The sequence below is a fragment of the Nelumbo nucifera genome, chromosome 5, assembly GCF_055504915.1.
Source record: "Nelumbo nucifera cultivar China Antique chromosome 5, China Antique-T2T, whole genome shotgun sequence".
Classification (NCBI taxonomy): Eukaryota; Viridiplantae; Streptophyta; class Magnoliopsida; order Proteales; family Nelumbonaceae; genus Nelumbo; species Nelumbo nucifera.
Genome location: NC_142653.1, coordinates 2,491,616 through 2,635,283, shown reverse-complemented (window position 1 = coordinate 2,635,283; position 143,668 = coordinate 2,491,616). Strand labels below are relative to the sequence as shown.

The window sequence follows — 143,668 nt, the reverse complement described above, 5'->3', positions numbered from 1 at the left end:
GTTTTACTAAACCATATTTTCCAAAAACAAGTGTTGCATTAAACCTTTTATAAATTGTAAATTTCTCTTGTTTTAATTGCTGCTTTTATTATGAATGAGATTACCTATGAAACAATGAATGAACAGAAAAGATGATAAGGATAGGATACTGATGAAGGAAGATTTGGCCCGACCTCGCAAATCACGGCACGTGGCAAAAAAGGCAAGCAGTTCGGAACTCAAGACCATACCGAGGGTACAAACGCCAAAGGGAAGGGACCAACAGGCCCGAGCTCCCTACTTAGAGTCCGAATTCTCCCTTTTGACCCCGTCACACAAAGCAGAGACCCGAACGGGCCCGTCTTATGACCATTCGGGGCCTCCCCTTCTCCAAACTCGAGACTTTGCCTTATGCATCACTCCAGGCACGTCGCTTTCGGAGCATTGAACTGGACGAACCATGCCGTACCTAACACCGAGGGAGTCCGTATCCAGGGGCGGCGCACTGATTGACTTGGGATCTGACGCTTGACGGCCGCATTCCCAACGGCCACCTGCCACCGTCACCTGTCACCACTGCCTCCAGTTACAGAGACGGCTCCGACAAAAGGAGCAGCGACGGTTCTGCCTCAGTAGAGGCGATGGCGCCCGGACTGGCAGAAGCACAGAAATACTCATTCCCGACCTGACAGAAGTCTAGGAGTGAGTGCGCGAGGTGGTTATAAAAGGCGCTCCACCCCCAAAGAGGAGGGATGCAAAACCTTGCGCTATCTGGTTTATCTTGCCTTTGAAAGATCCCAACTTAAGCTTCGGAGCCTTTACACCGGGTTCTCCCCGGAGCTTCTTCATCTCCTACATTTTAGGTCCCCGCCACTCGATTCAGAGGCAAGGTTACCGGCCGGATTGCGCATCATCAATTGGCGTCGTTTGAGGGAAAGCTTCAAAAAGCCTCCCTCCAAATTCTCATACCCCCTTTTTTCCTTCAAAAAACCCAACACTCATGGCCTCTTCTAGCAACGCCGGACGCGGCACAGAGACAAACACCACCGGGGAACAGCTTCAAGTTCCCATGGTGTGCGTTGGACAGTTCACCATCCCTCTTTCGGTGGATGGAATCCCCAGTTTCAAAGCGCCACAAGCGGTGGCGCCCGTAAACCTTCCTGGCACAAGAATTCCCTTTCCTCCCCCTATTGAGACAACCTTCATTGAACCGACTGCCGTCCCCCTGGCAGCCAGCCAAAACCGGTTGGACGACCTGATGTAGTGCATGCGGGCAATGCAAGCCCAAATGCAACAGTTCCAACAACACCAGCTTCACTAGCACCAAGTGCTGCACAACATCTCCCAGTATCATTATCAACAACAGTTCCCCCAACTGCCACTGAACCAATCACTACTTCCACCTCGCCACCCTGCTCCGAGACTGGTCAAGGCCTCCCCGCAGGATGGGCGCCCCCACAAAGGAAAGGCCTCCAGGCCCCAGAACCCCCCTAACAGCCATGCCTCGTCCCCAGGCCGAAGAGAGAAAAAGTCATCCCCGCCTCGCAGCTCGCAGGCGGGTCGGGAACCTCGCCTGCGAGGTCGGCACCTCGGCGCTCCAAGCCCAACTTCCCCCTTACGGAAAACCGATTCGGCACACTAGCAGCAGCAGACTACCAGCATTCCGGGCCCATCGAGCTCGGCAACACGGAGGCCAGCAGCACCAGTACAAGGCCCACTCAACAGCAGAGGCGCCGGCAAAGTCGCCGAACCGCCACCCGTGTCCTGTCAGAGCTCAGAGGCAAAGAAGAGACGAGCTCGGACGAGATAGGAGTTGCCCCGATTCTCTCAATTCCTTCCCCCCTCGCATCAGAACTCTTAGCGGTCCCCTTGCCCAGAGATTTCAAGCTCCCACCTCTGGACAAGTATGACGGGTCCTTCGACCCCAACAACCACGTTGACGCCTTCCAGTCCCAAATGCACCTCGGCAGAGCTAGCGAATCGTTCATGTGCGTGGCCTTCACCACCACCCTCCGGGGGGTAGCCCGCACTTGGTACAAGAACCTGGCCCCCGGGTCGATAAAGTGCTGATCTCAGTTCGTGCAGGTCTTCACCGCACACTTTGTCACAAGCAAACGGTGCCCCAGAGCAGAGGAAAGCATCTTCGGAGTAGTCCAAAGGGAAGGAGAATCCATACGGGGCTACATCAAGCGATTCAACGAAGCATGCTTGCAGATACCGCAGTTAGACCCCGCAGTGCAGCTCGCGGCGGCAAAAAGAGGGGTAACGCACAAAGAATTCAAATGGCACATGGTAGCTAACCAGCCTGCAACCGTGGCCGAATTCCTCAAGCTCGCAGACAAGTTCATGAGGATGGAGGAAGAAATCAACCAACGAACCGAGGGCGGAAACGAGAAAAGAAAGAGGGAAGGCGAGCCCTCTAACCCAGTCGACCGGAAAAACCTGGCCCGAGAGCCGAAGTCGAACTAGTCGTTCTGAGCTCCCCTAGCAGTTCGGATGGATTACACGCCACTGAACACAAGGCGGACCGAGATCTTAATGACGATCAAGGACGCCCCATACGTGAAGTGGCCATTTCGCCTGAAGGGAAATCCGAACGAAAGAAATAAGAATTTGTACTATAGTTTCCATAGAGACCATGGTCATAGTACCGAGCAGTGTAATAATCTCCGAGACGAGATAGAGGGGCTCATTCGTCGCGGATACTTGAGAAACTTTGTACAACACAACAATAATAGGAATAAGGTAGATCGGCCAGGGGAGCACGAAAAGGATGCCCCCGAATCTAGCAGCAGGCCTGTCGAACCGTTACAGCGACAGCCTCCGTTGGAAAGGCCAGTTCGGGGAACCATCCATGTAATTGTGGGAGGTTCGGTGGTAGCAGGGTGTACCTCAGCAGTAGCCCAAACTTCAGTTCGCGAAGCGGCCCTCGAGGAGCGGAACCCTCCAAAGAGACCAAAGACCGAAGAACCAATCTTCTTCACGGAGGACGACGCACGAGGAGTTCGCTACCCCCACGATGACGCGCTTGTCATTAAACTAAGGATCAACGACTTCGAGGTCAGACGTGTACTCGTAGATTCGGACAGCTCGGTGGACATCCTCTTCAAATCAGCGTTTGACCAGCTACAGCTATGGAGGAGCGAACTGAAGCCCACAAACACTCCCCTGGTGGGTTTCAGCGGAGAGGAAGTCCGGCCCCTCGGAAAAATAACAGTACCTGTGGAAGTCGGCACATGGCCTTGTGCGGTCAGACACAACCATGACTTCCTGGTGGTCGCAACCCCCTCCCCATACAATGCCATAATAGGACGGCCGATCACGCATATCCTACGGGCGGTGGTCTCCACCTACTATTTGGCCATGAAGTTCCCTACGGACTTCGGTGTGGGGGTAGCGCGGGGCGACCGGCTCGAGTCCCACAAGTGTTATGTTGCCACCCTGAAGGGAAAAACCAAGGCAACCGGCAACCTCGATCTAGAGCGGCCTGCGGAGCAAGGCGAGGAACGAGCTTCGCCCACAGAAGAAACAGTTGCAATCTCGACTTCGCCTGTGGACCCGGCTCGCACACTCCAGATTGATGCTTCCGTCGAAGAACCCCTATGGACCGAACTGGTGAGTTTTTACTTCAAAATTTAGAGATTTTTGCATGGTCCGCGGCCGATATGCCCGGTATTGACCCTAGCCTTATAACTCACAAACTTAACACTGACCCTGTAGTTAGACCCGTTAGACAGAAGAAATGCAACTTAGCCCCAGAATGCTGGAGGGCGGTCGACGAGGAGGTCGAGAAGCTCCTCGGAGCAAACTTCATATGGGAAGTCCATTACCCGAGCTAGGTGGCCAACCCTGTGCTGGTTAAAAAGGAGAACGGCAAGTGGCGCATGTGCGTCGACTACACCGACCTGAACTGAGCTTGCCCGAAAGATTGCTTCCCCCTCCCCAGAATTGACCGCCTAGTGGACGCGACCTCGGGACATGAGTTGCTAAGCTTCCTAGACGCCTACTCAGGCTACAACCATATCCGGATGGACCAGTCCGATGAGGAAAAAACCAGCTTCAGAACCGAGTTTGGTCTGTACTGTTACAAGGTCATGCCCTTCGGATTAAAGAATGCCGGGGCGACCTTCCAAAGACTTGTAAATAGGCTGTTTCGGCCCCTGATTGGCATGAAGATAGAGTGTTATGTAGACGACATGGTCGTCAAGATGCAGTTTTCACAAGAATTAATACAAGACTTAGATTCTGTCTTCCAAATCCTGTGTCAGTTTAGCATGAAATTGAACCCCAACAAATGTGTCCTTGGCATCACCTCGGGCAAATTCCTAGGCTACATTGTCAATCGGCGCGGTATTGAGGCCAATCCGGACAAGATAAAAGCCATCCTAGATATGAGACCACCTCGGAAAGTAAAAGAAGTTCAGAGGCTAAACGGCCGCATAGCCGCCCTAAGCCGGTTCATGTCCAAGTCGGCAGACTGCTGCTTACCTTTCTTCAAAGCAATCAAAGGCAAATGGTTCGAGTGGACCCAAGACTGTCAGCTCGCGTTTGACGAGCTAAAAGGTTACCTCGCTAGTGCGCCAATCTTAGCTCGGCCCGAGGAGGGCGAGGTCTTAGAACTGTACCTCTCGGCAAACGACGAGGTGGTCAGTTCGGTACTAATAAAGGAAACAGACTGGGTCCAGCGACCCATATATTATGTTAGTATAATTTTGCAGGGAGTAGAGACAAGGCACCCGCAGATGGAAAAGCTAGCCTATGCACTGGTGATAGTAGCTTGTAAACTCCGCCTGTACTTCCAGACTCACACCGTCATTGTCCTGACCGACAAAACTCTGAGACAAGTTTTACTCAAACCCGAGGATTCCGGTCGACTGACAAAATGGGCCATCGAACTCAGCGAGTACGATCTCCAGTACAAGCCAAGAACTGCCATTAAGGCCCAAGTCTTGGCAGATTTTATCGCAGAATGCACGTTTAGCCTCGAAGCCCCCGAGCCGGTCGAGCCCGAGATCCCCAATTCGGGCGAGCTCGGAGCTCCCAAGCCAATCGAGTCCGAACCCCGTGAAGTAGTAGCCAGTGTAGCATCCCTCCTAGTTAGACCAAGCGCAAACTGGGATGAGGAGCCCTGGATCCTTCACGTAGATGGCTCCTCGAACCAGCAAGGCAGCGGGGCTGGAATAATGCTACACGGCCTGAGCAGAACAAAGTTGGAATACGCACTACGCTTTGAGTTCACGGCGTCCAACAACGAGGCTGAGTACGAGGCACTGATAACCGGGCTGAACCTAGCGCACAAGGTTGGAGCAAAGCACGTAGTTATCTGTAGTGATTCCCAGCTCGTGGTCAACCAAGTTACAGGCGAATACGAAGCGCGCGAGCTCACAATGATTGCATACTTGGCAAAGGTAAAGGAGGCTCTGCTCAACTTCTAGTCACACTTCATCAAGCAAATCCCGAGGTTGGAGAACACTGAGGCCGACGCCCTGTCCCGACTAGCCAGCACGAGCCACAACGCCATGAGGACCGTGTATGTAGAGGACTTACCTCGGCCCAGCATTCTCGGTGGGGCAGAAGAGGTCGCTCCCGTCACTGAAGCAGAGCTGAGCTGGATCGACCCACTCGCGAGCTTCCTGTTAGACGGAACCCTCCCCGTGGACCGCAACGCAGCCAAGAGGGTGCAGCGCCAGGCAGCCAAATACGTCATGATAGACGAACGGTTGTACCGACGATCCTACACGCTCCCCTACCTGCAATGCTTGTGCCCAGCCGGAGCCGAGTTGGTACTCCGCGACACTCATGGAGGCTTGTGCGGCGGACATCTGGGGGCAGAGCCTTTGCCCAAAAAGCACTTCGACAAGGATACTACTGGCCAACGATGAAGATAGAGGCCATTGAGCTCGTCAGAAAATGCGACAAGTGTCAGAAGCATGCCAATATCCACCACCAGCCCGCTGCCGACCTCAAATACCTCACCAGTCCATGGCCCTTCGCCCAATGGGGCATCAACCTTCTGGGACCATTCCCACCAGCGACAGGCGGGAAAAAAATTCCTATTGGTGGCAGTAGATTACTTCACAAAGTGGATAGAAGCTGAACCTCTGGCAATGGTCACAGCCCGAAACATACAGAACATCTTTTGGAAGAACATAGTATGTCGCTTCGGGCAACCTTGGGTACTGATCTCCGACAATGGCAAACAGTTCGAGGATATCAAGTTCCAAGAATGGTGCCAAAATATGGGAATTCGTCAGAACTTCACGTCGGTCGCACTCCCGCAGGCAAACGGTCAGACAGAAGTAATGAACAGAGCCATCCTCCGCGGACTGAAAGCACAACTAGACTAAGCTAAAGGGTTGTGGGCAGACGAGCTACCATGTGTTCTATGGGCTCACCGAACCACAGAAAAAACCGCCACAGGAGAGACTCCCTTTAACCTCACCTACGGCACCGAGGCGGTATTCCCGGCGGAAATTGAAGTACCTACGCTGCGACTAGAAGCATACGACGAACAGACAAACGATGACGAGTTACGCACCAACCTCGACCTACTAGATGAGGTGAGAGACCTCGCGCACATCCGAGCTGCGACCTACCAGCAAAAGGTAGCTCGGTATTATAACGCGCGAGTAAAGAAGAGGAACTTCCATGTCGGCGACCTGGTTCTCCGTAAGGTCATGGTGCCCGAACCCGGCGTAGGGAAACTTGGACCAAATTGGGAAGAACCCTACAGAGTAAAGAAAGCACTCGGGGGGGCATACGAGCTCGAAACCCTAGAGGGGAAACAAGTACCCCGAGCATGGAACATTGTCAACCTAAGGCGATACTACCTATAGAACGCCAAGCAAAATGGGTAAAATCACCACCAAAGCCTACGGGCTAGGGTGCCGAGCTAACGAAGCAATCTTGGCACAAGAAAAGAAAACAGACCGGACGTATTGTCAGTTCGAAAAATATGCTCAATTCGGGAGAGAACAACAAGCACTTAAACAAATCATTCTATTCCAAAAGTAGGGTAATACAAAAAAAAAAAAAAAAAAAATTACAAGCCAGGAGCTATTTCATCATCGTCTGAAGGCACTTCGACAAAACCCGAAGGCCCCGCCTCACCCTCGGAGTCTGGCTCGGCGTCAGCAGCATTAGCCATCTCTTGAGTTATGCACGAAGTGGATATGGCGCTAACATCGAGCTCGGGGTATGTGTTCCGGATCATCCACCGGCTTAGCTTAAAACCCCTCCTATATGAATCCACCATCAGATCGTCAAAACCCGACGAAGTGATGTACTCTTCGACGGCCTTCTTCTTGGCATCTTCGATACCTTGGGAGAAGATCTACGTGCTCTCCCTGATGTCCTCCTGAAGATACTCGACCTGATGCTGTGGATCCAGCCTCAAGTCTGCCATGTGCTTCACCACCACTCCCATGGCCTCGGCATCTCTCTGAGACCTCGCCTGCCTAATCCGGGAAAAACGAGCAGTCTCTTCGGCAGCACGTGCAGTCTCTTCAGCAGCACGAGCAGTCTCTTCAGCAGCACGAGCAGTAGCTTCAGCAGTATGAGCGGCTTCCTCAGCCGCACGACGAGCCTCTTCGGCAACTTGCGCCTGCCTCGAGCTCCTCTCCACCTGAGCCGCCAAGGCATGAATGGAAGAATTTACCTGCCAAAAGAGAGACCGAATGATCAAAAGAACCAACAAAACAGAAGCCAAAGAGCTAAAAAAGGAGAACACTTACCACCATAGCGTGGGTAACGGCACGGCAGGCCACTTGATGTAGAGGGAGATCAGTCCATGCCGCGACCTCCTCGGGGAAGATGGCCTCTTTACTCTTTTGAAGAGCGAAGGTCGGCATCAGCACACTCCTGAAATCCCCCGGGGCCCCCGAGCCCGAAGGACCAGCTCGCGTATGAGCAGACCCGGAGTAAGCAGGAGCACCAGAGTATGTAGGAGCCCCTATGTATGTAGTCTCAGCATAAGGGCCCCCCGCTGGCTCCTGCATCGGAGGGACCATCTTGGGCCCCCTGTGCGGATCTTCTGGATGGTAGCCCGACACCTCGGGCTCCGCATCCTGAGGCACCTCGGCGCGAGTTCGCTTGGCAACCCGCTTTCTCCTCTTCATACCTTGAAACAAGTGTCCACTTCGGGTCCCTCGCGAATCCATCACACTTGCAAAAAGAGGTTCGCCATCAGTAAAAAGCAAGAAAGACAGCAAGATAAGAGTCTCTAAGTGAAGGACCTACCCGAGCTCAGGCCGGCCGCAATAAGCTTGGCCTCCGTCAGATACTGTTCACACTTCAACCCAAGCCGCACCCATTGCCGGAGGCCCTTCGCCGTCTCCTTGTCAAGCGTAACCCCAGAGTCGGGAGCAGCCATTCCCCACCCGATCTGAAAAGGCCACCCCAGCAACTTCGCACCCCGAAATAGTCCCGCTTCCATGCTGGGACCTTGTTGGGGAGCTCCTGTAAAAGCTTAAAACCCGGGCGAGGAGACAGGTAGTAAGCCCGCCTGCGCCTGGGGAGAGGACCCGCTTGCTTCTTGAGCATCAAGATTGAAGAAAAAATCTCCAAGTCCAACGGAAAGCTCTCGTCACAGAAAAGGGAGGTTGTCCCCACCAAGTTCCGAATAGAGTTCGGGTGAAACTGGCCGACTGTCACGTCGAAGTGGTTCAAGACTTTGACGAAGAGGGGGTGGAAAGGCAATCGCAGCCCCGCGGCGAGCTGCTCCTGGAATATTATGATCTCATCAGGACCATGTTCCCAAGGAAAGCTACTCGATGGTATGAAATAAACATAGTCCTCGGGCAAGTTATAGTAAGTAATGAGGGATTGGAGCCCCTCGGGCGTGATGGTCGAAGGGCCGAACTTGTTTAACATTCGACCCCGGCGAGAGGTGGACGCCAAACTACCCGAAGCACCACGGCCTACAGGCTCGGACTCTTCCTCGAGCTTTACCTCTGGCTCGCTAAGGCTATCGGGGGATGCAACTTGGTTCGTAGAACCTGCATCAGACCCGCTGAAATGACTATCTGGGCCATCCGAGCTAGACATTGGGAGTAGACCAGGAAAGTACTCACCTGGACGAAAGCTGTAGACCACAGGAGCTCGGACGAGTGAAAGACCTTGAGCGCGAACTGAAAAAACTTGGACGCGAACTGGATGCGAGCTGAAACTCAGACGCGAGCTCGAGAGATACAAAAGCGACAACGAAACGGGGTCCCCCCCCCACTATTTATGCACACAGTGACCAAAAGGCAACGGCTCAGATCAAAGCCAATTCGACGGCCTACGACCGCCCTGACCGCACGTCGCCCGAAACCGAGACGTGATTGGCGCACGTCTTTCTGAAACTGACAGCGACGGCGCGCACCTTTTCGAAACTGACGGAACGTCAGCGCACGTCTCAGAAAAGACGACAGCGGCACGTCTTTTTCAAATTTGAAAAAGCGCTCGCTTCCGCACCCCCAAGTGGCGCGCCCCCCCTTTTTTTTCAAAATTCAAAGCAAAGCGCGCGCACCGCCACATCTAGCAACATTTAGGCCAACACGCTTCCCGTATAAATGGACGCTCGAAGAAACCCAAGAAACCTTGACAAACGCACCTCGCGCCAGCAGAACCAAGGTTCAGAGTGCAGACAAATCTACCTGACACCTTGCGAACTCCCCGTGCCAGGGCAAGACCTTAGCACGAGGAGTGGGGGGCAATTGATGAAGGAAGATTTGGCCCGACCTCGCAAATCACGGCACGTGGCAAAAAAGGCAAGCAGCTCGGAACTCAAGACCATACCGAGGGTACAAACGCCAAAGGGAAGGGACCAGTAGGCCCGAGCTTCCTACTTAAAGCTCGAACTCCCTAGCGATAGGCTCGAGGCCCGAGCTCCCTACTTAGAGCTCGGACTCCCTAGCAAGAGGCCCGAGCTCCCTACTTAGAGCCCAGACTCCCTAGCAAGAAGCCCGAGCTCCCTACTTAGAGCTCGAACTCCCTAGCAAGAGGCCCGAGCTCCCTACTAGTGCCTGAGCTCCATACTTAGTGCCCGAGCTCCCTACCTAGAGTTCGAACTCCCTAGCAAGAGGCCCGAGCTCCCTACTAGTGCCTGAGCTCCATACTTAGTGCCCGAGCTCCCTACCTAGAGTTCGAACTCCCTAGCAAGAGGCCCGAACTCCCTACTTAGTGATCGGACTCCCTGCGAGGAGCCCGAATTCTCCCTTTTGACCCCGTCACACAAAGCAGAGACTCGAACGGGCCCGTCTTATGACAATTCGGGGCCTCCCCTTCTCCAAACTCGAGACTTTGCCTTATGCATCACTCCAGGCACGTCGCTTCCGGAGCATTGAACTGGATGAACCATGCCGTACCTGACACCGAGGGAGTCCGTATCCAGGGGCGGCGCACTGACTGACTTGGGATCTGACGCTTGACGGCCGCATTCCCAACAGCCACCTGCCACCGTCACCTGTCACCACTGCCTCCAGTTACAGAGACGGCTCCGACAAAAGGAGCAGCGACGGTTCTGCCTCTGCAGAGGCGATGGCGCCCGGACTGGCAGAAGCACGGAAATACTCATTCCCGACCTGACAGGAGTCTAGGAGTGAGTGCGCGTGGTGGTTATAAAAGGCGCTCCACCCCCAAAGAGGAGGGATGCAAAACCTTGCGCTATCTGGTTTATCTTGCCTTTGAAAGATCCTAACTTAAGCTTCGGAGCCTTTACACCGGTTCTCCCCGGAGCTTCTTCATCTCCTACATTTCAGGTCCCCACCACTCGATTCAGAGGCAAGGTCATTGACAGCTAAGACCGATCAGATTGCGCATCATCAGATACCAATATGGATCGATCGGAACCTGTTTTTCTATTGTATGTTTTAATTAATTGCTGCCTCATGTGTTTTTTCTTTCTTTTGGTACATCATGCGATCATCCATTTACATACAGTGTGATCACATTGCCCAACGTTTGCAACAGAGAGCGGAAGTAAGTGTAGAAAAAGATCAAAATTGTACTGTGTATTATTATTATTTACAAAGGCTAGCTAGCTAATTATAATTATATATATATATATATATATATATTATTGGATACACCGAACTAATTAATTAAAGATGTATGCATGATGGGCATCCATGCTTGGATCAAGATAGATTGCTAAAAGCCATGGAGTGGTATTTGTTGTTGCTGCCTTTGTCGTTGAGGAAGAGAATTAGAAGATGCAAAGCAGCGTCCGGTGGACATGGACGTGAGCAAACTATTCTCCAAATCTTTAGGTACGCGTCGACGACGAACCAATGATACAATGTAATCCATGAAGGTGGCATCGCATGGCACCGTGATGGGTCCTTCTCCTGGTAGTCCAAACTCCTCTTCCGATAGCCTCAACAGTTCTCTAATGATGTTGTTGTCCAGATACTTCAACGGAACCACAAACCGTTTCTTGTCCACGCTGTATACAACGAAGTGCCCTTTATCAGCAATTGTTCTGTCATCGAAACACTCCACGTGTGCTAGCTCTACCTCGCTTGACACTATTGTTCTCCTCCCGCTGGCAGCTGCCTTTTGCCATTTCTTTGCCATTGCAAGGAGCCTCTTGGGACTGATCATTGCTTAATTTCTAGCTAGATTGAGTAGGCAGGGAACTCTTCGGTTCCATAAATATATATATGACAAAAAGCAAAGAATTAATGATGATGAGATTTCATTAGGAGTTATCTAGCCAAATTGCTATATATAATATATATATATATATATATATATATATATATATATTGATTGGAAGTCTCTAAATAATACATATAGTTAAAACTTAGTAGACAAAGAGTAGACACCATACTTTAAGTAGTCACCGTCATTAGGTCGAATTGCGTGAGGTAAGGGGCAGCATCTTATGTGCTTATTGGACCATAGAGATAGAGATGGGTTTGGTGATGGGCAGACCATAATATATGTTTTTCCATGGAAATGAGAATCTGTTGGCTGATCAGATAAGATGTTTAGGGAAGAATTTCGAATACAAAAGCAAAACCACGGTTTATTGTTTGAGTAGTTTCCACGTCCTTCAGGTAGAATTATTGATGGGAAAATTTATGATGCGGAAAAGATATGGTATGGGAGCCAAAAGTGAGTAGTTCCAATTTACAGTGGATAAAGAATGGATAGAAAAAGTGAGTAGAAAATTCCGAATGCTATCCCAAATCCCTTGAAATTGATAGGCGCGCAATATATATTGCGTTAACTTCTGAAATAATACTCTCCTAAAATATAAAATAAGTGGTGGGTGGGAGCCAAAAGGGTTATAGTAATACGCTGCATTATATTAATGTTTGCCATGAATTGATTATATAAATTTTCTGTTCACTGATAGAATGTCCACATTGGGTTTGTTACGGAGCGACCAAAACCCAAGGGCTAGCTGAGGGTATTTTATATCAGAAAATTCACTGAATGGCATATTCCAGTGTGCTCACCTGGCGCCCACCTGATCTGATCAACTTCTAATTTATTATACTAGCCAATGCCATATATATATATATATATAAACAAATGTTTGAATGGTACTACAAAATCAACAGATGAGGTAGTTTATCCATAATCCAATATATAGGTGAGGACTGAGGAGCCCGGGTATCCTGAAAGCAAAAACTCTTGATCGACACATGCATGTGAGGAATACTCCCAACGACCGTGCATGTGTACAGAAAATTTTGTTTGAAGAAGATTATATTGACTTAAGAAACTTAAGAGGTAAATGACGAGAGCTGATAGATAGCGTCTCGCTTTGGATACATTGTATTTGCGTAATTTCCAATTTGTTATAATTAAATTAATAAAGCCCAGATTCACCCACTGATATTTTGCCAACATGACCAATTTGATATAGGTGGTCAATAAACAAATTCAACCTAAAAGTAAAAGTATTAAGGACCATGCATTGAAACTTGAAAGACGATCGAGTATAGCTAGCTATAGATCATAGTTCATAGATGTGGTTTATATATTAATTCATTAAGTATGTCATGATCATCAAGTTGGCTAGTTAATTAATGTGTTGCATGCTTCGCTGGCCTTTTATGTAATTAATTAATTGACCTATTTATACAACTAGCTGACATATCCAACTTGTTCCGAATCCCAGTCCACCTCCTCATGGAACATGGAACCACCAAATAATATTCATTGAATCTGGGAAGGCAGGAAGGAAAGAAGGACATCCCATGCATATGCATATATATTGCCCATTTGGTAATTGCATGGAACCCACCCCAGTCCCCAGTCCCCACCCACATTAAACCTGTTCCAACTTCCAAGGTCGTACTGAGATGTTCTTAACACGTACACGTACAGCAAATATCATTTCCCCCGGCCTCCTAAATACACCCATGCGTATATATTCCAGGATATATCTTTACATCAGCAATGTGATTCTTCTTCCTTCCTATTGCTGCAGCTTTTCCTCCACTTCCTTGCAATTTCCATGAGCCTCTTTGGAGTTAGCATGACTTTGTTATGTGAATTTTGGAGAGGAGAGACGATAAGGAAGAGATACGACTAAACTGTGGATCAATCTGAAGTATGGCTTTCGAATTGCGGTTGACCTAAACAGTTAGACTGTTCGGCTAGGAATCATTCAGGAAATCGGTTTTATTTTATCTTAAACTCAGTTTTTGGTCAAAAATTGTTGTAAAAGTTAATAATTCATTCATTCAGATGATCAAATTGTCGATCCGTCAATCCGTTCAACGATTTTTAACCTTTCTTATTTTTTAAAATTTTTTGTTAAAATGGGTGATGATGCGCGATCTAGAAGCTCCTAGTTGGAGGGTTGTTTGGACGTGTTTCACGTGGTGAGCTAGATCAATCTGCAAGACAGAGATCAGAGAGACTGGGGTGGAAGACCCGGGGAAGTCGCTCCAATGCTTAAGTCAGTAATATGTTGTCGTTGCGAGCTAAAGTTTTGGATGCTAAAGAGCTTAAATGTAAACAATCGTGCATACCTTTTCCCCTGTGTCATTGGGGTTGGTGCCTTTATATAGGCATTGTTTGGCGTGGGCTTCACGCACCGCATCCAAGATTTTCGGGAGAGTCGTACCTAACTGGTCCTAAATCCTCGAAAGTAACTGCCACACACGTTGATCATCTTCTGGAATACTCAGTACGTGGGCCAACTTCCAAGAAATTTGGGAGTGTTAGGATATGCATGTTGAATGTGTTGACGAGCACATCTTGCAGGTCGCCACCTAGACCTTAGTCAAGCCGGCAAGCCCTCAAGGGAGGTCACTCTTCACGCCAAGGTCACTTCAGCCAATGACGAGGTGTTACAGGTCGGCCCTGGACGAGGTGCTCCTAGCCGACCTAAGTTGTGGTCGAGGTCGCTAAGTCAAAGCGAAGATGAACCACGATCTGGGACTCCAAATCATCGCTTAAGTGGTGTCTATGTGCCATCCAACTGTTTTAGGATGCCATATGTCATGAGGTTATTAGAAGGCCAAATCCCCCCTCATCAATGGGCTATTCGTTCAGATCGGATGGTTAGACCGTCGACCTAAAAACCGGTGGCTAGAACAATTTCATTTCCGGATCGATTTTTAAAACGTTGATCTGAAGTTTCTATGAAAATTCTTGTGTAATGTTGTATAGAAAGCAATGGAACTCAATAGACCCTATTGTTAGGGCTGCCCTAGATTCAAGCCCATGTGGTGATTGGACTAGTGGGAGGTCTGGGGGTGGTGGGTATATATGTTTGGTTGATCTTCGGCAACCTTCTCATCAAGGTCAGTCATAGGTATTGTTATCAGTGGGCTTGTTTTCCTTCTGTTAGGCTGAACAACAACACCTGGGTCCCGACAAAAAGAAGAAGAAATAACCCTCTTTCTATAATTTTTATGTTAGTTTGGATACATTGTACCAATCAAAATAATCCTATTTCAGCGAGAACACTTATCTTTGACGGGATTTAAATTAAAATTTACCGACAAGCGACGAGCGACGAGAGGTTGTTATAAGTAATTTGCACCAGAAACGGCACCAATTCACCACGGATTTAAGTCATCATCTCAACCTTACCGGATTATAAGACATGTCTTTGGCCAATACAAATACGCTTTATGGTTTATACATCAAAATTTTGCCGGCCCATATTTATTATCTTTCTTTGTTTACTGAATGAAACAATGGAGAGAATACTTCAATGGAAAAGGTTTTGGTAAGATAAAACACCGAAATTTTCATATTTATCATATTTCTTACATCGTATAAATTGTATTTGCACCGGTCTGCTTAAATGTATGGGAGTGCAAATTCTGATTTAATTTTGCTTCAGATCTGGCTTTGTCTAATTTGTTTTGTGAAAAACAAAATAATAAGTAAAATGGTGATCTCACCTTATATGCAAGAGTATAGAGGTAGGAAGCAAGATGATGTGATTTTCATTTTATATGAGATAATGATTGAAGTAGGAGTAAAGTGGTGCAAATTTTGCATCAGTTCTTGAGATGTAAAATTTATAGTATCAATGACTCAGTCAGTGCAAATGAGACAAAAAAGTACAAATTTCCTATTAGGCAGGACCGTAGGAGTGCAAATCATAGTTACAAATAAACAACTGCATAACAGAGCAGGGTGCAAAATTTATTTTTGGTTCAAATTTGCAGTTTGACCAAAAGCAGCCTAAGGAAAATTTGCCAATTTGGCTATATAAGTTTTAGGGTAAATAGGTATCCTGTACTTTGGGATAGTGGCATATAGGTATCTTCAACTTTCAATTGCAACACTTAAATACCCTGAATTCTCAAAAATAGACACATGAGGTCCATCCGTTAGTATTACATAATGTCTAAAATACCCTTCTCATATATTTTTTAGATTATTCTGCGGAGTAAAATCATCACAAAATGTCATTGTTGAAAATTTTAAATATTTTATTTGCTGTTCATGTAAAAACGTCATCATAGGGAGACATTCGATTACTGGAGGATGGTCTAAAAAATACATGAAAAAGGTATTTTTGACATTCTGTAATGTTTAACTAATAGAATACTAATGGATGGACCTAAATGTCTATTTTTGAGAATTCAGGATATTTAAATGTTGCAATTGAAAGTTCAACTGTCACTATCCCAAATTATAGGGTACCTATCTATAATACCATAAATTTTACTGTTGGAGATGTTTTAGAAAAATGTAATCAACTATATTTGCATTCTCACTTAGCAGTGGACCAGTGGCCTTTATTTTTTCTTCAATTTAACACCTAAAACTTTTCTCTTTATATGAAAGCAAATAAATGAGAATTTTGACCCGCAAAGTTAGACAAGGAAAATTAATGTGGATATACACTAGGTTTTGATGTGCGATTATTAAATTAGGGGTTGTCAATTAAGGAATGGTTTGGTGGCTGTGTAATGGAGGCAATTTGATACTAACATACATGTAATGATGTAAACAGATATATATATATATATTGATCTTTTCATTTTTCATTTGTTTTCATTTTCAAAACTTGAAGTCATATAAAAATTTTGTATTTGGATCAAAATTGTTAACATCATCATGTACAGGTACAGGGGATAAATTAAACGATTTGTATTTTGCTCAACAGCCTTGGAAAACTGTGGGTTGGTGGGTCTGTGTTAGTAGTGGGCAAGAAGATGGTAAGCTGCGAGCATTTGCTATGAAATGGAGCAGATCCTTGTGTATGTCTCTTAGCTAGTTGTTGCATGAGGTTAATTGACTCTTATGACATGCTTAGGGACAGTTAATAGTGCTTTATTGGAGAGGGGGAAATTTTAAGGGGGCGTTCTTTTTTTAGATTTGGAGAGGGGGAAAGTTGGTCAATGGGATCCAAAATCCCATTGACCAAGAATCTCATGTTTATTTTTCGGATTAATATGGTGACCATGGAAACACTTATCCAGGAAAGTGATACCCATCTCTTAGGTGGGTAAATAACTTTCCCACATAGGAGGAAAGTTGCCAACACTTGAATGGGACAAAAATGCCCCTTTTAATAATGGATTTCTATGTCTAAAATGGTCATTGCCTTATTTGCCTGAGAAAAAAAAGAACATGGGTAAATGTATTTACCTGTGTAAGTGTTTTCCCAGGAAAAACTTACCCAGGTAATTGCATTTACCCAGGTAAGTAACGAATGGGGCCTAAGAGTAATAATACAATTTGGAAAAATTACCATTCTATGAAGATTTTGAGTGCAAATAGGCTTAAGACAGACGAATTATATAGAAGCTAGTTTTCATGTCTCCATCCAAAACAGAATATAGAGAACTATAGGAGCTCCTTTCCGCTTTTCTTTTCTTTTCTTTTCTATGTTTTCTTGAAAGGGTTCTTTGAAACTTGAAAGTATAGCTTCCTTTTTAATTAATTTAACTACATATTTGGAGGCTCAAGATGTTTTAGGAATTAGAGTTATCTAACTACATATTTGGAGTCAATGGATTGGGTTTGGGTCGAACCCATATGAATCAAAGTCAATTTGAATGGGTTGGATAGTCCAATAAAACATTTTGAATTGGACCAGTCCAGGTTTAATGGTTTAAAGAATTTATTGGATTGGACCTGATCCATCTGTAATGGATTTATATTGGGACGGGACAGGTTGAATAAATATCCAGTCCATTAATAGAAGAAAGGAGTGAGGTGTCAATAGACTGGGTTTGAGTTGGATCCATTTTTAATTAAAAGTTAAAATCAATTTGAAATAAGTTGGATGGTCCAAAATATTTATTGGACTGGATTGAATCTGATCTATGTGTGATAGATTCATATTGGACCGGATTGGGTTGGACCAATATCTGGTCCATTGACAGCTCTACTATTAGAGAAGGTAAAAAATTAGAAGCACTTAATCTTATTGCTAATGGCCTAATAGCTGAGATGGTCACTCGACATCACTCTTATCATGGAAGCATGGGATCAAACCTGCGTAGCTGAGGCTCTCCATGGCAAGATTGGTGGACTTCTGTCCCCCATCCCTTGATCCCCCGTAATGTAATTCGTAATACTGAAAAAAGAAAAAAAAAATCTTATTGCATGGAATTTTCAAATTAGCAAAAACAAGAAAAATTTCCTATCCTCACTGCTAGAAAAAAACAGTAGTATAGAAGAAATAAGAAATGGGCCTAACTAATTAAGTAGGAAGGCAGTGACGTAGTCTGTAAACTTAACGGGCCTCGAGCTCAGGTCCAATTGGCTAAAATTTGAATACAGGATTCGGAAGCTCAAAGCACACTGACTTGGAGCCATGCGCAACCTTATCCATAAGCTTAAAGTTAAAAAGCTATTTAAGGTACAGGCAGCGTCCAACCCAAACCATTTGATTATCCAAGAAGCAATTGAACCTAAGAAGCTGTAGTTGCCAGAAAAATGAGGGTCACACACAGACGAGACTAGTTAATAGTGATTGCCTACCCCGCATGGTTTCGGCTACACAAACAATCTCTATCAATTGCCGAAGGCCCAAATCATCCAACTGTGCAAATGGTGATTTTCTCTCTTTGATTAGTTGATATTCTTCATTTTAGCATTAATAACAATGTTGTTCTTTGCTTTCTTTTCCTAGATGCATTAATTCTCGTCTGGAGGTGTGCTATGTTGGTAGGTATTCGGTACTATCACTATGTTTCAAGCTCAAACATTTCAGCTTGACTGAACTGATCATAGCATTTGAAGTACATCCGGAACGGTGAAAATGGAACATTTTAGTACAAAACAAACTCCAGAGAATATCTCGTTATAATTTTAAACATGTAGGCATCGAATGGAACAAATGAAGTGGGAAGACATTCTGAAGGTCCAATCCAATCCAATGAATACTTTGGACCATTTTGGATCAGTCCAATTCAATGTCTGGACCGTTCAATCTGTTCAAATTGGTTTTAATTAAAATTTGTTCTAATCCAAGCCTGACCCATTGACAGTTGTATTCTTATTTTCTATTAATAGACCACATATTGATTTAGTTCAATATGATCAATCCAATATAAATCTATTAGGGATGGACCAGGTCCAAATCCACTCCAATAAATACTTTAGACCAATAACTCTAGATTAGTTCGTCCAATCCATCTAAATTGATTTTGATTTGAACAGCATACCAAAACAGGTCCAGTGACCGCCCTACTTCAGATATGAGAAACCACAATTTTGGCATTTTTTTCTACCACCACCAATGCATGAAAATGAAACCCATCTCAGAATGTGGTGCTCCTGCTTCAAATTGAATATGCTCAACGAAATACTTTGTTTTTGTTTTTTTTGAGCATTAAAGTCAAATTACCATAAAGTGCTTACATGAAGACAAAAATAATTAAAACTCAACCTACAGATAAGAAACCTCGCTCTTATGCTAATTTTGTAATATTGCGATTTAGATGCAAGGTTCAAATGTTAATTGATTTCATATACCATCATTAATCAAATTGATCTGATTGAAATCCCTCTTTCTTTTCTTCCATTTTACATATCTACAAAGTAGTCGCTAGTCACTGGTAATCAATAATTTTAGTTTAGTGAAGAAGGAGAAGTTTTGTTTTTCTCTTTTTTCATTCATGGGCTATACAACAACTAGGAGGGGGATAGTCTATCGCCAATCGCCATGAACCCAAGGATTTCCAACTCACTTTCTCTACCCATGCGTTATCCACAGTAAACTGTAGCGGCACATCCCACAATACAACATGACAATAATGTGTGGCTGCAATTCAAGACAAGACAGATAGAGAGTTGCGAGCAGGAAATTAAATCCAGATTGCATCCCCATACTGATATATTTAGGGAGGTGCAACTTGGACTGGGTTGAGTTTTCTGAAACTTGTCAAATTATCAAGAGGTCTAAATCCTAACTTTAGCATGATGTAGTTGAAATTCTTCAAATTGTACACTAACCCAATGTGCAGCCCTAACCAATAATCCTCCACCCCTGGCTTGTGGTGATCCCGAGTCTCCACTACAATTAGTCAGAAAAAATTACCAACCGAGCCACCACCGGTTGGTAGTTTAGTAAGGATCCTTGTGTTTTCTGGTTGGGAAACGTAGGCGGTTGTGTATTATGCAAGGAAATATACGTTTGATAGTAGTATATTTTATTTGGATCTGATATCAAGATGATTGCTGCTTGGCCCGCTAGCTACAACGATTCAGCTTTGCAAAAGTTAATTAAGAAAAGGGGAGTGATTTGGGCACATCGATCTCTCTCTCTCTCTCTCTCTCTCTTTTTCTTTTGATACACAGGACAGGAACACACCCACCACTAATATTCAATCACAAGCTGTCTCAAGGGACGACAAACACTCTTAATGCATTGGTTACCAAAAACATGGGAGAGAAAAATCTTTTCAATTGTCCTGGACCATGGTATTAGGTTTAGAAGATCTAATCGTGCGTATTAGGTCTAACCCATTGTTTTACGGGCCGGCCACCATGTCGATCTCTTTTTTGCTCGAATTATGATAAATTGATATAATAATCAGATTTCATGCTCCTATGTCCTATCCTATATATATTCTTTTATGGATCTCAAATTTTGTAGCAGTGAGCTAGTATTACACCTAATTAAGGCACATAACAAAGCTAAAGCTCAGTGACATCTGATTATTAATTTATTATGGTTAGTTTGATGTGCATTCATATTACTTCTTTCTTCTGATTAAAGTAATGCCGATCGAGAAAGAAACTTATATACTTGTAACTGATTTACCTAATCTTAGAAACGTAGGAAATCGCTAGCTTATATTGATAAGCAAAAGAAAATATTAAAAATCTGTGTCACATGTTCAAGCTAGTACAAGCTTAGCTAGCTTAGGTTCAAATGCCTATTGATTGCACTCGGATTGCAATCCTTCTTTTTTATTTCAATTTTTTTCCCCAAATATTGTCAATTAATTTACTCAGGCCGATGTTACACCATGCCTCCATAGAAATTATAAATAGAACTGAGAAAAGGATTTTCCTAATAAGCATTAATAGCTTTGCGAATTGGTTAGTGCTAGCTCGATCTTCATTCTTCAGAGAAATTAAATAGACTACAATCATGGACTGTCTGACCTAGCTAGCTAGAACAAGTCCCCACCTTGGAACATTGAATATATACCTTATTAAGGATTGTTTCAAATCAAACTTGACGCTGGGTTATTCGAGATTTTTAAGTATTATTCTAAGAAGAAGAGGAAGAGTAGGGAATTGTGCTCATATGTTTTCATCGGGTTGTACTAATTAAGATGTATAAGATAACGTCGAAAAATAGTGGGGAATTCAATGAGTTAAACGCAACAAATTAAAAGACAGTTGATCCAGTTAGAGAAGCTAGCTACGAACTGCAGCCAAAATACTTACTTATATCAAACTAGCTAAAAGACTACGACCCAGACAAAGAAAACGAAAATACTGATTCTTTCTTTCCATGCTCAGAGAATTGGGACTAACTAGCTAGTACTGTACAAGTCAAAAATCTTGGGATAGACGTGCATATATAATTTTCTTACTAAAAGCAACGAAGTTGTTGTTGATAGGTCTGTCCTAGAGGATGAGAAGAGAAGGCTGAGAAGCGTCCAGCATCCATAGAGATGAGCAAAGCTTTCTCCAAATCTTTGGATGCATGTCCTTGAACCAGCGAGACAACATACTCCATGAAGGCAGCATCACAAGGCAATGTGATAGGTCCGTTTCTTGGTAATCCAAACTCCTCTTCCGACATTCTGAAGAGCTCTCTGAATATATTGCTGTTTAGATATGTCAAGGGAATAACAAATCGTCTTTTATCGGCAGTGTACACGACGAAATGACCCTTAGCAGCTAGCAGCAACTCACCGGTTTTTTCTACACCAGAACCTTTGTCTGTTCTCGGCGGCAGTGAGATTCTCTTCCTCCCAACAGAAGCCACCTTTCGCCATTTCTTTGTCATCTCCACGACCCTCTTGGAATTGATCATCATAGCTCCAGACTTTGAACTTAACAAGATGGTGTGAAACTGCAACTACCCTTGGATCTTAGGTTGCTATAAACTAATGCACGTTTGTGTTGTTTATATATTAGGGCAAACCTCCAGCCCTCCCCCGCCCAGGAAGATTCTTTGGGATGCAAGACCACGTGGCTATTGGACTAATGGTAGGGTCTAGGAGGTGGGCATGCCTGGTTATGGTTGGACATTCACTCCATCAAGGTGGGTCATGTTTATACCAGGCAATGCAACAAGACGTTGCATGTGGCCGGACTACTTAAATTAATAAAATTAACAACAGGGTCAGCTATCAAACAGTATAAACAAGAAGAAAAATCAATGTATTTTCTTTTTTCTATTTATTTAAACCAATAAGGCAAAATATATAATTCTAACCTCAATTTACAGCTTCGACAAGAGTTGTGAATAAACAAGCAAGATATTTTGGTTTAAACTTCTTAATTCGAAGTACCAGAGAGCAGTGCACATATTTTACGGTATGGCCATCATGCTTACGAGCGTTATGGGCTAGATGCATGTAGAAGATATCTTCCTACACCGTCATGGGCCCTCATACACAGATGTTTTGCCGACCTACATGTATCAATTGTATACATATATCACTGATTTTTTTTCTTTAATTATATATATATATATATATATATATATATATATATATATATATATATATTTGATTCATCAAAGTTTTCTTCTTTCAGCTTTGTGCCTTTGTCAACCATATATAATGTCATGAGAGGAGGAAGGCATATAGCCTTGCTGCCCCGTAAAAACATGAAATAGAAAAAGAAAAGCTAGTTAGGTGGTCTTTGAACTTTGAACCAGACTCACGTATGGGCACGCTGCATGGCCTGGGTCGAGAAAAATAAAACGCAGACAAGGACTCAAATTAAGGAATTAAGACCGAGCATTGTGTAGCCTATCACATGAGTGCTAGACTCAATATACAATGTTAGGGTCAAAGCAAAGACACAAAACTCGGCATAGATCAAGCTCAAAGATTTGCTCAGTTACATAATTAATTTGTTCCCGGTGCAAGAATATTCTTGGCTTAGTAACTTGGAAAGAGTATAAATAAATTTGATCTCGGTCCCTTCAAGCATGTATGAGCCATCTATGTTAGCTTATAATGAGGGTAATGAGCTTCGAACAATAGATCATTTGATCAAAATGGCTCCGATACTATCTTAAAGAACCATTCAACCTAAAAGCTTAAGCTGTTAGATAAAGTTCTTGAATAGATTGATATTCTCTAACAACAAATACAGGGTAACAGAGTAATAACACCAATAAATAAATTGTTTGATCTGCTGGTTAATAAAAGATTAAGGGTCCATTTGGTTTGTAGGAATAGGGGTCTGGAATTAGAATTGGAATTGGAATTTCCAACTGTTTGGTTGGGCGGAATTGAAATCTCATTCTCATTCCTACTGGAATGGCATTCCCCTATTTAAGGGAATGACCATTCCTGCCCCTTCCTTGAGAATGAAATCTCATTCCTGCTGATTTTAATTCTCATTTTCATTCCTGTCTGAATCAAACAGACTTTAGAAATTGACCATTCCGATTCCAATTCTAATTCTAATTCCGACTACAAACCAAACGGACCTTAATTCTTGCAAAGAAAACATCTGATTCTTTTTTATATTAAACTGGGTTTAATTAGAGCCATTCATCTGGAGTGAATATCTTACAAGCAACTTTAAGTAGTCATCAACTTAACATGCGTAAAGAAAACTAATGAAGCGAGCTGTTCTTTCTGCATCATAATTCTTTGCAAGAAATTGGTTCCCAAGCGTTCAGATATCCTAATCATTAGCACAACTATATATTAAAAAAAAAAATAACGTAAACAAGGAGATAAAGAAGGTATGGCGTGGAGATGTTAAAGAGAAATATCAACAGAAAAATATCTATCAGACGGTACAGATACATAGGATCTTTTGAGAATCGATCCTAATGCAGAGCATACATGACATGTTTCCAGAATTTGAGGTTATGGCTGGACATTTTTGTTTCTGTTCGATCCCCAAAGATTTTGTGCTAACTTTAAGGATGTGAACGTTTCTTGTGTGTGCGTTGTCCCCAATATTTTATGCGTTTTAATTTAGGGAGAATGGCTCGATTCAGCCCAGGGTCAGAATTTGTGGGTCCAAAGTACTATTAGGATATATAGAATTGATGCTAATTTATGGGCAGGCATTAGTGCATAAAGTATGAATTATTAATATTTTAAATATTTATAGCTTTATAATGAAAATCAGAAATCTGCATTAAGCTTGTCATACTTGTCCGTTTAATGAATTTAAAGGATGAAATTGATAGACAAGTCCTCCAAGCACATATGGGGGTGGGACCGTGGGGGTTCAGGAACCTTCCATGCGTATCACAGATTAGATGGATGGCAGCAGACAAAGAACCTGAAGGGGCTCCACCCATTCCTTTCTCTGTCCAGTACGTCTACACACCATTCAGGACTCAGGAGCATAAGTTTTAGAGGCTAAAATTAATCCTGGCCAGTCGCGGCCAGGGAAACTGTGATTGCATTTGATCACCTCTAACTCGTGGAAACATACAACTTTTTTCCTAAAAAATATCTTCCAGTATATCAACTCCAAAGGTCGACGGCCCGTGCCTAAACGGTTAGGACACAACTTTGGGACGAAGTACAAACAATTTCAGCAAGTTCACATGTAGCCCATCCCCTCCTCTCCCTTGGAAGAGGAAAAAAAATATCTATACAGTTTCAGAGTTTCAGTGTGACGTACTCCACGTCTATCTCAACATTATTCGAGCTCCAATCTTCATCGATCATTGCGATTAATGGACTCCAAGGCCAAAAATAGCCAGAAATTGAATTCGATTAGATCCAACGTGATGAATATTAGCTAACTAGAACTTTTAGCATTCACATTTAAAAAAGCAAGGAAAGGGAACAACTTGTATCTCTCTTTTTCCTTTTAAACAAAAAAGGTGTTGTCGCCTCTTCAAATCACAAGACGCTCGACTTCCTCCACACATACATAACCAATCCCACCCTTATGACCATCTTTTCTGAGTCCCTCGGCCTCACTATAAAAAACCCATCTACCAAAAACGCAATAATATATAATTCATCAATCCACATCCACCACCAAACCTTCAATTCTAGCCCTTCGACCTACCCCAAACAAACGATCGAGTAATATAGATCTTATTAGCCTAGTATCTAGGATGATGATGAGGAGGAGCTCCAACAAGTTTAGTGAGATAGTAGAGAAATGGAGGAAGAGAAGGAAGGGTCATTTTGCCGTTTATGCCAAAGAAGGAAAGAGGAGGTTTGTTGTGCCTCTTTACTATTTGAAGCATCCCATCTTCAGAGTGCTCTTGGAGATGGCGGAAGAGGAGTTCGGTTCCACCGTTCGTGGTCCTCTAAAAGTTCCTTGTGAAGAAGAACTAGTTGACTACATTCTTTCCTTGCTAAGGAAGATTAATCCTCCCGTGGATGAAGAAGATAGAGCCTTCGTCTCTACTTCCATTATTTGTAGGGGATCTTCTTCTATTTCTCTTTTTCCCCTCTTCCACTCGCACAATCATCAGGGTGGACAGAGAACCATTCATGTTGTGTAAGGAGATGAATTATATATTCAGTTTCTGCATCTTTGTCGGTCTTTGCTTACCGTGTTTTTTAAAGCTTGCCAAGCCCACGCATTGTTAGTGGAAATTTTAGTGTGATTTTTTGCAGAAAATATTTCAGTGATTCAGTTTGAAGAGGATATTTGGAAAATAAATATTTTTGTTAAAAGTAACTGCGTAGGTATTTTAGACATTTTCGTGCATTTTTTTACAAGATCCGATCCGAGGGGGTCTACTTGCAAGTTGCATTGTTTTGAAGCCGGACTGGACGGAACAATCAAACTGTTTGACTTAGAAAATGGTCATATCTTCAAGTCCATTTTTCAAGTGGACCACCTTTTTAGAAAAAAAAAATGTTGAATTAGTTAAAAAACCACTGACTTGGGTGATCGAACCGTTAAATCATTTGATTCGGGCAACGGTTCACGGTTTAATAAAAGGTTTGTTATTTAATTTTTTAAGAGCATTTATAGAGAGAAAATCAAGAGATGGGGGAAGGGTTGAAATGAGATCTTAGATATGAAATAATGACTCGGAGAGAGAGAGAGAATGCAAGATTTGAGATCTGGTTTGTGGCTGTCGCAACCGTTATCATCATCATCATCATCATCTGTGAACTACCTCCTCCGCCTTCCTCCTTTCTTCTTTCTTTCCTATCCTTTTCTTTCCTTTCCTGCCAATAGCCACCTATTCCATTCTTTTCCATTAAAAAAGAAATGGGTAAAATACAAAAACCTTTCCTAAAAATTTTGACAATCATAAAAACGTCCCCTGTAGTTTTACTTTGGCAAAAACCTCCCTTAAAATCTTAAAAATTTCAACGAAAACCTCCCTTTCGTCACTAATTCAGGCAGTAAATAGATAAAGTTACAAAATTGCCTGTGATTAATCGTCAAGGCATCATTAAAAATATTTTAAAATGCCAAAATTACCCTTGTTTGACTAATCTATCTTTTTACACTTTGTTACAGTTCTTTTTCAAAGCAAAAAAAAAAAACCCTAAGACCACTTACAGCGATGTCATTGCTCATAATATTCCATTTGCCAAAGAATATCTTTCATTTTCTAGCAATTGTTCTTCATTGATGGTTGGTTTTATTTGGTGAAATTTCTTTTGTGGGAACAAATTGTGGGTACATCCAAAGTACTAAAACAATGTAATGTGTCCAAATCCCAATACAATGACAACAACTCTCTGTGCTAAGCAGGCCAATCGGGTTTTGAGGAAGTTTAGAACAAAGACTGACAGTCCAATAACACCGCCCAAGCCACTATAAGCAACGCTAAAGCAATTCTCATGACTCTCAGCAACAAGGTGATCGCAATCCACCACAAGAAGAGAATCAGTGAAGAATCAGAAACCGGTGTTTGAGAGAAGGACAAAGGATTCAAAGATGGTGGGTTGTGGTAGAAGACAATCTTGATGGGGAATAAGTGTCAACCACCGGATTTCTCTGGTGTTATCTATTATGACAATAACGGGAAGCTACTTAACAAGATTCCACTGAGGTCTTTGCGTTAAAGTCTTTTGCCAAGCTTTTCTTTTCCATCGACAATCTTTTTTCAATGACAACAACTCTTTGCACCAAGCAGGCTAGCCAGGTTTCGAGGAAGTTCAAAATGGAGACTAACAATCCATGAACACCGCTCAAGACGCCGTTAGCAACGCCGAAGCAGCTTCTCATGACTCTCAACAAGGTGATTGTCTTCCCCACAATAAGAGAATCAATGAAGAATTCAAAATCGATGTTGAAAAGGATGAAGGATTCAGAGATGGTGGGCTATAGCAGAAGACGATCTTGATGGGGGAGAAGTGTCAACCAACCGGATTTTTCTGGTGTCATCTATCACGACAATAACAAGAAGTTGCTTAACGAGATTTCGCTTTTCTATGTTCAAGTTTGTTGTCGAGCTTTGCTTTTCTAGCGACTAAGGGTGCTACTTACTAGTCAGGGGTCTAGTTCCCGAGTCGAATGGTCTGACCGTTTGAATTGAATGGACGGTCCGTTCTAACAAAAAAAAACAAATAAAATAAAAAGCCAAAACCATTGGGTGGTTTGAACGGTTCGATCGCCTGGATCAGCGATTTGCTGACCAAATCAACAGTTCTTGGCGAAATAACGATTTTAGGGTAAAATGGAACCAATCACCTAACCGATTCTCGATTTTTCCAGTCCAGTTTTAAAAACATAAGAGAGGAAGACTTTCAATTCAAACATATATAATTTTAATTTCTGTTGAATTTTCTTCATGTACTAAATAACTTTTATGTTTTGAGTGTAGTTAAATACTTAAACAATTTAAGTATAATTTTAATTTTAGCTCCGGTTTTGGTTTTTCCTTTACAACTGCTTTAGTTAAATACTAAAACAATTTAACTGTAACAAAGCATAAAAAAGAGATTAATCAAATAAGGGTAATTCTGGCATTTTAAAATATTTTTAATGATGCCTTTGTCAATTAATTAGGGGCAATTTTGTAACTTTATGTGTTTACCGTCCGAAATATTGACGAAAGGGAGGTTTTTATTGAATTCTTTAAAAGTTAAAAGGGAGGCTTTTGCTAAAGTAAAAAACTAAAGGAGAGGTTTTTATGATTGCCACAGACTTTAGGGTTTTTATATTTTACCCAAAAAGAAAAGAGAGATCATCCTCTCTTATTCGACAAGATAGTCAAACCGTTGACCCAGAAATCGGTGGTCAAAGCAATTTCGTTTCTGGGTTAGCTTTTAAAACCTTGGTCGATTGAACCAAGTTGATATGTTAAAGAATATATATTATGTAAAAAGGCTTTTCTTTAACCCAAACAGCATTCTCATTAACCCAAACGAATTGGTCGAAGAGGAAGCTGACCAAATTGGCAGGTTAGACAGGTTGGCCGAGGGGGTGTGGTATCTAAAAGACTTTTCAGGGGTCCTTAGGTTGTAGGGACTGCATTGCTTGGACAAAGTGACGAATACAATCAGGCGGCCAAGAAAAGTGATAATGATTTGGATTTTGAGAGAGGGAGGAAGCTGACCAAATTGGCAGGTTAGACAGGTTGGCCGAGGGGGTGTGGTATCTAAAAGACTTTTCAGGGGTCCTTAGGTTGTAGGGACTGCATTGCTTGGACAAAGTGACGAATACAATCAGGCGGCCAAGAAAAGTGATAATGATTTGGATTTTGAGAGAGGGCCAATTTACAGAAAACAATGAAAAAATCTGTCTTAGCGGCTTCCACGGGACAGAAAAAAAAAAAGATTATATGTTACTCTGGAAATGCTACCGTGTACAGACTTACTATATAATATATTGTTCAAAGGAAAAACAGAGGCACAACATATATGAGCAAATATAATGACAAAAAAATAATAACCAACAAATGCATATCTATCTTTCTGTTCATGATTTACGGTTTTTAAGAGCTTCAAATCGAGCCGCAAGTGCATCATAATCTGGCAGTTTAGGATGGAGGTGAGGCACCGAGTCCTGTTTGCATGAGGCAAACTTAGTTGTCCTGTCATCAGGCTGATAAGCATGAGCTGTAGGTATTGGTGGAGGAGACCGATTGGGTGGTGGTGGATTAATGCCACCCGAAGGCATTTCCATGTCAATCTCTTCATTGCAATCTGAGTCTAAACCATCCGAGTCATCGAACTTTATATCTGAATGCTCCGGGGGAACATTGTGGCTATGTCTCCTATGAAATTTCCTACCATCCACCAAATTGGCGGAGCCCCCCTCCTCCTCCTCCTCATCGCTTAAATAGCTTGACTCGTTTAGTCTCCCAGGGAGCGAAGATTGATGACTTCTGTTCTGAGAGACTACTGGTGGATCCCTTGGCACAGAATGATCGCCAGTCTGGGATTCGAGCACATCTCTGTTGCTAGACCAATTCTCCATATTGATTTGTTCAGTCACTTGGTGAGAGTTCATATTCGCCAAATGTGCAGCAGCTTGTGCAGCAGCAATTGCTTTTTTCGCAGATTCTGCAGCTGCTTGAGCAGCTGAAGCTGTGTCCTTGAAACGTATCACATTAGGTTCTCCAACATCCATCGACCTGAGATAGGACAAAAGGCATTGTAGGATGATTGGGATTAGGCATTCCAAAACATGGAAATACATACAGTTGGAGAAATAGAAGTTTATTTCCCCAAATTTATAGCATATTATACCTGTTAGATGGTCCATTTGGTTTGACATTTTGTGATTTCACAGGCATGCTGGCAGCACTAACAAATGTACGTGGTCCCTCCTGCATACATAGTTAACTTCACTAAAATCACAATTTGGAAATTGAAGTCAAGAACTCAAGATTGGTACATATACACAGGGTGAGAGCAAGAGAGAGAGAGAGAGAGAGAGAGAAAGAGAGCTCACTATCAGCTCTTCAGGGGGCTTGAGGAGCTCCTTCTCAGATTCTGCTGTATCCCATACAATCTGGTGCTCTTTAGCTATTTCCTTCATAACCTTCAACTTTACTTCACCAGTAGGTGTCTTAACAGAGAGCTTCTCAATCAACTTAAAGGGGACAAATTTCCAAATTAGTCAGATAAAGAAGAAATACATAGGAAACTTAATAAACAATAGTGTTTCTGACCAAATTTCAGAACTACTGTTCATATAGAAGGGCAAAACTGGTATTTGCAAAAATTCTATGCCTTCAAATTAGTATCGAGGAAAAATAAAACAGGAAAACCAATTTCTTTTAGGAGAAAGATAACCATTGATTTCACTCCAAGAGGCGGACACAGTAAGAGAAGGATCACTCAAATCCTTCTCTTATGGAATATGATAATTATGAGCTCAAGAACATATTTAATTTTCTTTTTTTATGTTGACTAAAATAATGATCACTTAAAATCAATAAGACAATTTTCGGGCATCTATTCATAAAAAAATAATAATAATAATAATAATAATAATAATAATGATGATGATGATGATGTCTGCTCCAAATATTTAATTGAGTTTGATATAATTAAATGTTCCTAACAAGGTAAAAAATAATTAAAAACAGGAGTAAAAAGAGTAAAAGTGTAGTCAATATTTTTTTATTAAAGGAAATTTTTAGTAAGAAATTTAACAATACATATAGAATCATCTAAATGGAACTAACATGATAACAACATCCTTCCTTAGGTGGATGAACAAAGAGTCCAAGACAATGCAAAAAAAAAATCATGACAATGTCCTTGGGAAAAGAAAAGAAAACTAACTTGATGACAACATCCTTCCTTGGGTGGAGTGAGGATTTCCTCTTTAGGTGACTTTTTAATCTACTTAATAACATTTATTGGGATCCTTTATCTTGGGCTAGAGTCTCTATAATGGAGCTTCAAATACATCCTATAAATCCCAGTGATTAGTGCTGATTTATTTCTCAGGGAAGGCATGCATTGCCTAAAAAAGCTATGCTGAAAATAACCATGACTCAATTATTTGCCACTGTTTAAGAATTCAGGATGTTTTTTCATGAAGAAGCAATAGTAGCAAACAGGAATCGCCATAAAAACACTTACTGTTCGATTTACACCACAATCAGGTCGTAGATCAGTTGCAGCAGATACAAATTCTTTACCATATTTCTTTTCAAATATATCTCGAATGTGTAAAAGCTCGGGGATATCTGAACACCTTGGAGCTGCAAAAATTAAGCTAGATATTCCTTCTTTCAGATCTGCTGGGCATTCCCTGCAAATATGGATCTCAAATCAGAACTAACTTTCGTATGAAGTTTATGTGCAAGGAAAAGAAAGTAAACCATGTACTAACCTCTGCTTTGCAATTATTGGGAGTCGTACCACAACTAGCTCACAGAAGAGTTCAACAATTTCGTTTGCTGCCATAATATTCTGCTCTCTTATCACATGCTCAACCTAAAAAGCTCACAAAACATTTGATAGTGGAAGTCAGTCAGTCACTAAACTGAACATAAACAGACACTATCCAATGTTGGTCCCAACTACCCAGGGTCTTGTGAGGAGCGGACCGGATACAGACGGAAGCTTTTTTTTCTTTCCTTTCTTTGCACCAAACTGGCAAACTCATGATGCTCTTTATAGTCTGTAAACGGATAGGGAATTCTAGGCCAAATCCCAAACCATGGCACGAGCTCTGGAGGCCAAAAATTTAAAAGCATTTCAGTAAGTGCCTCACTCAACATTTCAGTAAATGGCAACCTGCTTATTTGCAGAATGATTCAGCACAGGCATTGTGGTGGCTATTTTTTACAAGTTCACATCCTCTGTACCTTGGTTCTGTACCAGATCAATAGAAATCTGCCACACCAGCCTGTTCTTTCCATTTCAAAATTAAAGTGATTTTTTGTTTAAATAGTGTAGCAGATTGCTATTGGTCTGGTACAAATACATACAATATATGCCAGTATTCCCTGGATTAAGCTGGGAGTCCTTTTTGCATTTTACTTTCAGCTCTATTTCAGCAGATATCAAAACAATATCTATTATGTTTTCTGTGGAGATATTTGACCATTCATATGGTTCACAAGAAACATGAAGTTTCTTAAGTCTTCCAAACCAAAATGCCATATGTTCAACATAATGTCACTAAAGAATCTACAAGTATAAGCCCAGGACCCAGGAGCGTATTTATTCTTTAATAATATGCTATTTAGAGGTTATAACCATCAGACATCTGTGGATACTTTTAAATTAGTCATGGCATTAGTCATGACTCATGACCTGCATCGTGGACAGAAGTTCTAACATCTCCCTTTGTTTTCTTTTTATTTTTAATTAGTAAAAAAAAAGTGCTAATGATTTTAGTTAATGATATGTTGATATGTTCAATTTACCCACCGGAAAAAAAAATAAAAATAAAAATAGAGTTCTATGTCCAGGTCAGGCATCCCAGGTGAGTGTGGAATCCAAACCTGGGAATGGGATCAAAATCCTCCCCCAAGCAAGTAAACATTCTACTAAAGTTAAAGTTACAGTTACGATAAGGAAGTAAACAAAGTTGCAAGAAATAAGAATGAGAAGCGGAGGAAAAAAAAAGGATGAAAACATAAAGAACAATATTCAAAGAGAAACCCTTATATGATATGGTGAAAGAATACCCTGATCCTTGCAGTGGCGTCTTGGCCAGATTGAAGAAGCAGGGCAACATCTCGCCTCATCTGCTTCACCACCACCTCTCTCTTGTTCCGCAGAAGCTTTATCCTGGCCGTGGCCAGTTTCGCCATTGTCTTGCTGTATTGTTATTTCAGTGAATTAACAACTGAAAAATATTAATATAAAAATAAGAAAAGAAGGGTTGTTTAGAAATAAACCATTTGGATGAGTTGAAGCCCCTGCGAAAGATTGAAGCCCCGAACTTCATGAGTTTTTTGCAAGGGACAACTGCGGCAGCTTTAGTTGTGGTCACGACCGTCATTGCAAAATGCAGATGCGGAGATGCTTTATTGAGATTCCGGAGCAGATAGATGATGAGAGAGCGCGAGAGCGGAAGAACAGCTAAGACATGATCTGGGGTTTCATTTCATTTTCATGTTGTAACGGTAAACTGAGAGTGGGAAAAAAAATAAGACACTGGCTGGGATCCACTCTACCCCGGACTGGACAGCACACCCACCGACCTTCTTCTTCTTTGGTTGGGTTCTTTCTCCAACCCCCTTTATTTTTCTTTTTAGGCAATCAAGTGTTTGTGAAAAAGAGCCGTTACAATGAAACGTGGCCGATTCTTTATGTACGGTCAGCCAAAAAAGAAGGGTCATTTACTGCTAGTTTGTAACTTATCTACTACGTGGCAATTTCATCCGTCCCCTTAGGGGCTGCCCACCCTGCAATTATTAATATATTATTTTATATTATATTAAATAATATAAAAGATTTCTAAGTAGATTTAAAAAATAATAATAAATTAATAAGTATACAAACAAGAATGAATGAGGCAGGGCGGGACAAAATCCGGGATCCTCGTTCCCTACAAGGACAAGGATGGTGATAGGGTTTTTAGCCCCATCGGGGTTTGGGGCAGGGACAGGGTGGGAAATTTGAATTCGGGGTCAAGTACAGGATAGACAAACCCCGGTCCTACCCCTGCCCTCTTGCCATTCCTACTATCCACTTAATCAATCTTTTATTAAGAGTTATTTTTTTCGTCATTTGAAAATAGTAATATGATTAACTAAACTAATTGGAAAATGTTTAAGGTCATCAACCCATTATTGTTTATTTCAAAAGTACCTTAAAATTGAGTAAAAAGTGTTCAAATGTATGGATCCATGGTTGTTTATTACTAAAGTATCTTTAACATTTTTTTTGTATAGAAAACAAAAAAGAAATTTCCCAATTAGTATCTTGTACTTTGGGCCTAATGTCACTTTGGTCTCCAAACTTTAAAATTCAACAATTCAATATCCGAACTTTTAAAACATGACAATCCAATACCTATTGTTAACTAGTTGTTAACTAGCTGTTAAGTGGCATTTGAAAAAGATACAAATGCCATTCGAGTGTCATCTAACTTTCTTTATCAACCATCCAAACGTTGACAAAAAAATTATTAGTCTCAAATCCTTGTTTCTTCTATTTAAGAAAGTTGGGGTCATCAGAATGTCTACTCAAACGTGACCCCAACTTTCTTGAATGGAAAATGCAAAGATTTGGGATTGTTAATTTTTTGTCAACGTTTAGATGGTTGATAAAGAAAATTAAATAACACTTGAAGGTGCCTTTTCAAATGCCACTTAACGGTTGATTAACAACTAGTTAATGGCAAGTATTGGTTTGTCATGCTTTAAAAGTTTGGGTATTGAATTGTCGCATTTTGAAGTTTGGGGACCAAAGTGGCACTAGGCCCAAAGTACAAGGTACTAATCGGGAAATTTTTCAAAACAAAATTGACCAAATAGAAAAAAATAGAGTGGTTGTTCGTATTTTACTAGGGAAAAATGGAAATTTGTTTTTATTTTCTTTTGATCAAATTTATTTGATTGGATATTAGGGTTAAAACTATCATTTTCTATTTTAATCTAATGGAAGGCCAATTTTTTTGAAAGATAAATGGAAGGTCAATTAAGTAAATTGATTGCAAATTGTATAGGATTTTTAGTAAAATACAAACTATAAGATAAGTTTTTATAAGTTCATAAAACTACAGGGGGTATTTTAATAAATGACTCTCAAAATATATTTGGTTGGACCTCAAGGGTTTTTTCTCAACAAGAGACAAAAGGAAAAATACTAGGGCTATTCATAAGAAGACCCAACCCGAGTCGGTCGGGTTTTCTTCAGCATCGGTCGGTTTCGGGTTGTAAAAAATCATAAAGCGAACCGAACCGACTTAGTAGTTAGTAGTTAGTTCCTAGTTAGTATTTACAACCTACTTAGTTCCTACTTAACTAAGTTGTATCTATCCTAGTTACAACCTAACTTAATTTCGAGTCTTCTAGTTAGGAATGACATTAATGACAAGTATTATAAGACAACTAGACAAGGAATTTTTTTGGAAAAGTTTAAAGAAAAGAATCAATGGATCCTAGTTTCTATGGTCTTTTACTCATATAGGCAACCAATTACAATTAGAATTAGGTGTCATTTTTTACTTAGATTAGAAGGTTTCTTGAAATATACAAATATAAGTTTTCTTTCTCTAATATAGTTTGACTTTCTATTTTCTTGATAACTTGATTGGGGGGTGATCCTGCTTCACAAAGTTATTGGCCTATTTTCTCTTAATTTATGTGCTTTCCTTGCTGGATGATGTTGCTAGCTACTTCTCTGACGTCCAATCTACCAATTTATTACCAATGGTTGAACTTAGAGCCGAAGCCGACCCAAACCGACCCAATCCAACTCAAACCAACCAGGTCGATTTTGCTTAACACAGGGTCGGTTTCAGTTTCAATTTCAGGTAACCCGACCAGGTTGGGCCGGTTGGAAAAATCCCAATAAACCAACCCAACCCGACCCATGAGCAGCCCTAGAAAATACATAGAGGAATTCTTTGTATACGGTCATATGGATCTCCAGAGTATACCTATTCATGGATTGTGTATCTTGACGGCCCAGCCCGTTTTAAGTCAGGTTTGGAAATAAATTTAGGCCTGCGAACTTGGGTTTAGGCCCAAAATTTCAAGCCCAACTTTTTTTTTGGATTGGGTTTGGGCTTTCTCAAAAAAGCCTAGTCTACACCCAACCTGATAATATGTTCTTTTCATGGTTTATGTTCTCTTTTTTTATTTTTTTATCAAGTTATAGTGAGATTTTTCATTATTTTTGGGTTTTAAGGTCTTTTAATATAATAAATCAATTTTTTATTGAATAAAAAACATATATTTTTCCAATTTTTTATCTGGGCTTCAGGCTCAAGCCCATGATTTGAGCTTTATATGAGGGCCGAGCTCAAGCTCAAAACATAGGCCTGATAATAGGGGTCAGGCTTAGGCTTGGGCCTGAATGTGTTCTGTTAATCTAGAGAAAAAGCCCGGCCCAGCCGACCCACGAATAGGTCTGCTCTCGAGTCCTAATCCCCTACATGCACTTTTGTTCAGCTAATAACAATGTAACACACATAAATAAACGCAAGTTGGGATTTCCTTCCCACAGAATGGTCTTTACCTGTTGAAGACGCACATCTCCACATTGGAAATATTTCCCGTAATTGTATGTTTTTATTCATTCATGGTCATGGGAGATGTTTGACATGTACAGTTTGTAAGAGTAAATGTGAGGATGATTAAAGGAAATGTAGATTTGACGAATGCAACCCCCCAAACAAGTAATTTTTAGGCTCTGTTTACATCACTCCACAGAATCACTTCAGGATTCTTTGAGCTAAAATGTTGTTTGTATTTGCCCGCTCAGGAGAATCGATATGTTTCTGGCCTTCTGGGTAGAATTTCTCATCCGAGGGCGTAAGTCTCCGAAGCCATCTAATTCTCGCTACTTCATATCTTAGGATACAAACATCCATCTAATTATTTGAGAAGCTGAACCTCAAAGATTGGAAAATTCATCAAATTTGACATTAAAGCCATTGCAACCTCATTTGAAATTTTCTTGAACTTTCAAGGTGAGGTAAGTTTATTGACTAAAGCAGTTTTCTCTAATGTGAATTGTTTTTCTTGTTTCAAGTTTCAAAAAAGAAAAAGAAAACAAAACAAAACAAGACCAACTGGTTTGAAAATAAATTGATTCTTAAAAAATACAGAAAAACATGTTCTTGGATTTGTAATTTAAAGATGTTTTCATTATGTATTGTATTCAGATCTCCTCCCAACAGAAAACCATCCCAACAAGTCCCAACATGGTGGGTCCCAATTAATCTTATGGTGAGATGTGTGGAGATCCCAACTCGTTATCATCTGGTTATTTAATATCATGCTTTTGTTTACAATGTGAATGCTTTGGTTTTCTCTTATTTACAAAATTTCCACATCAGAAAAAAAAAAAAACAAAAACAAAAGTACATTTTGGGAAGTGGAAATAAAATTATATTTGTTTTAAAAAACAAAGCATGCTTTTGAAACCATCAAAATTATGATATTCAAAATAAAAACAAGTTTTCACCCTTCAAACATTTGAAAACAAAACAGAAAGACACAATCAAGAACATGTTTCTGTTTTTATTTTGAGGAATAATCTATTTTCAAACCAGATAGTTTTGATGTATTTTTAAAACTGGCAACAAGAAAATCAATTCATGTGGGAGAATGCATTTACTTTTGTTTTAAGATTTGATAGTTTGGCATAGTATTTGCCTTAATTAAAACACTAAAAGTACTTTTGTATATAAGTCATTCTCACCGTCACCATTCATGGCCCACCTCTCTGTATCTCCAACCAATAACGCCAACCGAGACCTACCAAGTTCCAACTAATCAAGTGCGCTGTAGCCTGTAACTGTATTGGCTATAGCAAGACACATTAATGTTATTATGCCAAGATTGACTGGCCCAAAGTGTAGAGCATGGAAAGCCGGAAGTCAGTGCCCAGTCCGCCGGTCGACACCAAAACTTGGAAAAACCACTGAAGTTTCTTTCTCCCCTCTCAGCTACCATGAAATAAGAAGGAAATTGAGGTTTTCCGTTATTGTTTGTATCAAGGCCTTGAATGTTCTCATGTTCACCACTACTTAACTTACGTCTGTGTTTTAGCCTTACACAAAGCCCTTATCTGAAATAAATGTATCAAGGTAATTGTCCAAAATTCATCATGACTTTTTAGTATTTTTCTTAAATCTATCATAATTTTTTAAAACATCTAAAATTCACCATGTCAGTAAGATTTATTTTCTAAAACTCACTTTCTGTTAAAGCACCCTTAATATTCATTAAAAGAAGTTGTCCACATCAGCATAAATACAATTCGCATGACCAATTTACCCCTGACTGGCGAATTAGAGAAAAAAATGCTCATTTAGGGTCTCTCTCTCTACCGATCTTCACTCTTCCTCTGTTTCTCAGAATTTCCTACATGCCCTTCTGGGTAAGTACGACCTTGGGGTCGGGAATCCGACCAAAAGCACTCTCATTGGCATTGCCTTGGCTCTGCGGCCTCTGCCCAAGCCGGGCTAGAATGATACGTCGAGGATGAAGGTGTTGGGGTTTAGTAGATCAGTCTTGTGGGATAACCAGCCGACCCATTAAGGGAGGCAACTTGGGCTGCTATGGACTGTAAGAGGGTGTCCTCACGTAAAGCAGCGAATAAGAGAAGTGGAGAAGTGGAAATGAGGGGCAAGTAGTAGGGCAGATGACATGTATAGGCATAATGGTTGCCATTAATGCAATGGAGAAGTGGAAATGAGAAAATATGGCAAGGTGGGTGGTGGGTAAGTGAAAATGATGGAGTCATTTGTAGTCCAGCTCCAGCATTAAGAAAAAAAAAAATAATGGCCGTTAACGTATTCGTCTGCTATTCAATAACTTTGGTTCTCGCAAATCTGCTGAGAGAGAGAGAGGCAGAGAGTAGTTCAATGAATGATATAGTCTTTATCAACCATCGTTACATATACTATGCAAAGGATGGACCCTCCTCCTAAGTAAGACAAAGGAATTAGAGGAAGATTCGTTGTACCATCCGCATGGGTTCTAATCTATCATCTGTGCATTCAATCTACTCAATCACTCCCATTGCCAGCAATTATCAATTAATTTGTTTAGAGGATTAGTTGTTCAATTATCAATCGCTCCCATTCAATCTCCGTCTGATGCCATGCCAGAGCAAAATGAAAGAAAATGGGCAAAAATGAAGAGTGAACCAGTTAAAAGAATATGGCAATCCCAAGTTATAAAATCAGATAAAACAGAGATCGTACACATCAAGGAGGAGAGGAGATTGGGAAAAGGTTTGGTTGAGGTTGATTTCTCATTTCGTTTGGAGGAGGAGAGAAAAAGGAAGCGAGGGTTTTGAATCCTTAACTTGTATGGCATCAACTGCTATTTTCTCCTCTTTGCAAAGAAGAAGATCATCGTCCTTAGAGGCTTTCTTAGCTTCGGTCTAGCTCAGTGACGCCGCACTGGTTCAGATGCTCTCTGTCGTTGCTAATGAGATTGAGTTTCTAGAGTAGCACATTTACAATAACGAAGGGGATGTTGAGCCAACTGTATCAGTACTCAATGGCTTTCTCATGCTCACTAGATATTGCAGATTCTTGCTTTTCGGATTTGAAGAAGAAGAAGAAATGAGTTCTGGGAATCAAAAGAAGGCATGCAAGGGTCTTATTTATCAGGAAATTGGTGAGACCTTCCTTACAATTCTGAAGGATTTCTGCTGCCTAATCTCATTGGATTTGATGAGAGATCCAGTGATAATCTCCACCGGGCAGACATATGATCGATCGTCGATTTCTCGGTGGATGGAAGGTTATTGTACTTGCCCAAAGACAGGGCAGATGCTTTCTCATACGGGTCTTGTATTTTTTGTTATTTATTTGAAGGGTAAAATAGTAATATATTAACAACTGTTAGCCCATTTAACATCAAGTTAGTGACATGATGAGTTTTAGATGTTTTGAAAAGTTATGATAGGTTTAAGAGAAATATTAAAAAGACATGGTGAATTTTAGACAATTAGCCAATGTATTAAGTATAAACAAAGTGTTGGTCTCTTATGTTTCAGGTCAGATTGTCAACTTGTTATGTGTATTGGCAATTAAAACCACGGGCATGTCATAGGCTCGCTCAAACCCAATTGACCTGCCCCATCCCCGCCCGAATTGCATCCCCAGTCGTATCTGGGAAAAGATGTTGACTCTCAGCTTACCCTGTATTTTATATATAATATTGATTGCTGTTTCATTCATCGTCGTCGTGTTAAAGTTTAGAATGCACCGAAAAAGGTTAAAATAAAAGGATGAGTGGTGAACTAATTAAGCTGCAAAAATGGAACAATTATAGGATGAAATATATAACATAGTAGGTGAAGGCGAGAGATTCCCTTTGCACAGTTTCATCACAAGCTATATCTCAGTATCCGAGAGGCGAGAGCAGCATTTATAATCAAACAATTAATACATTCCAAGTCAATCAGATCATTTAATTAATGTAACAATCATCTTAATGTGACCCCTCACCCATACACAATTGAATTTAATCAAATCACCTTGTCATACTTTCCCTCAATTTCAATTTTAAACAACAGTATCACTTGCCAAGTGAAGGGATGTTGACATTTTTGTCATTGCAGAGCAGAAAATATGTGCATATATATGGGTTAAACGCTATTATTGAATGCTCTATGCTAACCACCTCTCAGGATAAGGTTTACTTCACATAATTCATGGATACCATCAGTTCAAGTTGTGATTAAGATGTGAACACATGTCCCTTTTGGCACAATTTCTCACACTCACTCTAACCCCAACCCCCCACCCACATTCTTTCAAATCAAAGCTTTAGAGAGAGGAAAGAGAATAAAGATCTTTTTATGACACTTGATACCAACGTTAAAATATCCATAATAATGATATTCCCAAATCACAACTCAGGGTCGATGTAGAGCAAACCCCTGCCTATTATCCTATTTATATCTTCATACAATATACAACAAATGGAGGTTGCTGAGTACTCTTAGAGGCAGTTAAAGGGTTAATTTAAACCAGCGCTTCATGTAATCATATCAAAGTTGTTTATTCCTTTTGACAATTTGTCCAGCACCGACAATCTTATAAGGAGTCCGGAGGAATTAACATGTCATACAGGAAGAACTTTGTCTCTGTTTGCAATCAAGGCTGTCAAATTTTGATAGCCAACTTTTTTTCCCCTTTGACTGTCAATGTTCGACAGCCTCATGTAATGTAAGTGGTAGTCGATCAACTGGTATTCATAAAAAATCATGGGGATATTTTATAAGGAGTCTGGAGGAATTAACATGTCATACAGGAAGAACTCTATCTCTGTTTGCAATCAAGGCTGTCAAATTTTGATAGCCAACTTTTTTTCCCCTTTGACTGTCAATGTTCGACAGCCTCATGTAATGTAAGTGGTAGTCGATCAACTGGTATTCATAAAAAATCATGGGGATATTTGATTGGTCAAAGTTCTGATAGAAACTGCTGGTTTTGTGCGTCCAAAAAAAGGAATGATAAGCTACAGATTACCACTCATATCAAAGCTTATTCTTTAAAATATTAAAAATAAAATGCTCAATTTCAATTTTTTTTTTGCAAAATATATTAGATTTTTATTGAGGTAGATCATAGATGGGCTAAAAACCCCTCAGATTTAAAGCCAATGGTCATGATCTACCATCCCCCCTTTGGCCTACACTGCAACTGCATCGTCAAACTCTTCTAGTTGTGCCTCCAATGTTGGTATATGACATAATTCATTACATCTGGTATTATTTTTTGACCTTGATACATAACTTCTTTTCTGATGGCCTTTTGCCCTTTTGGTAGATAACCATGTGTTGTATTGTTGTGTGTGAAAGCAGGAGTTTGAACTTCGGACTTGAGAGGCACAAATAGGATAGGGAGGTTGAGGTTGGAGGTGGTAATGAAGAAGATGAAGGGTTATTTTTTGTATGGCCATAGCTTTTGTTTCCTTCAATTATTATCTTTTTGGTATTGCTCCTCTTACTTGGCAATAAGGAAATTCGGACATGGTTCTTATCTTTCCACTGCCACTCGTTAATAGCAAAATCACATAAATGCCTTAACCCTACATTACACAAAACGACAAATATTCCTCTAATCTCTTATCTCAAGCCAATAAATACGTGTTTAAGCCACTCATACAATAAATATTTATTTATTCTTTATTTTGAGAAAAAAAAATATTGTAATTCAGCCACGCCTCTTGTTTCGTTAAAACTTTGTTTTTATTATTAAAGGAAGTGGCTTAAACATCCACGTTGAAAGCACAGAAGTATGTACTTCCGGGATGGAGGAATATAATGAGAATCCATCTCCCTTCCCTTCCCTTCCCCTCAGTGGCAGTGGATGCCGATTGCCCAAAAGACAAGCAATTTGGGACAAACCACAATTAACAAATTCATACTTCATACCATTACTTCGCGTTACGTAATTTGTTGACAATTTTAATAAAATCACACATGACAAACAGAAGTCTTGCGCTCCAGCTGCTAAGAAGGAAGAACGTTCGGTCAAAGGTAAGTATCGCATAATACACGCAAGTTGGAAGAGACCACAGAGTAATCGAAATAGGGTTAGGGTCCCTCCACACTCCAATCCCTCCCCTAATCCATCTATAACAAATAACAAATTGTCACGGGTTGATTTGCAGGGAAGAAAACCTGTGGTCGGGATAAGCCTACGTATGCGCGAGGGTCATATGTAGCACAATAAATGGCTCTACCAAGGTCAGTGACACTAGATCATAATCGAGGTTTTGTTTTAGTTCTTGTTGATCTATGGGAGGCGTCTCTTATGTGCCAAAGGGGGATCACTATGATGTGAGCCATATATTGTGCCGATGATATAAGGCACTTGTGTGCCGATGATGGTAGACAACCACTAGATCAGAGCACACCCGTACACTATAGGCAACAAGGTAGCTCAATTAACTTAAACATGAGGCTAGCATGGTGAACGGTTATGCTTGGGTCAAACCATGTGTCAAGCCTCCCTTTGATGTGCATGGCACAGTGTCGATCTATACACTGTCCCTAAGGGTTTAGTTCCCGGTTGAACGGTCTGAGCGTTTAAATCGAATAAATGGCCCATTCTCATAAAAAAATAAAAATAAAAATAGTCAAACAAAAAAATAATAAAAAATTAAAAGAAAATAAAAACGGCTTGAACGGTGTGGTTACCTGGATCGGTTTTGGGCGAAATAAGGGTTTGGGGTAAAATGGACCGATTTCCGGTTTTCCGGTCGGAAACCATGACCTATGATCGTCAAGGACAGTTGTTTTTGTTTTGTGCGCGTGCAAGGATTCGGTGAGCGGTGAGCCCAGCAAATGTTTCTCTGTCCCACCGCGTTTTTGCAAATTCCTTGTCAGTTGTCACTTTTCTTCGCCTATGCCAATCTCCCATCCCCAAAATTATTACCAAATGTCCATTTAAAACTCGTCCACGTTTTATTGAGGAGAGGACCTGTTGTCCACTACCACTACTCTACTCTCCTCGCCCTACCCTATAAGTACATCCCCACTCCAAGACTTGTTCCTCACGTCACTCTCTCTCACATAAAGATGGCCTTCTTTTTCTGTTTTCTCTTCTTTTTCCTTTCTTCCTTTGCTGCTGCTTGCGATCGATGTGTGCATCAAACCAAGGCCGCTTATTTCTCCTCCTCTGCTCCTCTCTCCTGTGAGTTTTGTTAATTTTGTTGTTGTTCTTCTTCTATTCTTGACCTGGATTCCATTTCTTCTCTGAAATATTTAATTGGGTACTAATTGTTTTGTTGATTCAATGCAGCTGGGGCTTGCGGGTATGGTTCCCTGGCTCTGAGTTTTAACGCCGGATACCTTGCAGCTGGTGTTTCTTCGCTTTATAGAGATGGAGTTGGTTGTGGGGCGTGCTTTCAGGTATGTGCGTGATTGATTGAATAGATTTGTTACTCAGAATTTTCTTCTCGGCCTTCTTATGACGTTTTTAATTTATAGTTAAGGTCTTAAGGGATTTGACTTGTGACAGATAAGGTGCAAGAACGAGACCCTCTGCAACGGAGGAGGGACTAAAGTGATCTTGACCGATCTTAATCGAAACAACCAAACGGATTTGGTTCTCAGTAGCAGAGCTTTTTCGGCGATGGCACATCAGGGTATGGCTAGGGACATTTTAAAGCTCGGGATTCTTGACGTAGAGTACAAGAGGTAATTGAAAAAGATGATTGAATTAAGAAAGAAAAAGAGAGGCATTCGTATTTCGTTAACCGTGTGGATAGGGACGAATGGTATAATTTTTTTTCTCTCTGAAAGTATCTTTATAGGCATATTGGATTCGTTGCATGCACCCACCCACCCTCATTAAGATAAGTTTGTAGGGACAACGCCTTTTTTTTTTTTTCTTATTTGTGCTACATTTTTCAAATAATATAAAGAGGATTTTTATATGGGGTTTGATAAAATGATCAATGTAAAACCAATCTCATATTTTGGAGAAAATAAAAAAGGATTTCCTTCTTACTCCTAATCAGAGTGGGATCATCCATCTTCGGTTTGTTAGTTGCTAAGTAAAGGGAGCAAACTGGGTGGTGGTGGGCATAGCAAAATCGAAATTGGTATAGGACTAGTCAACCCCAGTAGCGGATGGATTTGAGTGTTTGTGGAGGGTTCGCCACTCTTATAGGAATTAGGATTAGCACCTTTTCTAAGTGTCCATTATTGGTGTTATAATTATTTTAATGATATGGCTAAAGTGAATGACGATTAATTTTATTGTATGGAACAGGATACCTTGTGATTATAAAAAGCAAAAATTGTCAGTAAGAGTGGAAGAGACGAGCCAAAGGCCACACTATTTAGCAATAAAGTTGCTATATCAAGGTGGCCAGACCGACATTGTTGCGGTTGATGTAGCTCAGGTGGGGCAAAGATTCATCATCACCCTCAGGCCTATTAAATTAATTACAGGAGTTGACTTAATGAACATGGTTTATCATTTAATATTCTCAATCATGCAGGTGGGTTCTTCAAATTGGCGTTACATGAGCAGGAAGTATGGGACAGTTTGGGATACAAGTCGGGTGCCAATGGGGGCATTGCAGTTTCGGCTAGTGGTGACGGGAGGGTTTGACGGCAAATGGGTCTGGGCACCAAAAGTGCTTCCTGCTGACTGGAGGCCTGGGATGACTTACGATTCTGGAATTCAAATCACTGATATTGCCCAGGAGGGTTGTTCGCCTTGCAATGATCAACACTGGAGCTGAATATACTGGTTGGTATGCCAAAGAAGGAAGGGCCAGGGGTAAAAAGTATAGTATGTGCATATGCTTCTAATGGTTACTTGTTTATTTCATTCGTTGAATTAAATCATGTAAAGAAACCTCCACATAACAATGCCTTTTTTGTTCTTAGCTTCGGACCAGTGTGGTAGTGCACTGAAACATGTTAATTAATGTTTCTTTAATTTATTAACTCGCACTCGCAGGATTAAAAAAAAATTGCTTTATAAGTTATAACTCGAATCAAACTGTGTCGGTTGGATTCGCGCAAAGAAATTTGTTCAGAGTTCAGAGTGCAACTTCGGTCCGTCGGGATGGGTTCAACAATTGTCAAATTCTTTCTAAATGGGCCCGATCCCAATCCAAAGCCCATCTCATTGAAATTTTGAAAATTAGCAATTCGGTTTTGTACCCATCTATGTGCCCGACCCAGATACAAAACGCACAAGAATCATTTACTTGGGCCTAAATGTCCCATATAAGAGATTGGTAATTGTTTGCCCAAGTTGTAGGATTTAAACCTGAGTCGGGCCGGGCCTAAACGACTCGTTTTTTTTTTTTTTATATTTATTGAACGATTGAGGCCTAAACGACTCATGTTGCACGCCTAGAAGTTTTCCTTTTTCATTAAAAATGAAAAAAAAAAAATCTACGGGTGGCTCGACTTTGCAATCAAATTTCGTTGCCATTAGGATTGACATTTGAGAGCGGTTATCGGATCCATACCACCATTGAAGCTGAATGAACAAAAATTTATGAGCCTAAATCTTCAATTCAGTTGTAGTAACATAACTTCGATTATAAAAGAAACATAAAGATTACTGGAAACAGTATTCATTCATCACAGCTCCAAGAAAAAAACACTTTTTTTACATGAAATAAAATGTGCTACATAAAAGAAAAAATACATGTTTGTGAGTGAATCAATCCGTTACCTGGTTTGTCTCTCTAAATACATGTTTGTATCGAACACTACCTAGTGGAGAAATCTACTCTTTTATTAGAGAGTTAAATTGTATAAAAAAAAGTTGAAAGAAATTTATTCAATTAATTTTTACCATGTGATTTGCGTCCTAATTTGTGAGATTTTTTAGTTGTAAATAATAAATTGATTATATTTTTAAAGTTCGAAATGAATTGATTTGACTCTTGGATTGAACGCATTTAGGTGGGGCCATTTGATAACAATTGATTTTATTTTTACCATGCGTCTGCAGTGCAATGGTTTTTTAGTCGAGAATTAAAAGAGTAAGGGGCCATTTTATAACAATTGAGTGGGCAAGATGAAAGAACAAGGGCCGAATTGATTATCTATGGGCATTTTCCGAAAAAAAAAAAAACAAGGAAAAAGAAAGAATAAGGGGACATTTGCTTTTAAGGGGTGTTAGTTACTTGACAACTATATATATTCTTTTATCGATATATTTTGCTATGTTTCAATAAATTAAGATTTTTTTTTTCTTTTCATTAAAGTTGGTATCAAACCAGTTGATAGTGGAGTTTTGAATGTCACGGCAACACAGAACGTTAATTGGAGGTCATGGTATTTTCTTCACGCTTCAGATTGAGACACTCCCAATGCTAATGTGACAGCGAGCAACGCGAAAAACAGATTTTGTTTTATGGATGGAACTTGATGGAGGAAGATTTGGCCCGACCTCTTGGCCATCCAACATGTGGAAGCAACCGATGGTGACCTGGCAGGAGTAACAGCTCAGTACGGCAGTGCGCTCAAGGCGCGAGCTCCGAGAGGAGGAACCAGTGGTCCGAGCTCCCCAAAATGAGACTGAACTCTCCCTTTGACCCCGAACCTTATAAGGAGCGCAAAGGGCAACAACCTGAACTGGCCCACCCCAGGGCAGTTCGGGCCACATTTCTATCCGAACTCAAGACTTCACATCACACACCACTCCGGCACTTCGTCTCCAGGCCGCTGAACTGAACAACCGTACCTGACACCAAAGGAGTCTGTATCCTGAGGCGGCGCACCTGACTGACTTAGGATCTGATGCTTGACAACCGCACTTCAACGGCCACCTGCCACCGCCAACTCCAGTTACAGAGACGGCTCCGACAAAGAGAGCAGTGGCGGTTGTCTACCCCAGTAGAGGTGATGACACCCGAACAGGCAGAAGTGCAAAGGTAATGATACCTGACCTGACAGGAGCTTGGGAGTGAGTGCACGAAGTGGTTATAAAAGGCCCTCTTCCCCCCAAGAATAAAGGTACGTGATAACTTTGCACCATCTGGTTTTTTATCTTGCCTTTGAGAAAATACTAACTTGAGCTTCGGAGCACTCTCACCAGGTTCCTCCTCGGAGGCTACTCGCTTTCTTTCTCGTTCCAGGCACCTTTTGCTCCAGTCAAAGGCAAGATCGTTGATAGCTAGGACCGACCGGATTGCGCTCCATCAATTGGCGTCGTCTGTGGGAAACGCTTCTAAAAGCCTCCCTCTAAAACTTTCATAACACCTTTTTTTCCAAGAAACCCCAACACCCATGGCTTCTTCTAGCAATGTCGGACGTAGCACGGAGATGAACGCCACTAGGAACAAATTCAAGTCCCCGTGGTGTGCATCAGACAGTTCACCATCCCCCTTCTGGTGGATGGGATCCCCAGCCTGAATGCGCCACGAATAGTGGTGCCCGTGAATCTTCCTGCCATGAACGTCCCCCTTCCTCCCTCTGTTGGAACCACCTTTGCTCAACCAACCATTGTTCCCCCAGCAACTAGCCAGAACCAGCTTGATGACCTGGTGCACGGCATGCAGGCCATCCAAGCCCAAATGTAGCAGCTTCAACAACATCAAATCTACCAACAGCAAATGCTGCACCATATATCCCAATACCACTACCAGAAGCAGTTCCCCTAATTGCCTCAAAGTCAGTCGCAGCTCCCACCTCGGCACCCTGCCGTTAGGCGAGCCAAGCCCGCCCCTCAAGGCGGGCGCCCTCACCAGGAGGCTTCCCAAGCTCGGGCCTCCTAGGCTCGGAGCCCCTCTAGAAGTCAGGCTTCATCCCTCGGCAGGAAAGAGAGAGCAGCTGCCCCCGCCTCGCCACGCGCCGGCGGACCAGGAACCCGATCCATCAAGTCAGCATCACCTCGGCGCTCTCAGGACGAGCCCCTGCACACCGAAAACTGGTTCAGCGCCTTAGCCGCGGACTACCTCCAGCAGTCCAGGCCCATCGAGCTCGGGAGCATCGAGGCAAGTAGTGCCAACGTTGGGCCTTCCAAGCAGCAGAGGCACTGCCGGTGAAGCCTCCGAACAGCAACCCGCGTTCTGCCTGAGCTCCGAGGTGAAGAAGAAGCGAGCTCGGAAGAGGTAAAGGCTGCCCCAATCCTCTCAGTCCCTTCCCCCCCCCCCACTCGACAAGTATGATGGGTCCTTTGACCCCTGTGACCATGTCGATGCCTTCCAATCCCAAATGCACCTAGCTAGGGCCAGCGAGTTCTGTATGTGCGTAGCCTTCACTACCACCTTCAGAGGAGTGGCTCGCACCTGGTACAGGAACCTGGCCCCCGGGTCAGTAAGGAGCTGGGCCCAGTTCATGTAGGTCTTCACCACGCACTTCGTCACCAGCAAGTGGTGCCCCCGAACCGAGGAGAGCCTCATCGGCATGGTCCAGAAGGAAGGGGAGCCCATCCACAGCTACATCAAGCGGTTTAATGACGCATGCCTACAGATCCCATCCTACGCTTGAACCCCGCAGTTCAGCTCGCGGCGGCCAAGATGGGGGTGACACACAAGGAGTTCAAGTGGCACATAGTGGCCAACCAGTCCGCGACCGTGCTGAGTTCCTTAAGCTCGCGGACAAGTTCATGCAAACGGAGGAGGAGATTAACCAAAGGACTGGGGGCGGGTTTGAAAAAAGAAAGAGAGAAGAACTCCCCAATCAAGGAGACAGCCGGAAGGATCCAGCTCGAGCACCAAAACCAAGCCAGCCGTTCCGAGCTCCCATGGCAGGTCGGACAGACTACACGCCCTTGAACACAAAGCGGGCTGAGATCTTGATGACGATCAAAGACGCCCCGTACGTAAAGTGGCCACCTCGCCTAAAAGGGAACCCAAACGAGATGAACAAAAACTTGTACTGCAGTTTACATAGAGACCACAGTCATAGTACCGAACATTGTAATAATCTCTGGGACGAGATAGAGGGACTCATCCGTCGCGGGTACTTAAGAAATTTTGTACAGCATAATAATAATAATAATAAGACAGGTCGACAAGGGGAGCACGGTAAGGATGCTTCCGAGTCCAGCAGCAGGCCGACCGAACAGTCGCAGAGACAGCCTCCGGAAGAGAGGCCAGTTCGGGGAACCATCCACGTGATAGTGGGAGGTTCGGTAGTAGCGGGTTGTACTTCGGCAGCGGCCCAGGCGTCAGTTCGCGAAGCTGCCCGAGAAGAGCAGAACTCTCCGAAGAGGACGAAGACAGAGGAACCGATTTTCTTCACGGAAGACGATGCGCGAGGGGTCCACTACTCCCACGATGATGCGCTTGTCATAAAACTAAGGATCAACGACTTCGAAGTCAGGCGCGTGCTTGTTGATTCAGGCAGCTCGGCGGACATTCTCTTCAAGTCGGCGTTTGACCAGCTTCAGTTGTAGAGAAGCGAGTTGAAGCCCGCAAACACTCCTATGGTGGGCTTCAGCGGAGAGGAAGTCAGGCCCCTCGGGAAATAACAGTACCTGTGGAAGTCGACACATGGCCCTATGCGGTCAGACTCAACCACGATTTCCTGGTGGTCGCGACCCCCTCCCCATACAATGCCATAATAGGGCGGCCAATCACTCATGTCATACGGGCAGTGGTCTCCACCTACTACTTGGCTATGAAGTTTCCTACAGACTTCGGTGTGGGAGTAGCGCGGGGCGACCAGCTCGAGTCCCGCAAGTGCTATGTTGCCGCCCTGAAGGGAGAAACCAAGGTAGCCAACGACCTCGAACTGGAGCGGCCTACGGAGCAAGGCGAAGAACGAGCTGCGCCCACAGAAAAACGATCGCAATCCCAACTTCAACTACGGACCCAGCTCAGACGCTACAGATCGGTGCTTCCATCCAAGAACCTCTACGGTCCGAACTGGTAAGTTTCTTACTTCAAAATTTAGATATTTTTGCATGGTCCGCGGCCGATATGCCCGGTATTGACCCCAACCTTATAACTCACAAACTTAATACTGACCCTGTAGTCAGACCCATTAGACAGAAGAAACACAACTTAGCCCAGAACACTGGAGGGCGGTCGATGAGGAGGTCAAGAAGCTCCTCGCAGCAGACTTCATAAGGGAAGTCCATTATCCGAGCTGGGTAGCCAACCCAATTCTAGTAAAAAAGGCAAACAGCAAGTGGCGCATGTGCGTCGACAACACCGACTTGAACCGAGCTTGCTCGAAAGATTTCTTCCCCCTCCCCAGAATTGACTGCCTAGTGGACGCGACCTCGGGACATGAATTGCTAAGTTTCTTGGACGCCTACTCGGGCTACAACCAAATCAGGATGGACCAGTCCGACGAGGAGAAAACCACCTTCATAACCGAGTTCGGCCTGTACTACTACAAGGTCATGCCCTTCGGACTGAAAAATGCTAGGGCAACCTTCCAAAGACTCGTGAATAAGTTGTTTCAGCCCTTAATTGGCACAAAGATAGAATGTTATGTAGACGACATGGTCGTCAAGACATAGTTTTCACATGAATTAATACATGACTTGCACTCTGTCTTCCAAATTCTGCGTCAATTTAGCAGGAAACTAAACCCAAACATGTGTGTCTTCGATGTTAGATCGGGTAAATTCCTAGGGTACATCGTCAACCGGCGCGGTATTGAGGCCAACCCGGACAAAATAAAGGCCATCCTAGACATGAGACCACCCCGAAAAGTAAAAGAGGTTCAGAGGCTAAATGGCCGCATAGCCGCCCTGGGCCGCTTTATGTCCAAGTTGGCAGACCGCTGCCTGCCTTTCTTTAAGGCAATTAAAGGGAAAGGGTTCGAATGGACCCCAGACTGCCAGCTCGCGTTCGACGAGCTCAAGAAATACCTCGCCAGTGTGTCGGTCTTAACTAGGCCCGAGGAGGGCAATGTCTTAGAACTGTACCTCTCGGCAAGCGACGAGGTGGTTAGTTTGGTACTAATAAAAGAAGTAGATCGGGTCCAACGACCCATCTATTATGTTAGTAAAATTTTGTAGGGAGTAGAGACAAGATACCCTCAGATAGAAAAGTTGGCATATGCACTGATAATTGCAGCTCGGATACTCCGCCCATATTTCCAGGTTCACACTGTCATCGTCTTGACTGACAAACCTCTGAGGCTCACTCAAGCCTGAGGTTTCCGGTCGGCTGACGAAGTGGGCCATCGAGCTCAGCGAGTATGACCTCCAGTATAAGCCACGAACTGCTATTAAGGCCCAAGCCTTTGCAGATTTCATCGTCGAGTGCACGCTCAGCTCCGAAGTCCCCGGGCCGATTGAGCCCGAGATCCCTAGTTTGGGTGAGCCCGGAGCTCCCAGTCCAATAGAGTCCGAACCTCGTGAGGTAGCAGCAAGGATGGAATCTCTCCTAGTTAGGCCAAACGCAAACTGGGATGAGGAGCCCTAGATCCTTCACCTAGATGGCTCCTCGAACCAACAGAGCAGCGGGGCTGGAATAGTCCTGTGCGGCCCGGGTGGCACGAAATTGGAATACGCGCTACGTTTGAGTTCGCAACATCCAACAACGAGGCGGAGTACGTGGCATTGATAGCTGGGCTGGCCCTAGCGCAAGAGGTAAGAGCGAAAGACATAGTTATCTGCAGCGATTTCCAGTCATACTTCATTAAGCAAATCCCGAGGTCAGAGAACACTGAGGGCGACCCCCTGTCTCGGTTAGCCAGCACCAGTGACAATGCCATGAGAACCGTGTACATAGAGGACTTACCTCGGCCTAACATTCCCGGGGGGGCAGAGGAGGTCGCTCCCGTCCTTGAAGCAGAGCTTCTTGCTTGACGGGACCCACTCGCAAGCTTCTTGCTTGACAGGACCCTCCCTGCAGATCGCAATGCAGCCAGAAGGGTGCAGCGCTAGGCAGCCAAATATGTCGTAATAGACGAACGATTGTACCGACGATCCTACATGCTCCCCTACCTGCGTTGCTTGCGACCTGCCGAAGTCGAGCTTGTACTCCACGACACTCGTGAAGGTCTGTGCGGCGGACACTTGGGGGACAGGGCCCTCGCCCAGAAGGCACTTCGACAAGGGTACTACTGGCCAACGATGAAGACAGAGGCCATCGAGCTCGTTAGAAAATGCGACAAGTGTTAGAAGCATGCCAATATCCACCATCAACCTGCCACCGACCTCAAGTATCTCACTAGTCCATGGCCCTTTGCGCAATGGGGCATCGACCTCCTGGGGCCATTCCCGCCAGCAACAGATGGGAGGATGTTCCTAGTGGTGGCAGTAGATTACTTCACAAAGTGGGTAGAAGTTGAACCTCTCGCAACAGTCACAGCTCGAAACGTACAGAACTTCTTTTGGAAGAACATAGTATGTTGCTTCGGGTTACCTCGGGTACTGATCCCCGACAATGGCAAGCAGTTCGAGGACATCAAATTTCAGGAATGGTGCCAAGATATGGGGATTCGACAGAACTTCACATCGGTTGCGCACCCGCAGGCAAACGGACAAGTAGAAGTTATGAACAGAGCTATCCTCCGCGGGCTGAAAGCGCGACTAGACCGAGCTAAAGGGTTATGGGCGGATGAGTTACCAAGTGTTCTATGGGCTCACCAAACTACAGAAAAAACCGCCACGGGAGAGACCCCCTTTAACCTCACCTACAACACTAAAGCGGTAATCCCGGCAGAGATCGAAATACCTACACTACGACTAGAAGCATACGACGATCAGACAAACAAAAACGAGCTACGTACCAACCTCGATCTACTCAACGAGGTAAGATACCTCGCGTACATGCAGACCGTAGCTTACCAGCAAAGAGTAGCTCGGTACTACAATGCCAGAGAAAAAGTGGAACTTCCGCGTCGGCGACCTGGTTCTCCGTAAGATCATGGCACCCGAGCCCGGCGTGGGCAAACTTGGACCGAATTGGGAAGGGCCCTACCGAGTAAAAAGAGCGCTCAGGGGAGCATACGGGCTTGAAACCTTAGAGGGCAAACAAGTACCTCGAGCGTGGAACGTCGTTAACTTGAGACGATACTACCTATAAATCATCGAGCGAGGTGGATTAAGTCGCTACGAAGGACCTCGGCGTGGGCAAGCAAAGGCAAAATGCTAGCACCAAGCTGACGAGGCAAAGCGCTAACAACGAGCTGATAAGGACCTCGGTATCTCATCATCGGGGGCCAGTGTTGACGCCGAAAGCGGCCACACGAGTATGGTTCTCGACAGCACAATATAGTCAGTTCGGGCATATAGCCTTATTATGCTAATTCGCCCTAGGCCCTAATTCCAGCAGTCTGACAATATAATTAGTTCGGCAAAGAAGGAGAAGACAACACTTAACCAAAAAGACATTTTATTGCAGAATACTCTGTGTACATTCCAGAAAAAAAAAACAGAAGCGAGCTCACAAGCCCGGAGGTACATCTTCCTCGCCCTCGGAAGGCACTTCAATGATACCCGAAGGCCCTGCCTCATCCTTAGAATCCGGTTCACCATTAGCCGCGTTGGCCATCTCCTGAGTTATGCGCAAAGTAGTTATGGCGCTGATGGCGACTGGGGGCCCCCACTATTTATACCCATAGTGACCGAAAATCGACGGCTCTGATCGAAGCAAATCCAACGGCCCACGATCAAGCTGACCGCATGCCTCCTAAGACCGAGACGTGACTGGCCGCACGTCTTTGGAAACTGAAGAAGCGTCGACGCACGTCTCCCAACATTGAAGGCAGAAGTGGTGCGTTTTTCAAATTTGAAATAACGCCTGCCGTTACGTCTTCCAGCATTGAAGGTAATAGTGGCGCATTTTTTGAATTTGAAATAACGCCCACCGTCACATCTCCCAGCATTTAAAGACGGGTTGGCGCGTTTTCTAATTTTTTGGCGCTCGAAAAATCCAAAAATCTCCTGACGCACGCACACTTTGCGTCGTCAGTCAACCGGTTTGAAGTACGGGTCAAATCCACCCGTCACCTCGTGAACTCCCCGCGCTAGAGCAAGACCCTTAGCGCGAGGAGTGGGGGGCAATTGATGGAGGAAGATTTTGCCCGACCTCTTGGCCACCCAACACGTGGAAGCAACTGAGGGTGACCTGGCAGGAGCAACAACTCGGCATGACAGTGCACTCAAGGCGCGAGCTCCGAGAGGAGGAACCAGCTGTCCGAGCTCCCCAAAAGGAGCCCGAACTCTCCCTTTGACCCCGAACCTTACAAAGAGCGCAAAGGGAAACAACCCGAACTGGCCCACCCCAGGGCAGTTCGGGCCACACTTCTATCCGAACTCAAGACTTCACCTCGCACACCACTCCGGCACTTCGTCTCTAGGCCGCCGAACTGAACAACCGTACTTGACACCAAAGGAGTCCGTATCCTGAGGCGGCACACCTGACTGACTTAGGATCTGACGCTTGACTGCTGCACTTCAACGGCCACCTGCCACCGCCACCTCCAGTTATAGAGACGGCTCCAACAAAGAGAGCAGTGGCGGTTGTCTGCCCCAACAGAGGTGATGACACCCAAACTGGCAGAAGTGCAGAGGTAATGATACCCAACCTGACAGGAGCTTGGGAGTAAGTGTGCGAAGTTGTTATAAAAGGCCCTCTTCCCCCCAAGAATAAAGGTACGTGATAATTTTGTTCCATCTGGTTTTTTATCATGACTTTGAGAAAATACTAACTTGAGCTTCGGAGCACTCTCACTGGGTTCCTCCTCGGAGACTACTGGCTTTCTTTCCCATTCCAGGCACCTTTTGCTCTAATAAAAAACAAGATCGTTGACAGATAGGACCGACCGTATTGCACTCTATCAGAACCTTTGTCTCGAACGGCTGTCGGCTTACTTTGATGAAAATGCTTGGTTCAAGTGCAGCGTGATCTTCATTTCATTGGCAAAAGACATCTATGAAAGTGTTGCCTATCTTACAATAACAATCAAAATCTTGGAGTAGTTTAGGAGAAAGATTTGCATCTCCTTACACTCCAATAAGGAGATTTGATTCTAGTTGCTTATTATGCCAAATTAAAGGTACTTTGGGATGAGCTCGAGGTTTTAACTTGTGTATTAGATTTTTACTTCAATATAATTCGCACAGACATCCTTAGTACTGATCCTCTACTGCATTGATTCTTCAAGAAGATTTCTATTTATTTGATGGTTACCTCCATGTGAGGACCGTCTGCACCATTAGTTAGCAGCTTTGCTCGCCACTCCACCAAACCAAAAAATCAACAACTACGTCTTGTCAATCTTGATCTAAAAATAATTCAAACAAGTAGGGTTCCTTGTCATCAAGACAAACATCCAATTCAATTTGACCAGTCAAGTAACTGTGCAGTGTGCACCACATAAACTACGTACAAATATATATAATCCAATTACCAATTACCAATTACCAATCACCCATCACAGACTTCTCTGCTCAAAAGTTCTATGACTTGTAAACGAGGAATTATCTAAAATTGTCTTGGCAAATGCGCCTCTGGTAAGGTCAGGTCTCTGGCATTCTTGAATGAATCATTGCTAGTGGGGCTTTCGATCACATGATATCTAATCCCAATCACTATGCTAAATCCACAACTCTTGCAAATTCCTGACCAGTTCACCTTCCCAATGATGAATCTATTTCGACCTTCCTGACCGAGCTCTCCCATCTCACTTTGAATGATGTAAGGGGAGCTCGAGCTTGTCGGGCGTAATCCTTTTTGCTTTTTTCTCTTTGTGTAAATTTTGCTTTCTTCTTCCCATAGAAAATTAAGATGTTATTTCTTTGGGTCCATATGTTTTGATAAATGTTTCCCACAATTTACCTGTAATCTATTATTGGTTAGTCAATTCATCCAACAGTTGCATTGCGTTATTGTATTTTTCTTCTCTTTCTGTATTCTCTAGGACTTAGCATCCAAGACTCTGATTAGGGTTGGGTTGGTCACCAGTCACCACTGTGATGGCATCTATTGGTTCAAGTTTTTACCTACATCTACATCTGCTCTTTACACAGCTTATTCTGTTTTTGTGGCATCAAAGCTTTGGGCATGTTTCTCATTGTTGCATTTCTTCCATTTCAAAGATTCCCACGTTGCCCCTACCACACTATTGTGTTGCCTGCCATTGTTCCAAGCAAATTCACGTTCCATTAACCAGTCTACTTCCACCAGGCGGTTCCAACTAATACATAGTAGTGATATCTGAAGAGAGTATTGCACTCCTTTTACTAGCTGGTGCACATTAAAATAAATCAGGGGCAATCTCCTACATTTTATTCTTCTTTGCAATGGTGGACAAGGAAAATCCCATGAAATTAAATATTGTTTAATCATCCACTGAATTATGATCACTTGAAAGTTTTGGGTGCCTTTAATATTTATGCCAAGTATAGCCTCAAGTAGGGGTGTCAATAGGACCGATTTGGTCCAACCTGATCCAGTCTAATGTCAGTCCGCTTATAAATGGATCAGACTCAATCCAATCCAATCCAATCCATTAAAATGCAAAGGGATTGGATCCAATCCAAATCAAATGAAATATAAAAAATTATATAAAATCACTTTTATCATTGAAAAAACATCTTTGTAAAAGTACTTTGATAAAAATATTTTCATAAAAGTGCATTTACAAAAGTACTTTATTGAAAGTACTTTGGAAAGTAAAAGCACTTTTCGAAAAGTACTTCTATAGACTTTTATAAAAGTATTTTTGTAGAAATGCTTTTGTAAAAGTGCTTTCATAAAAATATTTTTGTAGAAGTTCTTCCATAAAAGTGCTTTCATAAAAGTGATTTTATGTTATTTTCAGTCTTGATTGATCTCAAATTGGACAAGGGTTTGGCTTCATGATCGGATTATTGGAAATTTGGTTTAGGTCTAATTCAAACCAATAAGAATATGAAGTAATTTATTTTGGATTGGCCCAATCCAATAATTATAATGGACCATCCAAATCCGATTTGATAAGGTTTTGATCAGATTGAATCCAAACCAAAGCTGGTCGATTGACACCCCTATATAAAAAAAAAAACGTTAATTCACAAAGTACTTTCAATAAAGTGCTTTTGTAAAAGCACTTTTGTGAAAATATTTTTTTCAAAAGTACTTTTACAAAAATTCTTTTTCAACGCTAAAAGTGCTTTTATATAATTTTTGATATTTCATTCGGTTTGGATTGGATCCAATCCAATCCTTTTACATTTTAATGGATTGGATTGAATTTGGTTTGTATTGGATTTGTACTAAATTAGGTCCAGTCCATTTATAAATGGACTCACATCACATTTGACTGGATCAAATTGAACCAAATCTGTCCAATTGACACCTCTACTTTTATATCACCAATGGAGTGTGTCCAAAGGTAGTAAAAGAGGAATTGTAAAAATAGAAAATGTAAATATGGGCATTGCAGAAATTTTCATCCTCATCATAATGCCAGTTTATGAAGTTAAACGTAAGTATATATTTGAAAGTTCAAGGTATTAAAATGTCACACTTGCTTAGACCCGTCTCTCTACCTATAAAATTTAATTTTAATTTCTTAACCATAAGAAACACACTATAAAAGTGGATTTACATATAATATAAATTATACATGTCATGTTATAATATTTATACATGCCATGTCATTCTAAGGTTAGTTATGAAATTTAAAAAAAAAAAAATGGTCACATGATGTCAAATGTAATCGGATGTGACAGAAAGTTAACAGTAGGGGAGGTTTTAGATAATTATAAAAAATAATAGAGATAATTTAACACAATACTAAAATAATAGGGGTATAGTTAGTCAATTTCCTTAATTTTAAGGATAGTTTAAAAAATATCCTTTTTAAAATCTTGGAAAGAAATGACGCCCACATCCCACCTATGTACTATCATTTGGGCCCACTTAATACTAAGCCCCAACCTAAATAGATCGTTGATTTGGAATTGATGATTACGTTATTCGTGGAACTGAGGCCTTTGAAATCACACCTGCCCCAGGGAAGGTGCCCGACAAATGCCCCACATGCACCTCTCAATGTGCATTGAGAATATCTTTGAAAGTTGTCCATAGAGATATTCCTAATACACGATTGGAATATAACGTGGGGCGTTTGTGGAGCACCCTCCGTAGGGCACAAATTTGAATTCAATGCTTCTGTGCACCTCGCACTTACCTCACATTCATATGAATAATAAATAGACTTCATACCTTCTACCCACACCTACCCATGGAACACTACCCTCTCCCCGTACAAAACACCACGTAAGGGCATGGGGGTGACTATTATTTGGTTAAAATCGAATTAATTTGGTTTTTGTAAATTTTGATTTTCGGTTTTGATTTTCAAAATAAAAAATTCGATTAACTAAAAAATCGAAATAAGCAAAATTTATTATATAATATATAATGTGCTATATATTTATTATAATGAAACTCTGTTTTATAATATAATATATATATATATATATATATATATTGTACGTTATAATATACAATATTTTATATATACTAATGAAATTCGGTTTTAATCGAAAATTTTGGTTTTGATTATTTCAATTTTCTTATAAATCGATTTTGATTTGATTTTTATTTTTTTATTTCGATTTATTCAATTCGATTTTTAAGCGAATGAAGTGAGTGCTCACCCGGCGTGCATGTATGTTGCGAACTTGCGATCTGGTATTTGGGTAGAGTTGTTGAGGGTAGGAGATCCGGACTAATAAATATAAGTACGTGAGAGGAACATCTCCTCACCATGGTCCGGGGTCCAGGAGATTCGAACTCGGATAGTAGCTGCAGATCCGAATCCGGCTGTGTTTCTAAAGCTCGTCATTAGGTAGCTGGGCTCTCAGAGATTGTCGAGAGAGGGAGAGAGGATGGGAGGACATGGTGGAGATGGACACAGCACGACGTACAAGGGGTTCACCATGCATTACCCTAAGCGGTGGCATGTTATCACCGGAAAGGGCATGTGTGCAATCATGTGGTACTTTCTCAGTTACTTTCTCCTTTTTCCTCATTTCTTCTCCCCCAAACCCTAATTTTACTTCTTTCTGTTTAATTCTCCCATTATCACCCAAATATAGAATATTCACCAAATTAGCTTCTTTTTCCTTTTCCTTCTTTTGATAATATTGTTCTTCATTTTCTTCATTGGAAGTTATCAAACATCTTCCTGGGTTGCAAATCAAAAGCAAAAAAGTTGCCTGCTTTGAAATATATGACATTCATTTCCGTATTTTCCTTCGATAATAAGATGCCTAGATTAAAGTTTGTTTCTCCAGCAAGTATGCTTCAACAAAGAAATTTAGGTATAATAGAGATCGTTCTTTTATCCACGGAAGTTGTTCTGTGAATGCAGACATGTGTAGGTTGTAAGCACACCTATTTTTGGCAAACGTTCCGACTTTGTTACTGTCCAGCGGAAAATTTTTTCATTTTAGAGCTCAAAACACCAAATAAGGTATGCTTGGAAATGAGAGGTGGTTTCTGTGGCAACAAGTTTGATAAAATTGCTAAATTGACAACAATTCATTAGCTTCCCTCTTAGATTCTTTCTTACCTTCTTTCTTTTTCTCTATATTTTTTCTATCTTTTTATAATGAAGATAGTTAGATCATATATGGAAAGAATAAAACGATAGCCATTGCTTGGTGCAATGGTTAATGTCCTTTATAGCTCAATTACTTTAGTGAATGTAATATGCTCATCTACCACCCCTCCCAAGGCCCAAAGATAGTATTGGGTAATGGCCTTTATAGCTTATTTTCATGTTAACATCATTGTTTCCCATGTCCCAACCTTTAGACCCTGAATTTCTTCCACTATCAAAACCTTTCCTCTACTCTGCTTGTTCAATCTCAAATTGCGTCTCATTTTACAGATAGATAGCTTGGTTTCAAGTCACTAAATACCATCTTCCAAGAACAGATTTGCTTGTTGCATGTTTTGAATTATTAGGCTTCCAGACAGCAAACCATGTATCGATTGATAAATTATATTTGCCCCATCTATCCTCATCCTGACAATTCAAGATCCATGTTCATAAGAGTTTGGCAAAAGTTTTAATGCCGGCTGCCAATCTGACACATCTCCTTATCCAGGCTTGGGACCGCTTATGTAATATAAGCTCACATCAGTGGAGTTATTTGCCCCATCCAATTATTAAAAAGAAATGTTTCAGGTTTTTATAACCTATTGTCCTTTCAGGGTTGAATTTTAATGTTTTATTTTTCAATCTCCCCAACAGAAGGTCATTTAAATGCATAATGAAGACAGTGGTGGAAAACACCTTAAAACGAACTTGAAGTAATACTCCATAGCTTGGGACATCATCCAACTGGTGACTCCTACAATCCATCCATCCACATGGAGATTGGGTCCTTTACCTATATACTTGTATACCATGTACATATATGTACTAATAATGGAAAACAAAGTGTAACACAAAGGTTGTACTTATGATAGATCTGTAAAATACATACCTAGGGCAAAATACAGCATGGTTGTAACTTTCCTGGAAGAGTATTCTTTTCTTGTCTGAGCGTCTGGGATTCTCTATTATGAACTTATGATAGATCTGTATAATCTTTTATATGTTTTTGTTGTTTGTGTCCTTTGTCGATTTGGTCAGCTTAAGAAGCTTCCTTTTTTTTGAATGTGCTGGTTTAACTAGGGGCCTGTTTGTTCCTTTTTTTTTTTAATAAAAATATTTACTTATTGAAAACTTTTCTTTTTCCTTTTCTTGGGTGTCAGAAGATTTTTGAAATTCAACACTGAAGTATGGGGATGTTTAATGTAATTCATTGTTAACTCATTGAATTACTGAAGCCTCTCAAAAAAAGTGTATTTTTTATTTTGACCCTCTTTGCATTGTATTGATTTTGGTTATGTAGGTTTTGGGTGCTCTACAGGGCTAAACAAGACGGTCCTGTAGTTTTGGTAAGCATCTATTTTATTTAACTTATCCATTTTGTCATAATATTTGAAGTCTTCGTCCTCACTTGCATGTTATGTTTGTCTCATAGGGCTGGCGACATCCTTGGGAAGGCCATGGAGATCATTCTCATGGGCATGGACATGAGGTAAGTCACTGGGTGATGCTTGGTGGAGCCTATGATACTAAGAATATCTTTTGACCAGTATCTGATTTGAATGTATTTATTCAATACAAAACATAAAATGTAGTACTGTAATACACTCCATTGGAGAAAAGCCATGTGGCTCAGCCACATTTAATTAATGTAATGCATAAATATGGCCTATATCCTGCCTGGGGAGGGCAGACTCTCCAAAAATAAATCCCGAATCATTCCATCTCCAACTAGATGATCTAAAAGATCATTAGTTCCATTTGAAGGAGGCCTTCATTTTAGCAGCTAAAGATCTTTCTTTCTCAATTAGATGGTGGTAAATTCATGGACCCATTTGAAATGTTATTGGACTTTATTTTGATGGCTTCATTGGGTATTGGAGAAGTTATCAGAAATAAATTATAATGATATTCAATTTTTTTGGAAACTAACTTAAAGATTTAGTCCATGGCTACTGATAAAAAGGTTTTACTCCATAGCTTAATTGGTATAGTTTTCTTCACTTTGTACTTATTAAGCTATTCCTGAATTAAAAGGAATATAGAATCAATTGGGGAAAACAAAAGTGAAAAAAAGAGAAATATCTCTAGCCTTTAGTCAACCAATTCAGAGAAAAATTTATGCTTTTATAAAAATTAGCAAATTTCTGGAGCTTTATTAGGGTTATCTTTATCGTCTTGTATTTTAGAAAGTTAATAACTGATGCAAAAGTTGGAACATGAGCCCAATAAATTCAACAATTAGGGGGAAATAATTGGGAATTATAATTCAAAATCTTGGCTCTTGTGATTCTCCTCTTGTTCTGCATTTTCACCTTTTCCTTTAGAAATTGCGTTATTTTTTTCATGAACCCATGGCCCTTCCACTCACTACATGACATATTGACCAAAGTTCTCTCATGTTCTCCTTTAGTAGTCAGATTTCATTATGTTTCTAATTTTGAAATTATACTTCCTGTCAATAACTTCAAGTCTTGCACTTTGGTTCTCTCTTCATTCAATATTTTTAGTTTTTCCCTTAGAAATTGCTCCCCCCCCCCCCCAGCACAGAATTTGTGGTCCTTCCACTCTCAAGCTGGCATTCCTGCCACCAAAATATCAAATTGTCTTTGGGAATAGTCTATGATACTAAGAATCCATGTCTGATACCATGTCCTGTTGTGTCCTTGCTGTATCTGTCTCATAGGGAGTACTGCAATTTTTGTATGTTTTCAAATTTGAGATAGTTGCCTCTAGGAATATTGGATTAAGAGAAGAAAAAAAAAAAAAGGAAAATTGGTCTGACAGATGACTAAAGCAGAGCTTGCTGACATAATTGGTCATATTCCCGCCCCTCTTGAAGGTTAGCGTACCTTGTTTATTCTCTCTTTGTCAGAGACACATCAACCCTTTCACATCTTGGCTGATTCCAACTGTGCTTGAATCTAGAAGTTTCTTTCAGAAATCCCTTCAAAATGTTGGGTTGTTTTGCTCATAAGCTTCGGTTAAAATCCATTTATAGTTCTCTCTGAATCTTGATTCTTGAGATTACAGTAAGGTTATAGGCATTCTAATTTCTTTCTGAAGTTTGGCTTTATTATATTAGTTCTATGTGGTTTAAAATTACGAAGGAATTGTTTGACTACTTTTCTGTTATTGTTACCTCCACCTCTCACTTACCAATAAAAGGTTTTCATTTGATTACTTTTCTTTTGACATGATCACACCATATGAAATTTGGGGTTTCTCTTTGGCATTTCCTTTCAGATTCCTTAAGGTCCATGAACATGTTTGCTTAGTTTTCCTTGGCTTGCATTTCTTATGGTACATGGCAGCTCTAGATTTAATGGAATTTGGAGTTCTTGTCAAATTTACTTTGAAATATCATTGGGTCCATGAATGGTGTTCTTCTTGTGTGGAAATAACAAAGAGGGTGTACAAAGAAAACAAACAGGGATCAAACCCCTGAAAAATTACACAGGAGGGATCTTATCACAGTACAACACTTCTAAAAGAGCACCTAATTTTGCTAACCCATCTGCAAAAGCATTAAGATCCCTTGGAATCCATTGAACAAGAAAAAAAAAGATCCCTTGGAATCCAGCACAGGTGTACGTTTGTAGCTGCCTCTGCCTCTTCTATCTTTTTAGATGTCTTTTCTTCTCAGATACCTTGCTTTATTTGTTATTACCTCTTATTACAGATCTGAAATTGGATTTCAGATCTTAATTTCTTAGAGGTGGAGAAGCTGTTTAATGTGCTCAGACCTAATTCAGAGTTGCATAAAAGACATAAATACCCTTAAAGAAATTTTAATATTACATATTTTTGTCCTTTCATGTAAATCCAATCGAACACTCATTGTGAACTGAACGAAGCTCCACTGCTACCACCACTGTTGAAGCTCCATAGCCACCACCGCCACTGCACTCTCTGTCTCTCTCTCTAGCGGCGGTGGTTCTTCTCTCTTGCTCTCGCTCTCTCTCCGTCTTGTCTTCCACCACCGCCACTTGCAGCGGTGGTGGTTCTCTTGCTCTCTCGATCTCTCTCTTCGCCTTGCCTTCTGCCACCGCCGCGGCAGTTCTCTCGCTCTCTCTCTACCCTGTCTTCCGCCACTGCCGCGACGGTTCTCTTGCTCTCTCTCTCCGCCCTGTCTTCCACCACCGCCGCTTTGCAGCGGCGGCTCTCTCTCTATCTTCCCGCTCTCACTCTTGCTCTCCCTCCCTCCCTCCCTTTCTCTCTCTCTCTCTCTCTCTCACTCTCTCTCTCTCTTTCTCTCTCTTCCTTCCTCCCATCTTCCCACCACCGCCACTACAGCACTACCGCTGCAACTTGCAGTGGCGGCTCTCGCCCCCTGTCTTCTCTTGCTCTCTCTCCTTCCCCCCCTTTCACTGTCTTCCACCACAATTTTTTATTAATTATTAATTATTTTATTATTTTTATTAAACATTAATTATTTATTATTAAATTTACTTGTGTTATTTATTAAATATTTTTATTAACTAATAATTTTTAATTATTTCATTAATTTTTTAAAATTATTTTAATTTTTATTTGTATAAATTATTAATTATTTTAATATTTTTATAGTCATTAATTATTTTTAAATTTTAATTGTTTCATTTATTAATTAATAATTAATAATTTTTTATTTTTTATTTGTATTGTTTCAATATTATTTTAAGGTTGAAAATTATTTTTTATGAGATAATGTAAATTGAACTCAACATTTTCAAATAATATGTTCTAGGGGTAAAATAGTAAAATCAGTAAATTTCAGATGGTAAAAAGTAGAAAAGCAATTATGCCTCTTTTCAGATTTCAAACACTTTTAATATCTTTTTAACTTTTAAGATCTGAATTTTCAGATCTATCAAACGCCACCTAAGTGTACGTGACAGATTAAATCATGCTTTATTTGATTACCACTAGAGTATTTCTCATCAGTATCCCCATCAGCTCGAAGCAAAACTAAGGGGTTATTTTCCATTACTACTTGATGCATTTTATATGCAATTTTATTGTTTGGTATCATTTATTTTAGGAATGCTTTTATATGCAATTTTAAGAAGCTTCATTTATTTGATTACCACTATAGATTTTCTTATCAATATCACCAGACACTGTTTGTATATGAATAAACTATCATGCCCAAAAGTCAAACAAGCATTATCCACGAACAATAACAAATGCAATGCAAAGGAATAAACACTTAAAAAAAAAGGGAAAATAAAATTTCAGTAGAAGAATTATGTACTTTTTGGTGGGTCATTGTGACACTAGCAAGTGCACTAGCCGCTCAAGTAATAAAGAGATGAGTAGAGTATCGTTCCCACGAGGATTTAGGTAGCAACTACTAATACTAAACCAGTCAGCTCTTATTTGATTAACTGAATACTACAGTTTATTCAAATATGAAATTCTAAATTACAAACTACCTAATAGGCATTGGTTCAACACCTTGCATTCAAGTTGAGAGAATACGTTAAAATTACAAATTCATGATTCAGCAATCAGCCCTCTTAGATCATTCGAATAGAGTATGATTCAGCCTTGATTTGGTAAAACCCCAAGGAACAACCTCTTTCAAGTGCATGTTCATCCTATGCATGAATGATGATTCTTATATCTCTATCAAGAATCTAATCATTCATGGATGCATTAGATCAAATACTTCAAGGGCATCAATTCAGATTGAATTGATCACCAACTGAATTGTGCAAGTTATCTCTAACCTTGCATTCAATTCAGTTTTTGATGTAATAGATCTGAATTTCTAGATTCTCTCTCAAGCACTCTAGATATTCCAAGAGGTTATAACAGATTGGCCAAACTGAATAATGAATGTCTGAATTCTTTCTCAAGCAATTCAGACATTACAAATCCAGATCTGAAATTCTCTAATTCAAGAAACATCAAATGCTGGATCTAATCCATTCGAATGATTCAAGAAAACTTAATTACATAATCTGAATTTACAATATTCAATTTCCATTACAGCAAGAAAGAAAGAAAGAAAGGAAGAGAAACTACATGATCTAAAGCTGAATTCCAATTCAAAGAAAACAAAAACTGAGTAAGAACGTAACCTAGATCTCTCAATCAAGCGTCCCCTTCTTTGAACTCACTTTCTTCTCTCTTGGATACTTAGATCTCCTCAGCTCCTCCTTCTTGCGCCTTGCGCTCTCTTCTCCTCTTCTTGAATTTCGAACCCAAGGGATTAGAGAGTCTTGAACTTAGGCAAATGAACACATTCCCCCTTCAAGAGACCTCCTTAAATAGTCTTTCAAAGAGTCTAGAGACCTCTCTTGAAGCTTCTAGAATTGGTTGTCCTTCTCTCATCTTGAACCTTCTAGAGTGTTGCCCCCCTTTCTTCTCTTGAAACCTCTATAAGTTGCCGCCCCTAGCTCCCTTTGGGCTGCAACTTAGCTGAATTTTGAGCTGTTTTGGGGTGCAATTTAGGCTGTTCTTGAGTTGAAATGGGCCTCCTCTTTGCTGGGCCGAATTTAACTTTCATGCTAGGCTCTCTCTTTGAGTTCTCCCAAAGAGTGTAGCATGGGCTACATGGGCTGAATGATCCTCTATTGCTCTCTTGGCTGGGCTGGGCTAAATTAATTTAACTTTGGCTCTTTTTTTCTTGTTTTATGCCTTCTTTTTCTTGAATTGGTTTTCCTAAAATTAAACTAAAAATGGGGTGAAACTCAAACAAACCATCATAAAATCATGCATAAAACTTCATAAATTGTAGGTAAACCATGTACTCATCACTTTTCTAATTGTTAATTATCAAAAAAGAATTATGTATTTTTCTGATGTTGATTGTTGTCACTTTCAGGATTCACATTGAAAAGCTACAACAAAAACCACCAGTGGATGGTGCTGATTGTACCAATGTATGGCACAGATGTTTTAGGCCTTCAATAATATCAATTGTGAACTCGAAATGGTTGTGAAGTTATGTTTAGTCTAGTCACTGAGAATACAAAAGATGATTTCGCTGTGGTTATGCCATTAAACAAGCATAAGGTTGACTTTTGCCAAAAACCTTGAGCTTTAGAACTCCCTCACTGCCCATGTTACACATAAATTTGAATGTAAGTAGACACGTATGTACAAGTTCCCAGATATGATGAGACGTTTACAGAAATAGGAGAAGGTCCACAACATCCGCATGCACATGGCAGTTGAATGAAGTTTTGAGGATGAGGTTTCTTTTGTATTTCCTCTTCCTCTGTAAATATGGTAATGGGACTTGGAAATCTTTCACCAAAACTAAGATCCAAGATCGAAAGAGAAGATTTATGCTCCCCTTGCAATCCCTTGAGGCTTGAGCCCACCCACCCCTGCTCATGACCTTTCAAATATTTTGCCTTCCATATCTCCTACTCTCACCCTTGCTGTGGAGGAATAGCTTTACAGTTTTAGGGCCTCGGAAGCCCTTTCCTGTTCATGCTCATCGCCATCACTCTGCCACAACTTGAAGGGTTTATGTAACTTGTTCGACTGTGTCGAGTACATGCTAGAATTGTTGGATGTCTCTCTCTCTCTCTCTCTCAGGGACCAATACCATCAGGTTTCGCATGGATCTCTTATAAGTCGTTGGATGTCTCATGTCTGTGGCATTACAAAATATGTCTCGTAAAAGAATGAAGAATCTCTGGAAGACCTTGAGTTGGTGCTTACATGAAATCAAGGACGGACGAATGTACTCTCTCTCTCTCTCTCTCTCTCTCTCTCAGGGAAGAACCTTGGTCTTTATGACCATTGTCAGCACTAAGCAAGCTGAAAGAAGTTGAAGCATCACCGTACCGCTGATCAGATCCATGTGTTGGTAGACCAATGTGTTGGCTCCACTTCCCTAGTGATTCTTGGCTCCACTTCGGTAGACCAATGTGTTGGTGACAGAGTTAGTGTTTGCAGACAAAAATATATACTTCTTTTTCCCTTCCCTCTCTAGTCTCCACTCAAACTCCATTCGCCTGATATGGTCAAAACAATAGGAGTGAGTTTCTGGTATGGTCTCCTCATCTCTGTGTGTGTGTGTCTCTGTAATTGTTTTCTGATTTTGTTGTATTTGTTCTGTAATTTCAAGTATTTGATTTTGTTGTGTTCATCAATGCCCTCCGGTCCCAAATCTGTCTATTTATCACTTCTATCATCCTAAATCAATACAATGAATTCAGTTTCGTCCTTTAGTCTGATCTCATGGTATCAGAGCGGTAATTTTTCCGCCCACCGTGTGATTTGCTCCAGACTCTTGTGCCAGAGGTCTGGTTTTCTCTATTCTCCTTCAAGCCTTGCACTGGAGCTGCTCTGTTTTGTTGCTGCTACTTGTGTTCTCTGTCTTCTTCTTTTTGTCCTCCAAAGTTTTTGAGGTTTGTAGCTACAAAATTCACAATGGAATTAGCAACAAATTCTTCATATTTCTTGCACCCATCCGATAGCCTTGGGGCTATTCTGCTATCATGTCCACTTAGTGGAGACAATTTCCTCGAGTGGCAGCCAGAAATGACTAAATGCTCTTTGGACAAAGATCAAAGTTATCTTTGTCGATGGATCCCTACCACATCCACTTTTCATTAAGCCAGATCTGAATGCCTAGATTAAATGCAACTCCATGGTAGTTGCATGGATTTTTAGTTCAGTAAACAAATATACGATATTGTAGCCTTCATCGAATTTTATGCTAATATTTGGAAAGAACTTCAATAATGTTTTCTTAGGGTAACATCCCTCAATCCATCAACTGAAGTGAGATATTGCCCTTCTTCAACAAGGCGAGTCCTTAGTGTGACAACCTACTTCACTAGATTGAAGACTCTTGGGATGAACTTGACTCTCTGATATAGTATCCAGAATGTACGTGTGGACGAGTAGCCAAAGCCTTTGTGATAGATGTGAAAAAGAGAAACTGCATCAGTTTCTCATGAATCTTTTAATGCCATCCGACTTAGTATTCTTGAATCTCAGCCACTACCTTCACTTAGCAAGGATTATGCCCTTGTCACTCAAGAAGAGCAACATTTGTTGGTGGTTGCTCCTTGTGTATCGCAACCAGAAGTGGCAGTTATAGCAGCGGATGCTTCCAAGAATGGCAATTTATGATCAAAACTCAAGTGTGACCACTGCAAGCACACAAGTCACACCAAAGATCGTAGCTATGCTCTCGTAGGCTATCCTTAAAATTGGAATTGTTGTCGGATTGATAAAACCTCCAAGACTGATCAATCAGCCTCTTGTGCCGTTGTCACAAATTTGTTGTATTCATGGATCAGACATCTCCAATAGCGGGACTTAGGTGGTGTTTGATTACACTTTTTCAGATGTTTGAATCTGAAAATGTTGCTTTTTAGACGCCACCAAGCGTTTGGTATGCCCTCTTATTAGAGATTTGAAATTGGATTTCAGATCTTAATTTCTAAGAGATAGAGTGGCTGCTTAATGGGTCAGACGTAATTAAGAGGTATGTAAAGGACATAAATGCCCTTAAAAATTTTGATATTACATGTTTTGTCCTTCGTGTAAGTCGAATCGAACTTCACCGCGAGTCTACAACCTAATGAAGCTCCATCGCCGAATCAAACCTCACTGCGAGTCTGCAACCTAATGAAGCTCCACCGCCACCACCGCTGCAAAGTGGTAATTTCTTCTCTCTCGCTCTCGCGCGCTCTCTCTCTTCCCTGCCTTCCCATCACCGTTGCTGCAAGTTGCGGCGACGGAGATTCTTTCTTTCTTTCTCTCTCCCTCTCTCTCTCTCTCCCTCCTATTTTCTTGCCATTGCTAATTATTAATTATTTTTATTAACTAGTAATTTTTAATTATTTCATTAATTTTTAAAAAATATTTTAATTTTTATTTGTGTAAATTAGTAATTATTAATTATTTTAATATTTTATAGCCATTAATTATTTTTTTTAATTTTAATCATTTTGTTTAACCATTAATAATTTTTAATTATTAATTTATTATTTATTATTTGTATTGTTTCAATATTTTTTTGAGGTTGAAAATTATTTTTTATGAGATAATGCAAATTGACTTCAACATTTTCAAGTAGTATATTTTAGGGTTAAAATAGTAAAATTGGTGAATTTCAGATGGTAAAGAATTGATCGAACACAAACAAACTTATGGATTCAGAGCCTCTAAAAAGTAGAAAAGCATCTATGCCTCTTTTTAGATTTCAGACACTTAATATCTTTTTAACTTTTTAGACTTCAAATTTCAGATTTATCAAACACCACCTTACTATGCACTAGTACACACAACTCATTACCATGTTAAACTGAGTCATTTGATTTCGTTGTCAATGTCACTGCTGATAAGCACTCCACACCTCATATCGGATGGACCATGGATAGTGGTGGTTCTGACCACATGATATTGCAGCAGCTGATAAGCACTCCACACCTCAAACTTGGGTGACGGGAATATTGCAGCAGATGAAAATTAAAGCAGTATCGTGTAAGTTTTCAAGAGCATCCAAATTGAGCAGGCGCAACATCTCTCATTCTCTCTACTGAAGAGTGTGTGTAGCCTTTCTTCTGAATCCCATCCCCGATCTTGAGGAAAGGATGGGGACTGTTGAGCGCCCAGAAAGGACACATGAGGATTAAAAATGCAGGAGTGAGCGGGATGGATGTTGTCATGTCCACCTAGTGCACAGCATGTTGAATTACATAATTAATGCGATCGATTGTTAATTAGTATTTATTTACAAATTATTATATATGGTGTAATGAATAATTAGATGCAAGATATGATGGATTAGTTAGTTCAGTTGCTTTAATGTTTCTCGATCGGTATTCGATCAGTAGCATCATGCATTTGGAATTTGGATTGTATACGAGTGAGTGGGTTACATGTCCAATACGTAGATACCTTGTTTCTTGTGTTGTGTTTCCCCTTACAAAGCAACCATTTGGATCAGAGTTGAGTTAAAAAGGAAAGGAGAGATGTGCAGTTTGGAGTTTGGACAATATAATAGCTTCCAACAAGTTGTTATCAAACTTCCCGGAGATTAGATTTGGATTGGGTATGCCGCACTTCTGCCACTTTAACTTGAACTTAACAAAATTGGGCAGTTTGGATTGGGTATTGTCGGGTCTCTCATGGGACTTTAAGCAATTAAGCCACCCTCATTTTGCCCATCCACTTCTAATTTTATGAATAACATCCCTTTGAATCTCTTTCATCATTTGCCTTTGGGGCCATCTCAATTTCAAACAAGTTAGAGAAAACCCGACACTGGACTGCCCTCTTTACTCCATAGCTAGCTTACTGCAACCCTTTGGATATGACTGGAAAACTTAACTAATTAAATTTGAAGGAGAAAGAAAAAAGGTTCCCTGATTGGACCCAGACTCGTTCCGAAATTTAAAATCCAATTCAATATATCCAAAGTTTGGTAGAGCAAGGATGGAACATATAGAAATCACTGTCAATTTGGCAGGCCTCAATATAGATCCCAGTCTTGATGTAACAACGTCCAAATAAACAGACTGTGAAGGAGTCTTAGAAGATGATATCTAACTATTGCCAGTTGATATGCCATGGTTCTAACAAATTGAGATGTAAGGATAACAAAAACAGAGGAAAGATTAGATGAGACAAGTTAATTTGTCTAGATGTATATCAAGTAGACCTCAGCCTAGCTTGCTTGACTCAGAAACTATCTGGTGATAAACTTGAGACTATCAGGCTACAAATGAAAATTAGTTGGTCAAACTACTTTCAGACTTTTTAAAGATCCAGCTAGACTTAAATTTGTTTAGTTGACTAAAATGGCAAAACCCACTTGAACTATTTCACTGCTACTATCTTATCCATAATGACGACTGCACTTTTGAGTTTTGATGAATGATATTAACTGCAGAATTTTTGTTGTTTTCTTATTTTTTTGGATTGGGCTATCGAACAATTTTGATCCTCATGTACCTGCCCCCCTCCCCTCGTCATTGACATTAATAAAGCTTTCTTCCTTTCAAAAAAAAAAAACCTGCCAGGTTTCCGGCGGACCATCGCCAAAACGCAGCCCAAAACGTCTTTGCATCAAAATCAAATCTAGAAGATGGCTGCACAACACACAGAAACAATTGCCACCTTGTTTTGGACTTGAAGCGCATAACTGAAATCCTTAACTATTACGAGATATATGTTGAATGTGTTTTAGAGCTTAAGCAAATAACCATGTGAAGGGCAGGTATTGAAGTATCTCAAGCCCAGGCTCTAAAGTCTGGACCATCCAAAGAGGCATGGTGATTAATATTGAACTGTCTGTCATGAGAGCCCATTAGCCCAGCCCAAACTAATGATTGTGGGAGAGGGAGAGTAGGATTCTCTTCTCTGGTTGCATGACTATAGGAATAGAGGATTCATATTGTTTTCATTTGGAGTGTGAGATTTTAACAAATTAACATCATCGTGTATATAACCTGTTAGTGAAATTAAATGTGCAGATAATTACTAGTTTACGCTTCTCAGTTGTTGCACATAATAATATTCCGCTCCCAACAAAGTACGTTCCAACATGATCTAACACCTCTCATCTTATACATAGTGATTAGTGAGCCCCAATCTCATTCTCATGGTGAGATATGCGGTGTTGGAAGCAAAGCCCAACTTATATCTGGATATCATATCATAATTTTTGGATCAATGAGCTGGCATGATATAATTGGGCCAGCAGAAGATCATCTCTCCATTGATCTGCATGCAGTGAAGAGGATCTGGGCTGTTATTGCTGCAGCTGACTGTGAAAAGAGTATTGTAGTACAATGCTGACTGTATTTTTTCACCCTTTGTTATACAGACATTTGGACGTTTTTACTTATTTATTTATTTTTTTGACATTTGGACGTTGTTGTTGTAGTATAGTTTGAGGTGAGCACAGATTGGGTTTTTGCCTACCGACATAGTAATCAGGTTGTTCACACTTCACACTATTCTCGAAAAGCGTTGGGTGTGGGACCTGGCTCTGTTTGGAATCCTCTGATGGATTCTTCTTTTGTAAGTTGTATTCTACATGAGGCTGTTTCTCGATAAAAGTTCATTTTACAAAGAAAAAAAAATCATTCTCTGACTCTCTGCAAGTGAGAATTGATTCTATACACATATTTTGAGACGTAGATCTAGTGAACTCGTGGTTTTTAAAAAACGAATCGGTGCCGGCCCGTTCTAAGGAAAAAATAAAAAATTTTACAAAAAATTGGAAAATAGTCAAAACCATTCGAATTGTTCGAACGGTTAATTGGCCGATTCACCAGTTTCTGACCAAAATCAACGGTTTTGGGGGAAAACAGAACCAATCAAATGATTGATTCCTGATTTTTTTGGTCCAATCATCCGGTCTGGTCTGGTTTTGAAAACCATGACTGAACTAGAGAAAAAAAAAAGAAATAACCAACAAGCAATTTCGAGTCTGGATCTCCTACCCAAGAGAATTCTGCCCATGTTTATCTCAGACATACACAGAGAACATCTCATCCTCTGCATAGTATCATGCAGGGGGAGATGTTCCCAATTCATCGGGGGTACTGTATTGTGGGTAGGCATGGCAGAATTCTCATGGGTAGGAGATTCGGAGTCACAATTTAGTCAAAAACGAATATATCTATATAAGCTCAGCTATTTTTTTTTTTGTTTAGAAATAATATAGTTGAGATGAGTTCGACTTCAATTAGGGCAGAGCCCATTCGAGCAGTCTTTACTGTCTTGCATTAAGAATATCTCTATACTTGTATGCTTTATTTCGGGTCTGGATGTAGTAGGCACATTAGGTAAGCATAATGAGTGAGCACCTAATAGCTGTGTGACACTTGTCCCAGCTAATGTGCTTTTCATCTAAACGTTTTTCTTCCATTAAACAGGAATTATCTATTATTTTATTATTTTTCTTCTACTGTTTATTGTCTTCTCCGTTTGAAGGAGAAACAGCGGCAGCCACCTTGAGATTCTCCCCGGTGAACCCTCTTCTCTCATCCTCTCCATCTCTTTCCCTCATTCTTTTCTTCCCTTATCTTTTCTATTTTTCTCTTTCCTTTTCCTCCTCCTCCCACGAGCCACAGTTGCAGTTCTCCATGTTCGTTGTTCCCCATCGACAAGAACAGATGACTTACGGCGATGCAATCCTTCTCAGATTCCCCATTTGATTTTTATAGAAAGCCAACCTCTTCCAGTCCTGTTTACTTCCCTAGTTTTCCTTTTTATCATCCCACCGTCATTGCTCTATCATTCTAATCATCAATAGAGCTCCTGCTCTATGAACTCTGTTGTTTGAACTGATGGCTATCCTGGCCAAAATCCAAGAAAATCATCACCAGTCGAGTGCTAACTATCCCGGATCGGATCAGATTAAAAGTCTCTTGCAGCACCGTTTCTCAGGACAAAATTTTGATTCAGGTATGTTTTTCTCCTCTACGATTTTCCCTTTTTCATTTTTTACTTATTAATTCTAATAAAAAAAAAATGTTTAGATGAAAAGCACATTAATTGGGACAGGTGCCACACAACTATTAGGTGTTTATTCATTGTGCTTACCTAACATACTTATTACATCCAGACCCTTTATTTCATGAAAAAATATTTCCAATACAAAATTACAAAAGGCTGTTAGAACTGTGTGGACACAGGTTTGCCCTGATGGAAGCCGATCTCAGCTGAGATATGTAAGTAGAGATAAATAAGCAAGGGAGTTAGTTTCTTTGTAGCTCGAATTTTGATATGGTACTTGTAAATATGGTTCAGGTTGTGTTTGATATGGTATTTTATATATATGGTATGTCAATTAATTCTAATATTGTTATCTCAGCAAGAATTTAAGTAGTTTTATTTCTTTTCTCATGAAATATTTTATGTTACACTCAGTTGCAGGGTGTCCTTAGTCCTTACACAGCCTACCCAACATAATAATTATGCAGTCAAAGTTGGGTCGGGGTTTGGGGTGAAGCCCAACCACTACAGTCTTATCCATTTTGAGGTTTAAATATATATATGACACGTTGACACAGAAAGGAAACTATGACACGTGGCACCAACACCAACATGAGAAGAAGAAGAAGAAGATGCCTTGCTGAAAAGGCAACACAATTATCGCATTCAAATTTGGTTAATTAGGATGGAAGACCGTGATGAGTGAAGGAGGGATGGTGATGATGTAACCAATTCATCGCTTGCTTCAATCATGGCCTCCTCATTATGTAATTTTTTATACGAGACGAGAAGCAATTAAGTCGCTATGTGCATGAATCATCATCGGCACAGCTAGGTAGGCATGCATAAGTGCAGTGCACAAGGCAGACAGAGATATTGGAGATAATTGGACCAAATTAATATATAAAGAATGGGGTCACCGTAGTAATCGAATTAATATATGATTCCAAGCTCTTAGGTCGTTGATTGTGATCACAGCAAAGTTGCAAGGGTCCTTTTCTTCTAAAGTATAAGGAGCTTTTACTTAGAAAAGTTGAACACGAAAAACCTAGAAATGGGATGGGACGGATGCATGTGTCTCTTGGTCTAAATAAACCCTATCAAGTGTCAACCCAAGCAACAGAGTTGGCATTAAAGAATTACCTAGAAACAAAATGGAGCAGCACGTGAGAAGACATGTAGTTAAGCTTCCCACGTAATCCTGTCTCTGTCTCTATTAAGCCAGGAATCCTACTAATTAAACAAGGATAAGATGTGTTGAACAAGGTTGGTTTAGTGGGAACATGGTGGGGTGGGGTAGGAGCTGAGGTTTCTTGGAATGTCATATTACAAGTGTGTTGGGTCGTTGAAGGTATTTATTAGTTTTGGTATCGATGTTTAGTGTCCTAAAGCTAAAGCTTGTTCAGTGACTGTTACCATGTCAAGGCGGTTAGCAACTTTAGAGGACTAGGAGCAAACAACACTAGTAATAATAAAAGAATAAAAAAGAAAATTCTGATCACCAGGGAATAAAGAAGTTGGCTGATTGATCTAGTAACCTACCCACTATACAAAATTTGCATGTATGCCGGCATAAAATATAAACTATTTCTGATACTTCCTATATAACCAAGGCATTGTCGGTCCTAAAAATATATTCAATAATAATAGCTAGTGCACCATCGGTGGAAATGGGATACAGTCGACCTTCTCACACGCATGACGCATACAAGCATTTGAACATTTAAGCAAGCTAGCAAAGGCTAGGTCAGGTCAAGTCAGGGGTAATACCCTTTAATATGCATGCAATGGAAATATGGAATTAATATTCCATCTGTCTTCGTTCCATCGTTACCTTTACGCTACTTAATTTCATTGTTTTTCAGTTTTCACAATCCCGGTCCCTGGCCTCTAGTCTAGTCCGGAATGGAATTTCAAGGTGTGCGTTGAAGTTGTTGTCAAAGTCGTAGTCATACACACCTGGGAATGGAATGGGATTCTCTCTCTCTCTCTATAGCATAAAACATAATTTATTATAAATGACTCCAGGTGTCTACCTAAAAGGAAAGGAAGGATGTTTGGAGATTGGAGTGGGTCAGTAGGTCATTAATTCTAGCAAGTGTGGGTAGGTATAGAAAACTTGTTATTATCAGCAATTACAGCTTTCTAGCCACTTGGAGTTGGAGGAATAGCATGACCACCTAACTATAATATGTTTTGTCCACCATCATCTTATATATATTATTCAGGGACTAGACTTGTTGTATTTATTTCCTCGGGCCTCCGGGAGCCTGGCTCCTGGCACTTGGCTTCCGCCTCCCGGCCCCTACCCCAGTTGACATATGGCAGCGGCCAGCGCTACATCTCCAAGTTCATCAACGGAACAAGGTCAAAATGACTCATCATTTTGACATATGACAACTTAGAGGACTAGTATGTGCTTTAGAGTTACGTTGCCAGCAGCAGCAGACGATTATATTCAAACTTAGAAACCTTTGGAGTGGTACAGATGCTTTAAATCCATTCAGTGTTTTCAATACTTCATACTGGAATTTATTGAAATCCATATGCTACCACTATATATATAAAGTTTTACTCTACTTCCACTAAACATAGACATATGAAGAATTTCGATCAGTAAACATTTCTTTTTTTATCTGTTTGTCAAGAGTAAAGTAGATTGTGGATTGTCATTCAATTGTTAATGAAGGTTTAAAATTTTGATATGATATGTCCGATATAAGGTGTATCGTATTATATCTTTGAAAAATAGATACGGGATATGTATAAAAAATCGGGCATTTTGTCTTTTTCATGTGTATCGAACATGTATCGGGGGTGTATCAGTAGTTTATCGACGAAAAAGATACGGTCAAAAATTGGAAAAAATAAATAAATAAAGGGGAAAAACATGTTTTTCTGTTCCCTAAAATAAGCATTCTTTCACCCCAAATTACTATAAAACTTTAAACCCCATTCCTAGAGTGCTAGATTTGCAAAAATTTGCAAGAAACAAGTGTAAATCGTTACTTTTTTGAAGATTTTTCAAATTCTAAAAAAATATAGCAAAAATAGGTAACTTTTTTTAATTTTTTTATAATATCTTGTGATTTCTTTTTTTTTTCTTGAATGTTTAAATTTATGTTGATCTACCTTTCTTACATTCAAAATCATAATTTTTATTTTTGTATTATTAGTAGATTTATAGAAATTTCATGAATATATTTGGGAAAAATATAAATTAACAAAAAAAATTGAAAATGCAATTTTTTTCTCTGCCTTTAAAGATTAAATATGTTTTAAATCTATAGATTTATACATCATATCCATTGAGTAATTGAAAATTCTTCTTTAATATTTTCTTTGATTTTTTATATTTTTATAATTAAAAAATAATTAATTAATTATATTTTATAATTTGATCACAATAATCGAATATATTATAATTCTATGGATGATCTATCATACCCATAGAGCAATCGAAATTTCTTCTTTAATAATTATTTTTATTATTTTTATATTTTTAGAATTATAAATAAATAATTAATTAATTATATTTTATCATTTTATCACAATGTTGAATATATTATAATTCTATGGATGATCTATCATATCCACAAAGAAATTAAAATTTTTTCTTTAATAATATTTTTTGAATATATTATATAATGTTTTTTTTTATAATTTTTGGAAATAATTAATACATAATAATTATTTAAATAATAAATATTTACTAATTATATTTTCACTCAGAAGTTGTGCCAATGCATATTTTGTTGTTGGATAGGAGCGTTGGTTTTTTCCCATCCCATAAAACATTAAAACTTAAAAATTATAATTTATAAATTATAGTTAAGCATAGGATTTTTAAGGAAATTATAATTAACTATAATATATTTCTTCAAAAAACCATTAAAATATATTAATTTAATGTATATACACCTCATTGAACCCTTATATTTAGTGTTATTGATATATTTTTATGATTTATTAAAGTATTTATAATGTTTCCAAATATACCTATGCATATCTTAGTTTTTCTCCAATACGTATGCGTATCTAAAATGTATCATGATACATCTCTTAAAATTGCATTTTTAATATATATATATATATATATATAACGTTTCCGATACTTTGAACCTTAGTGTTAATACTATTATTTTATTAATGTTTCTGTCCGATTTTAATGCTATTTTATTTCCTCCCATGTGCATTGTGGAACTACTCATCTGTGTACAAATTGACGGTTGTGAATAGGTTAAACACTAATGCTTGTGAAAAGATAAGAAAAAGTTGGTTTAAAAAAACATACGATGATCGTGACCCCACATTACTTAAACCATGAACCTGTTTCTTCATACACTGAAGTTTGAATAAGGGAGATATTTCTTCTTTTTCCTTTTTTTTTCTTGTTTTTTTTTTTGTTATATGAAATAACTTGAAGGACGGCCCACGAGAGTTGGATTTATTTTTTTGCATCCTCCTTTACAAGCTTTCAATTCATCTTGCACTTAGGTATACAAATCCAAGTTCTCTTATTAAGGTATACAAATCGATATGCTTGATATATCGATTCGATAGAGGTGTATCAAGCAGTATTTGTAGTTTCCTTAGGTGGTTTTTTTTTTTTTAAATTTGGCTTAAAGGAGTCGATTTAAAATCCGTCCATCCCCTGAACCGGTCAAAACCCCGATTTAAGGTCTAAGGAGTCCTTAGGTGGTTTTTGAACCTTATCTTTTATACCTATCAATATACAAGCATGAAAAGGCCTATAACCCTATTTTGCCACGTAGATAAAAGCAAGTCATCAACTGGAATGATACCCTATCAAATATCAATCCTCGATGGGATACAGATAGCCTTTGCAGGGATAGGGCGAGGATGGGGGTTGATAGTGATAGCCGGACAAGGATGGGGAGTGAATTCTTGAATATATACATACATAATATTATTTATATTATTTTCGAATATTATATTTAAAAAATTCTCTATTTTAAATAAATCTATTTTCTAAAAATAATTTTAATTTAAAAGTTTTGGGGATTTGGGTTGTCATCCCTATTAGGGATTTGGAGTATCATTTTTATCGCTGGGTAGGATCAGGCAGGGTTGGAGCTGAGGAATATCGTCCCACCTTGGTGCCATTTCTACATGCATTTAATGTACAATGTCTGCCTGTACAACGGGATAGCTCATCCCCCAACCAAACGCAGGCGGGATTCGATCCCAAATCTCCAAATCTCCGCCAGAGACCTTATGTGTTTTGAAGGAATATTTCGGTTTCAGTATCTTTTTTATGAATATTGAAATTTTAGGTAGCATTCCTATTCAATGCTTGTTTTCATCTACGTGGCAAAATAGGTTTATATAGGTCTGTTCATGCTTGTAGATGTTAGAGCCTAGAAAGCCTAGGTTGGGTAAACGGCGTAGGAAGTAGGAACTCTGAGTGCTGTTTATCAATTATGATACTGAAAAAAAAAAGAAAAAAAAAAAAAGAAACGATTGATGGATGAATCAAGTGTCGGGTGGGTATATCTGCTCACAACAAAATGCCTTCCCAACAAGTTTTAAGTTTTTAACATGATCCTTGTCCGCACATGCTATCGTAAGATTGGAATCGATTCATCGTGGTAAGATAAGCGGATACGGATCATTTTGAAGTTTGTCGGAAAAGTATTTTATTGTGAACAGATTCCGCTTCAGAAATCCTATAAAATAATGTTTTTTTTGGAAGTCCCCTATAAAATAAAATTGAACAACAAATGTTTTTGGCGTCTCCATTTTAATTTTTTGGTTTAGAAAGGGAAAGCACGAAACCTTTTACGAAAAAGAGAGAGAGAGAGAGAAGCACGAAGACATGTTGACCATTAACAGTATTAATTAATTTAATGAATCGATGAAAAAACCATTCATGCCCTTCATTAAACTGGAACTGCGGGAGTAACATTAAATGCTAGTCCTGTTTTATGATATCGGTAGTGGCGCAGAATAATGATTGCGCCGCTCGCGCTCCATTCCTGCATTCCCATTTGTACCTTCCGTTGGAAGTTTGAAGAAAGCTCTACCCCCCACCCACACACACGTCTGACGTCCCTTTGTAGTCCAGTAGTCCCTACTCACTCCCTACTCCCTACTTCTCTCTTGTCCAGTTGTCTGCATGCCCATGTCTTCCTCGGGAATTCCTCCTCTCCTGTTTGGTTTTTAACGTCAAAACTGAATCGGCGGGCCATAGGGGGACTTAAATTTAGTGATGGCACACCATAGCCCACGGCGCTGTCAACGTACCGGTATATGGTTGGGCCAGGCCACCCACTTGCCTGCTTCGGATTGATGAGCCTCTTTTTCTTTTGTTTTCTCCATCTTTGACTGACTTACTGGAAATACCTGTCTTGTCTACGCGGCAAGTGGCAACTTTAAGGCTATCTGATATGGTAATTTGCCATCGGTTCGGATTTCGGAACAACAGTTTCACATTCATTATCGCCTGCCTATACAATGTCACCTGGACCTGAATTGCATGTTATAGGGGGGGCTGTTTTGATAAGTGATTACAGCTCAAGTGACTGAACTCGAACTAAAACGCTTATTACATTGTCTTTCGGTTTCGTTCAGTAATACCAAAATGTTTTAATAAGGTCCTGGGTTTCTTAATGAGTTGAGAAATTTCAACCGTTATCTAAATGGCCACATTGGATATATTTGATTGATTGGATAAAAATGATAGAAAATGAAAGGTAAAGTTAAATGGAAAGTCTCAAAAGAAAATTAAAATTGCTTATGTCTTACTTTTCAACGGGAATGGTCAACGAAAAAAATAAAACAGTGGTCCATGTAGAAAGCCAGTGATTCGGACACTCTGTTCTTTAGTTGGTCCGGTCGAGCGACTCGAGCGCAGCTGATGATTCTCGATCACAAAGGGAAATCGTATGCCTGTATATACATATATCCCATCCATCCATGGGAATTTACTCCCTCTGAACGAATATAAAATAACATATAATAATATAAAAGAAAAAGAATAAAACATGATTCGTCGTGAATTTACTCCCTCTGAACGAATGGTGATAGATTGATAGCGATGACGATGATACCAATCGAACCGTAAAAGTGAAAAAAATCAATATTATGATATTTTTAGAAAAATGGTACAACCAATCACAGCTCAAGGAAGTATGGGCCCATATGCCAATCATTTCAGAAGGGGCAAGCAATTCTTGTGAACAGCTTTTGATGACACGTATGCATACTACATCGTACGGGCCTATATGAAAGGGGTGATGCGCATTAAATATGAACGTGCGAGATGTGGAGGCTGAAGCAACCGTCATACCTCTCTCAGACGGCAGAGGGAGAGAGAGAGAGAGAGAGAATGCGGGACGCGATGATGATTCTCTCTCTCTCTCTCTCTCTTTGATAATTGATATTTGATAGTAGTAGTCTTTATTTTAGTCCCAACTCCCCATAGGTAACTGGTAACCAAAAGTCCCGCATGCGGGCCCCATGTCATCCCAGCGATGATTGATCATGGAGGAAAAAAAGTTTGAAAGAGAAGGGATCAGAGAGAGAGAGAGGCATTTGGATGTTTTTATTTGGCACTTCTACGGTCTTTCCGTCCTACCTCCTACGTATGCGACTGAGACCTGTAGTAGTTCATTCATTCCATTCTTTAAATGATCAAAGTGCCCTTGGCCTTTGATTAGAAACGGGGAGCAACTCAATCAGGAGGGTCTGATTTGGGATATGTGTACCACAGTAAAATTTAAAACCAAAAGATCATTAATCATTATATTGGTGATGAGCATGATATTTAAATTTTGTTGTTAAGAAGACTTAAGAGACGATGATTCTGGTTTTTTACTTTTATTTTGTTTTGAGATTTGAGTTTTGGCAGCGGAAGTAGTACTCGGCTTCGGTCAGTGCAAGACCCGTTCGAACAGCGGGGCCCGGGACTTGCACACTCGCAGCGGAAGTGGGATACTTGTATTGTAAAAGAGCGAGCTTTGCTTTTTCCCATGGTGCGGATATCATGAAAAGTTATTAACATCACTGTTTTCTTTTTTAATTTTTTGTTAGTTTCACTGTTTAAGGCTATTGGGATCGGTTACCTATTTTACCCCGATCCAGAGAGAGGAAAAAAAATATATTAACATGTGAAAAGAAGGGTTCAGATTAAATCCATCAGAATCATCATCAGGTACGTTAGTATAATATAATGGATGATTTAGACGTTCCACACGTGCAGTTTGTCACAATGTCATGATTGTATGTGCTAATAACGAGAGAGAGAGACGCCTGCCCTGGCGCTGGCGGTGGTGGTGGATATTGAAAGAGAGGAATGTTTTTATTTTTACTTTTGGTTTTTCAAATTGTTTAATGGGGAGCGTTCGATTTTTCTCTCTATAAAGGGATGAAAGGTGAGGGATGTAGGGTACACCTCTCCTCATTAGTCATTTACGTAGAAGAAGCCTCTCTCTTTCCTTTTTGTCTTCATTCCCACTTCTCTCATTAATTTGGAGTCCACAATCCCATATATATATATATATATATTACTCATTGTTCCTTCCGTTTATAGCAGGCAGTCCTACTGGGTGTGAAAAATCAGAGAGAGAGAGAGCAAAGAGAAATCTCATAATGGATATGGAGGAGAAAACTGTGAAGTCTAGGTTCAAGAGGGTTTGTGTTTTCTGCGGAAGCAGTACTGGTAAACGAGACTGCTATCGGGATGCTGCCCTTGAATTAGGGCAAGAGCTGGTGAGTGCTAACCCTCCTATCTCTCCCTCTGTTTTTTCTCTTCTCCTTCTCTCTCTGCATGCCCATTTACTGTTTCTCATGTTGGGGTGGAGTTTCTTACTTTTGTTTCTCTCTCAAATGTTTCAAGGTCTCGAGAAGGTTGGATCTAGTTTATGGAGGCGGAAGCATTGGGTTAATGGGGTTGGTTTCTCAAGCTGTTCATCGCGGCGGAGGACATGTTTTAGGGTAAATAGCTTGTATATTCAGACGGTTTTTCTTTTCTCCTTTCCGTATATCGACCATGTTTTGGTTTTCCTCGTATTCTGATTTTGGGTTTCTTCTGTTCACAGGATCATTCCCAAGACCCTGATGTGCAAAGAGGTTCGAAACATCAAAATTCCTATTCTTTGTTTTAATTTAATCGTCATAACATTTACCTTTGCGACTCTTAACAGTCCAATTCACCTTTTCACAGATAACTGGAGAAACAGTAGGAGAGGTAAAACCTGTAGCAGACATGCACCAAAGGAAAGCGGAGATGGCCCGCCATTCTGATTGTTTTATTGCCTTGCCAGGTACCTCCCGCTTCCTCACTTGCCAACAAAAATATATAAGTATTAAAAATTTAAGTGTTCTCTTAGCAGTTAAGATCCTTCACTTTCCTTTCCTAGTCACTAAATGGAGATCTCTTTATTTTCTCTCTCTCTCTCTCTCTCTCTCTCTCTCTCTCCTGTCAATAGGTGGCTACGGAACCCTCGAGGAGTTATTGGAGGTCATCACCTGGGCTCAGCTTGGCATCCATGACAAGCCTGTAAGCAATTCAATTAAAAGAAAAAAGAAATAGAAATTAATAATCGAGGTTGATTTTCTATTAGATAGAAAGCTAGAGCGAAAGCTTAACCTCAAGTGTTGCTCTGCAGGTGGGTTTGCTGAACGTGGACGGGTACTACAATTACCTGCTGACCTTCATCGACAAAGCTGTGGACGATGGCTTTATCATGCCTTCTCAGCGGCATATAATTGTCTCTGCTCCAAATGCGAAAGAGCTCGTTCAGAAACTTGAGGTGTGGTTTGTCTCTGCAGTAGTCTAAAAGTGATAACATGGAACAAAAATGGCAAAGGAAAACGGGAAATGGAGAAAGAAGCTTTAACAGACTTTTTGCAATACTATTGTGTCTTTTTCTTTTGTTTGTTTTTCAATGAATGATAATGTTTTGTTTGATTAGGAGTACGTGCCTGTGCACGATGGAGTCATCGCCAAGGCGAGGTGGGAAGTTGAACAGGTGGAGTTTAATGCGTCCTTGCAGACTGAAATCGCCCGCTAAACAACGTCAAGAACAAGAAAATTATATATATTTATATACCTTTTGGCTCTTTTTTTTTTTCTTTTGGTTTAAATTTTCTGTTGAACCCTTGAAGCTGAATCAGTTTCTGTATGTAAAATTGTAGATGGGATCTGAAAAGAAAAGAGAGGAAAGAAGGAAAATCGTAGTAGGATTGGTTGGGGAGGAGGAAAGGAAAAAGAAATTGTATTTTGGGGATTTAAGATGGACTTTTGAGTATTTTTTCAGTTTCTTTTTCTCCGTTAGCATGTAAAAAGGAACAAACAAGTAGCAAAAACAAATACAGCAGCAGCTTTATTCTCTGTTTCTCTATCACTCTTCGCGCTGTTGCGCATGCCTTTATCGTCGCTGAGCCGAGTGTGTTTATTTACTTTTGATTTTTTTTAATATCTTTATCTGAAATATGAATTTATGAATTTTAGCGTCGAATTATTTCATTTGTTTGTTGGGCCGTCCAATTATTTCATTTGTTGGGAGAGGAGCAACTGCCTCGTCCCGTCCTCCATATCTCTGATCCGATGCATCCACTCCACAAACCACAACCCATCCGATCTGAGTCAAGGTACTCTCCCCCTAATTCTTTGTTGTTGGGATGGGATGGATTATTATGGATTGTGGATACAAGAAGAAGAATTGCTGATCTGAATGTTTGTATTTACACACTAAACTTAAAAGTCTAAAATAGGAATGTTATATGTATGCATGAAAGTTGTTGTTGTGTACCTAAATCCCAAATACACAATCAAAATAACAAGGGTAGAGAGGTACAAACAAAAAAAGTCGTAGAAGCATTAGTTGTTTTTGCCCATTAAGGGAGAAACATATAGGGGTTTGGAGAGTTCGGTGACGTTTCTACAGTTGGGAGTTTTGGAGGGTGGGTCGTCCTTACACTGTTTTGTCACTGTTCCCCCATGAGCTTTTTTCTATACTCTCTACAATTTGCAACCCAAGTTGAAGGGTTGGGCTGTCCACTCAGCTTTACACTTGAGCCTGTGCTTGGAATTTGTTGTGTGATGTTGGGTATGGGTTGGTTGGGTTTATTCCGTTATTCATTACTCATAATTCATTATGATGGGAATTCAAGTTAGGGACAAAAGCTTTTGGGGAAGTGGGTCTTCAATTCTAAAATAACGGGTTTTTTTTTATTTATTTATATTATATTTTTCACAAAAAGCAGGGACCACCCAGAGACCCCATCTGTGTTGTGTTGTTGCTTTTGTTTTGTTAGGGGGGCATGGGACCACAACCACGCCACAGCTTGTACAATGCTGCAATGTACCATCACACCGAATCAGAACTCTCCCCAGCCATTCGTCTCATTCTCTTTTGGCTATTATTCTACTTTGTGTGCTTTTCCAAAACAGTGGTGGGACCACCGACCACCCATGGGTATGTTGGGGGAGTAAGGAGTGTAGGCATGTGCTTGTGTTTGTGGACGTGGCTTTTCTCAGTCTTGGCATCACAATAGCCGGCCAGCGTAGTAGGGCGGAGGCCGGAGGGGTTGTTATTTTGTTAATAATGTTAAATAACAAAAATTTCCTCCCAAAATCTAATCCAACTCTACTCTCTTTTGACAACATATGACTATGCTCTGTGCAACTCTCTAATTTTGTTTTTGGTAAAAACTTATGTCATTTGAATGGTGGTAGTTGAATATCTTTCTCTCTCCCTCTCTCTCACGGGCACGGACACACACACACACAAAGTTGAATGCGGTTTGACAAAATCAACGATATATAGAGAGAGAGAGAGAGAGAGAGAGAGAGAGAATGGGAGGAGGCTAGTGGTCTACTAGTACGGGGGGTGGGTGTGTTGTGCATTGCCTCCCCACTCCCCAGTGCCTTCTTTTCTTCATTTGTCCGTCTTTGCCTTCTTTATTCGCATTTGGGCAATGCCAGTGAAGAAGCACCCCATCCCCATCCCCCATACTATGAATGGACACAAGAGCAAGGATAGCAAATGATGAGAGATACAGATTCCAAAATCCAACGACCCCCACTCTCGTTGTATTGGATCGGATTGGAATTCGGAACCATTCACTTGCTAATGGAATTGGTGCGTTACTGGGCTCCCTATACTTCTCCTTTTCTTCTTTTACGGTACTATCTATCTATCTATCAATTCAATTGACATTCCCTAAAATGAATTTTGCTTTTCATGATACTTCCAATTTCAACGATTCAACCAGCGGTCTAAATCATTTCTTAGGTGGGCCCATTTACATCTGGGCCCCTAATTTTAGTTCCTCCTGGTTGGCCGCAAGTCATTGTTACCGACTTTTTCCATCTTTGACTACGGCTACGGGATCTCTATTGGGTCCACCACCCAAATGGGAGCAGTGCCTGTGCCATGTGTAGTCTCCGTGGAACCTGCGCCTGGCCAACTTCGTCTCCTCTTCACTCGACATAACTCACACACAGACACACGAGCTATGACACCCATACTTGGGCATGTGATGGTCCATGGCTTAGTCTTCTGTGGGCCTTAAGCCCATTTTTCTTATTCCACCCAAGCTCCTCAATCACACTTACAATTTGGATGATTGGGATTTCGGACTTGTCCAAATGAGTTGGTAGTTTGGGAGTTGTGGACTGGAGAGTGGAGACTGCACTTGGATGGTCTGAACTTAACCATGTGAAATCTGAGATATGCCCCCCATCAACGACGTCTCACCAGTGAGCACTTGCCATCCATCACTTTGCGGCCCACCATTACTTTTCTATCTATCTATTGTCAAACTCGACACGACAGTGAGCCTATGCTTATGTTTGGCTCCATAGCAAGTAAATAAGAGAGAAATAGCAAGTTGAGGAAATGTTCTTTGCGAAATTCCTTAAACTTGTTTTCCCTTCAAGGCACTGCTACTCTTGTATTTTTGGTGGTGCTTTCTGTTTCAGAGTGAGCATTAGTTGTATGGCTCAAGGTTTTTAAAACTCAACTGGTCAGGGGTCCAGTTTTCGAGTCGAACGGTCCAACCATTTGAACTGAATGGACGGCCTGTTCTGATAAAAAAATTAAAAAATTTTAAAAATGACCAAAACTGTTGGACAGTTCAAAAGGTTCGACTGCCATGGTCAGCGGTTTTTTGGCGAAATAACGGTTCTGGGGTAAAATGAAACCAGTCACCTTACCAGTCCCCGGTTTTTCCAGTCCAGTTCAGTTTTGAAAACCATGGCATGGCTGAACTGCTGCCGTCCTCGTTTGACAGATATCGTTTCTCTCTCTTTCTCTCGCCTTAACTGCTGCAGTCTTAGTCTCTTACATTGAATCAGATAAGTATCCTGGTTCGATCCAATCTGCTTCAACCGGCTCCAACTTTAAGACAACCACAGAGGTGCCGGTTACAGCTCAGTTGATGTAATCTTCCTATTTCATCTATAAACAGAACAAAATATAAAAACCCAGCCTAGACTCGACCTTGTAACTAAAATGGGGTAGACAACAAAAAGCAAGCAGCGTAAAATTTTTGGTTAATGGTCATCAGCTTTGGGTAGGCCAAACAGGGCGCGAAGTCTGTCTACCAAGTTGTAATATCATTAGCTAGGTGTGTACTGTGTACTTAAGATGGTGGAAGTGCAAAAGGTGCATTCCCCCAATAAAAATGGTAAACCGCATCTAAGTATATGCGTGTGTATGTATGTTCTAAACATTTTGACTTGAAAGTTTCACCTTAAATCATTAGGCCTAAGGTTTGATTACATTTACATTCATTTTATTCTTGGATGGACTTGTGATAAACTATAGTCAGGCATTGGCCCAGCCCAACAATGTATATTGAAAAATGGGTTACGGTGATGCAAGTAGGACTAGAACCTCAATTGGGCTGGTTTTTTGTCTACCCATAGTCATTCAGGCCTACGCGTCACTTGTTAGGCTGTTAGGCCTGATGGGCCATCTTCTGGGACTTCAAATATGCTTTAACTGAAATTTCTTTCTAGGGCAGAGGTTAAATTGATCTAACACTACCCCAACTATAAAACAGAAATGGACCCCAAGTGCTCCTTGAACAGAGAGAAGTATTTTAATTTTCTCAGAGGTATAGGTATTGGATCAAATTATAATTATAATCAAGGTTTAAAATTTTGATACATATGTATAAAACCGTTTAATCGATATATCGTATCAGGGGCTTCTTGATACATCCCTACAAAGAATGTTTTAAGGTTTAATCCAGTTCAGGGGATAGGCAGACCTTAAATCGATCCTTCTAAATTAAATTAAAAAACAAAAACTCAAAAAAATAGGAGAGCAAGTCCCAATACAGTCTGATACACCCCTACTGACGTATCGGACTGTATTGATATTTTGAACCTTCATTATAATTATAGGGTATATACAAAGGAAAAGGATAGACTTTATATGGGACAGAGATTCCCCTATTGTGTCACTCAAGGTGGGTCCCCTATCCCTCTGTCTAGGGGGCACACACACTCGCAAAATTCAAGTATATGTGCATTAAGATGGAATATATTTTCGGTATCCTTACTTTTTCAAGCAACGAGGACATCGGCTATGAATGAGATGCTTCAGAACTATAAAATTCAAACTCTCCATGCCTAAGGTTGGGTTAAAATTGATTGCAGTCCCAGGGCTATTTTCAGTCACAATGTGATTTCTTTTGGTTGTGCAGGTACATCTCAACTTGGTTCTTCTTGAGCAGTCAAGGTCGGATTGGAAGCGGACCTACTGTGTTAACCCCTTGGGCATCCCATTTGGTTATATTATTAAATTGAACTTGAAAGAGTAATAAACGCTGATACTCAGAATGGCATAACTCTTGATTTCATTTTGTTCCCACTTCCCATCTCGTTCTATGGAAATGAAATGATCAGTCCCCAAATCTGCTAAATTCTCTTTTCACTGAATTCTACTTCATTGAGAGGTGGGTGGATTTGTACAATGATAATTCTAATATTGGCTCATAAGTGCCAAACCCTTTGATTCTTGGGTAGCCTTGGGAAGTTTGTATCCAAAACCAGATTGGGCATCCAACTGGGAAGGCTCCATTTGGAAGGAGTAAAATTGTAAAAATATATTTTGTTTTATTTTGTATGTATTTATACTGTATATATTTGTATTTGTACTCCTTTCAAATTAAGCCAAACCATATCTGGTTAATAAAAGATTTCGGTTCAATAGCTGACAAATTTACCATGTCAACCGGTCATTAAAACACTGGTTGGAATAAGGTAAATAAATAAATAATGAAATAAGAGTTACGACTATGATATAAAAAAGATATGGTATTTAAAAAAGCAATTGATTAATAAACTGGAATCATAAACATGTGACGAAGGGTGATTTGGCCTAATCTAGTAAAAAGGGGACACAAGGACACGATCTGACTAAGAGATGATAGCACAGCTTGACATGCTTAGTTCGCGACAATTGAGCTCGGTACAAGGCCACCTCGGCATAAGGCTCACCTCTGTATAAGGTTCACCTTGGCATCAAGGCACCTCGGTGTTCAAGCCAGTTCGAAACTAAAAGACCGAAGTATCAGTTCGGAACCAGCAACTCGAATCACCACGTAACTGACTCCCGCATAACCAACTCCGAAGGTCTCTCCAATAGATCCCAACTTTTCCGGGATCACGATTTGGACTTATCCTAACTCCGCCGGAACCGAAAGTGGAACGAGATAAGCCTTACCTGTATACTGCTCCTTCAGAAGCGGAGCGAACTCTATCTCCAATGGCTCAAGGTACGCGTGATTTTTATGCTCTCTAGCTCTCTAAGCTCTCAAAGCTATACAACTCGCATCAAATTACTAACTTAAGCATCGGAGCGACCTCGCCAGGTTAGCCACCTCGGGTTTTCTGATCTTGTCTTGTAGATTCACCTAGCTCGCTGTCCGACTAGAACCAGATCATCCTCTAGTAGGGAGCATTCAGATCGCGCTACATCAATTGGCGCTGTCTATGGGAAGACGATCAAAAAGCCTTCTTCACAATCAACAACTTTCCACTGAAATCAATGGCATCTTCCAGTCATATCGGACAGAGCAGTGAGATGAATGTCTCTAGGGGGAAACCTCAACTTCCTTCGGTGTGCATTGGTCAGTTCACCATACCGCTTACTGCGGCTGGGGTCCCAACACTGACTATGCCACAAAACACTACACAGGTGAACGCACCACTCCCTCCAGTGGTTGGTGCAACCTTTGCTGAGTCATCTGTGGTTCCCCCTGGAGTCGGACAATCCCAGTTCGACGACCTGGTGCACTGTGTGTGGGCCATCCAAGTCCAAATGCAGCAGTTCCAACAGTACCAACAGTATATGTTCTACCAGCACTACCAGTAGTAGTCCCTCCACTGCCACAAAGCCAGCAGCCGGTTTCGCCTCGCCACCCCGCAACTCAACAAACCTGAACCGACCTCGCCTGAACCAGGATATCACTCGATCTCCTCACCGAGGCGAGGAGACTTCCCAGGTCCCAGTTCCTCTCAGGAGCCAAGTCTCACCTCGTGGGAGGAAAGACGGACAAATCACTCCGCCTGCTTCACAAGGCAACCTCAGAAACAGGTCCGGGGATACTCAACACAATAGGGCCATTCTTCCTCAACGTTCGCATCAAGAAGGTGGATCGCTCACAGGTAACCGGTTCGGGGTTCTAGCCGCGAACTCAAGGCAAGGCCCTTCTGTCCACGACAGCCAGCCCCAAAATCCCATAAGAAACCAGGAGCTACCTCACGGTAGAATAGTACCAGAACATACCGAGGTTAGTAGAACCAATGCAAAGCCGTTAAAGAATCAGCAACGGAGGTGACGCAAGGCACACCGAACTTCTATACAGAACATCCAGCTCGCGAAACCGAACCAACAGGAACAGGTGAAAGGTAAAGAGGAGACAAGCTCAGTAGCCACAAAGACCGCTTCTCTACTCTCCAAGTCGTCCCTTCTATCTCCCGAGCTCTTGGCGACCCCGATGCCCAAGGACTTCAAGATGCCTCCCCTGGATAAGTATGACGGATCTTTTGATCCTAACGATCACGTGGATTCCTTCCGGTCCCAGATGCATCTAGCTAGGGCTGACGAGTCCTGTATGTGCATAGCTTTCTCCACCACCTTCAAGGGAGTAGCTCGAACTTGATACCGGAATCTCGCACCAGGATCAATCAAGAGTTGGGCGTAGTTCGTGGAATTATTTACCTCACACTTCATCACCAACAAGAAGTGCCTGAGGTCGCAAGAGAGTCTGCTTAATGTAATTCAAAGAGAAGAGGAGTCCATCAGAAGCTACATCAAGCGCTTCAACAACACTTGCCGACAGATCCCCGACCTAGACCCAGCGGTGAGACTCACAACAGCCAAAAAGGGCATAAGTCTGTTATGGACACACCACCGGGCAGCACACTTCGGTGTAGGCATAGGCAGCAGCACGCACCGCCAAGAGCACCGCGCAGCAACCTGACAGCGCACCGCACGCACCACTCGGTAGCGCGCACAGCAGCACGCACCATGAGCCGCATGCACCCACTGCGTGGCAGCGGCACCGCGCGGTGGTGGCACCATGAGCCGCGCGCACGCACCCAGAAGCAGCAGCAGAGCGGGGCCCACACGACTGCTCATAGGGGTGGGCCCACCCTTATCTGCACATGTCGAAAGAACTCGCGCCAGCCTTATCCTCATCCCTTATCTTATCTTATCTTAAGTAAGTGTGTGTTACTAATTACAGTAGGTAATTAGGAGTTTGAGTTCAAGTTGGAGTTTGAGTTTAATTAGGAATTTTCTTCTGTAATCTCCTATTTAAGGAGCTACGAATTGAAAAAAAGGACATTCAGTTTTCGCAGTCAAGAAAAAGAGTAAGGAGAGTTTGGGTGATCTCTTGGACAAATCACCCACGAGATAGTCAAAATAGGGCATGTACGCAAGGCCAAGGGCAAGGAAAGATCTGAGGTTCCTGCGGTGGAGCGACCCGTGACGCGATCCTACGCTCGGGCCCATAACAAATTGGTATCAAAGCCAAGCGTCATGGGCGACATGGAGCAGCTATCGTCCAAGGTTCACAAGTTGGAACACCGTCTCACGGAAAATCATGTGGAGGTAAGAGAAGTTAAAGAGGACGTCAGGGAACTTCGGCGTCTACTGGAGTTATACTTCTCCACCAGGGAAGGGAGCCCTAAAGGGGCAGCCACTAACCACAGCCGCCGCCCAGATCGGACAGAGGGCTCCGATGAGCGACAGAACGACACACCGACAGTAGCAATCATACCCAAATACAGTCGTCTGGAGTTCCCCTCATACAGCGGCAGCGGCGACCCACTCGACTGGCTGTACCGCCGTGAGCAATTCTTCCGCAATTAGCGCACGGAAGAGAAGGACAATGTCAGCTTGGCAGCATTCCACTTGACCGATGAAGCACAGCTCTGGTTCTACCGCGTGGAGCAGGAAGAACTAGGCCTTAGTTGGGGCCAGTTCAAGTTGTATTGCCTCCTCCGGTTCGGGCCTCCATTAACGAACAACCCTTTGGGGGAGCTCATTAACCTCAAGCAGACCGGGACCATCGCGGAGTATCAGCAGCAGTTCCAGACCCTTCTCGCCAGGGCCTCGTCAATACGCCTAGACCAGCAGGTGGATATGTTCACAGCTGGTCTAGCCGAACCCCTGAGAGTGGATGTAGAGATGCAGAGCCCGCCTAACCTGGTCACGACAATGAATTTGGCCCGGGCCTTCGAGCGCAAACTACTGATTAGCCGAGGGCCGTTCAGCATGGGATTCCCAGCAACGGCTTGGACAAACCCGAAGCCTACGGAATGAGGGTCTTCGCTGGCAGCCAATAGGGAACCCCTCGGAATGGCCCCATATCCAGCAGCCAGCCTAGAACGAAAGACACAGACGAGCACCAATTCTAGATCAGCATCCAGTGTGGGGAGTAGTGACGGTACACCCCCTATTAAGCACTTGTCTAGGGCGGAGATGGCAGAATGCAACGCAAGGGGGCAATGTTTTAATTGCGATGAACTCTACTCAGCAGGGCACAGGTGCAAGAGACTTTTCTACCTCCTGGTGAAACAAGAGGAAGAGGAGGATGAACCCCCTCCATGGGAACTCGATCCAGGAGGGCAATGCCATTCAGGATTCCTTTGAGGGTGTCTTTGACACCCAATTCGAGCATGAGGACAAGCTCGAAGTCCGGGAGGGGTGTGATGTTATGGACACACCACTGGGCAGCACACTTCGGTGCAGGCATAGGCAGCAGCACGCACAGCGGGCCGCCCAGCAGCACACACCGCCAAGAGCGCCGCACAGCAACACGACAGCGCGCCGCACGCACTGCTCGGCAGCGCACAGCACGCACCGCTCGGCAGCGCGCACCATGAGCTGCGTGCACGCATTGCGCGACAGCGGCATCGCGCGCAGCGGCACCGCGCGCACGCACCCGACAGCAGCAGTAGAGCGGGGCCCACACGATGGCTCATAGGGGTGGGCCCACCCTTATCTGGACACGTCAAAAGAACTCGCGCCAGCCTTATCCTCATCCCTTATCTTATCTTATCTTTATCTTATCTTAAGTAAGAGTGTGTTACCAGTTACTGTAGGTAATTAGGAGTTTGAGTTCAAGTTGGAGTTTGAGTTTAATTAGGAATTTTCTTCTGTAATCTCCTATTTAAGGAGCTATGAATTGAAATAAAGGACATTCAGTTTTCGCAGTCAAGAAAGAGTGTAAGGAGAGTTCGGGTGATCTCTTGGACAAATCACCCATTAGGAGAGTTCGGGTGATCTCTTTGACAAATCACCCACGAGATAGTCAAAATAGGGCCTGTACGCAAGGCCAAGGGCAAGGAAAGATCTGAGGTTCCTATGGTGGAGCGACCTGTGACGCGATCCTACGCTCGGGCCCATAACAAACTCACAGAGATACAGTCCAAGCGGGGTGAAGCTGGAATACGCACTCCAGTTCGGGCTCGCAACAACGAACAACGAACCAGAGTACGAAGCGTTGGTCACCGGGCTCACTCTAGCAAAGTGAAGGATAAGCACCTTATCATATGCAGCGACTCTCAGCTCGTGGTCAACCAAGTCAGCAGCGAGTATGAAGCCCGCGACCCCACCATGGCTGCTTATTTGGCCAAAGTTAGGGAGGTCCTGCGCAATTTCATCTCTTATTTCATTAGGCAGATCCCGAGATCCGAGAATGCTGAAGCCGACGCCTTGTCTCGATTAGCCAACACAAGCAGCAACACCATGGGGACCGTGTACATAGAGGACTTACCTCGGCCTAGCATTCTCGGGGGGGCAGAAGAGGTCGCTCTTGTAGCACAAGCAGAGCCTAACTAGATTGACCCACTCGTGAGTTATCTGCTTTACGGGACCCTCCTGCAGAACGCAATGCGGCCCAAAGGGTAGAGCGCTAGTCGGCTAAGTACGTCATTATAGACGGATAGTTGTACAAGAGATCTTTCATGCTCCCCTACTTGCATTGCTTGCAACCCTCAGAGGTCGAGCTTGTTCTCCGTAACACCCATGAAGGCATGTACGGCGGACACTTGGGGGGCAGGGCTCTCGCACAAAAGGCGTTACGACAGGGCTACTACTGGCCCACGATGAAGGCAGACGCATTTGAGCTCGTCAAGTAGTGCGATAAGTGTTAGAGGCACGCTAACATCCACTACCAATCTGCTGTCGGTCTCAAACACCTCACCAGCCCATGGCCCTTTGCACAGTGGGAAATCGACATACTTGGCCCATTCCTGCCAGCGACAGGACAAAGGAGGTTTTTGGTCGTAGTAGTGGACTATTTTATGAAGTGGGTGGAGGCGGAACCTCTAACAACAATCACAGCCCGCAACATACAAAACTTCTTTTGGAGAAATATAGTGTGTCGCTTCGGGTTACCTCGGATACTCATCTCCGACAACGGGAAGCAATTCGAGGACATCAACTATCTATTCAAACCATATCTGGTTAATAAAAGATTTCGGTTCAATACTGACAAATTTACCATGTCAACCGGTCATTAAAATACTGGTTGGAATAAGGTAAATAAATAAATAATGAAATAAGAGTTCGACAATAATATAAAAAAGATATGATATCTAAAAAAACAGCTGATTAATAAACTGTAATCATAAACATGGAAGTGAATAAATTGTTATTTATTGGATGGTTTTAATTGATCAAAACTCTTTTCATACCATATATTTCCCGCATCATAGATTTTAATCGTATTATTTAAATAGCTTATTTGTTCTTTTCAATCTCACCTGACCTGCTTAAGGAGCCAACTTGCGAAGTTTTGATGAACAATCAAATGACATATTAAATCTGGATCTAAGAAATAATAGCAAAATGACAGGGCCTGGGCCTAACACTTGAAGTTCGGCCAGATCCAACACAGCAATAAGTAACTTAGGTCGGAAGCTTGGTTCAGCCCAGTCCGGGTCAGGCTGATCCTGAGCCCAGTCTATATTGGCTTCATAAAAAGTGATAAGCCGGCCTGCCCCCGATCTAGTGTACTACCCATTTGATCGGGACAGTTGAACTACAGAGACAATCTGGGAAGAAAGCAGTTTTATTTTTCATTGGCTTTTAAAAGAAAACGGTGTTGTATATGTGTAGATTAGAAGCACCGCTTTCTGAGAAAATAATATTTTTATTTATTTTTTTTTTGAAAATATTGCTTCAAGTATGACGTTTTTTGGAACAATAGCAATATCTTCTGTTTGGTACCAGTGCTTCATATCTGTTTTCAGCATTGGTATCCATTATAGGAAGTCCACGTCACTGCCACATCATATCTCCGTTGGCAGCAACAAGCTTTAAATTGAGAAAATATCAAATTTGACATTTTTCCAGATCACGCTTTTTCGATTTCCAAAATGTGATTTGAGACACCATTTTTTTATGAAAAAAGGGTTACAAATATATTACTAATTTCTGAAGCACTGATTTTTTCAAATAAGACTGATGTATCACCAGCTTTTAATTTTATTTCCCGATACAATTTAGCATGAACTACAGATGATGGATAAATTACATCAGTTGTTAAGATGTATAAAGGTAATCTTAAAGACCCATTCCTCACGACTGCACTTAAGCTCCAGTTACATATGTTTTTTGAGATCGTGATCGACTGATGGTCAAGTCAAGAGAAAGTGATAGTCAAATAAGGAGAAGAAATTATAAATTGGTGGAATAAATGGATTATAGGGTAAATCCTGTTAAAGCAGAGACATTCGTTCTGATCCTGGCTGATACCTAAAGCAAATACTTCATACTAGTGCATACAAAAATAAGCGAAGCAGTGTCATGTCCCAGAATTCAGAATTGGCTGTAAATCGTTTGGCTTAGGAATGGCAACAGGCGGGTTTGGGGCGGGGCACCCCTTCCCCGTCCCTGTAGCCAAAATCCTTTGTCTTGCTTTCGCCCCGCCTCTCAGTGGCGGGGCATCTCCTCCTTGTTGGGGAATGGGGAATGGGGACGGGACGGGATATTTGAATTTAGTAAAGTGAATTGTATTAATCTGTTGAATTTAATTTAATTTCCTTCACAGTAGAATGTAGTTGTAGCAAGCTGGGTCGTTGTGGATGTTAATTTAGGCGTAAGAAACACGTAGTCCCTCAACCAACCAATATCAAAATCCATTGTAAATTTTTTAAGTCAGTCACTTGAGTCGAGATTATTCCAACAAAGGTGGACGTGCTTTTTTGTTATTTTGTGTAAAGAAAACAACTTGGGAACATCGATCAGGACTTGAGGAAAGGGATGTGATTTTTTATGTTTTTTTAGGAGTGGGGAGTACTCTCACTACTCACTCACTAGGAGTACATGTGATAGAAACTGAAGTAGAGTGGAGGGTGGGGGATAGAAGTAGTAGATGTATTGGGCAATGAATGAATGAAAATCAAAAGGTAGCTCTACCGGTCATCCATACCTCTCAAGTCTCAAGACTTTCAGGTCTTGGTCGTTGGAGTTGACTCCAAGTCAAAATCTCTATTGAGATTTGAGAAGAACGCGGTTCTGCGTTTGGAATTTATTACTTATTTTTATGTTCCAAGTTACAACCTCTGAACACCATAACTTAATATAGAAAATGACCACAACTTTATATATGCACTCATCCAGACTTGGACTAGCCTTGAATCTGGAGAAATGTTGAATACCATGCACCCTCCTCTCCTGTTGTGTTGAATATGTCAAATGATCGACTGCAACCATATGGATGGAACTTTGGTTTGATTTGCAGAATCACCTTCACCTGCACCCAATTACCACCAATTGAACGTCTAAGGATTAAGGATTTGATGGTCCAAACCAACACTTGTCCAATTAATTTTCAGACGACATAAATAAATTATCTTCTTCTTAATTAATTTACAAGTTATTATATAAACATTCTATTGAATTAAGTGCATTAACTAAGATTTGAGAAGACAACTGACGTGTTCAATACTCAGTATATATTATATAAAAAATTAAAAATGATAGCAATGCAGATGGATAGAATATATATGTATATATATATATATATATATATATATATATATTAAGTGCATCAATTAGCTGTAAATTGCTTAAACTAAAATGTTTATTTAGGGAATGGAGTCGTTCAAAGTTCAAACAAATATATGGGCGCACTAACCCTTAGCCCCTATCTCTCTCATACAAAAGCAGATTTGCATCGATCATTCTGTGGCACAATTCAGAGGGGAAAGTATTAGTTGGGCTATAACATTTATGAATACAGTTCGCACGGATCATCCATCTAGCCTATATCTCCCTGAGAAACCAAACTACAGCCAAATCTCTTATCTTTGTAGAATTAGCACTCAAATTCTCAAATTCAAAGGTGGGTGATGATGGGGTTTTACCAAAATAAATAAAAGGAATCAAATTCCGTGGAAGGGAAAATTTCAGAGTAAAAAACCTTGAAGAATAAAAGAAAGAATAAAAAAAAGACTGGAAGACGAGTCTGCTTAATTTGTGAGTCTAGTCTAGGGTTGGATCGGATCGGATGGATTATGAAAGCGTGTGGGGCCCATTACTTTGTGCGACTGGACTTTCAAGTTTTAGCTAAAAATTTCCAAGCAACTTTCTTCTTCCAGTCGCATCTCGCGTTGTCTACTTATATATATATATATATATATATATATATATCAACCAAGCACCTTGCCTGAGGCTGGTGAGTTGATGAGTGGCAGCGTTAACCTTAACATCCATCCAAAGAGTAAAGAAATATTTATGATTAGAATTTAGAAGAGAAGAGAGCCCAGCCCATTAACATAATTTAGCTGAAGTAGTCCTCCGGTCGTCTTGTGTTGATGCCCTAGGCTCCTTCTTCCTCAATCCTCATGGATAATCATCAACCAACAACAACAACACCCGATTACCAGCTCCCAGGGTTCCGATTCCATCCCACAGAAGAAGAGCTTCTCGATTTTTACCTCAGAAAGATGGTTTTTGGGAAAAATCTCCATTTCGACATTATCGGTTTCCTCAACATATACCATTACGATCCTTGGGATTTGCCAGGTATTACACTAATATTATTTTTTTTTTTTTTTGTGGGGAGGGGATATTTAATTTTCCAACACATCACGCATGTACTGTGTTTGTTTAATTTGGATATTATATAATAAATACGCCTACAATTACTGCTCTCTGCTACAAACAGGATTAGCTAAGATTGGAGAAAGGGAGTGGTACTTCTTTGTGCCCAGAGACAAAAAGCCTGGAAATGGGGGAAGGCCTCACCGCACCACGGAGCACGGATTTTGGAAGGCCACCGGTTCCGACCGTCCCATACGCAGTCTGTCGGACCCCAAGAGGATCATTGGGCTCAAGAAGACTCTCGTCTTTTACATGGGAAGAGCGCCACGTGGGTCCAAGACCGATTGGGTCATGAACGAGTACCGCATGCCTGAAGCCTCCACCCTACCTAAGGTAAATCAATCACTCACAATTCGCACCAACTCGCGACGACTCTGTTTTGTTTTTCAGAAACCAGAAATTGTTTTTTTTTTTTTTTTTTTTTGGGGCTTGCTTCCGATTGTCAATGGTAACCGCAATACCACCACACCATAGTAGGACTCCACAAACATAAACTGGTTTCATTGCATCTGCATTCTGATTTCCGCAATATCATCATAATTCTTGTGGATGTGGAGAAGTGACATATACAAGCTCAGGTCCTCAACCAGTCAACCTCACCTACCATTCATCTTTCTTCTTTGGGCTTTGATCCAACCGTTAGCCCACTTTTTCCATCACATTAAATCATATAAGAATTGGATTAGGTGTTGGTATTTATAGTAGAAATAGGTCTTGTTCGCTTATAATAATACAGTTTACTTAAGTAATATTTATTTGGGTAAATGCAGTTACCCATATTTTTTTAATTTTTAGGATTCCTAGATAAATAATAAAATTATATTTGTATTCATAAAAAGTAATTATTAAAATGGGTAAAATAGTCTTATAATATTTTGTAACACTTTCTCATAGTTGAGAAAGTTACTTATCCACCTGGGAAATGGGTAAGTTTTGCCTAGAAAAATAAGGGTAACTTTATTGTGGGGCCTATTGTAGAATACAAAAAGAATACGGGAAAGTTAGTCAATCGGAAAAAGTTATCCATTAACCAACTTTCTCATGCATATTTACTTACAAACGAACGAGGTTAAATTTGACATTTAGGTTGTGTTGGAAAAACTTTGGCTTTTGGGGGCCGACAGCTTTTCCTATTGAGAGTTTTCGGATTGAGCACCTTACCATGAGAGTGGGAAAATTAGTAATTGCCCATTGATTTATTTTGAGTAAAAACAAAAGCATGCCCGTGAGCATGCCCAACTCAGAAACTCTTTCAACAAGAAAGGCTGTTGGCCCCCAACAACCAAAGTTAACCCAATTGTGTTTGGTTGCAATGCAAATAAATTTGCACCGATGCAAAACTATGTCAGTGCAAATGATTTGAGTGTAATTTATGACATGCTTTTGTTTTAAATTTTAACTTTTTTTGTTTGGTTGCAGTACAAATGAAGCCAATTAAGACATGAAACTGAATAAAGCAAAACCCAAAACAAAATTAGACTAGAATTTGCATTTTTTTCATTTGCACTCCTATGCATTTGTACTAGTGCGAATAAAATTGCACAGCAACCAAACACAATAAGGTTGTGTTTGGTTGCAGTGCAAATTCATTTGTACTGATGCAAAACTATGATAATGCAAATGATTTGGGGCGCAAGTTTTGTTTAAAATTTCATCTAACTTTGTTTCGATTGCAATAAAATGAAATAAAATGAGACCCAAAGTAGAACAAAATAAAATTTAAAATAAATTAAACAAAATTAGCATTTTTTTTCATTTGCACTCCCATACATTTGTATTAGTGCATATAAAATTGCACTGCAACCAACAGCAATGGTACTCAAATTTATATGAATAACTGAAATCATGCGGTAAAAATATATATATATATATTCTAACCAACTTAAAGCATAGAGTTATAAATAGAAGTGAGTGGCCTAGAAGCGACCATGGTACCAAATACAACATTGCCAGGTTTTTCTTCACGGGGTAAAAGTAAAACGACACCGGGTTGATGATTGCATCCTGAGTTCCGTGTAGCATACGCTGCCGGAAATTGAGACTTGGGATTTCCGACGCTAACCAATCACTGAGCAACAACCGGTGTTGTTATAAAAACATCAGTTCCCCTCTCTCACTCTCACGTAAATGTAGATTCAAGTCTTTACAGTTAGGTTTGTTTGGAATATAACGGGGTTTAATTTGGTTAACTAAATGCAGGAAAACATAGTGCTTTGCAAAATCTATCGGAAGGCCACGTCGTTGAAGGTGCTGGAGCAAAGAGCGGCAATGGAAGAAGATAGCAAGCCATCTATCTTGGTTTCTCCTTCTCCTTGTGCAGCAATGGAGGAGGATTTCACATTGCACGAGTCTCAAGAGAACCTCTCACCCGCATCAACACTACCCGTAATGCAACACATACTTGTCAAGATTGGAGGAGAAGAAGAGCATCAGAAAAAACATGACAAAGAAGAAGTGTACAGCAAGGAAAATGCTTCTTCTACCTTGCCTCGAGAAGGCCTCAGATTGGCAAGGGAACTGCCAGAGCTACAACTGCCTAGGCCCAGTACCTTGCTGGATTGGACACAGGACCCACTCTGGACCCAACTACGTAGCCCTTGGCTAGACAACTGGATTCCTTACGCCAACGTACTCAACTTCTGAAATAGGATAGTTACTACTTGTAGACATCATATATATGATCTGCTGCTCAGACTGTAATCTGTAGATATTTCCCACTTCCGTCTTTTAATTTATTACTATTGCGTGTAGTAAGGCCCTCAAGCCTACTTGTTTGGTAAGTTGAGATTGAGGGTTTCTTTCACACAATTTGTGTCTTTGAGTCTTTCTTCATCAGCCATGCACGGCTCTAGCTACTTTCCCTGCTAAAGCCTAAAGGGGCTTGAGTACAAAGATTTATATGTATGTGTTTGGGGTAGCTTCCATGCAACATCTATCTTATAAGAAGAAACCTGTTAATTAAACTTAATAAATTCTGGACATGCTTTTTAAAGTTCAGCTTTCTTAACTCAAAAACATAAGCACCATGAATTAAAAAGAAAAAAGGGATGCCAATGGACAATTGGATAAATTAAAATGCATGTTTCTCCAACAATATGTTTACATATGTTATCTTATCTATAATAACATTAGGTTATGTTTGGTTTGAGGGAAAAGGTAGGGAAAGGAAAGCAAAGGTAAGAAAACTTATACAAGATTTGTAAAGGTTTCCCTACTTTTTCCTTCAAACCAAACATAGCCTTAATGTGTGTTCAAGTAAATAATTAGGGAAATTATCTAAAAGCACCATGAGTTTTCAGCATTTCTCTTAAACTCACCACAACTTTTCTAAATGTCTAAAGCACACCATGTTACTAACTTGACATTAAATAAACTAACGGGTGTTAATATGTTACCATTTTAACCTTCATAGAAAAATATAAAATATATACAAAATAAATTGGTGGGTGTTAATTTATTACCATTTTAATATTTAGACATGAAAAGGGGAAAAGTTCAAAAAAAATATTTTCAAATATAAAATACATAAAAACATAGAAATTACAAAAAAATATAAAAAAATATAGAAATTGCAAACAAAATATACAAATTATAGACACTATAAATTGAAAAACAAAATCAGAAAATAAAACTTGTAGAAAAAACACCAAAAATTATAGAAAACACACAGAAATTGCAAATAAACAACAAAAATATAGGAAGTTTATAGATTGTAGAAAATAGAAAAATGTAAAAAAAAAAACAGAAATTGTAAACAACATTGAAAATTATAACAAAACACTAAAATTGCAAAAGAAAAAAACAAGAAAATTGAAAACTGAAAAAGACCATTTTTCCTCTAACTCGCCATTCAATGATAATTTGGTCATAAAAATTGTTATTTATGCTAACATGAACACCTTTGTTAAGAAGCATTAACAGTGCATTGACGGAAGGTGAGTTTTGGAAAATAAAAACCTACTGACATTCTTTCAAGAGAAGGCACCGAGATCCCACATAAGTATCGTTTGCCCGTGGTGAATTTTAGACATTTTAAAAAGTTGTGGTGAATTTAAGAGAAATATTGAAAACTCGTGATGAATTTTATACAATTTCTATTTCTTGTTTGAGTGGAGTATGAACTACTTGCTATGAATAGCATCTATGAAACATTTTGCTCCCTCAACAGTACAACATGTGTAAGTGTATTGAATGCCGCCAGAGCTAGATGATCAATCCCTCGTCCAAATAACCATCCTTCAGTAACCTATTTTGCTGCCAATTCAATGCTTGACTAGTTACACTTTATTTAGATATTTAAGTCTAATATTTAGATATTAAAAAGGGTTCGACTATGATACCGGAAAGATACGATCAGTATCCGTATCATATATAACAAAATGAATAATAAAAAAAAATTCACCAATGTGTTGCAGGTAAATTATTGCCATTTTCCAAATTCATTAACAGATCGTGGAAATAGTTGCATGAGAAGCTGCCCCATGCATGATATGTAAGCAAAATGAATACTGGAGATAGATGATGAAGATTTCTGTTCTCCGCCTCTTGAGCGTCAAGAGAGTGCAGGCAGTCATTCAGATTTATAAGGGAAGAAGAGGTTGCTCTTTTAATCGAGAAGATATATCACGCATGTCAGTTGCGCAACTCAATTAATCTAAGCGAGTTACTTCCCATTCTATCCGATAACTTGATTTCTAGAGCTGCTTTCAGTAGCAAGTTTGAAGAAGATGATGATAATAGCAGACGGATCGGGCCTTTGACAATGGAGGTAATGTCACTTTTGGGAATGTTTAGTGTCCGGGATTTCTTTCCTTACTTAGGATGGATCAATACAGTTACCGGATTGGATAGGAGGCTAAAGAGGACGTCTCAAGAGTTGGATAAGCTCCCGGATCAAGTGATCAGAGATCATGTTACTACTATTGTTATTGAGGATCAAAGAAGTAAGGACCAGAGGGATGCAGAAGACTTTCTGGATATTTTGCTCCAAGCTCATAAGGATTCAACGCTCGATATCCCCATCCCCATCACTCGAGACAACATCAAAGCAATCATTTTGGTAATATTCATTTCTGTTTCTGAACAACTACCAAATATTAATTAAGCACACTTTTTGATCTTCTCAGTTTAGGCCTCCTTTAAATGACATTACAATTGTTGGCTTTCTCGGATATCATGTCGAAATTGATCCATGTGTCGACCTACAAATGCAATTTTGTACTTCACAGCAGGACATGTTTATTGGTGGAAGTGATACGACGGCCATTACTATGGAATGGAGCATGACCGAAATCGTCAGTAATCCCAAAGTGATGAGAAAAGCCCAAGAAGAAGTTAGACGTATTGTGGGTAAGAAATCCAAGTTTGAAAAAGATGACATTCCTCAAATGGCTTATTTAAAAGTTGTTATCAAAGAGACTCTAACATTACATCCTCCTGCTCCCTTTTTGATTCTAAGAGAGGCTACCGTATCCCAGCTAAAACCAGAGTCTTCATCAATGTTTAGGCAATTCAAAGAGAGGCTGAAGGTAAAGAGGTGGGAGAACCCAAAACGGTAGAAGGTGGAGAGAAAGGCGTATTAACTGGGACGGGACAGGTTTTTCTTTTTTAATTATTTTGACACAAATAATAAAATAATAGATAATTTTTAACGAAAACAAAAATGTTTAGAAGAAAGGCACTGGAACAGGTGTCACAGAGCTATTAATTGCTCACTCATTCCACTTACCTAACATGCCTACTGCATCCGGATCCATCCATCGTTGAAAAACGTACAGGGCGGACTCCTATTACCAAGATGATGAGAAAGTGGCCTTTTGGATTTCTCGTTTATCATCAATCGTGATCGATCTCCGATTACCCAAAATATAAAAGCAGCAGCATTGACAACATATCCCATGAATTTAACATATATGTACGTACGGAAGGCATTCCCAATGTGTGCAGAGTTTTCGCTTTCAAGAAATCGGAAAGCTACACCTTAGTCCGGATCTGCTGATCACAATACATACATTAATTGTTGTTGCCGGTCAGTGGTCACATTCATCCAGCCAAATATTCACCATATTTAGTACGTTGCTGGATCAATGTAGCCAGCAATTTGTTGTGGTCAGCAGATTCAAACTGGCTACAACTTCCGTTCCCAAACCAAGTTTCCGTCACCGTTATTTTTTGTTGAAGGGTAACGTACATTGCTGTAATGAGTCCGGCCGATTCTGCTGCACTTCACAGGCTGAACACCGAGCTAGCTGTTCAACCAATGAGAACAGCCAATTATCTCCCCCACAAGGCCACAAGCAAAGAAGGATTAATCGTTGGGAGGGGAGGAAGATTGAAGACGTTGTGTATTTAAGGTGCATTTTATCCTACACACCCTGTTTCTTAAAACAAAAGCATACAAGAAGGGCACCCGGTTTCTTAAACCAGCGGCTAATCTGCATCTTACTATCTAATTAATATAACATCTTTAAATATAATTACCATACGTACGGATGCTGTGGCACCTTGTCTCCTATTAGATGTGCTTAACTGGAGTTTATTCTAATACATTAGTCTAGTTGGGTTTTATTGAAATTTCTATTGAATTAAGCCACCCATCTTCTTTTCTTCCTTTCACTAACCACATGGTACACCCAGATTAAGAAAGAAAGAAAAAATAAACAATGAGAGAAAGAAATAGCTAGGAAACGAGGGTTAAATAATTGAGTTGGGTAAGGGTTCAGCTATTGGTTCATTTAAGCTATAAAAGGAATCCGATCGACGAGTTATTAATTGCTTTGACCAAATTCCCCCAGTGATGAACTCACAATTAGTCTAATTTGGATGGCTTAATTAGTTATTATTCTCAATTGGAGGCCGAGGCTCTATTCTATATATGTTGTCGGAGTATAGGACAATCCACGCCGTTAAGGTGTGATCTAAATGTTATTTGTCCTAAACCTGAACGAGTCAACCGGTACTTGGTTGACCACTCAACTTCGACTCACTGAAATTTTGTTTTGATCCAGCCTTTATAATGAAGAGATTCCACTGGGATCACAGGAAGAAATATAAATAGAAAAAGAGATCATCAACCAACCGCTAGACAACTGAAAATTTGTGTACGTTCAACGTTTGTTCATTTGCTTTTCTCTCAAATAATGAACTTATAATTGATCATTTTACAAATTAACAATAAAAGAAAAGCCGCCAAAAAGCATATAGGCAAATCCCGAAGCGCAATTCCTTGGGAAAAAAATTTGGATGCCCAATGTAATGACCGGCCGGATTTCCCGGAGAAGTTGTAATAAGGTAGTTTATTAGTGGTGATTAAGGATGTTGAGGAGGGGAGACTCTGATTTTGATCAAACGCCTGAACAAGCACTCTAATCCGTCCTCAAGTCCGTGGATACTCATCTCAACTGCCTCCAATTGATTCTGTGCATTTTGCAGTTCCGCGGCGTCAATGCCTTTGAATGACGACGATGACGACTTTTGAGTTTGACAGTTGAGAGCACCCAATGCACCATCTAATCTCCCCATCTCATTGCAATATTCGTCTTTGTCCCCTTGGCTTGCTGCTGATGATGTTATGCGCTTATTGGTTTGCACTAATTTGGAGACCAAAGACCAACCAATAGGCTTTGCTTGTGCCTTTGGCCCAGATATAAAGGACGAGATGGACTGGAACACTGTCACTGTGATCGCTTCAACTTCTTTCAGAATGCTAACAATGGCCACCAGATCGTGGTCGTCCTTTTCAAACAGAGCAGAGAAACCGCGTTTCTCCATCTTCTTCAAGCCACCGAGACATTTCTGGATCAATTTATTCACCTTCTTCCTGGATATCGCGTAAGCAACAAATTCAGTTGACAGACCAGCTTCTCCACCTCGTCTCCTACGCAGAGATGATTCAAGGTCTAGAATAGATTCTTTGGTCAATGACAAAACATCCCTTGTAGTGCCACACACATCCAACAACTTGAGAGATCCATCCAAGACCTCATCCACCCATTTCTCGTGTTGTTCATGTGAGAGAGCTTGTTGGGTGATTGGCAACTGAAGCAAATTGTCAACACACTCACAAAGCTCGTGGAGAGCAGTCAAGTTGTGATGCAGTGACGATGAGGGGGAGCAGGAGCTGCAGGTTGAAGACAGGGCTTCAGAAGCCCTTAATCTGCACACCCGTTCCTCAACAGCAAGGGTAAGAGGATGAGATGTGGAGGGAAAACTAGTTGAACGAACATGATGAGAGGGGGCTTTAAATTTAGGGGAGGCAGTTGCAACCATCTTCTCTTTTTCTAAATTAGCTAGCAGTATCAGACGAAACTTTGCAATTCATCAAGCTTGGAGAAAGATGACAAGGTCAATCTCTTTTATATAGAGGAGCAGGAGAGACAAGAGGAATCTCATCCTCGCTCGTAACTCCTAACTACACCGAGCAGCTGTCATGTGCTGGAACTTCCCCTATTTCCGGCGATGTCTCATGCATCATATAACGCGCAGTGGTGAGAAAGGACCACCCGAAGATTATGCTTTTAATTAAATTGTATATGTATACACGAGCTGAGTTGAGTTGCCACCATGTCTCCCAGACAAGAAAGAGAGACTACAGGGCATCTTATATATTATATTGCTTATTAATTAAGATCTGGGAGTTATGAGATCTGCATGGATTATTGAACGGACCACGTGGATTTGCCCTGTTAAAGTCAACCATTCTGTTGTGTTCCTTTAGCATTTACTCTCTCCATCTTTCTCTCGTATTTCTGTTTTTCTTTATGATTTTGCAGATCTCAAGTTCACCGGGCAGAAACAAATGGTATCTCGACAGTCGACAGACAGTTGAATCTATTTTAGCTAGATGCTGTATGCGTGCGCTCCATTATTTAATTTGAATCGGGTGGGTGAACTTTGTATGCCGCATGCCAATCTTCAGCTTCAGCCAACTCTGTCTCTACTCAACTCCATGGACGATAGGTTCATAGGATGAGGTTCTGCTCTTGTATATATATTCTTATATCTACACACTCGTGTGGGTGAGTGCCTTGCCTTCCATTACTGACAGCTGTTTTTGATTCTCGGAGTCGGAGGTACGAAGCTGATCCTGACGGTGAATTTATCGAGGAACATACAATAATACAATCCGTGTGCACGAATGGCATAGACGCGTGAATGCACATGCTGGTGAACTAACTCGATCAAACTGATCTTCTGGGAGATTGGTTTGAGATATTCATGTTTCACACCCAACAAGAAAGGCCTACAGGCTAAGGCTCCACTGTTATTTATATAATTTGGACCTCCCATGCTTGTACCTAGTTGTTGTAGGATAAACAACAACAACGACAACAAATTGAATTAAATGTAACTTTTTGATCAGTAATTCCACTCTTATATGCAAAAATGCAACAGGTAATTACATCCTCATCTCCTTGGAATAAAAAAAAAAAATGTATCAGTCAGATTCAGATGCATCAACATTTCCTTGGAAACGGGAAAAAAAAAGACATAAATCCAGGAAAAATAAATAAAAGGGCAAGAAAACAGAACAGAAACAGAGCTCCTAGCTAGCTAGTGCATTATCTAGGTTAACAAATGAGGGTTTTTTTCCCCTTCATTTTGTTTTTTGTATTTATTTATTTTTTTTGTGGGGGGGGGCTCAGCCTTTATGCATCAGCATTACTGGTTGAGGATGTTGAGAAGGGATACCCTTGTTTTGATCAAGTGCCTGAAAACACATTCCAAGCAGTCATCAAGGGATCCCATTCTCATCTCCAATACTTTCAAGCATTTCTGCACATTTTGCAGATTGACCACGTCGCTTTCTTTACAGGACGACCTACGGCCAGTGAGGGCGCACAATGCAAGGTCTATCTTGTCGACCTCATTGGCAACCATTAGCTCCGGCTCACACGCAGATCTCCTGTTGTACATGATCAATTTGGAAACCAAAGACCAACCAGTTCTCGTCTTTGGGGCAGCTATGAAAGACAAGATGGAGTCGAGGAGGATGAGAGCGATGCCTTCAACTTCTTTCAGCATACTAGCCATTACCACAAGGTCTTGGTTTTTGTCCAAGACAGAGGAGGTGGAATACTGTGTTCTCTCCATTCTCTTAACATCTCCCAGACACTTGTGGATCACCTTATTCACGGTCTTTCTAGAGAACATGTAGGCAGCAATGCTACCTTCTAGATCAAGCTCTGCATTCTTCCTCCTTCGCAGTGTGGATTGAACGGTTTGCATCTCTTCCTTCATCTGCAGTAAAACATCCCGCGTGGTACCACTCACATCCAATAGCGTGAGGGATCCATCCAACACCTCATCCACCCATTTATCCTGTCGGCCATGGACTAGGGCTTGGCGGGCGAATGGAGATTGTAGCGATTCCTGTACGCTTTCTAACAAGTCGGCAAGACCTCTAAGTCCATCGCACAGTGATTCTACGGTGCCGCCGGGAGACGACGGTAAGGAGCCTCTCAATTCCTTCAACTTCTTTTCAATCCTTAACATCAGGGGATGAGACACAGAGGGAAAGCTAGCAGAGCGAACATGGCATGCACTTTTGGGAATCACAATCGACACAACCATTTTGCTTTCTTAGCTTGGATCTAAATATTGCAAACCGTCGTCAACGGGTGATGAATTCCTCTTTGTGGGCGCCTCTTATATAAACCGTCGTCAACCTTCTTTAGAGCAATCATTAAAAAGTGAAGGAAAATATATAAACAAGGAAATTCTATAATCTCTAGTCTATGTCAATAATAAGGAGGGATTCTTCTTATCTGTAAATGGGGCACCCTGCTTTGTAATTATAACTGTCTACATTCCAAAAAAAAAAAACTAAAAATGATTGAGAGAGAGAGGGAATGTGTAGTTATTGGAAAACTTATAATTGGATTGGGTGAAGCATTATTAATTATAATGACGAAAGGGTGAAAACATGAGTGCATGAGCATGTCACAATGTTCCCCCGACGACAGACCCCTAACGATAAACATATTGTTTTGTGGATGTAGATTGAAGCAAGTCCAACTGAGATGGGATAAACTTTTTGATAGTTCCACTTGAACCAACGCGCGCCTACATTTGTTTTTGTTTTGGCAAAGATGACTCTATCGTGGTTTCTTTTATTTGTTGAACTTGAACCGGCGAACCGGCCGACGCCGATTCAAATATATGGTTCTCACTTGTCAATCAAACCATTCTGGAATCTGGATGTCGTCCTTGATAAAATTGATGATAATATATATGACTGCAATTAATTTGTTAGTTCATCCACACCAACTAGGGTAGGGTAGATGTTGTATATGCATTTTGTATTCTATTTATCACATCTTGTTTTAATTTTCTTGATTCCAGCCCCCCTTAATTAGTTTCACAATTCTCAAACTTGTCCCCTTTTTTACATATGTAGGGACGACAGTAGAAGAATTAATCCCCAAACTCTAGCTAAATTAAATTACGTACCAAAATCTGCGAGCTGAGGCACCAACGACGGATTTCCCTTCTTCATCTTCTTTGAAGAAGGTCATGCATGCTCTGAACCACAGCTTTAACGAAAGGAAGTAAGATGTTTATTTGAAGGGGCTTGAACATCGATCTTCCTTCATATATATGTGTAATAGTATCTTCAACAAAATCTCAGGGACGCCGGACGCAGTCAGTCAACACATCATCGCGACTGATGCCCCAAGTTTTATTGGGTACAGACATGACATGATGAAGATAAATATATAATAGGTGGTGGCTTCACAACCCCCCTTAGCTTACATGCCTTTCTCCTCCACGGACGACGAGGCTTTAGCTTGCTAACGCCTAGAGGGAAACCGGGAAGGAAAGGAAAAAGCTTGCTAAAAGAAATAAACTAATGACCTTCGCGTCGATCGCCTCTATAACTCGTCCTCAAATTCCACCTTTCATCACACTCCAACCAGCATCTATCTATCTAGTTAGGGGGGTCAAGGGAGACAGAGAGGCATCTTAATTATTTCTACATCTGCATCAGTAAGTAATCATTAATTATTTACTTTAAACTCCTCTTCAATAATCTTGGTGCAGGTGCAGATATATAGCTAGAGCCTAGAGATGCAATCCAACCATGCATGCATGTAACAACACTGTTTTGGATGTTCCTTTAATTTGGAGACTGCTGGGATTTGTATCAAATTAGTTAATATACCTTTGTTGTCTACACATTCACATTAATATTTGACGATCCATGACATTTAAAGGTTAACGTGCATATGTTTGTGGGACGCATTAATTGGTAACATGATGATGACTTGATGAGCCAGCAGCAGATGGGGTCGGGCTCCGACAGGACTAACATATAAAGGCCCAAAAAAGAAATGGTCATCATCACTGGTATTAATTGGTAAGACAACCAATAAAATAATTCAGTGATTAATATCCCAATGACAGGATATGACTCCAAAGGTAACTAAGTGCTACTTATTGTCAATTATCAACACCCAACAACCACACACGTAAAGAAAAAAGAATCATGTCTCTCCCGGCCCTATACTCCCTATCAACAATGAATATCTATCTATCTCTGCGGAAGTTGGAAGTTGCAGGGCCATTGTGTCTAGTCCTGACTCCAGACACAGAGAGAGAGAAAGAGAGAAAGAGCGAGCGAGATATGGTCGGAGTTTTTAGACAAATATAAATATAATTGATGGTGCACCATACATGCATGTTTGGGTGTTGGGGGAATATAGCACGAGTGGTGGATCAACTCCTTGTCCCAACTTCACACAAACACACCATCCAATTCCAAACATTACATAATAAACTTTGCCATAATGCATAATGCATGGGTGGTCGTATACATATGCTGTACATGTCCACTGATGATCTTCATGTTCCCCAAACATGCACATGAGAGGAGAGGAGAGGAGAGCAGAGGAGACCCCAAATATGTACATGTCCACATGTCCTTGTTTACTACACATACATATATCGATCGCAGACCGATCATACATATATGACATGTTGGGACTTAACCCCGGCCCCCTACTTATTGAAAGCACCATGCTAGCGGCCATCAAGAAGAAGGGTTTCCTTGCAGCCACCTAAGAGTCAAACACAGGCACAGCCTTAAGGAAAAAAGCGACAAATGAGAAATGGTAAGCACCGGTTCCATTCAATAAGCAATGCGTAATTAATTCCCATGAGATGAGACTTGAGATCGAGCATATGCTCCTGAGCCGGATTCGATCGATGAAGCCTCGTTGGCATTGATCGATATTGGGTCTGGAAATTAATTTAAATGAATTGGGATCAAATTTTGGTTTATCCCAGCTATTTGGATCAGCAATCAGGCCAAGTGGGTGTTTTGTTGTATTTGGTAATTATGAGGAATTTGATCCCTGATGATTATCATTTTCTCAGAAACCACCAACCTTATTGAAGGCTTTTCTGGGAAAATCTGTTTTTCTTTTTGGTCGTGTTTCCTGTAGGCATTTGCAGCATTAACATTATTGGGTCTGGAAATAATTATGGACATGGACACATTATTGCCATGTCAGAAAGTCAGTCATGCAGTGATGAAAAGAATTGTCCACGAGTACGAGTAGAAAGAAATATTAACAAAACACGCTTCCACTACAAGACATGTAGTAGTTTCTTTCTTAAAAGAAAAGAAGAATACAAGAGGACAATTAAGAAAAATATGTGATAACGGTGCAAAACCAATTGTTTGAATAATTTTGAGTCTAGTCTCCCTCACAATTCCCAATGCGATCAGATCAGATCAATGTTTTAAGGGAGTCTGGATGTGGCTGTAATATGAGCAGGAAATCCCAATTCAATGGGAATGCTGTTTATAGTTATAGGGGTGGGGATAAATACAAATACATTTGGGAATAAATCAATTCTTAAGAGAGAGTGAGAGTGGAGTATAAAAATGTTTGATCAAAACATCAAAATTGAAAAGGAATGGAAATATGACAAGATCTGAAGCGCACGCAACAAAGTAGATGCCTATTCTGCACTTCATATCATGGACGACAAAAATGATCCCCCTACATTATTTCCATTTCCATCTAGTTTTAACGTGAACCCTACCATTTGATATCTGTCTGTCTTTTATTTATTAATTACTTTCATTCAAAAACCCACATTGTGATAATATGATAATAAAGAAGAAGAAGAAGGAATTCATACCTTTTTTGTTTCATTTCTAGTCTAGTTGATCGTGTCATTTCAACAGAAATATGTCAAGAATACACAATTTGATGATGGTACAGTAGTAGCTTTCCATTTTCCAATTTTCTTTTAACAGATTGTCAACAAAACCAAAGAGAAATTCCATCTATTGCCAAGGAGGGTTTTAGAATTTAGATAATAATAATAGTTCCCCTCTTTGTTGCTGCGACAGCCTTTCCCTCTTCAGCTCTTCTCCTCTCCTCTTATCTGCAATTCTGCAAAACGCTACTACAACACTACACAGCGAGCAGCCTTGACCCATGCAGGGTCAGGACACTCTTCGTAGTCCTTTCATCCTTTGTGGAGCTTGAATTCCAGTTGACTAAGCAGGGAAAAAGAAGTACGTGGGTGACAGCAGCCAAAACCAAAACCAAAAGCAAGCAATTAATTAATGGCTTCTGCAACAAATCCCCTCCTCTCCTCTCCTCCAAGTCTTTCTTTGGTACTCAACTCCATCTCTCTTCCCCAACACCCAAAATCACCCACCCTTCTGTGACTGTCCCTCTGTCTCTCATCTCTAAAACAAAACTTCTTATCACCAAATCCCTTCTCAGCAGAAAACCCAATCCAAATACATTCTGGAATAACATCCCATCTCAGGCCACTCTGGCAGCCCTATTTTTCTCTTCCATTTCACAAACCTTACCAGCTGCCCTCGCCATAGACAACAGCATCACCACCCCTTCCCCACCGCCTGTAATTGAAGCTGAAGCCACCAAGGCCGACTCCTCTTCACCTTCTCCCTTCTCTCAAAATCTTCTTCTTACCGCCCCGAAACCACAAGCCCAGTCCACATCCCAGCTCACCGCCGTCGACGGCTGCCGAGCTACCGTTATCGTCCCTAATGACCCAGATCTGATCGACATCTTGGCCATGAGCGGCGTTGATATCTCTGTTTCCGAGGGAGACTCCGGCAACGGCCTATTCAATTTTATCGGAAATCTCCTATTTCCGTTCCTCGCCTTCGCGGGACTGTTCTTCCTCTTCCGACGAGCCCAGGGAGGCCTTGGTGGTCCCATGGAATTCGGCCGGTCTAAATCCAAATTCCAGGAGGTTCCAGAGACTGGTGTCACATTTGCTGACGTCGCCGGTGCCGACCAGGTCAAATTGGAATTGCAGGAGGTGGTCGATTTCTTGAAGAATCCCGACAAGTACACTGCTCTTGGGGCGAAAATTCCCAAGGGTTGTCTATTGGTCGGTCCCCCCTGGAACCGGGAAAACCCTTCTAGCCCGTGCAGTTGCCGGAGAAGCTGGGGTGCCGTTTTTCTCATGTGCTGCATCAGAGTTTGTCGAATTGTTTGTGGGGGTTGGAGCGTCAAGGGTTCGGGACTTGTTTGATAAGGCAAAGTCGAAAAGCCCCCTGCATTGTGTTTATTGATGAGATTGATGCCGTGGGCAGGCAGCGTGGAGCAGGGCTTGGAGGTGGAAATGACGAGAGGGAGCAGACAATTAACCAGCTCTTGACGGAGATGGATGGTTTCTCGGGCAACAGTGGTGTGATCGTCCTTGCGGCAACTAACAGGCCCGATGTTCTTGATGCGGCATTGCTAAGGCCTGGCAGGTTTGATCGGCAAGTTACCGTCGACAGGCCTGATGTGGCCGGTAGAGTCAAGATCCTTCAGGTTAGCTCGAAACAACTCTAACCAAATGCTTACTCCATGTCCTCCAAGCCTGTTATCTTAGTAAATAGTTTCTGAATTCGTTATCCAATATCCAATATTATTTGCCTTTTATTTAAAAGCCAATGCAAAAGTAAAACAGTGAAACTTTGAAATTAAAATTAACTCGCAAACATGATCAAGCCCTGCATCTCCTGTTGAATAGAAACCATATGTAACCTAGGGACCATCAATTGTCGTACTGTTTTCACGTATCAACTATTTTTCAGACCTTTTCACTCAACATCAAGTTTGTCAGTAAGCCTTCAAACTAAGCACTAAAAAGAAAACTAAGAAGACTCTAAGTAGTTTAGAGAGTTAAAGCATTTATTTTGTTAACAGATTGCGATATGTATATTGTTTTTTATCTCAAACATAATTATACTCCTAATCCCTCTCAATATTGTCAAAAGCTTATAGTATATGTTAAGTTTCACAATTTGAATCATGTACCCCAAGAGTTTCAATTTGAATCTTATCTCCAAATCCTTTTTGTGCAATAATTTCGCAATTAATTTTTGTTTGAATCTATGATTTGATTCATGAATCTAATAATTTATACAGATCATATGATTCAAACCAATTCAATTAAGAATTGGTTCTTTACTGTCATCTTTTTTTTTTTTTTCTATATAGTTTTGTCAAGGAGACTTATTTAAAGCCCTTACTGTAAAATGATTTATTTAGGTTATTGAAAACCTTTTTAAAAATGATATTGAGTTTATTTTCCATCATATGTAGGTTAAAGAGTCATTGTATGTGGATTATTTGACTTTAAAGTGAAGCTTGATTATATTATCTAATCTTATTCTTTTAGTGTAGAACTGGTAAATTTTCTTGTTTTAGGTACAAAATACATGATAGGTAGACAAACTAAAAGTAGGGTAAAATCACTTTTCTATGGTTATCTTACTTTTTACAACACAAATAACAATTCAATTCAATTCAACTTTCTCTATGATTTATGAGAACATTGCACAACACCCCAATATATGGTTGGGTTTTTGCCCCTCCCGCTCCCCCTAGTGCTTGCGTACTGACCAGGACAGAAATCTAACATTATACACATAACCAGACAGCAATTGCAAATGTACTTATCTTGGTACAAGAAGCAAATAAGGGGCAATGAAAGGTAAGTAATGTTATTTGTGGGAGGAAACTGGCTTCCTAGTTAAAGAGAGGCTGTGTTTTCCTGACTCTTCTGGTTCCAGTTGATCCTGTTCTATTTCCTTGGAACTATTTTGAGGTGTAAAATCTTTTTCAAGCTGTGTTGTCCTCCTTCAGATAGGAAAATATGAAAATCTGGCTCATTGTTGCCAAACAGTTCATTGAAAAAGACCAGTGACATTCTAGAGAAGAAGAAAAAGAAGAAATTTTTCCCAACCGACCAGTTTTCATTTCAATCAGAGTGAAAACATACCAGTTTTTCCCAATATACCAAGTGATTTGGCAAAAGACCTAATTTTTTAGTTTATTATTTAAATTTCAAACATGTTATCCTAATCATATGTCTCAAGTTGTTAAGAAAAGGCGGACTGGCTATTAATATTTATCCTAATCTAACAAATTTAAGTTATTTTCTTTTATTCATTTATTTATTTTGGTATTACAAAGTACACCTTATAGGAGGGGACTGGGGATGGGGACAGAACAGAGTGCAAATGAGGCCCACTGGCCATGCCACAGAGAGCCTGTAGTTCCACAGGTTTGATCCCATGCCTCCTCTTTTGGAGGTACACCAAGTGACCATCTCAACTATTGGATCATTGGCATATATTTTCTTTTATTTGGTTTTCTGTTTATTTGAGCAAGTATTATATAAATGACTGATTTGACATATTTTTTAGAAATTTATCAAAGTTCAATCCCGTACAGCAGTTTTAACTTGGGGAAAAAAATCAATCAGTTTTTCAAGGAATTATCTTCAACCAATATGAGTTTTCTTTTTCACTAACACGCAACACCATTCTGTCTGATAGGTGCACTCTAGAGGAAAGGCACTTGCAAAGGATGTGGACTTTGAGAAGATTGCAAGAAGAACCCCTGGTCTTACAGGAGCTGATTTGCAAAATCTGATGAATGAAGCAGCCATTCTTGCAGCCAGGCGTGACCTCAAGGAGATAAGCAAAGACGAGATATCTGATGCTCTGGAGAGGATAATTGCTGGACCTGAGAAGAAGAACGCTGTGGTGTCAGATGAGAAAAAGAAACTGGTCGCTTATCATGGTATATGTTTAGCCACTCATTTGTAGGATGTGCTACCTTCCTACTGACTAGAATTTGTGCTTAACTGATGATGAGCTATTTGCAGAGGCTGGGCATGCTTTAGTTGGTGCACTCATGCCAGAATATGATCCAGTTGCCAAGATTTCTATCATCCCACGTGGGCAAGCTGGTGGGCTTACATTCTTTGCTCCAAGTGAAGAAAGGCTTGAATCTGGGTTATACAGCAGAAGCTACTTGGAGAATCAGATGGCTGTGGCGCTTGGGGGAAGGTTTATCACAGAACCATCTTGTCAACCAATATTACTTGGTCCAGATTTGGAGAGTAGCTAGGGCATTGGTGTAAGGTCATGGATTGTCAACAACTAATACGATTTTGTTTCTCATATATCCAGGGTAACCGAAGAGGTTATATTTGGGAAAGAGAACGTTACAACTGGAGCATCAAATGATTTCATGCAGGTTTCACGGGTGGCAAGACAGATGGTTGAACGCTTTGGGTTCAGTAAAAAGATTGGACAGGTTGCTATTGGTGGACCTGGTGGAAATCCCTTCTTAGGTCAACAGGTAAGGAGTATTTTGGTCCAACAAACAGCTTATAAGTACATTCTAAATCATCTTCAGATTCCTCTACTGTGTGTGAGCGAAGAGATGACAAACAAGTTTTCTAATTCATCTTGACATTCTATATTTGATGCATGCTCTGATTTGCAGATGTCATCTCAAAAAGATTATTCCATGGTCACTGCAGACGTGGTGGACGCAGAGGTAAGAGAACTGGTGGACAGGGCATATTCAAGGACCACGCAAATCATCACAACTCACATTGACATCCTCCACAAACTTGCTCAGCTTCTTATAGAGAAGGAGACCGTGGACGGGGAAGAGTTCATGAGCCTCTTCATTGATGGCAAGGCAGAGTTATATGTTGCTTAAGCCACCAACTCTCTCTAATAAGAATCTTTTTTGTATTATATTGTTTCATACATACACAATGACGATTATTTCTTCAAATTGATTAAAAATTTTGAAGAGAAAAAATGAGCGAAAAAAAGGGCGCATGCATTAATTTAAGGGGTAAAAAACTTGATGTCCTTTCTATATTACAATTTTCTATCTTCTCTTGTTGTGAACGAGAAGTCAACTTCCCAACTAAATTACAAAGACTCGATGTGTGTTCATCAGAATTCGCATGATCGATTCTCAGGATCACCTTCCACCTTTTTGCCTCTTTTCTTCTAGCCCTGCCGCCTCATTTAACATGTCAGCTGCATCTTTGTGCATGTCAAGCTTCGCAAGAGCAACTGCCTGCATGTAGAAAGCTGTAGGCCATTCTGGGTTGACGCATTGTGCTTGCATTGCATCTCGTAGAGCAGCATCTGGTTGGTCACAGAGGAGATAGCATAGACTGCGCCGTGCATAAACGGTTGGGGATATCATTGTTCCAACGTCTATGAACTGCATAAAAAGCAAAGGATCAAAGGATAGAAAAAAAAATGGTCGGATAACCAAAAATATCACATCTTCTAAGTTGACTTGGTTGTCTTTTGATAATTGTCTATTAATTAATTAAATATGGAGCAAATGGTAGAGGATTTTAGGAAAAACATCTTTTAACACTTTTATTTCATTGTGGCAATTACCGTCCTGTATTGGCCCAGCAGTGGAATGGAAATTTTAGAATCCGAACTGGTCAGTTGAGCATTGGCACAGTTCATGCAGGACACCAGGATACTTTATGCAATGTTATGATAACAATTAGTGTTGCTTTTTTTTGCAATTTTTCCTATTCTAAAATGTTTGGCATTTTTAAATAATTCTTTTTTGGTAATATTTCGTTTTTGGCATTTTTAAATAATTCTAAACCATAGAACACGAGTCACAAATTGGACACCGGAAATAGAAAGTGCACCTGAGAATAGCAGTCGATGGCAGTTTTAAAATCTTTATCACGGAATGCAAAGTCCCCACGCTTCCTGGCCTCCAGCATATCACGCATTTGTTGCGTCCACTCTTGGAAGGATAACTGTAGGAATATACATTAAAATAACCATTAGCAAAGAATTCCAAAACTTCTGCCAGATTCCCTAGTCATTCATACAAGTCAATTACCTCGTTGGTTCCTTCATCATCCCTGTAGTGTGTCATTACCAATATCTGATGGATTGCTGTAAGGTCCATGCGTGAACAGGCCTCCCCCATTGGTGAGAGAGGGTGTTGGGGGGTAGGAGGGGCTTCCTCATGTTTTGGTATTCCTAACATCACATAAGATGGGGCCTGCATGAGGAGAATCATGGGGTCAGTTGTAAAACAAAAGGAAGTTTATCCTCCTAACATTTATAGAAACCATCAAGTTGATCCTGAATAAGCTGATCTGATCCTAATAAAAGGAAAAATAACAAGTACTTCCATTAAGTAGACACAAGAATTCACTAGAATCAGAAACATGTAGCTTTAACCCAATATAACCACAATCACTAACTACATATTCACTATAGCCTGCATTTAGATCAAAGCAAAAAACCCTAGAGCAGAGCACAATCACCGACTACAAATAACCACAATATCCACTAAAGTTCAAATGGAAATAGCCAATGAAGGATGACAATAACCATTAGGAGTGGATATAATTGCATCGGCAAAATATGCAGGGCAAGCAAAATTGTTCCACAAACTTGATTGCTTCTGCTACAAACAAAAAAAGTACCGACTGATAATCATAAGAGTTGCAAAATGACATAAAGCCATTTCTAGACAGTCAACAAACCTCACAGCAGTGTTAAGGATACAAAGCATCACATGGATCCAGAGGAAACAAATATTTTCTTCTAAAGGGCAGCCCAGTGCATGAGACTCCTGCCAATGCAGGATCCTTCTAAAGGACAGCCTCACCCTGCGCATATACACAGAGAGGCAATGTCCTCCGCCTTCACATTAAAAGAATAAAGAAAAAGAATGAAGAAAAAAACTCACGTGGCTAATACAAACATTAACCTATGATCTTGGACAAAAGCACAAGCTTTGCAGTATAACACAAACAAAGGGTGTCATACAGGAAGCTATCAAAAGATTGAAATGTGGACAAGGCTACCAACAGCCATTTACTGGTACAGCTCAAATATTTGAAATGAGGGAACTTTCTGGGCTTTTATAAAGCCCCAAAGAGTTTAAGTTAAATCATGCTCCTCTATTAGGGCCTACATAACAATGTCCTTAATGCATGCTTCCTTGTCCCTTCCCCTGGTTTAGAGAAGCCAAATAAACCCAGTATTTGGTTCAAAGTGAAAGTCAGTGAAATAGGTCGCTTGTGGTTGAGTAGGTGGTTCCCATCGGCAGGGGCAATTATCGATGGTTGGAGAATATCAGTTTGGATAGGAATGTTGAGCATTCCTCTTCATGCTTGGTGTTTGGAGATGTTCAGGGTAGTGGCACTGGGAATCTGTTGTGGTAAATTCTTGTTACATGATTGTAGGAATAGGATGTGGGAAAAGATTGATATGACAAGGTTTCTGATTGAAGTTAAAGACCTATACTGCATTCCTACTTTAATCAAGCCTGGATTCACTGGGGAGATTAATGACCTGAGAGTTGTTGAGAGGGAAGATTTGATGCTCTCATGTAGGAGGATGTGGATTTAGGTAGAGATGTGGCCAGTGTTGCATGGAAGATGGAGGTTCAGGGGAAATTGCAGAGGGCAAGGAGAAGGGGAAAAGGGCGCATCGTGGAGGAAGATGATGAGTTGGAGGGTAGGAAGAGCAATAAGGTAATTTCGAACACTGCTGCCCTTGAAGGGGCTGAGAAGACAAAGGGTCAGGAGGAGGTTTCAAGGGATAGAGGAGTAAGAGCTGAGGCCATAGTTTGTCAAGGCGATGCCTAAGCGACAAGGCACCCTTTGGAGGCTCACCTCACCTAATCGCCAAGCAGTTTTGTACATTGTGTTATACAATACTTTTATATTCTTAATTTTTTGAGATTATAATTATAAAATAGACATTATTAAACTAAAATATTCACTTTGTGTCTTTATATACTAATTTCTTTTTATTATTTTCTTATTTGTTAGGGTTTAATCAACACAAACATTTCTAAATGCTGCATTTAACCCTCAAAGACTTCAAAACCTGAACCAATAAGGAATAACTTAAAATTTTGTCTAATCAACACATTATCTTCTTCCACATATTCTTCTCCTTCCACTTTTTCGTTTCTTCTTTTCCTATAACAAAATAGGGGTTCAGCCCCTGTATTTCTTTTCTTTCTTCTTTTTTGTTATAAATATGTTGATTTTCTGTACTTAATCATGAAGTTTATACTTTTCCTATGAAAATTATGGATAAATGTTAAGGAAATATGGTTATGGAACCTAGAGAACTACCCTAGGATATATGTTTTTACTTAAAAAAAGTCCATTGCCTAGGCGACTAGGCGACAATGACAAGGCATGTCCCTGTCGTCCAGCCTCACCTTGGTGCCTTGAAAACTATGGCTGAGGTGGCTGCTGTTAAGGCAGAGCAGGTTAACAGCCAACAAGTAGAGGGAGTTTCCTCTGAGGGAAGACAAAGGGCTTCATTCATTGGGAGCTGAGAGCATACTAATGAAGAACCAAATTCTTTATTCAAAAAATCTGGGGAACACAAATCTTTGTGCAAGGAAGCTGAGGAGGCATTAGCTTTAGCTAGGGAGGAGATCAAGGGATGTGGGGACCACCTTACTAAGAAAAGTGATATGAGAAGAAGAAATTGGTGGATGGACCTGCGGATTAAAAAAGGAAAGGGTAACATTGGAAAATATTATGAGTAAGAGGTTAAAGAGGAGGTAGTCCAAGAAAGGTGGAGGTCATAAGGTAGGTGTAGGGGAAAAAGAGGAATGGGTCTGGGTGACAACAAGGTTTTGAGTTGAAGTGCAAGAGAAGACAGAGTCAAAGATTACAGTGTTTAACAATGACAAGTGCTGTGATTCTCTGTTTTCTTCAGGCAAGTCTTTGATCTCGATTCTGTGACTGATAAGGTGCCACCACAGTGGAAATTTGGACTGAGGGTATCCTGAGTCCAGCTGTTGTACCTATTACAGAGAGTTATGACAGTGAGATTCAGGAGGCAAGGACTGACACTGTAGACAAGTGGTTTCGAGGGTTGATAAGGTCCTAGGATTTGGAGTGGTGTCACAGTCATGGAAGAGGTGGAGAGTGCCAAGAAAGAAAGGTCAAAGGGGAATGTTGAAGAAGGGGGTGCTGGTGTTCAGACTTCAGACAATTGTTAACAGTAGCTGTCAAGCTAATGGCATTGAAAATCTTATCTGGACAGTCCAGAGTTGTCTCGAACATGTGACGATCTTTGGGTTTCTGAAGTGGTAGTGGATAAAGTGGGGATTTACAAAGGAAAAGGGGTTAAGTTCAGAAATCCCAATCATGTTGACCCTGTTAGGGAGAACCAGGACTTGCAAGGTGTTGATGGGAAAAAAATCTGTCCTTGTCTCCTCCTATGGGGGAGTCTGGAAAAAGTGGTGCGTTTGTGGAGGAGAGTGGTTGTGAAGGACAGGAGGGGGAGGTTGGGGTCAAGGTGGTGATGGAAGGGAAGGAGGTGGAGCAAGATAGTTTAAACTTAAAGGAAATTGTTGACAGTGAGGTAGAGTTGGCAAGTCTTCGGGTTAGTTCTTTTTGGGAGGGGAGGCTTTTGCAAGAAGAGCTCTTGAAGAACTTGAGAGGAGAGACTTGTATGAAAGCTTCTGCAGGGGAGGGGGGATTTGGAATGAGCAAGGAAGGCAAGATGATTTATATAATGGGGAGGATTGAATGTGCTTTTGGTGGAGTTTCTGGGGGTGGTATCCAGTGCTTAAAAGGAAGGTTTTCTGCCTATGTTTCTGTTGCATGTTTCTCAAGAGGCTCCAGTTGTAGTTTCTTTGTGGGGTGCTATCTTAGCACCTGTTAAGTGGTTGTACTCAGTTTTCCCATTTCTTTAATAAAATTTCCCTTTTACCTTTTTCCAAAAAAAAACTCTTTTCATGGGGACCCATATTATGTTTTTAATGATGGCATCACATAAAAAGCTAAATCTCCAGAAATAGCTATAACACCAAGCATATGCTACAACACCCACTCAATATACATGCAGAGTGATTGTTCACTACTAGAAGCAACCTTCATTACCCACTAAGGTAAGCATATACATGCATAAATTTAAGTAAGCATATCATAGAGATTCTGGTGTTTTCAGAACATAGCAGTATATTAAAGTTAATAAGCAAAGATAGGAAATTACATCTGGTTTTGTGTTCAGTGGTGAAAGTGTGGCAACAAGGTTCTTTGGGTTTGGCCGCTCCCTAGGTTCATATTGCAGACATCGAGAAGCAAGGCCAATGACTGCTGTTGCCTCTTCTGTTGAAAAGTTTCCTTCTAAATGTGAATCCATTAAAAGAAGAATGCTTTTCCCTCGTATCATATCAAGAGCCTGCATTCATATCTAAAGATCAATTAATAAGACAGAATAAATACCAAGGATTATGAGAGTATCCAGAAATTTTATGGTTTTCAATTAAATGGTCATACTTAAGCTCACTATACTTTTATATATTTGTGCCAAGTCAAAAACTTCAAGCAAAATATTCCCACACAATATTCTATGAATACTATTGATGGAATTTTAGACTTTATAATGATTTCAACTTTTAAAGAATACAACAGTATTTTCAACCTGTTTTTGATCTGAATAGCCAAACTGTTTGGCCCATCACCTGGAGGCCAAGATGGTCCAGTTCAACCCCAAACCTGTTAACATACAAGAGCCTGTTGCCTTAAATTGAATTCAGTCCAGACTCCTTCCTTTCTTTATTCTTCTCTAAACTAAGCCCTAATGTTCTGACTCCTTCCTTCCTTTCTTTATTCAGTCCAGACTCCTTCCTTTCACTAGTTTGTAAAGGTTCAACCCATTCAACACGGACAATCAAATTAAATAGATTATTTTTTATTCTTGATATTTAAAATAAAAAATTTGCAAGCTAAGTCACAGTGTGCTCAGAGAACAAATCTAAAAGGCCATCATCATCATCATCCACTCCTTATCCCAAGTTCCCAACTACATGGGTTTGACTACATGAATCCTGTTTTGTCAATCCGTTCTATTTAAAGTCATATCCACTGTTAAATTATTAATGCTTAAATCATTTCTTACTACTACCCCTGTCCTTTTTGGTCTACCCCAATCTCTTCTAACCCCTTCAATATGTAACAAATCACTTCTTCTAACTGGCACAATTGGTGGTCTTCTATGCACATGCCCAAACCATCTTAGGGGCCATTTGGCAAGTCTTTTTTGAAAGATCTTCTGGAAGCTCTGACAGTCAAAAGACATAGTGAGCTTTTGCATCAAGATCTTGACAGCCTGAAGACCGTTTGGTTAAAGTGTGTCTTTCCGCACAAAGACAAGTTGAAAAAAAAAAAAAACAAAAAAACTCCATTTGGAGCTTCCCAAAAATAACCCAAAACGGGCTTCGTGCATCTTTTCAGTGCAGTGTCTTTTGGCGGCTATATCTCCACCGAACCAAACAGAAAAAGACCACAACGCGATCTGCACCGCACGAAAAGATGCACCACACGGGGCCTTAGTCTACAATCCCCATTGTTTCTTGACTCCCCAACACTGCTCCATACAATATATCTGGCCTTACAACTGCTTTATAGATTCTTTCTTTTAATCTAAGTGGTATTCGCCTATCAAACAAAGGCCCAGATGCACCCCTGCAATTTGCCCATCCTGCTCTAATTCTTTGGGTGGCATCCTCTTTAATCTCTCCCTTGTTATGAATTATTGAACCAAGGTACCGGAAATGGTCACATTGAGTTATCTTGATCCCATTATTACTAAATTTACATGTCATCTACTCTGTTTTATACTACTTATTTTAAAACCTCTTGTTTCTAAGGCATTTGTCCATAAGCTTAATTTTGAGGGTGTGTTCTTTTTTTGGATTTTGAGGGGGGGGAAAGCTGGTCAATGGGATTTTGGTTCCCATTGACGAAGAATCCCATGTTCATTTTTCAGATTTATGTGGGGACCAGGGAAAGTTTATTTTCCTGGGTAGATACCCATCTCCTAAGTGGGTAAATAACTTTCCCACCTAAGAGGAAAGTTGCTAATACTTGAATGGGACAAAAATGCCCCTTTTAATAATGGATTTTTTATGGATAAAATGGTCATTACCTTATTTACCTAGAAAATAAAAGAACATGGATAAATGAACTTACCCAGGTAAATATTTCACAGGAAAAACTTACCCAGGTAATTGTATTTACCCGGGTAAATAACTTATCGAAAAGCGAATGGGGCCTGAATTTAATCCTAAATGCAATTCTAAAGATGATGGCATACTTTAAATGGATTGCATATGTAGAAGAGCTTACATGACTTGGAGGAATATGCTTTCCACTAAGAAGATCCAAGAGAACAGTACCAAAGCTGAAGACAACACTTTCAGGAGTGACCCTCCCTACAAATGTAGAAATCATCAAGATTGCATATGTTATTAGTCAAAATCAAACAAAAAAAAACAGTAATTGATGTAATGCAATGATAAAATAGTTTTCACACAACATAGCCAGCCAAGCTATATACTTGAACAGCATATTTAAATGAAACACAAGACAATATATACAACAGTATATCATTTTTTATCAAGTGAATGCTACACTGTAAGTTACCGCCATCATGCACCAATCCATGTGTAAAAAAGGTCTTAATGTATCTCAATCTATATTGGGTATATTAGGGAGTGAGTAATGCTTAAGCTTACTTAAAATAATAAAAACATAAAAATAAATGGAAGGTTTTTTGTTCATTTACATTTATCATTTTAAGAATTATTAAAAGAGAAAGTCATACATGTGTACATGTTTTTATCAAGTAAATGCTACACTGTAAGTTACCACCATCATGTACCAACCCATATCCATGGTTTCAAATGTCGCCAAATGTCGCTAACGTCGCCCGACGTATGTCGATGTCGAGGCTCACCGACATGAAAGTGGATGGTAATATAAAAATTACATTATGTTGGTCGACATTTCCTATATTTTGGAAATGTCGACCAAATCGATCCAAATAACCAAAAAAAATACAGTTTTTCCTATTATGTCGACAAGATGTCGACTAGTGTACATTAAAAATATAATATATTAGTACATTATATTAATATAGTACAGTATATTAATATAGATTATTCCATTAATAATTTCTATTTAATATTTCAAATAAAATATTTACAAAAAAGAATTAACAAAATATAAAAACAAAAGAATAAATTAATTACTTTATAATATAAAACATAAAATATTTTTCAAGTAATAAAATATTAACTAGTTAGTATTTTTTAAAATATTTATTAAAATCAGAAAATGTTTATTAAATTTTATAATAAACCATATTCTACATTTAATATAAAAAATCAAATAAATTTAATAAATTTATACTAAATCATAATTTATTATAAATTTAGTATTAAAAATCATAATAAATTCATTAAGTTTTATAAGAAATCAGAATTTATCATAATCTTAATACTACAAAAAGGAGAATCAGTTTATTAAATTTATAATAAAACATAATGTATTATAACTTTAATATTTAAAAATCAGAATAAATGCATTTCTATTTACTAGTGTGAAATAAATATATTAGAATTTATAATAAATCAGAATTAAAAATAAGAAAATATCAGATAACCTTGTAAAAACATCAAAATGCATAATAAATCAGTAAACTGCCATTTACTAATTTGTTATTGATCTTAGTTTCTTAGCTTTATATAATGGTTGGGAATAAGATAATAGTCTAGAAATATGTATTAATCCTTCTTTTATCATTTTACAAAATATCTTTGCATATTTCCACAATGTCTCTAATTTTTACAATATTTCCCCTTGACATTTCCGACATGTCCTATATTTTGGTAAGCGACATTTCCATCGACATCGACATTTTAAACCTTGCCCATTTAAGTAAAAAAGGTCTTAATGTATCTGAATCTATATTGGGTATATTAGCATGTGAGTAATGATTAAACTTACCTCAAATAATAAAAGCATAAAAATAAAGTCAAAGATTTTATCAGTTACATTTATCATTTTATTAATTATTAAGATAGAAAGCTATACATGTATACATGTTCCCCCCCCCCTTGGGGAATCAAGCCCCAATACAATTGGCTTCTCCCTGCTTCCTGCCATGCCAAAACACCAATAATACTATTAGCTGATCACAGTATCCAGTTAAAGGTTCCTTTAACTCCCTTACCAACTGTTTCATCTCTCTATCTGCATGTCTTGGCACCTAGGGTTTTAAGCAGAAATAAAGTGGAAGAAACTGAAAGACAATATCTATATAAATATATTAAGCTGAAATGTGTACTTAAGAAGGCATGAGGATGAGGGAAATGGAATCTAACAGTATTTTTTGGCTTTTTTTCATAGAAATTACAAGAATGACACTCTCTACCAACTCTCTCTTTTGCTTTTTTTGTTCTTTCAAATTACAAGAATGCCACTCTCTCTCCTACCAACTCTCTTTCTCTCTCTTTCTTACAAATTACAAGAACGCCATCTCTCTTTCTCCTGCCATCTCTCCTTATAAATTACAAGAATGCCACTCTCTCTCCAACTGAGGGAGACCTCAGCTCGGCATCTTGACTGCTCGGGGACCTGCAATCAAAGGTAGTCAAGTTTGGGCCGAGCCGAGCTCGAACTTCTAAGCTCAAGCTCAAGTCTCCAATTCGAATCAAGCTCGAGCTAGATGGCACCTCGACCACTGAGGGAGACCTTGGCTCGGCACCTCAGTCATTGAGGGAGATCTCGGCTCAACACCTCGACAACTGAGAGAGACCTCAGCTCGGCACCTTGTCAACTAAGGGGGACCTTAGCTCAACACCTCGCCTGCTAGGGAAACCTCACCTTGACACTTCAGCAGTTGAGGGAGACCTCGGTTTGGCACCTAAGTAATTGAGGGAGACCTCTGCTCGGCACCTCAGCTGCTTGATAGACCTGCAATCAAAGATAGCCGAGCTCAAACTTCCGAGCTTTTGACTCGAGCCGAGCTCGAGCTCAAGCTCAAGTATCTAATTCGAATCGAGATCGAGCCTGATAGTTTATGAGCGAGCCTCTGCAACGCAGGGCCCCCTCCGCTAGTTCAAATATTAAAAGAAATTTGAGGACAGGGTAAAAGAAATAAAAAATAGAAAAACTAGAGAAGCTTCATTAAATTGGATTACAAACATATGTTTGAAGGGAGAAACTTGAAAAGATTTTAGTACATTAGGCCATTCAGCAATTCTAAAGATAATAAAAATGAATAAGAAAAAAAACCAGGGAAAAAAAGGCAAACAAAAGGAAAGGTTTTTTAGTCTCTATGAGGAATAACCTCAACTCCTACAATATTATAAAAAGAAATGAAATAAGGGGAGAAAAGGGAGAAAAAGTAGAAGGAAACTTACTACAAATACTTCAACAAGAATAGATGTAAAAGAAGGGTATATAAATGTATATAGCGATTCAAAGTAACGCTACCATGATCCAAATGGATGACCTGTTGGAACAAGGATAGGTTTACTCTTCTTCCTTTTTTTGACCCAAAATTTTGAACAGCCAATGGTTCAACTGGACTGCCCAAAATGGTTCTTAACTTTTGAACAATGGAGGGTGATGATCCAAATGGTTCAACAGTATGCCCAGATTCAATCCAGGTTTCAAATCATTATAATACGGCACTAGATCAAGTATGCCAATTAGTGCAACTGGGATTGCACTAAATTGTAAGATTCACAAATCATATTGAGAAATACGACTACTAGTAATTGATAATTTTAAAAAATATTGAATAGTAATATTTGAATTGAGATTAATAATAATTTCACAGTATTCACAAGATTTGACAAAATTAGTCCATTCCAACTTTTCAAACCTTTTTTCTACATCTTTAATTTCCTGTGGTAAAATAATTTGTGAACATGAATTCCAACTCAAAAACATGGGATGCATAAACCTAGATAAGTGGAAAATGCAGCAAGGTTGATTATGAAATGGTCTTCTGCTACAACATTTAAGTATAAGGATCATATCCAACATTGTAAGGGCCATATCATACAAGGGCTTCAGTTTTAAGTATTTCCTGTTATTTTGTCAAATTAATAGATTAGCTGACTCTTTGTGTGAGAAGGGGTTCTCTGTTCCAAGGAACTAGGCATAAACCCCCTTAGTCTACCTGCCAGTGAGAAAGGCCTTGTTACCCATGAGCTTGGTTGGATAGCAAAGAATCCTAATTCTATTAATATTTTCCCAATGCCCTACCATAAACACTGATTTGACTTTCTATTTAATATATTTGCATATTGTTTTATATCTAGTTTTTTAAGCTTAGCACATAGTCAAATACTAGGATGCCCAAACATGGAAAATGGGGATATGACTTTCCATTTCCTAAGATCACAGGGAGATGGTTACAGGTACCTTATTTAATAAACTTGTGTATTGCTTTTATATCTAGTTTTTTAAGCTAAGCTTCATTTCTTGATACTTAATCGTGCCAAATTCAATTCAACTGCAAAAGATATACATAATGTTATGGCATGATTTGTTAAATAATACCATCCGCTAGAAGTTTCCATGCAGGAGCCAGTATCACGTCAGGTACATACCACATCCAACATGGGCATGCTAAGCATGTACAGGTATACGAGTATCATTAGGCCAGATAATCTTTAATTACACTTGGTTTATTCAATGTGTTAACCTAGGCCCTTACACGAGTGTAAAGATGCCAAATGGAGCTTAGATAAGTTGTTTTTGTAGATTCTAGGCCTATAATGATGTACATGTAATAAATTATTATTATTATTTCTGGAGAATTTGACATTGGGATTTTCCATCTATACAGAAAGGTGCATAGTCTCTAAAGAATAACTTGGGCCTGAAAATCCACCAGCACAGAGACCCAAAAATACATCATCCTCAACACCTGCAATTAAGATCAGGATATTGTTTTTCAAAAAAAAAAAAAAAAAAGCTCTTTCTGAAAGCACCAACAGAGGAGTAAGAATTCGTTTGAAATGACTTTCATTGTTAAAACCTTTTACTGTCCAAGAATCAAGTAATGCCCATAGATGACAACCTCTTGGTACATAAACAGTTTGACAAAGAATTGACAACACTTGGGGGCCGTTAGATAACAGCCGAAGTGGCTGAACTGAAAAAGCTTATTGCTATGTCTTTTAGTGAATACATTTTTAAGGAGGTTGTGGCCTCCTTAATGGATAAAGCTGAAGTCGGGTAACTTGTTTCCCCTTTATGGTAAAACACTTAAACAACATTACATTACTTATAAAAAACTACGAGACAGAACCTTATTTTGTTCATGCAAGTTAGAGAAACAGGTTGTATACATAACTTTGTTAAATCAAAGAATGGATAAAACCCTCGTTATGTTGAATTAACAAAGATATGGGTGTGAGATAATAAGAAAGTGCATTAACTACAAAGAAAAGGGAAAAAGAGAAGAATTCCCATTATACCATGGAGAAATGATTCTTTGTTTAGCACATGGAAATTGAGAGAGAAGTATAAGAAGAGAAATTTTGTAAATGACACTTGATGAAGGCTAATTGTTAAATCCCTATTACCAAGTCAATGTTATGTTAATAGCTTAGAGTCATAGTCGTAAGTAGAACCTGTCTTATTCCTATTCCTAAGTCAACTATGATTTTTCTTATGTAAATCCCAAGTCAAAATCCTAGTCCTAAATCACCAAGGATTACTCCCATCCCAAGTCAATGTTGTGTTTTTTCTACTGCTGTTGTTAGAGCAATTCTAAGTTTCTAACAACCAATGACTCCTTCAAAATCATGGTGTTGATGGAAAGATTGCTTGTTGATGCTGATGGCAGTAAGTGCTACCTTCTCTGTTTTTCCTCTCTGTGCTTACTGCTTTAAATCTGTCTATGCTCATTGAATACCCAGTCCAACAACCATAAATCTAAGCAATAACTGCATAACAACTTCCTTCTTCACAACCTAGTCCCTTAAAGTACAGTTAACCAAACTTATTCCCATAACATTGAAACTTCTCCCTTTACTTTTCTCTGTTCAGATCTGACAGCCTTTCACTGATTGTTGTCCATTCATGATTCAAAACAGATGCATGCACTAGTATTCTAGATTGAGCGGGGCTCTAGAAAGCTCTGGCAAAGCAACCTGGCACATTGCAGTGCACTAGCGGGCACCTGAAGTTGATGCCTTCACTTGCTCTCAGACATGTGTGGCTTCACAGCCTTTGCTTGTTTGGATTCAAAGCTGTTGCTGCAAAAAAGCGGGAGTGCATTAGCGCAACAGCTTTCACACACCAGTGCAGCTATCAAGGGTTGCTTCTTTCTGAGATATCGTGTTGCATTTTTTTTTTTTTTTGAAATTTCAAAATACTATCTATGGATTTCTAACAAAGGAAAGCCCCCCTATATAGTGGCATTTGATTGATTCAAGTTATGTGCTCCTCACCACTCCCTGAGACCAAGAACGGAGTTGAACTGAGAATCTCTTCTCTGTCATACAATCTAACCTATTCCTAGCCACCTTAAAGCCTCTCTTTTTTCTTTTGCTAAATAGTGAATTTCATTCAAAAGGAGGACAAGGATCTCTTATCAAGAATAATGATGAAGAGCAACCAAAATAAATCACAGAAATAGAAGCACCTGTAAATGTTTTCCTACACCGAAAAAGATGGATGAAAAATTATACATTACCTATGCCTACTGAAATGTTCTTGTGTAAAACCCTCAAACTCCTTAAAATTGGTCACCCAATAGCCAATATCTAGATTTACCATTCACTCTGACAATGACAGCCCTTACAGTAACACCTTAAAGCTTTCCTAACTTGAACTCCAGACCTGCTGTCAACTTCCAATCTCGTTCTCATTTTTTAAAAGAGAAAAAGAGAAATCTTCTACACATTGGGCAACAGTCACACTTCTTTATGAAAAAAGCTACATGAGCCCCCTTCCATTTTTAGTGTATAGAGTGGTAATCCTTATTATACTTCAGTTAATATCAAGTAAGCATTCTGCTGATACATGTGAAATCTGTTTGAGAATTGAGATATACAAAAAACTATTTCTATGCTTTTCAAGCAATCCCTTGAGATGGTTTGCAGACAATGTAGTATTGATTAATGAAACCGTAGAGGTCTGAACAAAGTCAGGACCAGTAGAGGATGTATCAGTATGACACCCCATCCAAAAAGAAGATATGACTTGGAGTGTGACAATCATTGAGTTCAACTTAAGCCCATTAGATTGAAAAATGAAGCTAGTTTCCTTTTTTTATGAACAATGAAGTTAATTACTTCATTATTTTATTATTTATTACTTAGCCTATAGATGCTGCAAGATTTACCTAAAGTTGCTTTGGACCTCCTAAATGTTAAAAAAAATGGAATTGAAAGAAAGATGAGTTATAAAATTAAAATCTGAGAGAAATAATACCATTCCGTAGGTACTCTGGAGGGGTGTATGCAAGATTTGTGCTATAACTTTTCCCGTCCCTGCTATTTTTCATAAGGCCAAAGCAGGAAAGCCGGGGATCACCATCCTACAATCAATCAAACCAATCAGCAGTTAAAGACACAGCACATCATCAAAACAGTATTGTTTAAAATTAAATGTAAACAGAAATAGAAGAAATAAAACAAATCAATGTCATCACATGATTGATGATGGAAGTGGGATAATTTTTATTATCAGAGATTAAGTGGCAATATAATGCCAGAAAGAAAAACATTGAAAAGAGAAGAGATAAACTATAATACCTCATCAAACAGAACTCTATAAGCATTCAAGTCATGATACAATGGTCGACCCTCAGTACTACAATATTCTAATGCTTCAGCAATATACAAAGCAACCCTCAAGCGCATGGCCCACTCAATAGTTTGATTTTCCCCTGTCAAAAGAGAAGAAAAGAGTGTCTAGGGTTACATCTGTTGATACAAAAGAAGCACGAGAATTAGCCTCACAGATCATCCCAATTTTACAGCTGTATAAACTCAGTTGAGAGAGAGAGAGAGTGAGTGTGTGTGTGTGCGTGTGAGTGAAGTGTATGTATTTCTTAAGCATATTAGAATTCATGTAGCAGATCCCAGGCGGTTTGGGAAAGAGCTGAGGTTGAGTTGAGTACTACCTCCTACAACTGAATCTGAAACCATGAATTGAGCCCAAAATAAGTGGGTTCGTACGATCCTTAAATTTGATTCCCTGTAACAACTAGCACCTAATAATGTGACTAACCTATCAAACAAAAATGAAAGAATACCAAAACAAAACAAAACTAAACCACCAAAAGCTACAATGCAATACAAAAGCAATACTGCCACGGACTTTAACCATTTGTCCATATTCCCGTAGATCACTTATACTATGCTAGCACGCGGTAAACCACAATAAGACAAGATTCCCCAACAATGCCATCCATTAAAAAGAAGAAATTAATAACGAAAGCTAATCAAGCGTTGGATGTCCTTCAAACATTCGGTCTCTCTTCGATTCCAGATATTTATCTAGCTTGGAATAATTAAAAGCTCTCTAGGATAGTTCGAAGTAGGAATTAAATAACCAAGGTGAAACCTAATCAGAGAAAATGTCTAACATGAACAGAAGAGGGCAAAAGAAAACAGTGCATACAGTGAAATAGATGCTTGGCAAGGGTATCATTGGGCATGTATTCTGCAACAAGCAGTCTCTCATCACCGTCGCAGCAGTAGCCAATCAAATTTGCTAGCCTCCTATGCCGTAGTTTCCCGACACCCCATGCTTCCTCCTAAAACCAGGAAAAATAACAATAGCATAAGAGATAAAGCTAAAAGGGAGAGAAAGGAGTCTTCCTTGTGTGTTTGTGTGTTTTTCTCAAAAATTAAAAGAGAAAATTTTAAGGAAAGAAAAAACGAAAAGAAAATAACGAAGAAAAGGAGGAGGATGGATGCATACAGCGAACTGCTTGGGATCGGGCCAGGCCATCTTGGTGAATTTCTTGACGGCGATCCATCGTCGATTCTGTAGACGCCCCTTGTAGACGAGATTAGGGGCTTTTTCTCCGCTCTCAGAGACAATGAAGTCGGAGCTGAAGTTATTGGTGGCGGCCCTAAGGTCGGAAAGCGAGAACTCGGAGAAAGGCGGAACACCACCGAGTGCGGCACCTGCGGGGTCAGAACCGCCGGAGGGAGTAGGGTGGTTGAACGGCGGATTCTGGTTGTGCTGATTCTGCTGGTTTTCCTTTTCAGGGTGAGTTTCGGTTAAGAAAGACGATCCACAGCAGCCCATGACTCGTGTCCTTTTCCTTTTTTTTCGGTTATCTTCCTCCCTTGTTTGCTTTTGTTAACGAGGAGGGCCTGCAGCCTGCTTGGGAGAAGAACCAGAAAAAAAAAATATATATATATATATATAAGAGAGAGAGAGAGATTTTGGTTATCTCTCTGTCTCTCCCTGCGCCCTGTGTATCCGCCCGTGTGTATGTTATGTGTGAGAGAGGGAGATCCAGGTAGTAATGACGGGCACGGGCAGCAGAGAGGCTGGGAGTAGGAGCCTAGCTTAGCTTGGAGAGGGAACGGATCCCCCCTTTTTCTCTCTCTATCTCTCTCTCCCTCTCCCTCTCCCTCTCTGTCGCTCGCTCTATTATATATCTCTTTCTTTTCTACAAACAATCTACACTCAATCTCTCTCTGTCTATCTTTTCCAAAAAAAAAAAAGAAAAGAAAAAAAATCTCTATCTATCTGCAGTTGGTGGTTATTGGTAAATGGTAATTTGAGCCCCAAACCCAACGTCTCGTGATATATATTGAAGTTTTGGAAAATATAATGTTGTGTAGTGGAACGCGGTAACGGTCATTAGAGCAGTCCTTTTCACCTTTACGTACTTTTTATTTTTGGGTTTTTTTTTACTTTTACGTACTAAGGCGTACATAATAAAACCACATTGGAGAATTGAGGAGAGAGAGAGAGAGAGTTTGGCAGGAGAGGAGAGAGCAAATGAGCAAAATCCCAAATCCCAATTTGTGAGTTAGCAGCTCCTGCAGTCCAGGCTCCAACTTGGGGAAACATGTGTCGCTTACGGCAAGTTCCCAAAAATGTTACGTTGAAGAGTGGGGGTTGCATACAGTCATTTCAGTGCTTGGGGTGGGGTGTGGCCGACTGGCCGGACAGGGACTCGTGGGGGAGAGAGACAATCGGTTTCCGACAACAAAATAATAAACCTTGTAGTTGTTGCACTGTACATATTTATATATATGTCTACCTCTTCCCAAACAAATTGAGCCTAAGGCCTAAGGGCCTACCAGTACAGATACAGTAAGCCCTCCCAGGTGGCCAACCTCAACGCACGCACTGCTTTTAAAGAGGAGAGCCATCATCATCATCAGTGAAGTAGTAAGTGAGTCAGGCTGTAAAATGCTCTCTGTCGTCTCAGCTCTCAGGGAGATTGAAATGAACACGGAACACCCCCTCCCCCTTCTTTCTGTAATAGACAGCAATAAGAATCAGCCCAAATCACCCTACCTTGGGCTTCCCGCTTCCCCTCCTTCACAAAAAGGCAATCTTTCCCAGCACAGCACAGAAAAGAGTTCAGAAAGAGTTTACATTTACCGATTTACGTTTACCTGAGCCCATGTAGCAGTGTGCAGGGAAAATCCTGATTACACACAAAGATTACTGAAACTGAAGAGGTCTCCCTCCCCTACTTGGCTACTTGGCACCATTTAGGCGTATTTACCTTTTCGGTTATCGGTTTTCCAATGACGATGATCACCGGCACCGGCACTAAATAAGACAAAAATGAGACAGAGGAGCGAAGAGCTGGAAATTGACTTGAAAATTAAAGCAAGTAATCAAAATATATTATTGGATAGATCATCGGAGAAGGAACATTAGGAAGCCCTACGTCAAATCACTCCAACATGCCAGCTCAAATGGACTGTATAAGAACGGTGATGCACAAATTTCTTTTTTTTTAAAAAAAATAGCAGGGAAAATCAAATATAAATATGACAATTGTAAGACCTCCTGAGCATTTTGCAAGGAAAAGCTGCACAGTTTTTAATAGCCCAAACTTTCTTCGATTCAAAGGAGCATTGCATTACAAGTCACTCCTCCTGCTTTAGAAGAGACAATCCATCATATTTCAAAACTTATTTTTAATATCAAAATAAAAGCTTATTTTACCTCCAATTAGCCTCCATGAAGAATAAATATTCCTAAACAATAGTACACCACCGATCAAAAAAGCAATATAGTGGCAACTGCCCATGGCCCAGTAGTTCAGTTGGTGTAGTGTAACCCCGCCATCCTTGTATTGGGTTTGGGTTTGGGGAGGCATTTAAATCCACAAAAGCTATCACTGTTCCTGCCACCAGCTCGTCTACTCTCCCTCAGAAAACCCCTATGGGCCTATTGGGCCAAAGCCAACAAGAAAATCAATAATGTCACCAAGCCGCTGAACTAAAAGATGACAAGTGCCAAGTTAAGCTCTAGTCGACACTCCCAACGGATCATGCACCTTTTTTTTGCATATGATTATATCCTTGCTACAGAAGTTTACAAGTCAAGCATCCTATTCGGCAAAAACATTCAGACAATACAGGAAATTCATCTCAAAACACCTAGGTGTCCATATGAGCTTTGAAGCCAACAGCTATTTGGGTGCGAAGCTATGGCTTGAGATAACAATTTTGCTCTCCAAAATTATATTTTTGATCTAATCCTCTCAATGAGGTATTTGTGTCGTTTATGGCATCACTCTTATTCAAGTAATCACTCAACCTATACCAAGATATACCATGTCCACTACCATATTGCCAAAAGTTCTTATTGATAAATTGGATAAAGAACAAAGGAACTTCAGGTGGAAACATGCAATAAAGAGAAGCATTGCTAACCAAAATCAAAGGGAGGATTAGGTTTCAAACAAAGTCTATATATGAACAAGGCCATGTTTGGGAAGTATGGATAATTCTCACCAATCCCAATATACTCCTAGCCAAGAACATCAAAGCAAGATATATCAAAAACCACAGCCCATTTCAGATTGAACCAAAGGCCCATGATTCTCTCTGGTGGAAACATGCAATTAAAATCATGAAAGAACTCAAAGCATAAGTGATCTGGTTGATCAATGATGGATCAAGTATTGATGCATTGCATGATCTGTGGATTCCAACACTACCTGGAGGGATTCCCCAACTGTCAAATAATGGTTTGCAAAATCGAACACACTTAAGAGTTTATGATTTGTTACTTTCAAATGGATTATGGAATCTACAAGCTCTCCAACAACACTTTACAGTAGAGTCGATTAACCACATAATTGAAATAAGGGTAAACGCATAACTAGAAATAGATGCCCTTGTTTGGAAAAGGAACAATTCAGGTAGATACACAGTTAAATCAGCATACATATCCTTTTTACAAGCCACACCCTCGTCTTCAAATCAAGTATTTGATTGGAAGCTATTATGGAAACCAAAAATTCCATACAGATTCCAAGTTTTCATGTGGAAGGCAATACATGGGGGTATCAAAACAAAAGAAAAATGCAAGGCCTATCTCCAAGAGCAAGACATGTTGTGTGTTATATGTTCACAAAAAAATTGAATCATTTCACCATATGTTTTTTCAATGCCCTTTGGCTAAAGCAATCTGGTGCCATGCTCAAATAGGAGTAAACCCATAACACACTAGAGACAAACCATTTCATCGGTACCTTTCATAATGGTTCTACTCGTTACCTGGCCATCTCTCCAAAATGGAGAAAATCTACATGCTCTCCAAATTCCAGGTGATACTATACAAGTTATGGGAAGCAATGATTCAATGGATCTTTCAAAAGAAAAAAAAAAAAAACCACCCCTTAAGAAACATTGAATCAGCTTACAACATCCTCAAAGAATATTCAGAAACTGCAAAAAAAGAGAATGAGCACCCCGACACAAGGTCGAATCTGGTCACTCCCTCATTTACCTTGTTCACAAACAACTCATTTGATGGGAGCAATGATGCAAAAATTAGATCTCTAATTCAAGGTTTGGAATCAACAATCTGTCACAATTGCAATCATTTACCAGTCTGCTTAGATATTGAGGGACTGGTTAAAAAACTCAAGAACCATTCTCTTGATTGCTCATGGATGGATCAACTTCACTGGGGTACCATTCAAGCCAAAACACAACAATTTCAGTCAATAGAATTTGTTTATACCCCTCGTACAAAAAACAAACTAGCTCACCTCTTAGCATACAAAGCTTATTTTCATGGAGAAACAGAAAGACGCCATGTTCTAGATTATTCTAATGTACAAGCCTTGAATTGATAATAGAACACGAAACTTTACCCGCAAAAAAAATGATGTTGAAGTACATTTCATTCTTCTTTAGGGCTATTCCCCAATATGAATGAGGTTTTTCTTTCAAAACAAAAGCAATTATTGCATCAGAAAAACAGTAATAAGTGAAACTTCTTCGTGGCAACTTGTTGTTGAAAAGTGAAAACCCCATTGATAATCCCGGCTATTCCATTTGACAATTACTTAACAGGAAAGCAATGAGAAAAACTTTGGCTGCTCACATTTAGGGGGCGTTCTTTTTTTCGGATTTTGAGATGGGGAAAATTGGTCAATGGGATTTTGGTTCCCATTAACCAAGAATCTCATGTTCTTTTTTCAGATTTATGTGAGGACCAGGGAAAGTTTATTTTCCTGGGTATCGCTTACTCGGGTAAGTGATACCCATCTCCTAGGTGGGTAAATAACTTTCCCGTCTACGGGGAAGTTGCCAACACTTGAATTGGACAAAAATGCCCCTTTTAATATTGGATTTTTATGGCTAAAATGGTCATTGCCTTATTTACATGAGAAACAAAAGAACATGGGTAAATGCACTTACCCAGGTAAGTGTTTCCCATGAAAAACTCACCCAGGTAAGTAACTTACCAAAAAAACGAACATGCCTTAATTGTCCACATGTTCTTAAGAGTACTTGCACTCGCACTACAGACAAATTTGTCCGTGGGAGACGAGAACCTCTTCAATCCTCATAAACTCTTCAGATTTCTAAACGGAAATCAGTTTTAGGGTACTTGCCAAGACCAACTCATCATCTTTCTTCTCCACATACAAAGACATGATAATTAATTGGATAAAATTCTTAAACTACCTCTATGTTTTAGAAATTAAACTAAAACTTAACCTACTATTTGAAAAATCACTTAAGGGACGTTTTTTTTTTTTTTTTTGAATTTTGAGAGGGGAAAAGTTGATCAATGAGGTTTTGGTTTCCATTGACCAAGAAATCTATGTTCCTTTTCAGATTTATGTGGAGATCAGGGGAAATTTTCTAGGTATCACTAATCATCTCTCAGGTGAATAAATAACTTTTCCACACGGGGAAAGTTGCCAATACTTGGATGAAACAAAAATGCCCCTTTTCATAATGGATTTTTATGGCTAAAACGGTCATTGTCTTCTTTACCTTGGAAATTAAAGAACATGGGCAAATGCACATATCAAAGTAAATAACTTCGAAAAGCCAATGGGCTTTAAAAGTATTCTAAAGTTTTCTAAAAATTGACACTTGTTCACATCCCTTAACAAAAAGATTGAAAATACTATTTTACCCTTCATTCTTCTTCGAATTTTCAAAAAGTAACATCTTACATGATAACCTCCGCGTCCAGCACCACACTTCATGAAGGAGAATTTGGCCCATCTACTCAGTGGAGCAATGATGTATTGGCATGCGCTGCAATTTTGGCAACCAATAACTATAGCGTCTATTTGGCATTGTTGTCGTTGCTCCAAAAAATGGTGACATATCAGCACCACGTCGAAAAAAATGGTGCTCCAAGAAATGTCTGTTTGGTTGGAATCGTTTTTCCATAAAAAACGGTGATCCCAACCATGCCTTGGAAATCAAGAAGGCATGGCTTGGAGCAATGTCGAATTTCGCGTTTCCTGGAGATGCAGCCCGTTGCTGCCAACAGGGACATGAGGTGGTATTGGATAATAGGTATCAGTGCTGAAAACGTTTCCTGGAGCATGGTACCAAATAGAAAACGTTGCTATTGCTCCAAGAAATGTCCTATTTGACAGCAACGTTTCCGAACAAAAAAATGATAATTTTTTCAAAAACCAGTACTTCCAACCCACACATCAGCAACACCGTTTTCTGAGGCTGTATCTACATCATCGATGCCAAACATATACTTAGTCATTTAATTTCGAAGTGAAATGTTGGTGCAAAGCACAACAGTGCCGATGCTGATTATTGTGGCAGATTATCCAAACGGGAATATCTAGAGGCATAGGTCTTGGATCAGTTGTAAGATATGGAGGATCTTCAATGGGGGGAACGAACATGAGCAGAGTGAGATTTCTATTACTATTAAAAATAGTCTGGTGGTCCCATGGATTGTTAGATCCAATTTTCTGAACATCTGTCGGTGGCCATCTGGAGGGATGTTCTTCAGCACCTGTTCAAAAAATTATTCTTCGTTCCAAATATCCAAAAAAGAGCTGCTATGCTGAGGTCTAATCCAACCTTTAGGTTATGTTTGGTTTGAGGGAAAAGGTAAGAAAGAGAAAAGTAGGAAAATCTATACAAATTTTATAAAGGTTCCTCTATTTTTCCTTTTCTTTCTCTACTTTTTCCTTTAAATCAAACACAGCCTTAAAGAGTCCAGGTTTGCTCCTTACACCAACTTCATAGCATCTTTTGGCCGTACATTAGAAATATCTCTCGTATGTATATCAGGAACATCTCTCATATGTACATCAGGAACATCTTCCTACTTGTATTTATTATTTATGGAGAGAATACACAATGAAATATGACTGTGAAATCGATGTAAAAGGCACTCTCTGAGAAATAGATTCGAATTCACCACCTTCAAATGGCATCAAAGGTTAATCACCGAATTTGTTACGGGCTTAACTTTTGTTGTTGAAGGTGGTTAAGACTGATCACGTCATCTTACCTTTTGTTTGGGTAGAAAGTTTAGGAGATGATGTTTGTTTGTTACATAAAAACAGAGGTCCCGCTATGGGTTTGTTGAGTAAAAACAAGGGTCCCGCTATCATGGATTGGAGATGGGCATCAGTGCTTACCATACCATGTTTATACCTTTCGTATAGCCTTTTATACCGTACATTGGGAATATCTCAGTATTTGTATGTTTTTTTTTATGGAAAGATATTTCAATACAAAACTGCAGAGCATTGAAGCGATGTCCATGGATTGTTAGCTATTATTATTATTGTTTTTTTTTTTATTTTGAATGTTAGAATTTTGTATACAAGTTCAGCGCTAATAAAGAAGCGTATCAAAAGGTTTTTAATTCCAAATTACTATTTAACTTTGGAGGTTTTGGTTTGCTCAAGAAACAAAGTCCACCTTGCTCACTGTTTTTCACTTCTCTTCCTGTGTTAGAATTAGGGAAGAACGAGAAGTTTAGTCTTCTAGAATGAAAATTTTCTCAATGGTCCACTCCATCATGTCCGGTGCAAAATCTTTGGTACTTGGTAGTAAACCCATCCAATGTTGCAAGGGAAAAGGGTGGTGGAGAGGAGGCGTGGCCCCACTATATATGCCTTAAAAATCATCACAGACCCCATTTATATAACACTTATATTTTGGCCTTTCATCCAATTTTTTGCCCCCTAATCTATGTTTATTAGCTTTTGATTCCCCTTAGGTTATGTTTGAAAATGATGCAAATATGTGGAGTGTAAAATGGTTCATATGGCTCCATTCGGAAACGATGTAAATAAGTGTGAATGCAAATATGTAGAGTGTTAAACGATTCATATAAATTGTAAAGTTGGGTTAGTTTTACACTGACAAATTTACCTTCTTACCAAATAGACTTTTAGCTGTAATGGATGCAAACATGAATTTCAAAAAAGCATATGTTTTTTTTTTCATCAAAAGCCCACTTGAATGCAAATTTACTTCTTTTTTATTGATGTACTTTTACATCTTATTATCAATGTAAATATGCATTGGTCAGTCATTTGTCAATGCATAAATGTAATGTTGCCAAATACAGGCTTAGGAAAAAAGCTTAACTCCACCCGTAAAATTTGGTATTGTAATTGACTCTACTTCCCTCCATCAAACACCCTAGCATATAGACTTGTTCACAGGCCAGGCCAGACTCTACCTCTTTATAAACAGAAGATTACCAAGCTCGAGCCCCAGACCAACCCGACCATTGGGCCTAAATGTTGAGTCTGAGCCCGATCCTATATAAAGCCCGAAGCCCGATTTTGATAGAGATTTTTATAATGTATTACTTATGTATTTATTAATAATATATAATATATTATATAATTTTTTATTAATATATATAATATTTTTTTTTGCTATTAGTTTTACTATTATATAATATATACTATATATTATTATATATAATATTATTGGAAAGGGCTTGGACCTGGGGCGGGCTTATTTAGAAAACCCGAGCCCAGCCCAAAAAATAGTAAGGCCTTTTATAGTCCAAGCCTGAGACTGCGGACTGAAATCTTTGTCCTAGCCCGATTTAAGACGGGCCAGCCTGTCGGGCTACCCGGCCATAAACAGGTCTAGTACCATACGTCCAGTGATTATATTCTGCATAGGTTTTGTAGTCATTCATGTATGATGTATTCCACGGGCCATATAACATATTGATTCCTTTTTTCCCGAAATGTTCTGTTCTGCCACATACTACTACCTCTCAGTCTCAGAGGTTGTTTGCAATAAAGATTTCCGAATCTCTCGCCCTGACTTGCATTGATGCAAGCTCTGTCCTCCAGATACCATGTTGCCATCCTCTTTCATAGGGGATGGGGGATGGTGATAATTAGTCATCCACCAATACCATGCTTACCATCAACCCTGTTAATGGGTCATGGGGCAAATGTTGGAACCAAATATCTGTGTCACAGAATTAAGCAAAGGCCAAAGGGGCCGGGGTGAGTTTTACCAACCCCATGAAACAGGATGGCTATCTATAATTTATCCTTATTTTTTACTGCCATCTGTCGACCCAACGAGTAACAGGCATGGTAGGATGAAGAATGCTCATGAGCCCTTTGGCATTTTTTAGACAATTAATTTTCATGAATTTTGTATGTTAAAAATCGCTTTTAAGTTTTAGATTTAGAAAAATTGTTGCAACTCTTGAAACCTATTCTTCTTCCATGTTTCTTATAACAACTCTATAAAATAAATAATGATTTTTTTTTCACAGTAGAATTTTAACGTTCAACCAAATTCACTAACTAATACGTTGAGTTGAAATTCCGAGATCCAACCCAATTAGGGGTGGCAACGAGCCGAGCTTTTCACGAGCTGCTTGAGTTCGGCTCGGCTCGGCTCGGCTCGGTTTCAGTCGAGTTCAAGCTCAAGCTCGAGTCCAATACAGTGGTTTGATTATTAAACGAGCCGACCTCGAGCCTATTAGAACTTGGCTCATAAACCAGCTTGAATGAGCAGAACCGAACCAAATTCGATAATAATTTTTTTTTATAAAATATAAAATGAGTAGAACCGAACCGAACCAAATTCGAATTTATGAACTCTTGACTCAAGCCAACCTCAAACTCAAGGTTCTGACTCCAAACTCGAACTTAAACCTTATAGAATAATCTCAAACCGAGCTCGAGCGTGACACTATTCGACTCGACCCGGCTAGACGTGGTTGACATTCTTTCAAATATAAATTGGGCAACCCAGCTTGCACCTCCGAAAGAAAGTCCAAAATTATAAGAGTGATAGAGAGAAGAAGTAAAGAAGATAAGAGAGAATTGCGGATGTGATGTGGAACTGTTACACGGCGGTTCCTAATTTAATTAAAAGCAATTATTCATGTCTATAGATCGTTGACTAAATTGTTGTGGGATGCAAATCAATATGGTGCGTCTTTCGTTTTGTCCCCACTCCCTACTTACTTCCCTACGCAGTATAATAATGTCTTTGC

The 143,668-nt window shown here is 40.3% G+C and overlaps 9 protein-coding genes and 4 pseudogenes across 12 annotated transcripts; 7 read left to right on the top strand and 6 right to left on the bottom strand.

Annotated features, from left to right (window-relative positions):
• Nucleotides 1-10,948: 10,948 nt before the first annotated feature.
• Nucleotides 10,949-11,672, bottom strand: LOC104603710 (auxin-responsive protein SAUR67 pseudogene; annotated as a pseudogene).
• A 9,782-nt stretch (nt 11,673-21,454) lies between these two features.
• LOC104603711 (auxin-responsive protein SAUR64 pseudogene) lies at nt 21,455-21,904 on the bottom strand (annotated as a pseudogene).
• Nucleotides 21,905-24,879: 2,975 nt separating this feature from the next.
• On the top strand, nt 24,880-25,712 carry LOC148791181 (auxin-responsive protein SAUR36-like). Its single transcript, XM_088886993.1, has one exon. The coding sequence runs from the start codon at nt 25,142-25,144 to the stop codon at nt 25,535-25,537; it is 396 nt and encodes a 131-aa protein (XP_088743119.1). The 5' UTR covers nt 24,880-25,141; the 3' UTR covers nt 25,538-25,712.
• A 3,077-nt stretch (nt 25,713-28,789) lies between these two features.
• Nucleotides 28,790-33,146, bottom strand: LOC104603713 (Regulator of Vps4 activity in the MVB pathway protein). Of its 2 annotated transcripts, none has more exons than XM_010267810.3 (7): nt 32,816-33,146; nt 32,603-32,735; nt 31,297-31,400; nt 31,044-31,215; nt 29,902-30,042; nt 29,697-29,776; nt 28,790-29,581 (listed from the first exon to the last, which is right to left on the bottom strand). In XM_010267810.3, the coding sequence occupies exons 1-7, from the start codon at nt 32,917-32,919 to the stop codon at nt 28,924-28,926; spliced, it is 1,392 nt and encodes a 463-aa protein (XP_010266112.1). In that variant the 5' UTR covers nt 32,920-33,146; the 3' UTR covers nt 28,790-28,923. The 2 variants fall into 2 exon arrangements, with proteins under 2 accessions (XP_010266112.1, XP_088744888.1); XM_088888762.1 differs by having other exon boundaries at nt 31,297-31,638; nt 32,816-33,142.
• Nucleotides 33,147-43,100: 9,954 nt separating this feature from the next.
• On the top strand, nt 43,101-44,968 carry LOC104603715 (expansin-like A2). The gene is made up of 5 exons (XM_010267811.3): nt 43,101-43,260; nt 43,369-43,478; nt 43,588-43,766; nt 44,344-44,476; nt 44,576-44,968. Exons 1-5 carry the CDS (start codon nt 43,146-43,148, stop codon nt 44,819-44,821), a joined length of 783 nt encoding a protein of 260 aa, XP_010266113.1. The 5' UTR covers nt 43,101-43,145; the 3' UTR covers nt 44,822-44,968.
• A 13,751-nt stretch (nt 44,969-58,719) lies between these two features.
• Nucleotides 58,720-67,724, top strand: LOC104603716 (NADH dehydrogenase [ubiquinone] 1 beta subcomplex subunit 2-like). Its single transcript, XM_010267812.3, has 4 exons — nt 58,720-58,949; nt 60,859-60,904; nt 60,991-61,047; nt 66,370-67,724. Exons 1-4 carry the CDS (start codon nt 58,840-58,842, stop codon nt 66,379-66,381), a joined length of 225 nt encoding a protein of 74 aa, XP_010266114.1. The 5' UTR covers nt 58,720-58,839; the 3' UTR covers nt 66,382-67,724.
• Nucleotides 67,725-82,378: 14,654 nt separating this feature from the next.
• On the top strand, nt 82,379-84,329 carry LOC104603717 (cytokinin riboside 5'-monophosphate phosphoribohydrolase LOG5-like). Of its 2 annotated transcripts, XM_010267813.3 has the most exons (7): nt 82,379-82,697; nt 82,825-82,922; nt 83,027-83,057; nt 83,152-83,251; nt 83,417-83,487; nt 83,597-83,740; nt 83,903-84,329. In XM_010267813.3, exons 1-7 carry the CDS (start codon nt 82,578-82,580, stop codon nt 83,999-84,001), a joined length of 663 nt encoding a protein of 220 aa, XP_010266115.1. In that variant the 5' UTR covers nt 82,379-82,577; the 3' UTR covers nt 84,002-84,329. The 2 variants fall into 2 exon arrangements, with proteins under 2 accessions (XP_010266115.1, XP_088745264.1); XM_088889138.1 differs by having other exon boundaries at nt 82,382-82,697; nt 83,152-83,487; nt 83,903-84,149.
• Nucleotides 84,330-98,124: 13,795 nt separating this feature from the next.
• On the top strand, nt 98,125-101,380 carry LOC104603718 (NAC domain-containing protein 6-like). Its single transcript, XM_010267815.3, has 3 exons — nt 98,125-98,494; nt 98,637-98,905; nt 100,772-101,380. Exons 1-3 carry the CDS (start codon nt 98,314-98,316, stop codon nt 101,213-101,215), a joined length of 894 nt encoding a protein of 297 aa, XP_010266117.1. The 5' UTR covers nt 98,125-98,313; the 3' UTR covers nt 101,216-101,380.
• Nucleotides 101,381-103,334: 1,954 nt separating this feature from the next.
• On the top strand, nt 103,335-104,130 carry LOC148791180 (cytochrome P450 71A1 pseudogene; annotated as a pseudogene).
• A 1,750-nt stretch (nt 104,131-105,880) lies between these two features.
• On the bottom strand, nt 105,881-106,840 carry LOC104603719 (uncharacterized). Its single transcript, XM_010267816.2, has one exon. It carries the CDS (start codon nt 106,838-106,840, stop codon nt 105,881-105,883), a length of 960 nt encoding a protein of 319 aa, XP_010266118.1.
• Nucleotides 106,841-108,232: 1,392 nt separating this feature from the next.
• LOC104603877 (uncharacterized) lies at nt 108,233-109,144 on the bottom strand. The gene has a single exon (XM_010268044.3). The coding sequence runs from the start codon at nt 109,142-109,144 to the stop codon at nt 108,233-108,235; it is 912 nt and encodes a 303-aa protein (XP_010266346.1).
• Nucleotides 109,145-113,009: 3,865 nt separating this feature from the next.
• On the top strand, nt 113,010-117,782 carry LOC104603721 (ATP-dependent zinc metalloprotease FTSH, chloroplastic-like; annotated as a pseudogene). Its single transcript, XR_016076777.1, has 5 exons — nt 113,010-114,387; nt 116,403-116,649; nt 116,735-116,918; nt 117,042-117,213; nt 117,361-117,782. The product of XR_016076777.1 is annotated as an ATP-dependent zinc metalloprotease FTSH, chloroplastic-like (transcript).
• Nucleotides 117,688-134,133, bottom strand: LOC104603720 (serine/threonine-protein kinase BSK1-like). Its single transcript, XM_010267817.3, has 9 exons — nt 133,655-134,133; nt 133,352-133,487; nt 132,481-132,614; nt 132,158-132,263; nt 125,042-125,127; nt 122,904-123,092; nt 118,759-118,923; nt 118,559-118,672; nt 117,688-118,104 (listed from the first exon to the last, which is right to left on the bottom strand). The coding sequence occupies exons 1-9, from the start codon at nt 133,985-133,987 to the stop codon at nt 117,856-117,858; spliced, it is 1,512 nt and encodes a 503-aa protein (XP_010266119.1). The 5' UTR covers nt 133,988-134,133; the 3' UTR covers nt 117,688-117,855.
• Between the last annotated feature and the right edge of the window lie 9,535 nt (nt 134,134-143,668).

Coding starts and splice junctions, on each gene's coding strand:
- LOC148791181 (XM_088886993.1), top strand. CDS start 25,142: ATGATGATGAGGAGGAGCTCCAACAAGTTTAGTGAGATAGTAGAGAAA.
- LOC104603713 (XM_010267810.3), bottom strand. CDS start 32,919: ATGACGGTCGTGACCACAACTAAAGCTGCCGCAGTTGTCCCTTGCAAA. Junction 31,216..31,296: donor CCAATAATTGCAAAGCAGAG/GTTAGTACATGG, acceptor CCATATTTGCAG/GGAATGCCCAGCAGATCTGA. Junction 30,043..31,043: donor ATTGTGGTGTAAATCGAACA/GTAAGTGTTTTT, acceptor GTCCCCTTTAAG/TTGATTGAGAAGCTCTCTGT.
- LOC104603715 (XM_010267811.3), top strand. CDS start 43,146: ATGGCCTTCTTTTTCTGTTTTCTCTTCTTTTTCCTTTCTTCCTTTGCT. Junction 43,261..43,368: donor CTCCTCTGCTCCTCTCTCCT/GTGAGTTTTGTT, acceptor GATTCAATGCAG/CTGGGGCTTGCGGGTATGGT. Junction 43,479..43,587: donor GTTGTGGGGCGTGCTTTCAG/GTATGTGCGTGA, acceptor GACTTGTGACAG/ATAAGGTGCAAGAACGAGAC.
- LOC104603716 (XM_010267812.3), top strand. CDS start 58,840: ATGGGAGGACATGGTGGAGATGGACACAGCACGACGTACAAGGGGTTC. Junction 58,950..60,858: donor GGCATGTGTGCAATCATGTG/GTACTTTCTCAG, acceptor TTGGTTATGTAG/GTTTTGGGTGCTCTACAGGG. Junction 60,905..60,990: donor AAGACGGTCCTGTAGTTTTG/GTAAGCATCTAT, acceptor TTTGTCTCATAG/GGCTGGCGACATCCTTGGGA.
- LOC104603717 (XM_088889138.1), top strand. CDS start 82,578: ATGGATATGGAGGAGAAAACTGTGAAGTCTAGGTTCAAGAGGGTTTGT. Junction 82,698..82,824: donor TTGAATTAGGGCAAGAGCTG/GTGAGTGCTAAC, acceptor AAATGTTTCAAG/GTCTCGAGAAGGTTGGATCT. Junction 83,741..83,902: donor AGCTCGTTCAGAAACTTGAG/GTGTGGTTTGTC, acceptor TTGTTTGATTAG/GAGTACGTGCCTGTGCACGA.
- LOC104603718 (XM_010267815.3), top strand. CDS start 98,314: ATGGATAATCATCAACCAACAACAACAACACCCGATTACCAGCTCCCA. Junction 98,495..98,636: donor CGATCCTTGGGATTTGCCAG/GTATTACACTAA, acceptor TGCTACAAACAG/GATTAGCTAAGATTGGAGAA. Junction 98,906..100,771: donor AAGCCTCCACCCTACCTAAG/GTAAATCAATCA, acceptor AACTAAATGCAG/GAAAACATAGTGCTTTGCAA.
- LOC104603719 (XM_010267816.2), bottom strand. CDS start 106,840: ATGGTTGCAACTGCCTCCCCTAAATTTAAAGCCCCCTCTCATCATGTT.
- LOC104603877 (XM_010268044.3), bottom strand. CDS start 109,144: ATGGTTGTGTCGATTGTGATTCCCAAAAGTGCATGCCATGTTCGCTCT.
- LOC104603720 (XM_010267817.3), bottom strand. CDS start 133,987: ATGGGCTGCTGTGGATCGTCTTTCTTAACCGAAACTCACCCTGAAAAG. Junction 123,093..125,041: donor AGCATATTCCTCCAAGTCAT/GTAAGCTCTTCT, acceptor ATATGAATGCAG/GCTCTTGATATGATACGAGG. Junction 118,105..118,558: donor CCATCGACTGCTATTCTCAG/GTGCACTTTCTA, acceptor CTTTTTATGCAG/TTCATAGACGTTGGAACAAT.